The sequence below is a fragment of the Miniopterus natalensis genome, chromosome 9, assembly GCF_054644295.1.
Source record: "Miniopterus natalensis isolate mMinNat1 chromosome 9, mMinNat1.hap1, whole genome shotgun sequence".
In the NCBI taxonomy this organism is placed as follows: Eukaryota; Metazoa; Chordata; class Mammalia; order Chiroptera; family Miniopteridae; genus Miniopterus; species Miniopterus natalensis.
The window spans coordinates 15,294,459-15,418,688 of record NC_142089.1 but is presented as its reverse complement, the minus strand read 5'-3'; the positions used below and the strand labels follow the sequence as shown (position 1 = coordinate 15,418,688).

The 124,230-nt window shown below is 42.4% G+C and overlaps 4 protein-coding genes, 2 non-coding genes and 2 pseudogenes across 8 annotated transcripts; 2 read left to right on the top strand and 6 right to left on the bottom strand.

Moving 5' to 3' along the window:
* Window positions 1–8,242: 8,242 nt before the first annotated feature.
* Window positions 8,243–9,232, bottom strand: LOC148092359 (ribosome production factor 2 homolog; annotated as a pseudogene).
* Window positions 9,233–10,352: 1,120 nt separating this feature from the next.
* Window positions 10,353–28,081, bottom strand: PPP1R8 (protein phosphatase 1 regulatory subunit 8). Of its 2 annotated transcripts, none has more exons than XM_016216823.2 (7): window positions 28,010–28,081; window positions 26,115–26,175; window positions 21,874–22,027; window positions 20,370–20,590; window positions 18,678–18,822; window positions 14,165–14,229; window positions 10,353–11,799 (listed from the first exon to the last, which is right to left on the bottom strand). In XM_016216823.2, the coding sequence occupies exons 1-7, from the start codon at window positions 28,063–28,065 to the stop codon at window positions 11,446–11,448; spliced, it is 1,056 nt and encodes a 351-aa protein (XP_016072309.1). In that variant the 5' UTR covers window positions 28,066–28,081; the 3' UTR covers window positions 10,353–11,445. The 2 variants fall into 2 exon arrangements, with proteins under 2 accessions (XP_016072309.1, XP_016072301.2); XM_016216815.2 differs by lacking the exon at window positions 28,010–28,081 and adding an exon at window positions 26,714–26,811.
* LOC148092358 (small Cajal body-specific RNA 1) lies at window positions 24,064–24,229 on the bottom strand. The gene has a single exon (XR_015715107.1).
* Window positions 28,082–32,266: 4,185 nt separating the features above from the next.
* On the bottom strand, window positions 32,267–69,095 carry STX12 (syntaxin 12). The gene is made up of 9 exons (XM_016216803.2): window positions 68,873–69,095; window positions 54,259–54,328; window positions 52,647–52,746; window positions 47,666–47,803; window positions 44,395–44,438; window positions 42,826–42,931; window positions 39,792–39,864; window positions 37,943–38,025; window positions 32,267–33,570 (listed from the first exon to the last, which is right to left on the bottom strand). Exons 1-9 carry the CDS (start codon window positions 68,997–68,999, stop codon window positions 33,475–33,477), a joined length of 837 nt encoding a protein of 278 aa, XP_016072289.1. The 5' UTR covers window positions 69,000–69,095; the 3' UTR covers window positions 32,267–33,474.
* A 6,967-nt stretch (window positions 69,096–76,062) lies between these two features.
* On the bottom strand, window positions 76,063–100,883 carry FAM76A (family with sequence similarity 76 member A). 2 transcript variants are annotated; one of them, XM_016216781.2, is made up of 9 exons: window positions 100,727–100,883; window positions 99,592–99,656; window positions 96,861–96,915; window positions 95,987–96,139; window positions 90,121–90,278; window positions 86,295–86,381; window positions 79,835–79,970; window positions 76,882–76,983; window positions 76,063–76,365 (listed from the first exon to the last, which is right to left on the bottom strand). In XM_016216781.2, exons 1-9 carry the CDS (start codon window positions 100,805–100,807, stop codon window positions 76,279–76,281), a joined length of 924 nt encoding a protein of 307 aa, XP_016072267.1. In that variant the 5' UTR covers window positions 100,808–100,883; the 3' UTR covers window positions 76,063–76,278. The 2 variants fall into 2 exon arrangements, with proteins under 2 accessions (XP_016072267.1, XP_016072278.1); XM_016216792.2 differs by lacking the exon at window positions 86,295–86,381.
* LOC148092357 (U6 spliceosomal RNA) lies at window positions 79,064–79,169 on the bottom strand. Its single transcript, XR_015715122.1, has one exon. It is a non-coding gene; the product is annotated as a U6 spliceosomal RNA (small nuclear RNA).
* Window positions 100,884–107,206: 6,323 nt separating the features above from the next.
* Window positions 107,207–109,821, top strand: LOC107541987 (DPY30 domain-containing protein 2 pseudogene; annotated as a pseudogene).
* A 525-nt stretch (window positions 109,822–110,346) lies between these two features.
* IFI6 (interferon alpha inducible protein 6) lies at window positions 110,347–113,801 on the top strand. The gene is made up of 5 exons (XM_087820820.1): window positions 110,347–110,423; window positions 111,755–111,854; window positions 112,209–112,286; window positions 112,361–112,510; window positions 113,647–113,801. The coding sequence occupies exons 2-5, from the start codon at window positions 111,785–111,787 to the stop codon at window positions 113,748–113,750; spliced, it is 402 nt and encodes a 133-aa protein (XP_087676946.1). The 5' UTR covers window positions 110,347–110,423; window positions 111,755–111,784; the 3' UTR covers window positions 113,751–113,801.
* The last annotated feature ends 10,429 nt before the right edge of the window (window positions 113,802–124,230 follow it).

Here is a 124,230-nt window from a genome sequence, read left to right as displayed (position 1 = left end):
CCTGGGATGCTAGGCACTGAGAGAGGCATTTAGGAGGCAGAATGGAAAGTGACGAATGGATCCCATGGGGTCTTGGTTAAGGCACCTTAACCAAGCTGGGGCAGGGCTGCCTCCAGCTCTGGTCAGTCTTGGGGGGAAGGTGGTTGGGACCACTGGGACAAGGAGGGAGTGTGCCAGCCTGTTCCAGGCTTGTCCCCAGCCCTGCCATGTCCTGCTGATGGTAACATACATAGTGCCTGGACTTCCTATGGTGACCATCCACTTCAGCCCAGTTCTGAGCTTTCCCAGAACAACACCGGGCCTGAGACCCAGGGCCAGGCTGCCGTCTGCACCTCCATTTGGGGTTCTGCTCCAGAGTGGCTACTGCTGCAGCTGTCTGGGCTGAGTGCCCCACACAGCCTCCCAGTTGCTCTCTAAAGAAGCCTGGAGCAGTGAGTTATTAGGAGAGAAAGGAGACCTCTGTCCCAGCAAGTGATTCGAGCCACTGGGGGCTCCAAGGGGCAAGGCTAGACCTAGAGACCTGAGACAGAGAGGAGGAGGGGTGGTGGAGTGGACCCCCCTTGTCCTTCCCTTCAACCCTCTGGTCACATGGCTGCTCAGGTAGAAGCCTTCAGAATCCCCCTCTCCGCCGAGACTTCAGTACCACCCCATGTCCACTTTCCAAGCCTGTGTCTGCAGCAGGACTTTGAGCTCCAGGTGTGTACATACAGCTGCCCACTTGACGTCTTCCCCACTGTTCACAGGATGAAGTGCCTCAAACTCAGGCCCTTCCCTTAACCTCTCCTCCCGATTTCCCCTCTGCAGTGAATATCACCTCTGAACATCCAGATCCGTGGCCCAGGTCACATCACCTTACCTTCTGACAGCCTTGTCATAGGTCTACCCACCTCCAGCCCTACGGCAATGTCCACCTCCTGCTGTCTGCTCTTAAAATGCTGCCTCCTGTTTAAACATTTCCATGGCTCCCTGCAGCCCCAGGGTAAAGTCTGAGCTCCTTATCACCTGGTCCCTGAAAATGCTCCAACCACATCTGCCTTCTTCCAGAACACTTCAGCCATCTTGAAGCAGTTGTACTCCCCGTCCAGAAATACCCCTTGCTTCCCCAGGCCTTTTGCACATGCCTGAAATACCCCTCCTCACTCTTGTGCCTGGATCACCTCTACTTACCCATCAGATACCAGCCCTGATAGCCTTTTTCCAGGGAAGCTTTCCTGATGGTCAAGCTGGTTAGGCGCTCCCTTGGCCTGCTCCTGTCCCAGCACCGATTTACTCATTCAACAAATATTCGCTGAGTGCCCATGATGTGCTAAGTCCTGTTCCAGCCATTTTTGCCTGTTTGTTTATTTGTTTTTTAAAGTATATCTTTATTGATTTCAGAGAGAGGAAGGGAGAGGGAGAGAGAGAGAGAGAGAGAAACATCAATGATGAGAGAGTCACCGATCGGCTGCCTCCTGCAAGCCCTCATGTGGGAATCGAGCCTGCAAGCCAGGCATGTGCCCTGACTGGGAATCAAACCACCATCTCCTGGATCCTAGGTCGATGCTCAACCACTGAGCCACACCCGGCTGGGCTGTTCCAGCCATTTTGAATAGATCAGGAAACAAAACAAATGAGCATCTCTGCCCCTAGTGCAGCCCGCATTTAAATGGGCTGGGAGGAAGACAGACCGTAAACAATACAGAGCGAATAAGAAATTGGTCTAGTGCAGGAGATGGTGATGAATGCTCTGGGGGCAATGGAGTCAGGCAAAGGTGAAGGCTAAGGAAGGTGGGGCAGGCTGCAATTTTACCTGGAGATGGTGGCCTTTTGGTGAAGACTTTGTCAGTGCCCTCCAGCCAAAGGGCACCAGAAACACAGTGAGTTAACAAATTGGGCGACTCAGTAGGAGGGTGTCAGGAAGGACTTATAGGACTTGGGCCTGGGTTAGAGGATTTGGGAGGGTTTACAGAAGCAGCTGCGTTGGATGTTGTCAAGAAGCAGAGGTGCCCTGGCTGGTTTTGCTCAGTGGTTAGAGCATTGGCCCTCGGACTAATGGGTCCTGGGTTCGATTCCGGCCAAGGGCACATACCTTGGTCACAGGCTCGATCCCCGGTCAGGGCTCGTGCAGGAGGCAACCAATCGATGTGTCTCTCTCACATCAATGTTTCTCTCTCTCTCTTCCTTCCTCCACTCTCTCTGAAAAGCAATGGAAAAAAATATCCTTGGGTGAGGGGGAAAAAAAAAGCAGCATAAAAGTGGGGGCAATTCTATGACTGGGGATCTTAATAAACTATTTAGAAGGAGGGAAGACCAGACCAAGGCTGCAGCTATCATTTCTAAGAAGCAACAGCTCTCATTATTAGCCAGCATGGGGGGGTAGCATTAATTTCTTAGGTTTGCCCTAGCAAATTACCACAAACTTGGTGGCTCCTAATAACAGAAATCACAGTTCTGGAGGCTGGAAGTTTGATATCAAGGTGTTGGCCGGTTGGTTCTGAGGGAGAGCCTGTACCTTGCTTCTCGCCAGCTTACGGTGGCTGCTGGCAATCCTTGGCTTGTCGGCACATCACTCCAATCTCTGCCTCTATCTTCACGTGTCTTCCCCTCTGTGTCTGTGTTTTCTCCTTTTCTGTCCCTTTTAATGACATTCATAATTGGATTTAGGGGCCCACTCTAATCCGAGATGATCTCATCTCAAGATTTTTACTTTAACCTCTGCAAAGACTCCTATTCCAAATAAGGTCACATTCTGAGGTTCTAGGTAGACATATCTTTTGGGACCCACTACAGGGATGGTTGGCCCTTTCTGTGGTTTTGACAAAGTTCACATGCTGTCTTGAGTTCAGAAATGCTAACAAGCGGTCCTGTCTGTCTTGATCCATTACAGTCACAGAGTGACCTTGTCTGATGTGGATGTTCTGTGAAACTGTTCAGCAGGAACACCGAGCCTCAGCCTGGAGGCAGGGCCTGCTTTTCTCTTTCTCACTTGAAGGCAGTGGGGGAAGGAGCCACGCTGACATCTGGGGGAAGAAGTCCAGCCACAGGGACAGGGTGGGAGTATGCCTTGAGGGTCAGAGGACCAACCAGGCTTGGGGTGGCTGCAGGAGAATGAGGGGAGACAGGCAAGGGGGTGGTGCACAGCGGAAACACTGCTCTTACTCTGGAGAAAATGAGGGGCCTCTGGAGTGTTCTGATCAGAGCAGTGACTAGGACTGGCCGGCGTCCCTAGAGGTACAGCTTTAATGGAGTGTTGGTCAGCTGGGGTGGGTTCAAGAGTGAGTGGAGGAGAGGCACTGGAGACAGCAAGTGGAGCAGAGAGAAGGCAGAGAAGCTGAGGCTGCTGGTGGGAAAGTGGAATCAAGAAGTTTGTGGGACATTTGTAATACTTGCAACAATAAAGATAAAAAAGAGAGCGAAGGTTTGTTTTTTGTTTGTTTGTTTTTTAACCAGAGATAGAGACAGAAGGAGTAGGAAACAGAGAGAAAAATCAGAAAGGGACCAAAATCTCTCACAGACCGGGGCACAGGCTAGGCAGCACCCCGAGTGAGGAGCTCCCCGCGCTGTGCACAGTCCAGACCAGCCGCAGCGCGTTGCAGCCCCTGCTTTATCACTTGCCAGCTCAGCTGTGCGACCTCCGTCGGGCTACTCTCGGAGCTTCGAGCTCCCCAGCTGTAAGCCGGGGCCCCCGCTGCCAGCTCCTGTCGGGGCGTCGGGAGAACCGGGATAACGCACGGAAAGTGCCTGCGGGTGCCGGGAGAGGGAGCCACGCTCTTTTCTGTCTTCTCTCGCCCCGCCCCCTCCGCATGGTCATACCGTTACCATAGCAACTCCAACGACGGGGCAGGGCCCCCCTCCCCCCGGTGGCTGACTCTGGAACTGCACCTTTGCCCCTGTTCGAGGTAGACAGTCCAAATCCAATTCCTTAGCAGAACAGGCAATAATTTTATTCCCCAGCAACAGATGCCATCCAAAGTCAGTAGGTGAGCACTCCAGAACATTGCCACCACCCCCATCATATACTGGGTGCCTTAATTCACCCCACCCCCCTTTAGTCGGTCCTGCAGCTGCGCCTGCTCGGAGTGCCCTCCCCTCCACCACTTAGAAACACGGAGGTCACCCCTCTGAAGCTTTAGATGACCCTCTCGCCTTAACCACCCTTCCCTCCTAAAGACCGAGCTACTGGAACTTTCTCTTCTGTATTCTCTTAACATTTGTATTTACCTCTAGGTTTGCTAAACTGTATGAGAGCCCTGGAACACCTGTCTCACCTGGAACACCTTACTCACGCCCTGCCAGAGGGATTTTATATCATCTGAATCTGACCATTCACAGCCCCCACCCGAAAATATCCCCAAGGAAGTCTCCTCACTGCAGGTGAGGGTGTGTGTGTATGATGTATGTATCTCCAGATTATCCAATATTTCTACATGAGCATGTCTTTTTGTGTGTCTTTTTTAAAGTAAAGAAAAAAAATCCTTCAGTGGCTTCCTCGTATTTTCAAATTCCCCAGCAAAGTTTACAGGGTGGGATCTGGCCTCTGCCTGTCTGATTCCTCCCTCCTCCCACCCACCAGCCACCCCCACACCTTCTCCCATGTCTCTCATTCTGGTCCCTCGGCCTGGAGAACCTTGGCCCACACTCCTCCTTAGCAAATCTCTACTTGTCCTTCAAAGCTTGGCTCAACTGTCATCTCCCTAGAAGCCTCCCTGACCCCCAGGGTCATGCTCATCTGCTGCCCGCCCCCTTCCCGCTTTCACCAAAGCTCTCAGCATCGATGGCATTGTAAGTGTGCATGTCCCCTCTAAAAGACAGGACTCTTGCAGGCAGGGCTGGTGCACGTTCATTATCCAACTCCTACGTGTCAGACCGGGTTTAGTTGAGAGAAGTGAGTCCCCACCGCCATGGTTTGCTCACAAGCAAAATGAAGGATCCAGACAGGATCTCGTAAATCCCTCAGACTCTAAAATTTCAATTTGCAGATAATAGCATATTTTAGGCAACTGTCACCAAATAGCAGATCTTGAGCCAGGACCACCTGGAGAATGGGCTGGTTCCTGTCAACAGGTGTCATTCTCCTGGGGATTCACCCCCCTACCCTGGGCAGGGGAACATGGGTTGTTCTCTCCCTACTTAGCACATGGCCCATTAGTGGGCATAGGACTTTAAGGAAACCCATGGTCACTTCTCACCCAAGGTAGACTGTGTCCTAGGATGGGGAGAAGCTATGTCTCTTAGCAGTATCATGCTCACCTGAGTGATAATCACTTGTCAATCCTTGTAGTGAATGGGAGGGGCTTATCTATTTATAGTCAGTGTCTAGAGTTGCATTAAGGGCAGAAGACAACTGAGCCTCCTCCTGCAATGCTCATCTTTTTTTTTTTTTTTTTTACTTTTAAAATTTATCTTTATTGTTGAGAGTATTACAGGTATCCCATTTTCCTCCCAATTGATCCCCTCCACTTCGCTCCCACCCCCTTCCAAGGCCTTCACCCTGTTATTAACTGTGTCCATGGGTTATGCATATAACTTCTTTGGTTAATCTCTTCCCACCCTCCACCCCCCTTCCCTCTTTCCTCTGAAATATGATCGTCTGTTGCATGTGTCAATGTCTCTGGATCTATTTAGTTCATCAGATTCTTTTGTTCATTAGCTTCTTCTTAAAGAAGACCCTTCAACATTTCCTGTAGTGCTGGTCTGGTGGTGATGAACTCCTTTAGCTTTTCCTTGTCTGAGAAGCTCTTTATCTGACCTTCAGTTCTAAATGATAGCTTTGCTGGGTAATCTTGGTTGTAGTTCCATGTTTTTTATCACTTTGAATATTTCTTGCCACTCCCTTCTGGCCTGCAAGGTTTCTGTTAAGAAATCAGCTGACAGTTGTATGGGTGCTCCCTTGTAGGTAACTAACTGCTTTTCTCTTGCTGCTTTTAAGATTCTCTCTTTGTCTTTAATCTTTGGCATTTTAATTATGATGTGTCTTGCTGTGGGCCTCTTTGGGTTCCTCTTCTTTGGGACCCTCTGTGCTTCCTAGACTTGTAAATTGATTTCTTTCCCCAGGTAGGGGAAGTTTTCTGTAATTATTTTTTCAAATAGGATTTCAATTCCTTGGTCTCTTTCTGCCTCTTCTGGCACCCTAATAATATGAATGTTGGGCCTCTTGAAGTTGTCCCAGACGCTCCTTATACTATTTTCATATCTCTGGATTCTTTTTTCTTTTTGCTCTTCTGGTTGGGTGTTTTTTGTTTCCTCATGTTCCAAATTGCTGATTTGATTCTCAGCGTCCTCTAGTCTACTGTTGATTCCATGTAAATTATTCTTCATTTCAGTTCCTGTAACCTTCATTTCAAATTGGTACTTTATTATGTTATCGATTTTCTCAGTTATTTCCCTAACAGTCTGCTTAAACATCCTTATAACCAAAATTCTGAACTCTATCTATTAGCTTGCTTGGATCTATTTCATTTAGTTCCTCTTCTAGAGATTTCTTCTGTTCTTTCCTTTGTGACATGTTTCTTTGCCTCCACATTTTGGCTGCTCCCAGGTGTTTGTTTCTATGTATTAGGTAGAGCTGCTATGTCTCCTGGAATTTGTAGAGTGGCTTTGTGTAGTAGGTGTCCTGTAGGGCCCAGTGGCTCAGCCTCCCCAGTCACCTGAGCTGGGCCTTCTAGGTGCTCCCCTGTGTGGACTCTGTGCACTGTCCTGTTGTAGTTGAGCCTTGGCTGCTGTTGGCGCCCCTGGGAGAAACTGACCCCCAGGCCAGTCAGCTGTGAGGACCAGCTGCAACTACAGCCAAAGAGCTGCTGTGCTGGAGACACCCCTATGGAGCAGGATTTACTTCAGTGGAGCTTTGGTGTTCACCAAGTGGGCCCCTTGAGTGTCACTTGTGGATGTGGTAGGGCTGTAATCCAGCGTGGTCGAGTCTGAGCACCAGGTGCACTGTCTCTGAGGCCTCCTGGGAGGTGCCAGTGCCTTGCTCAGGGCCACCCAGCATGAGCTACACAGCAAACCGTAGCTGGCTGCTACTTGTGCTGGGCTTTGCGTTGTCCAGGAGAGGCCAAGCTATGAGCCAATGCAGGCTGCCGCTAGTGCCAGGCCTGGGGCACTTGTCAAGTTGTATGGGGCATGCTGTTGCTTGTTTGATTTTAGGAAAGTCCTAAGCATGAGGCTGGAGAGGCCGCTTGCACAGAAAAGCCCCTGGAAGTGGCCTGAATGAGCTCCAGGTGGGGAGGGGCAGGGCCTCCGGGAATCATGGGGTGGGGCCAAAGGTGTGAGTCAGGTGCTGGCGACTCAAGTATGGCGCCTGCCTGCCGGCTGTGTGCGGGGAGGACTCGCCAAAAGAGCAATGGCCTCCGCCAGCTCTTCTGCCTGAGAGGAAGCCACCCTCCACCTCTCGCCCGGATTTCAGGCAGGTTAGTTCCTCCCCATGTGTCCCAGGTCTTTTCAAGCTGCTGCCCAGCGCTGGGCTCCGAGGGAGCGTTCGAGTGAGTCTGTGCCGGGCCCTTTAAGAGGAGCTGCTGGGGCTCCCGCAGCCTCCGCAACCCTCAGAGACAGTCCCCGCTGGTTTCACAGCCTGAAGTTGTGGGACATCTGTTCCCGGCCTGGAGCCCTGGGCTGGGGGCCTGCTGTGGGGCAGGGACCCCCTCCCTCCTCCGGGAAACCTCTGCTGCTGAGATTCCCTTCCGGGTTTCAACCGCGGCACCGGGGGTGGGCCCGCGGCCATGTCTCCGCGATTCAGCCCCAATCCACCCGCGTCTGCGCCCCTCCTCCCGGTCTCGGTGCTTCTTCAGTTCCCTGGTTGCGGGGCTTCTGTTCAGCCAGATCTCAGGAGCCTCTGAGTGATGGTGGTTCTGTATTTTAGTTGTGATTTTGATGTGGTTGCGGGAGGCGGCGGGTGCAGCTGTTACCTACGCCGCCATCTTGTTGATACTCTGCAACGCTTATCCTTGAAGTGCACTAGAACAGGATTGGAAGAAATCAGAAATATGGCACCAGGCAAGCCAGGTGTACACATACATGCCTCATTACATCACATAACTACCAAATTCAGGCACTCTTGCTTCCACTAAAGTCAACTGGGCCCTTGCAGGAAAAGATATATCGCTTTGCAGGCTTGGATAGCCTGTTGAGCCTTCTTTTTTTTCTACTGTTCATAATACATATTTTAGGTAAATTATGTTATAAAAACATACAATCAAATCTTGTAAGAACTTTGAAATGACAGGTGCCTGATAATTCTCTTTATGTAAACAGACTATAATAAAACTAGTTATTGGCTAATTTCCATCAATTTTTTAAAAATTCTCTTTGATTTTTTCTCTTGGTCTTCTGTTTTCCTTTCTGCAGGTCACTTTTTCAGCCCCTTCATTTTCCTGGTTTGTAATTTGCTTAGGTCTTGCTTCTGCATATGAATCCTTCCATAAGTTGTACTAAAAGTATCATGGGAGACATTTTTCTTCTTCTTTGGCTTGAGGGCTTTTGGCATTTTCATGGATAACTTATAAATGTCACCTGAAGGCAGATGGGTCCTCCTCAGCACCAGATCTAATGAGGGTCCCATCTCTTCCAATTCTATCTGTGGTGTTCTGCAACCAGATTTCTTCAACAGCAGCCAATAAGAACACTTTTTAGCCTTTGGTAGTCTTCTTTTACATCAAAATCATTACCAGCAAATATTAACATGGGTTTTGTTCCCTCAGGGCATTTACTATTCACCTTAGAGAGAGAAACTTTTAGAGAGAGAAACTTTTCAATACCGAATTCAATCATATCCAGTACATGGTAATCGTACATACGGCCTATTACTAGGTTATCTGGCCACTTCTTATTATGGGAGCCAAACAAAGATAAAGAACAATCTGACTTCTTTGAAAAGAATTCCAATGATGTCTGATCCTCAAATGGTCTCGTAATATTTTTCCTGGGTTGCAGGCTCGATCCCTGGCCCTCTCACGGCGCATGCAGGAGGCAACCAGTCGATGTCTCTCTCACATCGATGTTTCTTTCTCTCTCCCTTCCACTCTTTTTTATACAGAATGCCATATGGTTTTTTCAGTGCATACACATCTCTAAGTACTTGTGTCACTGTTGAATTTGCATTTCCCCCTTTAATAAGCATAGCATTTTTAATATTTTCAGTTTCAGTTCTCTCTTCTCAAGGAATCTCTTGGCCCGTTTTGTTTTGGGCTTTACAACTCGATCCAAGGCGTTCATTGCTACTGCAATGCGAGCTGAATGAACACCGAGCCTTCTTTGAGACACCATTGCAAGTTTCACTCTGCAACTCAAATGCTGGAACCAAATAATGCAGGGCATGATCTTTCTCACCAGGGAAGTATTTATTTTACTATGTAAACTAAATCTAAATTCTTTAATATACCTTCCAGAAAGTTGTCATTTGGAAAAAAATTAACTTCAAAGCAAATGCCCAGCTATAAATCAATATAGTCCCAGCCTACTGAGCACAACAGTTTTCCACCTGTGGGCCACACACATCCTTCACTAACTCATCCTGGAGGCTGTGTAAACCTGTACTCTGGATTCAGACTAGTTTCAATCCTGACTTCACTACAGTGGGATCATGAGTAAGTTTCGTCTCTGAGCCTGTTTTGTCATCTGTAAAATGGGGATTAAAACAATATTCCTCTTAGGGTTATGTGAATTAAAAGACATGTTGTAAATGTAGATGTTCAATGTGTGTCTAATGGTAATCTGCCCTATAATGAGGAAAAGTACTCTCCTAAGGTGAGAACTTGTTTTTTATGGAAGTTGATGACATGAACTTCCTGTACACTTGTGATCTTATGGACCTCTGTTCTTATCAGGCTGCTCCTGCTTCAAGTCCACACTCTTGGCCCAAGGGATCTGGAACCTAGCTGTCATCTGCATCACAAAGCCACCCATACAATTCCCACCACACGTCAAGTGCATTTCCTGCAGTGGGGCTCCAATTTGCAAGATACATTCATTCAATCCAGCCTGGCTGAAATCCATTCTAAACTGTCCTCAACTTTAGCTTCCTTTAGCTTCCTTTAGCTTCCCGAGCTGCAGCTGTAACCAGAGGGCAGGTAAACAGGTTTAAACCATGCCTACTCCAGGACAAGTGCACCAAAGCACAGTCCCCTGTCAGGTCTGCAGTTCTGCCTCCTGATGGACAGCTGGCACCTCTTAACTGACTTGGCTCCATAAGGCTTCACTCTGGGGACCAGGGTCTCTAATTAGAATTTCCGAATTCATGAGGGGGGGTGTGTGTATTTTCATTTGTGGTAATAAAACAGGGACAGAGCACCAACTCCCAAGCCAGACAGCCGTCCCTTTGGCAACATTCCCTAATGTCAGTGGGAATTGGTGATGGTGACTGAATCATAACTGCACCCAAATGACAAAAGTTACGTTTAATTTACAATGTAATAAAGGTTACAAGTAAAAAGCTACACATAAAGCGTGAAAAGGCCTATTACACAAATGTACAAATCTCTGTACAAAGCTCTTATCAAGATAAGTTTCCTACCTTCGTCTCCTATGTCTGTTAGCCAGGTCTAGTCTTAGAGCTCCGGATAACAAGAGCTCTCAAAGGGGGGAAAAGCCTTTGGACCAACATCTAAAAATGTCTTCTTAGAGACATTCGTTACTTGCAAAGTAAAATCTTTTCCTTTTTAACTGAATTGTTCTAACTGGTCAAATCCTTTAAAAACTGCCTTCATAACACAGTTGAAAAGAAAATTAAAGCCTTAGGGAGTAGAGGACAATATTCTGGAATCAAATGAGAAACTTCAGTAAGTACTCAGGTTTGACAAGAAAAACAAGTAAAGTTCAAACAAAGTAGTAAGTTTAAAACTATTAACCTGTGTCTGGTCACAGACCACAATCAAAATGTTCTCATTCCAACAGAAAGGACAAAAGAAAAGCCTAACTATTGGGCCTCAAAACCACTGACCCAGGAAACCATTTCTGAGTTTAAACTTTAGCTTAACTGAAGAATTCTAAACCTTCTTTTTGATCAACCTCAGATCCGTGGCAACCCTTTTGCTATGTGGGGCTTAAAGGGATAGTAAATATAAATTAGGTTGCTGGACCCACACAGCTGATGTGACTGTCACCTCCCCAGCTCTGAATTCAACCTGAGGGCCTGGAGTCTCTCCCCAAGGTACATGACTTAAATAAAAATGATCCTGGAAAGAGGGAAGAAAGAAAAAGGTGGTCATGGAAGGCCTGGGAGGCACCAGGGCATCTATTTAAAAGGATATACGAAACATTTCTCTATATTGGAAGTGTTCTGAAGAGTGGTCTTTTTAGGATATTTCAACCCCACCCCAGTTTTGATATTACATATTACATGGTTAGGACCCCAGGAGACATTCTGAAAGACGATACTGCACACATGGAAAATTTTTCTCCCTAGTTCATTAGCTTCCCCCATCACCCTTCCACCCAATGCCCACCCAATCCCACCCTGTTCCATGACCAAAAATATCAAATCAGTAAGGAAGGCGTGGGCTTCTTGCCCGGCCATGCTTCTTTTGCATATTTCTTCTTCTTGGGTTCATTGACAGGTTCAGGGATGTAGACTGCAGGGTTTGGTGCAGGATTCATGTTCACTGCTGATGGCACAACAGGAGTCAAGTCCACATCAGGGGCGAGGTTCGGGTATGGCATGGGCAAACCACCGATGAGTGCTGTCCCGTGGATGCCATGCGGCTGGGAGCCGGCTTCACTGTGTGTGGGGGGCAGGCCCCCATAGAGTCCTCCACTGAATGCAAAGTTCTGCATGCGCCTGCTCCCTGATTCTTCCAGGCCCAGGGAGCCAGGGCCCTCCACCCGCTTCTTCTGTGGTTTACAAAGAAGAGAAGAGACAGGTGAGGCACAAGAGTGGTGCTAACTAGCCTTTTCTATTCAAGCCCTAAAAAAATTGGGGAAGGTCCCTAAACCTCTGGCTTGTTTTTCCCCCCAGACAACCTATTTCACTGTCCTGATATCTCAGGGTTTGAAGAGATTTACAGTAGTTGTCTAATGTGATGGGTCCACACAAAGTACTCACCATCCCAAGTCACACTGAGAAAAATGAGGACAGTGTGGCCCGGCTGATGTGGCTTAGTGGTTGAGCATTGACCCATGAACCAAAAAGTCCCAGGTTCAATTCCCAGTCAGGGCACATGCCTGGGTTGTGGGCTCGATCCACATTAGGCAGTATACAGGAGGCAGCCAATCAATCTCTCTCTCATTGATGTTTCTGTGTCTCTATCCCTTTCCCTTCCTCTCTCTTTCAAATCAATAAAAGCATAATTGGAAAAAAAAAAAGAGGACAGTGTGTGAGCTTTTCATGAAGTAAAACTTATCCAGTTTAGATGACCATTCTTTATTCTTAGCTTGTCATACCCCTCCCTCTCTTATTCTGGTTTAAAATGCCCTTTTAGGTAACAGAGGTGATAATGGGTGGTGGTAGACATTTAAATATTGGGGCGGGGGGGGGGTAGGGATAAGAAGTTAGTATTTATCTTCATGTTGGGCACCCAACTATTAAACATTAATCTCAGAGCAAAACAAATCTGTAGTGAATCATAGAAGTTTACTGGTTGCCTGGGGCTCGCAGTGGGAGGGAACTGACAGCAGAGGGACTTAAAAGAACTTTCTGCGTGATGGAAATCTTCTATATGTTGAGTATGGTGGTGGTGACCCAGGTGTACACATTTGTCAAAACTCAAACTGTATACTTAGTACGTGTACATTTTATTGTATGTAAATTAACCACAATAAAACTGACATAAAAGTAAAAATATCTGGCTTTGTACTTTAGAATATATTAGACTAGACTGACAACAGAATATTCCAAAAAGAGAGAAAAGAGCTTAAGAGGAAACGTGACATGAACACTATGGAGTTGCACAGAAAAATATCACCTTGTTTTGTTTGTTTTTTTTAATCCTCACCTGAGAATATTTTTCCCATTGCTTTTCAGAAAGTGGAAGGGGGAGAGAGAGAGAAACATCGATGTGAGAGACACACTGACTGGTTGCCTCCTGCACATGCCCCAGCTGGGGTGGGGGATGGAGCCCACAACCAAGGTACGACGTGCCCTTGACTGGGAATCGTACCCGGGACCCTTCAGTCTGAGGGCCAACATTCTAACTAACCGCTGAGCCAAACTGGCCAGGGCTCACCTTGTACTTTTTCACATGAGACTAAAGAAAGTTCATGAAAGATCTCCCTCACTTCTCTACTCCTTTTAGATTAAACAAAGACTAACCAGGAATTTGACATACCAATCTAGTCTAATATATTCTAAAGACTTTTTAAAAATAAAACACTATCGCTCAGCCGGCGTGGCTCAGTGGTTGAGTGTCGACTTATGATCCAGGTGATCATGGTTCAATTTCCAACCAGGGCACATGCCTGGGTTGCCGGCTGGATCCCCAGTGGGGGGAGTGTAGAAGGCAGCTGATCAATGACTCTCTCATCATTGATGTTTCTCTCTCTCTCCCTCTCTCTGAAATCAATAAAGACATATTTAATAAATAAATGACATATTTAATAAATAAATAAAACATTATCATTGCGAGTGTATGAAAATATAATTGATTTTTGTGCACTGAAAACAAACAAAAAACTTTACAGCATCTTCCATTTACTTTTTGAATACCTGTACTTAAAGGACTATTTGTTCCTAGCTGTCAGGTAGTTCCTCCACAGGTAGAGCAATCAGAATATCTCTGTAACTTCCACCTCTTGGTTCTTCAATATAGCTGGTCTTTAAACCAAATCCAGGTCTAGGCTGGCTTTCCTATCTGCGGCACTCCCATGCACAGAGAATACAAGCACAGCAAAAACCAGAGGTGCCATGCAGAAATACAACAATGCCTCTTCCTTGCCTAATAGCTTACTCAGAAGGGAAAGGCTAAAGAAAGGTGGGCCTCTCTGCAGCCTGCTGGGAGGTAAATTTACAGACTCACATTGCACCATAATTTACATGCAGCAACAAGCTGGCTGGTCACCTGCAGTCTTTTTATGGCCTCCAGGAAACCCTAGACATAGATGGAGTAAAAGTATTTCCACAGGGTAAAAAAAAGGGAGAGGAGTAAAGAATGTGTTTTAAAATTAAGCACACATTTAATACTTACCTACACATAAAAGAGTGGATTTTTAAACCAGACTGTATGAAATGGCATTTCAAATACTGTTACAATGTGCTTCCTACCTTCACTGGAACCACTGCAGTTTGTACCATGTTCCGGAAGCGTCCAACTGAGGGATCCACATCCTCTGCAAAAAGACATGAGGGAAGGGTTTGTTTGGTATTCTACTGGGAGGATTAAGGGTATAAGGCTCACTGCAAACAAAGCAATCATAACAACTCATACTAAAACAATAAAATACAGCTAACACTTCGAGTGTTTCTATGTACTGGGCACTGTGTTAAATCCTCACAATAAACCTATGAGGGAAACACTACTACAATAAACTTTTAATAGACAAGAAAACAACTCAGGCTTAGAAAAGTAAAGTGATGGGCCCAATCACCCTATGAGAGAATGGAGGAGCCAGGTTAGTTCAAGCAGCCAGAAACAGGACTGGACCACTGTGCTATGCTGCCTTCCCCAAGTTCTTTCTCATTCCATATACTTCCCTCTTTTGAGGGGAAACAAAAGAGCAGATATTAGCAATCTTATATTAGTGATAAAACAATGGCATGTCAAGAGTTCACACAGCACCTACCTAGCTAATGCCTACTCATTAGCAAATAACAGAATTAGGATTCAGATCCAGGGCTTCCAACTTAACTTGGCCTTTTGACCTGAATAACTGTATACAATCAAGACTTTTACTAAAGGCTCTGAAGCCCCTGTCCAAGCAGAGTGAGAGAGCAGCTCCCTTTTCACAGTTTAAACACGTTATTATACCCTACAAAGCTTCTAGCTTCATTCACTCTGTAGGAACAAAGAGCTAAGACCAAGTACAGGGCATGTTTGCAGTCAATCCACTCAGTGCCTCATTTACTGGACATTAGGCATGGAAATAAAGAGCAAATACTGTCCCGCCTTTAAGGAGTTCACAGTTGTAAAGCCAGATAGGCTACAACACACTGGAGGTGCTTCAAGACAGGTGGAAAACAGTGTTCTGGAGCACAGAGAGAATGATTGGGCTGAGTCACCTAGGATGAACAGGAGTTTTCTCGATGAAGGCCAAGTGTGTACAAACAGGCAGGCCTACTGATTAGCATTACTAGAGAAAACTACTCCAAGTCCCCTTTATCTTAATGTAGTGATAGGAAAGGAATTGTTGCCCTAACAGGTGCTGAACATCTTATTTTAAATGCACTGAAGGAGCTTGATGTTAAAAAAACAAAAACACTCCTATGAATTCCTTTGGAAAATAAAGTTCCCTATTTAATTTGAACAGTTAACACCTGGTTGATTTAAGTCTGGCTTTTCACATGTTAAGATGCTTCTAAAGAACATACCCTGGCCCAGCCAGGGTGGCTCAGTGGTTGAGCACTGACCTATGATCCAGGAGATCTCAGTTTGATTTCTGGTGAGGGCACATGCCTGGGTTGCGGGCTAGATCCCCAGTGGGGGGAGTGCAGAAAGCAGCTGATCAAAGACTCATCATTGATGTTTCTATCTCTCTTTCTCCCTCTCCCTCCCCCTCTCCCTTACTCTCTGAAATCAATAAAGACATATTTTTAAAAAAATTATACACACACACAAACCCTGGTCCTGGCCAGTGTGGCTCAGTTGCTCAGTTGGTTAGGCATTATCCTGTGCACCCAAAGACCCAAAGATTGTCAGTTAGATATCCGGTCAAGGGCACATGCCTGGGTTGCGGTCTCAATCCCCAGCGCAAAAGGCAGCCGACTGGTGGTGTGTTCTCACCGCCCCCCTCGCTAAAAATCAATGAACTATTCTTAAAAAAAAAAAAAATTAATTAAAAAAAGAATATAGCCTGGTATATTCATTGAATAACCAATCTTTGTTCAATGAATGAATGAATAAATGGCTTCTATATGGAAGAAGAAAGAGGAAAAGAAGATAACCAGACTCAGGGAGGAGAAAAGGTCTCTAAAAAAGGCACCCTTATCTTCTCTCTGCCCCATAGGAGCCCTACTCCTTTAGCAAGGAAAACTGAATGAAGCACACAAGCAACTGGAGCCCGATAGGAGTGGCTATTGGGGGATGCACCCTATGCGTGCATGAGGCCTATAGAGGGGAGGGGCTAAGCCTCTCTGGGGGACCCTGTACCATGCTGGCTAAATGGTGGTCAGGCTCTCATCCTCTCCTCATTCTCTAGCCATTCTACTCCTAGAGGATACACTTGTTCCAGATCCCTGCTCCTGGAAGATCTACTAACAAATTCCTTACTGTGTCTACTTCTGGTACAGGAAAGGTTGCATGGGCAGAAGGCAAAAGTTGTGGCAGACGATGATGGGGATGATGGCTAACATTTATCAAGAGCTTACTGAATGCCAAGCAATGATCTGAAGTTTTTTTACATATGTTAATCATTTATTGTCTCCACCAATCCTGTGAGGCCAGTAGTCTTTCAAGTTACTTGGCCAAGGTCATACAACTACTAAGTGGAGAGGTGGATTTCAAACCCAGGCCCTCTGATTTCAGAGCCCATACCCTTAACCACTATGCTATACTCTGCCTGAATACAGCGCCTTAATAAAGCTCTGAGGCAATAATTTTCCAGAAAAAAAAAACAAAGCAGATCAGACGCTGAGTCCTGAGAGAGACTTAAATGATTGTCTAGTCCAGTAATTCCCAAGTTATTGGCTGTTCATCAGCAGAACAAAAGCTTGTTTAAAACTACAAATTTTTAGGCCCAACCTCTAGAAATTCTTACTCAATAGGTTCTGAAGCCCAGAAATAAGTTTCCTAGATTGATCATCCAGGCCCTGCCTAAACATTTCCCTCAGGCATGCACTAGTTTTAGGAGTAATCCATTCCACTTCATAAAGTAAACTAGTCACTAAAACAAATGCCCAATTCACAGGAATCCTTTTAATTCTTCTAAATATGATAAGGATTCATTGTTGCATTTTTTTTTAATCCTCACCCGAGGATATTTTTTCCATTGATTTCTAGAGAGTGGAAGGGAGGGAGGGGGGCGGAGAGAGAGAGATCAATTTCCTCCTACATATGCCCCCTCCCAGACTGGGGACAGGGAACCTGCAACCAAGGTACGTGCCCTTGACCAGGAATCAAACCTGTGATCCTGTAGTCCACGGGCCAGACACTCTAACCACTGAGCCAAACTGGTCAGGGCTTGTTGTTGCTTTTTATGCTGAGCCAAATACTTGCTACTCACTGGCTCTCGTTTTGTCCAGTGTTACCTTCTCAAGGTCAGCTCTGAAAATACCTGACGACAGTGACCATGCCTCCTCCAATCTGCTCTCCCCCATGCATGGTTCCCTACATTCCCAGCATTCAAGGGACTGTTTTTCATACCTATGAGTCTCCTCCTCCCTCAGACTACAGAACACATTTGATGGTTAAGGCCATGCTTGTATTTAGTTAACATATTTGGGTGAGTTTTGCTCACAGCCCAGACCAGTGGGGTTACTGTCCCCCATTCTTCTACTAAGGCAATCCCAAACTGCATTTGATTAGTTTTCACATTACCCTAATGACTGAGACTGCATTTTCAATGAACCAAAATCCCTTGATCTTTTTTTTCATGCTGGAGTAGATCTCCTCCACCTAAATAATTGATATTTTGAACCTAAATGCAGGACTTCAAAATTTTTCTCACTGCATTTTATTTTGGAAATTAAAAGCAACTTGTTAGTCTGGGATCCTTGTTTCTATCCATTGAGATTTATTTTCAAACAAGGTTTTTTTGAATCCCAATTCCATCTTCATTGTATGAACTATACCTCCCAGCTCTGTCATCTACCTACCAGAGTAAGATACAACGTGAGTCCAACAAGTAAGTGTTGAATGATGGAACAAATTGGTAAAGTTAGTGGCCTTCCCATAATCTGATGCTCTTATCCTGCTGAGATTTCCATACAAACTATCTATAAATTACTTACAGAGGCAAACCTTCAATGCAGTTAATAGTAGTAGCAGAAAGTTCTCCCATCTTAGTTACCAATCATATGCAGAACCCCATAAACACAATAATGTTCTGCTTTGAGGTAAAGGCAGAAAACACCTATGCTTAACTTAAACCTCCACTATGACATAGACATACTGAATCAGCAGAGATTTACAGCCTTGCTCTGTATACTGAATTATACAGGCCCTCTCTTTAGTTATTCCTTTCACACTGCAAATGGATAATGCCTGCATGATGAGGATACTCCACCAATGAACTGTAAAACTACCTCCCTTTAATATAGCACTTATCCTAAACCTTGGAAACTGACCTACAGCTTGTGTTCACGACTCTGAGATCACAGTTGTTGTTTTTTTAATCCTCACCCGAGGATATTTTGCCATTGCTTTTCAGAGAGTGGGAGAGAGAGAGAAGGAGGGAAGGAGGGAGGGAGGGAGGGAGGGAGGGAGGGAGGGAGGGAGGGAGGGAGGGAGGGATATATCAATGTGAGAGAGACATTGACTGGTTGCCTCCTGCACAGGTATTGAGCCTGCAACTGAGGTACGGCACTAGCCTGGAACTGAACCTGGGACCCTTCAGCCCAAGGGCTAATGCTCTGGCCAGAGACCACAGCTTTTTCATCAAAAGAAACTAGGAAGATACCTCACCTGGGTTGATGATCTCATCATCCTCACTGAAAGTCACCCGTGAGTTCTTCCTCTTCCTCTTTGGTCTCTGAATATCCAGATTCCCCTCCTCAATGGTGAGGGTGGAAATCCGCTTGTTGTGGGCAGTGTTGAACTCTGTCAGGTTCTAGGCCAGGGTTCACACAGGAAAGACGAGTCAGTACACAAAATTTGAAGGAGAATATATTACTAAATAAGGGGCAGAAAGGCATTAGGGACTAACCTTGACTTCCCCAAGAAGTCAAGATTCTCTTCTGTATTCAGAAAGAAATCATTACTGTCCCCAGGTTGCTAATATTTAGAAGTCACCTTTGACAGACTGTGAAACATCCTCTTTGACTAGTGGGGCAGTGATATTCAAAAGGTGAGGGCCTTGATCTGAGAACAGGTAATCTGTACAAACATCTTTGAGTTGAGGTTTTGAGGGTTTTTTTGAGAATTAAAGGAATGTGACTGGAAGGAACTCCAAGAATTGTTTTAAAGTAACAAAACAGAGATGAGAAAGGATGATTGACAGCTTTCTTCCCAGTACCTCTCTCTTTGAGAACTCATAAGGACACTGTCAGTGCATTTAATACTTGGCATTAATATTTTGTCACTCCCCATTCCCTGAATATGGCCCCATTTCTATTCATAACCATCTATCCATCTCAATGATTAACTTGGCCTCAACACTGCTGCCTGCCTCTTCCCAACCCTCTGGACTTATTCCAATCTGCACTGCAGTTTGAGATACTCAAAATGTCTTGAGAATAAAGACTCAGAGAGGACCTCACATACTACATTTAAAAGACAGGAAAGCATGGAAGAAACCTGGAAGAGAAATGGGCAAAAGTGACTGCTATCAAGGCCTCTGGCTCTGAGGCTACTTCTTCAGAACAAAATAACTTCTAAATTATAAGATTTCTGAGGTGCTTCTCTTTCTAAGGGCTGGGAAACTATCTTAGGGTATACTAGAATAGTAAGTGCACGTGGGTGGTTAAGGACACGCTTGCATATGGTCTACCTGAATAGACCAGTCACACCAGTGCAGTGACAGACATGTAAAGGATGACAGCCGCATAACAAACTACTGGGGTGAGCCTCTAGAAACTTTAGCACTTAAAATAAAAGATTGTAAAATTCATAGCCTTTGGGGCAGCCAGGCCCCTAAGAACAAAAGCTGTCTAGTTCTATTCAGAAGATTCCTGGGCTATTTGAATAGTATCAAGAAAGCAATGTAAATGAATGAAAGCTTCAGTCTTAAGGCAGTGCTGTCCAATCGAAATGATGAAAATGTCCTCTTTCTGTGATATTCAACTGGAAGTCACTAGCCACATGTGACTACTGGGTACTTGAAATGTGGTTAGTAGCTACTGCATTGGACACTGTAGCTCTAGAAAAATTTAACTTGGCTTCTAACATCCAGTGAAGGTGCATAAGACAGCCCGAGGGTCTATTGGCCAGAGACCCAGTCTCCTTGTTATGCCTGGTCATACATAACCAAATTCACACAACGCAGCTCTCCAAAGTGTGTCACAGTTGACCACCCTACACTAAGTGGGAAAGGCCCATTAGTGGGCTCAAGAAAATCTCCTGCTGCTAAGTCATTGGCATTTCAAGTTATACAGACAGCTACATACTGCAAAAACCAGAGTCCTAAGAGACAAAATAATGACAGAGATGTGGAATTACATCGAGTTCGGTTTCCTCCTCTGGAAGTCCCAGTAAGCCCTTGAGTTCATCATCCTCTCCACCCATCTTCTCATCTCCTTTCACAGCCGATGGCAATGTCTGAGGCTTCTCACGTAGAGTGTATGCCCTTGTGGATGCGCCAAATGAGACTGTGGAATCGATGGGAATTTGCTGAGGTTTGTGAGGTTCCAACCGAATGTGACCCAAGAAAGTGCCGTGTGCTGGGAATAAGCAAATCAAAAACATAAGAGAAAAAAACCAACTTGAGCTGTAGAAGGGAGAGCAGCTCCTCCCAGCATATTAGTTCTGCTTTTTCAAATGAAAATGACACTGGGTCCACTTTGCATCCCTTGTCATGGGTCACAATGAAAACTCCTTCACTGGGTCTTGAATCTCGTCAGTGGGATTCTTACACATCTTCAGACCTGCTGTTACCCCACATAACAAATACCACTGCTTGCTCTCTGCTACCAGACAGGCTTGGCTCCATTCTGGGTCCAGCAGGAATGGTTCCAAGCCAGCAATAACCATGCCACCCAAGGCAGGAGATAGGCATCACTGTGGTCTGACCTCTCCAGCCCCAAGTCTAAGGAACAGAGGCCCTGGTGGCAGTTATACGTGGGTTTTCCCCAGGACAAGAAAGGAGGATGGCTGAAAAGGTGCAATATCAATGCCAAAGCAAGTCAAAATCCTATTGCAGAGTCTGAATATTTTTCCATGTCTGCATTCTGCATGTTATAAAATGGAGAGAAAAGGTGAGATAAATTTGCAAGTAAGTACTTGTGAGACAAGGTTCTCCAAAACCATTATATAAGCAGACTGGGGTGGGGTCCATGTTGGAAAAGCAGGAAAGAAGAACATGGTCAGCCCAGGAAGCAAGATCCTTTACATTTTACACTGTATTTATACATGGGAAAAGTGAACAAACTTCAGGGCTCCATGAAGTTAAGTCTCAACTGCATTTCTGGGATTATCTTTGGCAAAATTGAAAATCTTATTAGTTGGAGTATGTTCATGAAATTAAAATTGATATTATAAGTAGTCGAAGCAGAATGTAGCAGGGATAAAGAACCCATTATAAAAAACTAAATTTTGTTCAAAACAAGTTGTTTTTTTAATGTCTTGCACCATTGCTCTATTATATTAATGGAGCTAATCACAGCTTCTGCTGCTTAAATTGGACCACAATTTATCATGGTCCTGTAAACACTTGGATACCCATAGTTCCTAGCTCCTGAGTGTTTTTTGTTGTTGCTGTTTTCTATATATATCTACCTCCTCCAGGATAGTCCTCCCCAAAACCCTACTTTCTCTCCAGTCATCACTTATTTCAGGAAAATAGGTGATATCACAGGAGTCAAGAAGGGCTGATTTAAAAACCAAATGTAAACTTCTTCCTTGATAAATAATAATAAAACACAATTTTGAAACTGAAGAACTTAAAGGGAACTTTCACATTGCCCAAAAGAAATGTGTAAGACAGGATGGGATGTGAGTTACTTACTACTATTGAGATCTATTAGGAAAACTCTCTTCAGATGCTTGTGGTAGACCAAGGCAGCGTGGACCCGAGAGCAAGACTGGTGGTCAATGGTAAAGTCACACAAATCAGGGTTTCTCCCAAATAAGTAATATTTCTTCTCATCAATAATCAGTTTCTAAATAAACATTAAATTAAATATTACTTAAATAGTTTCAACAGGGTTTAGCAAAAATTCTTGTATTCAAATAAGTAGAGGATTTTGAATAGATAAAATTCCTCAACAAGGTGAAAAAAGGTATTTCCTATTATTCTTCAAGATAAAGAGCTCAGAATAATATACGAACACTTTGAGGGATAAATGACAATTAATCTCCCCAAATACAGTGGTCAAATGTCTGGTGTTGATATGGATAGAACTTGTACTAATTCTAGTAGATAAAAGTGACCTGCAAGAGGGTTGTCTTCTGTCCATTGGAAATTTAAGATTTCAATGGATCTTAATTTTAGGTCAAGCAGGAAGTAAGACACAAAGCATGTCTATAAAGCAATGACTGCTTTTCAGAAAACATATACCCAAAGGAAGATTATCAATTGGTTAGGAAAGGAAGGGAGTATAAACACCTATCTATATTTTAACCATGCTGTCATAGCCTCAAATTACTTTTGGAATACTTTGAGCTGAATTTAGCTTTATGAAAAACTCACTACACTGTCCTTATTTTTCTTTTATCCTGGATCATTAAACCCTGACACAGCCTGGTTGTAGACTGGGCTGTCATAGATAAAGGACTCTAAATAAATTTTTGCTAACACTTCTTCCAGTTTCAAAAGTCTACAATTTGACTATTTTAAAGAATAACCCTTACTCAGACATATGTTTTTCCTTTAAACGAAAACCTTACAAGGTCTCATTAAGCTCTAGTTCCCATTTCACATGATACTCCTTCTAAAATCTCTGAGAGAAGACAGCACAAAGCTGAGCAGACAAGCACAGTCAAGTTAGTATGGTACCAGGCTAGCACTCAAGAGGCTTATATTTCATTCCTGGCTATGCTGCTGAACTCACAGTGGGTTACTATTCTCCCTTATGCTTTAGTGTTTCCCTTATAAAACCAGAAATATAACTCATGCACTGAAAACAGTAACAACTGTTGAATACTTATGTGTCACACACTGCACAATGAGTTTTATGCTGTTGTTTCACCCTCACAACTACTCTGTAAGGTGGGTAGGTACTATTATTCCTATTTTTATAAATGATAAAATTGAGGCATAAAGAAATTAATACATTCAAGTTCACACAGTTAGATATTTATAAGCTGAATTAGAATACAGACAGACAGAAACTGTCTGACTTCAGAGCCTAAGCTATTTTAAAACCATAATATATATTCATTCTACCTGCATCAAAAAATGCACCATATGGCAAGGAACATTTTAATGAGTGAACAAATACTATGGGTCACACTCTTAATTTTCCTTTAAACAATGTTACCCAGTTTCTTTCAAGCTTAGCCTTAAGGCTCAATTAGTTCAAGCTAGTATAGGTATGTGGGTCACCTCTGGGAAACCCTGTCCAGCAGTGCCCATCTGCTGCTGGTAAGGCTTGTTCCAGGCCCATACTACACTGCTAGGCAGCACCAAGATTGAACAGCCTGACAGTTCAATAAGACAATCATCCCTATGTCTGCTTAGACTCAAATTTTAAGACTTGGATTAAATATAAGACATTGCTTTAGAACTGAGAGAGCTCTGAAATTTTACCATCTTATTCTCTCTGGGTAATATCTGTGCAGGTTGAATCTCACTGCATTTCTCATTCAAATTTATATGCACACAGATTATGCCCTCAAAAACTTAAGTTTGCTAACCACAAGGCTCACTGGATGGTCTTGATGAAACAGTACATAAGACCACCAGCTCTTGGATTCTAATAAAACACTGACCAAATTTCTATGATTCTAAGGGGCCAAAAACATACCAGAAATCTAGGTATTTGGGGGGGGAGGCAAAATGGCCTCCAAATTAAATATATACATTCATTATTAAAAGCATCTCAATTATAGAAACATGAAAATAGTATGTCTTAGAATTAAGGAAATTTGTTAACTCCTGGGCAATGTGCTTCTTCTGTCCAAATAAATTAAAATAATGCATTGGTCTTTCAATAGTCACTAAAGCTACGGCTAGTTATGGCTAGCACCATTATCCAGTTGTGCCACTGAGTTATAACTCAGAGTGTGTCTTTACACACTGGGCTAAAAAGACTCATGGCTTTTGTTTTAATATTGCACTTCTTAAACCCAGCTATCACAACATATCACAAGCCTTTGACCCATGGCTAGGATATAGATAGCTTGGTTAGTATCGAGTGCTGCCTAAATCCTTAACAATAAGCACATCTTAGATCTATTCCTCAGAAACAGCACAGTGATGTCTAAAGACTGTAACTTGACAACTGTGGGCAACTCAGCACACCTAAGAGCAATGAAAGAGAGAACATTATCGGTTAATGAAAACCAGTAATCAGAAGAATGATCGACAACTTACAGCACTCTAAAAATATAAATTATTTCACAAAGAATATGATATCATCATTAACGTCAGGCCTCTTCTGTTTTTTCCTGTTGCAAACTGAAGATTTACTGAATTATGGTAACAAAATAGATTCCTGTGTCTTCAAAGCTTCATGCTATTTAGCAACAATATACTTTATATCTGTGGAACAATCTATAGTAAAAAAGGTTTTACAGACATTGTAGCAAAATTATTTCATTGAATTATCTTGGTGTTTTGTAACTTTTAAGATAGAAGAATTCTATAGAAATTATGTATTATAGAATTATACACTGAAATCTACATAATTTTATTAACCAATGTCACCCCCATAAATTCAAGTAATAAAATAAAAAATAAAAAGATAAAAGAACCCATGACAAAAGGGCTCTAAACTGACTGGATATGAGCATGATGAATTAATAAAAAAAAATTCATCACAACTCATGCCTTAATATTTTGTAAAATGCCAGGGTATCTCTACAACATCCTGAAGTGACAACAATATATTTACAGAACATCATTCAGGAGATCTCAGACAGCTATTCAACCATGGAATGATATTTTTACTATATACACCAAACAAAAACTACTGCACTCAAAAGTGGGACCTTGAACCTAATTTCTATCTGAGCAAGCAAACATAAAATTGGTCTAAGACATGGAGACACAGCTCAAGGTCACAGTGGGCTTAATCTCAATTTCTTGGTAAATAAATGATCCGATAAGAAATAAATAAATAAATAAATAAATAAATAAATAAATAAATAAATAAATAAATAAAATAAATCTTACACAACCTAATCAAAATTTATGTTCTCTTCAAGTTCTATGTGGTGTTCATTGCAGAGACTTGTACAAATCTGGAATTCTCGTAAACTTTTCCTTTATAGTACTGATTTCACGTAATTTTTTATGTTGTATCTTTCCCATCACATGATTTCTTTGAGGACTGGAACCATGTTTGTTTTGTCCACTGCTGTAGTCCCTATGTGGAGCACAATGACTGGAACACAGTAAGCACTAAATGTTTTGCATAAATGAATAAACTTATCACCATTCCAATCTCTTCTTTGAAGGGCTCAGGCCTGAATATCATAAAAGCAACTTAAAAGTTAAACTCGCCCAACCAGTGTGGCACAGTGGTTGAGCGTCCATCCATGAAACAGGAGATGGAGATTCTATTCCTGTTAGGGCAGAGCCCAGGTTGGGGGCTCGATCCCCAGCAGGGGTCGTGCTGAAGGCAGCAGATCAATGACTCATTATTGATGTTTCTATCTCTCTCCCTCTCCCTTCCTCTCTGAAATCAATAAAAACATATTTTAAAAAAAGTTTAACTCAATCTATATCATTCACTTTCTCCTTCAATTATTGCATATCTTGCACCTTCCACACAACTCCATGTACTCAGAGAGAGGGAATTCACCAAGTTAAAGGGCTTCTAGTCTGATTAGGGCCCACAGGCCCATGATTTATTAAAACCCTTAATTTAGAAGGTGAGAGAAGTCACAAAAAACTGAGTGTCTGGGGGAAGATAAGAGGTTTGAATGTGTTATGTCACCATGTACTTTTAATAGAAAAAAAAATCCAGGATGAACAAAAGTAGCATTGCTGGAAAACAAAGCACGGGAGAGGGGGTGGAAAAGTGAGTCACCTGCAAAAATTTTCAGTGTGGTGGGAAAAAGGGAAGACATGTATTTCCATACCTCAATTAGTTTGTCTCCTTTGACTACATCCAGATGTAATCCAGGTGGGGGTTTACCTGCCCTGAAAAATAAGAAGGAAAAAGCATTTTCAGGATGAGTTGTAAATGCCATTTACAATTATTATCCCATTCAACACTGTAGCTCTCCTACCAGCCTATAATTAGTTCATGTTCAAGCAGAAATGTCATCTACTTCACTGTTATTACAGCTCCTTTCTAAGTTTGACACTTACTTCCCCAGTGATTCAGTTGCTCTAAAACAGATTTTAATGGATCTGTATTTAGAACAGCACCAAAGAAACCTATATTCTAACACTGGATATCTACCTCAAAAAGAAAGCAGCATAGAGAGTGCAAGTACTATAGCTGGGGTAGTCTGATCACTTGAGTTTGAATCTAAGCTTTGCAACTACTGCTAACAACATGTAAAGGTTGAAAAAATCAGTTGGTGTTTTGAGCTGATGGAGATTAATCCCGTCACAGAATAAGCAGAGTTCTGAACTCTGAGACCAAATCAGAGGTACATAATTAGGGAGTTAGGGCAATCCAATATCATGTCCATGAAACCAGGTATCAATAAATACAAGATATGTTTCTTACCCTAGGACAGGTCTTTCTACAATGGCTTGTTCAAGGGAACTTTTCTCTATATTTCTATAACCACAGCATTCAAGAAGCATACACATGTCAAAGCATCTAACCCAGAGGCTGGTGCATAGAAGACTAAGGAAATGGTAGGTAATCTGTCTCTTCTAAGTTTACTGTCCTGGTCCAACTTCTGAAATCAATGCAGCAGGGAACCAAAATGGACACAAAATTTGTAGACTGAAGCAACCGGGTGTTACAAAACGCAAAGAGACCCAGAAAACAGCCACACATTCACTTGCTTCCTGTGTTTGCTCCTTTGAAGTTTGAGAGAAAGAACAATCTTGCCAGAGTCCCTATATTTGCATACCAAAAAAAAAAATGCATACAAAAAATGTACCTGTCCATCTAACTTGAAAAGCAACATGGTCATCTCACAGTCTTGCCCCAACTCCTACATGGCATTTGCTGAAAGGACCATGCATTGAACAAAAGCCCATTTTATCCAGGAAACAGGGAAAGCAATGTTACATCCAAAATATGCTTTCTGAATTCCTACTATGTGCCTGGTTAAAAGATGCATCAGGCTCCTTGCCCTTGAGAATCTCAACATAACGGGAGGCAGAGAAGAGTAACATAAACAATACACTGTGGTAAGTTACAGCAGGAATAGCTCTGAGATGGGTCTTCTTGCAAGGCAATTCACAATTAATCATCTTGTACTCTACTCAGACTAAATTAAGTCATTCCATTATTGCCAAGAACTTGAGAAAGGATGAAGGGGGGGTCCTTCCAACAATTACTGATGCCCACTTGCGCCCCACTTCGCGCTGGTTGCTGAGAATGCAAGGGTAGTCAGAGCCGTCCCTGCCCTCAGGGAGCTCCCAGTCTGCGAGAAACAAGTACCGGATCAGGGACGCAGCACAACAGACACCCGGCTCTGAGGTGGAGCTAGAGCCGGGAAGCTGGCTCGTGCGCGTTCGGGACAGAGAGCAGGGGGGCAGATACGATGCGCCACTAGAGCTCTAGGCATTCAGTCAGGAGTTGAGGTAAGTTCAGGGCTACGGCCCCGAAGAGCCCAGGCAACCAGCTCATTGCTGGAGGGGCAGCGTAAACGAGCGCCTCACAGCCCCCAACTCTGGGTTTCCTCAGTGCATGGGCCCGGGCTCCCGGTTCCTCCACACGCCGCCCGGCCTGACGAACTGTTCTCCCTCAGTCAGTCCGAACATGTCTGAACCGTTCGGTCCACTGCGAGAAATGAGCCGCCCAGCCAGCCCAGGCCACTCCAGCCCTGCTCGCCTCGCCACTCACCAAGTCGGGCAGTCGAACAGCGGGAGGCTGGAGCCGGAATTCGTGGCTGCCGCCATCTTGCGTCTCCCCCTCCCATTTGGCGGGCCCGAAGCACGCCGGGAAACTGGAAGACTCAGAGGGGAGAAGCGGCATCCCAGTAGCCTGTGCGTAAGCAAGCACGCGCGCACGCGCCCGTGCACGCACACACGCACGCACGTAGTTGGTGCTTCTAGTGGCTGTGGAGCCTGGGATGTGATTTTGAGGTGTTTGTCAGTGTTCGAAACAGGTGGCCTTCTCTGGAAGTGTCACTGAAGACTAGGGTTTTCCGTGGCTGGGAGATGTCTGAGGAAAAGGTGCTTGTAAGGAGGTACGGTATCAACCTCCCCTGCGTCCTCCCGCAAACCACTGCGGGGCTCTTAAATCTTGTAACGCCATCCTTCCTACAGGCTCGCCCCAATCTAGAGAGGCGCTAGAGCGGAGCTCGGAGGGTGCAGTGAGCACTTACTCTTCCTCTTACGGCCCTTCTCTGCAGAGCTGCATGCTCACTACCCCTCCCTAATCCAAATCTGGACCTTGTGAGCGAATGTATATTATCTGGGAATCTGCTTTAGGGAGTCATCTAGTCTCTGTTTACGAAAAGCCTGGACATGCTGGAGCCAGGAAGGATCTAATCAGTAGGCAGACGTCCAAATCTTCAATGGTTAATCAAGTTGTGGCCCCTTTGGATTTTTAAATTTCGGTCGTGGTGCCTAAATCACGAAAGGAAGCGTTAGGATTCAGGCCTGCCCTAGGCCAACCGCTGGCTGAAAGAGACCATCAGCAGGGGCCATTAGTTGTAATGGCTTTGTTGGGTGCTTAGTTCTCTGGGCAAGTATGTATTTTATTTGGATCATCTCATTTAATCCTCATAACACTCTTGAGATAGGTATTAACGTCTCTGAGAGGAAGCTCAGAGAGATTGAGTTGCCCAGCTTAACCCTAGAAAGGGGGGTGAGTGGGATTCAAACCTAAATCTGTATGATGCCAAAGGCCATGCTCTTTAATCACCGGTCTCTCCCAATAGATGTTGATATGATCACATTTATTATCATGCAACTGATGCCCAATACTTTTTCAAAAAGAAAGCATGGGTTATCTGACCTGTTTTGTTCTGTTTTCTTTTTTAAAGAAACTGATTGAAAATTGTTCACCCAGAAAGAGGCACTGCACATTCTTTTCTTGATTCCCTTGCTAGTGGTCCTCTAGATTTTAAATTGAACATCAGCCTGTTCAAAAGATTTTGCCCGTAATGACATCTCCAGGGATCAAGATTTAATTGCAACATAATATTAACTTGGATTTTGAAATTATCAACTTTTAAGTAGGTAGAATCACTTTCCTCTGGCCCTCAAAAGCCCAGTAAACTCATTCAGCAAGGATGTTAACTGATCAGATGACTTATCAAATGACCTGTTACTATCCTCCTTTCCAGTCCTGTGATTCCAAAGACTAGGCTGATGGGGAAAATACAAATTCTAAACTTGGTTTCAACAAAGTAGGCTCTTTTTGAGCACAAGGACATGATTCTTAAGAAGGAACAAAATAGTCACAAAAGTGTTTTGAGTGTAAAAGAACAAGTTCCTCTTACCTAGAGATTGTGCAGGCCCTTGAGGCTCCATGCCCCTTTCAGACAGGAGGTGGCTGTTGAAGCCATTTCTAGCTTTGAGTGACCTGAACATCTAAGTCAACTTTGCCTTTCAATTTCTCAGCTTCTGTGTGTGGTCCATTATGTAATCCCTTCAATTGCTGACTATACACCCAAGAAACCTAAAGCTATATTCTTCTTACCCTTGTAATTCTTTCTTCCTTGTTCATGTTCCCTGCTTTCGGCATAGCTGATATTTACACTGGCTTGTGACGTAATGGCACCTTATACTTACCTAGGCCTTATAAAGCAAAAACGTTCTTTCTTTGGGCTCCAATGGTGTTAGTATAGATCAGCAAATTGGAGAGCAGCAGTCTAGACCCTTAACCTTTTGAAATAGAAAGACTGATAGACTAGCTGCTTTTGTTATCTCAACAAAGACATTAGTTTCTTAGACATTAAGACTTCCTCAGAATAGAATCTAAAGACTTTAGGAGCACGCTGATATTCGAAAACTGTCTTAAAAACAAAGTGATCAAATGGAGACACTGAAAAAATTGTGTATAGATAGTACAAGTAGGAGGCTTCATTTATTCGGGTGGTTAAAGTTCATATGGTACTGACAAAAGACAAGACATTCATGAAAAATTGAGTAGAAACTACTCTAGATTTTGAGAGAAAGCTTCATGAAAGAGATGGTGAGTAGGATAGGTTGTACCAGTGATGCACGAAGACAGTGTCTAGTGTCTGAAGGTGTGGTTTTGAAGTCTGAGTGAGTGAGATCAGATCCTGGCTCCATCACTCCTAAACTGTGTGTGTTACTTACTATGCCTCCTTTTCCTAATCCATAAAAAAAGGACAAGAAAAACATATCTTAGTTTTGTGGATATGAGATATTAAATATAAAATGTCAAACATTTAACATTTAGCATAGTAAAGTGCTGATAGCAAGAGCTCAAATATTACCCTACAAATGACCATTCACGTGTAGAGCACTTTCCTAAGCCTTTCAATTCCTGTAGTAGACTGCCATTACTGGCCTCAACTTCTTTAGTTGTAAAGAGATGGGTGGGGCTAGTCTAAATGAGTGGTTCAGACATTAGAGATGTCATGGACCAGGAGAAAAATTTATAGGAATGTCGACTTCTATTTTGCCAACTAAGTAGATTTAAAAATGAAGACTGCCATCTAACATCACCGCCTTTTCATTTTTTGCTTGTTAATCCTCACCCAAGGATATTTTTTCCATTGATTTTTGGAGAGAGTGGAAGAGAGGGAGAGAGGGGGAGAAAGAATGAGAGAAACATCAATGTGAGAGGGACACTTCCGTTGGTTGCCTCCTGAAGATCAAACCTACAATGCTTCAGTCCAGGGGCCAACACTCTAACCACTGAGCCAAACTGGCCAGGGCCCACCTTTTCATTTTTATAATCTTGAAATACTCCTTTTAAAAAGTTGAAAGGTCATTAGCTCAGCCTCAAAGATGGTATTTTAAAAAGCCTACTATATCATTGTTCTTATTTTTCCATGGACTGGTAAAAGCGTAGTCCTTAATCACAGTCCAACATTAAAAATTCTGTTATTTCAAGGAAAGGAATACAGGGGCAAACAGAATTTGCATGTTCAGACCAAACCCCTGTGATCCTTATAGTCAGAGAATTTCATAGCTAGAAGAGAGTTGTTGAGAAAACTTGGGGTCTATGGGTTAAATGACTTGTCCAAATACCTACAGCAAATTAATGGCAGAGCCAAGACTCTCTAGTTTTTGACCTCCAAACCAATGGTTCTCATGAATTATCTGGAGCTTTTAAAAGTCCCTATGCCCAGGCTGTGTTCCAAACTAACTAAATTAGAATCTTGTGGCAAGGGCACCCAGGTATCAGTAATCTTCTAGTTTCTAATGTGAAGCCATGGCTATTGTGCCCCCAATGATGAACAAAACACAAAGATTCTATGAATAGGTTTTTAGGAGCATCTAGCAGAACCTCTTGGCAACTGTGACAAATTCCAGGCCATTCCAATTCTATTTGCTACCTATGGCCACTATAACCACCACCACTGGATTACATAGTATTATGGAACAGAACTATGGTGGCTTCATTTTACCCAAACTGAAATAGTTTTTCATGATCGAGACTTTCTCTTGCCTGCTGTTACAAATGATGTATCCAAGTTGAGCTGTAATTTGGAGCTTAAGGGGCAGTGATCATAGAGCCAAGAAACTAGCTCTGAAGCTGCTGCTTGGGCCACACCCCAATAGCTATATCTTGTTTTTCAAGGAAGGGACTGCAGCAGTACCTATTCCACCCCCAAACCAATCCTCCCCTGATCTCCAGTCTTCTTGCAAGCCTCAATTTTTCTAAAGGACAGCACATTATCTAATATCTACCACATTAGGACTTGAACTCATAAAAACTTACTACAACAGTTTTTTAAATGTTTATTTGTATAAGTGGGTAGAACGGTGCAAGAGTGCAAAGAAACTTATGCATTTGGGTCCTTGTTTCCCTGTTTACATCAGTTTAGTAAAAGATGATTAAGTAACATTAAAGGGAGCAAAAGAAATTAATATAAATATATCCAGGGCAGTCAAATCCTCTAATTCACCGCTAAAGGATGAACTGAAATTGTTGGCCCAATTCACATTTATTTGAGAGGAAAGAAATTACATTCCCTTTAACTGTTCTATACCTGTGAAAAAGGGAAGTGAACAATGTTTATATTACAAGACAACAATCTTTTATTCAAACTTCTTTTGTCTAAAACTATGCATGGAGAGATTAATTTCTTGTTCATAAATTAAGGTAAGTCTAACATCACTATTCCAAACCAGTATTATTTACAAAAGTGAACCTTTTCTTTGCTTTACCGCCAGGTTCACAGGACTAAATTTTGGACCAGTTTCAGTCTAGCTTTTGAAATCTTCCTGCCATCAAATGCCCAGCAACCCTTATAAGGGAAAGACAGCATTTTGACAGCAACATTCATCATTCACCAGGAATGCAGAACCACAACTGAACAACAACAACAACAAAAGGATTAAATCATTCCGAACAATTCCTATTTGCTTTCCAAAAGCATGCTTTGTCTAATTATCCCTTTCTACACAAGCAGGTGGGAGAGGAACTCCTTGGAGTATAGTAATGTTAATTAAATTAATCTCTTTAAGAAGTGAACATGATGGTTTAGTGTGTACATGGTGTATATATGGATGAACTGCTGTGGTGACACTAGCAGATAATAAAGTAAACTTTAAATCAAGATTAACATGTACCTCCACAATTGGCCAGCTCAAATTGATACTTCTCATTTAATCTGGATCACATGTGCAATTTTTACTTTCTAGTTAAATACACTGCCAAAATCTTTCCAAGCAGATAGAGATTAGGCTTCTTACAAATTAAAATTAAAATGTTAAGTAATAAAAATTGCCAGCTTATTATACAGTTTCTGACAGATTCCAATATGCTGGGTGCTAAAAAGTAATTCTATGTTGCTGGTAAAAAGGTCAATCTTGTATACACATAAAAAGACAATTTACAAGACTGTAGTGTCACCTGTTAAAACAAGAATATTTAGAATGGAATTTTCAGTAAACACTTGGGATGAAGGATAATCAGAAGAGAAAGCAAAATCCATATAAATTAATTCCTAATTTGAGAAATCAATAAAATGTATACATAAATTGATAAATACTGTCTTCATAGGTCACTAATTCCAAGGACTGGTTAGTAGTTAGTTTCTAACTAAACTATTACAGGATGTTCTGATGTATGCTCTCTTCTGTGATCAGTTTGTTCTGGCAGACTCCAGCAGGCACTTGCCCTTGAAAACAGTTCCGTGGGAGAAGGCTCTGAGGCAATCACTTTCTATAAACTAGCCACATAATAAGTCCGAAGATAGCAGCAATCACTGACAGGACAAGCACCAGGATACAGATCTTCTTGCGAGATTTTTTCTGAGAAGAGAAATATGTATAGAAGACACTAATGAAACACGTAAAATTTTTTATTCCAAGAGTGCTTCATAGATCTGCCTCCTGGTAATTCAAAATCAACTCTATTCATGAATGAATACGTAGAGACCTGCCCAAAATCTTAACAGTTACCATATCTAGATAGTAGTGCAAGTTTTATTTATTTACTTTTTTACTTTTTAAAATTTATCTTTATTGTTGAGAGTATTACAGGTATACCATTTTCCCCCGCAACTGACCCCCTCCACTTCGCTCCCACCCCCTCCCCAGGCCTTTACCCCGTTATTGACTGTGTCCATGGGTTATGCATATATGCATATAACTTCTTTGGTTAATCTCTTCCCACCCTCCACCCCCCTTCCCTCTTTCCTCTGAAATATGATCGTCTGTTGCATGTGTCAATGTCTCTGGATCTATTTAGTTCATCAGATTCTTTTGTTCATTAGCTTCTTCTTAAAGAAGACCCTTCAACATTTCCTGTAGTGCTGGTCTGGTGGTGATGAACTCCTTTAGCTTTTTCTTATCTGTGAAGCTCTTTATTTGACCTTCAATTCTAAATGATAGCTTTGCTGGGTAGAGCAATCTTGGTTGTAGTTCCATGTTTTTCATCACGTTGAATATTTCTTGCCACTCCCTTCTGGCCTGCAAGGTTTCTGTTGAGAAATCAGCTGACAGTTGTACGGGTGCTCCCTTGTAGGTAACTAACTGCTTTTCTCTTGCTGCTTTTAAGATTCTCTCTTTGTCTTTAATCTTTGGCATTTTAATTATGATGTGTCTTGCTGTGGGCCTCTTTGGGTTCCTCTTCTTTGGGACCCTCTGTGCTTCCTGGACTTGAAAGTCGATTTCTTTCCCCAGGTAGGGGAAGTTTTCTGTAATTATTTTTCCAAATAGGTTTTCAATTCCTTGGTCTCTTTCTGCCTCTTCTGGCACCCCAATAATATGAATGTTGGGCCTCTTGAAGTTGTCCCAGACGCTCCTTACACTATTTTCATATTTCTGGATTCTTTTTTCTTTTTGCTCTTCTGGCTGGGTCTTTTTTGTTTCTTCATGTTCCAAATTGCTGATTTGATTCTCAGCGTCCTCTAGTCTACTGTTGATTCCCTGTAAATTATTCTTCATTTCAGTTCCTGTAGCCTTCATTTCAAATTGGTACTTTATTATGTTATCGATTTTCTCAGTTATTTCCCTAACAGTCTGCTTAAACATCCTTATAACCATTATTCTGAACTCTCTGTTAGCTTGCTTGGATCTATTTCATTTAGTTCCTCTTCTAGAGATTTCTTCTGTTCTTTCCTTTGTGACATGTTTCTTTGCCTCCACATTTTGGCTGCTTCCAGGTGTTTGTTTCTATGTATTAGGTAGAGCTGCTATGTCTCCTGGAATTTGTAGAGTGGCTTTGTGTAGTAGGTGTCCTGTAGGGCCCAGTGGCTCAGCCTCCCCAGTCACCTGAGCTGGGCCTTCTAGGTGCTCCCCTGTGTGGGCTGTGTGCTCTGGCCTGTTGTAGTTGAGCCTTGGTTGCTGTTGGCGGCCCTGGGAGAAACTGACCCCCAGGCCAGTCAGCTGTGAGGACCAGCTGCAACTACAGCCAAAGAGCTGCTGTGCTGGAGACACCCCTATGGAGCAGGATTTACTTCAGTGGAGCTTTGGTGTTCACCAAGTGAGTGTCACTTGTGGATGTGGTAGGGCTGTAATCCAGCGTGGTCGAGTCTGAGCACCAGGTGCACTGTCTCTGAGGCCTCCTGGGAGGTGCCAGTGCCTTGCTCAGGGCCACCCAGCATGAGCTACACAGCAAACCGTAGTTGACTGTTACTTGTGCTGGGCTTTGCGTTGTCCAGGAGAGGCCAAGCTATGAGCCAATGCAGGCTGCCGCTAGTGCCAGGCCTGGGACCACTTATCAAGCCATATGGGGCCCTCTGCTGCTTGTTTGAGAGATTTTAGGAAATTCCTAAGCATGAGGCTGGAGAGGCCACTTGCACAGAAAAGCCCCTGGAAATGGCCTGGATGAGCTGCAGGTGGGGAGGGGTGGGGCCAAAAGTGTGAGTCAGGTGCTGGCAATTCAAATATGGCGCCTGCCTGCCGGCTGTGTGCAGGGAGGACTCACCAAAGGAGCAATGACCTCTGCCAGCTCTTCTGCCTGGGAGGAAGCCACCCCTCCACCTCTCGCCCGGATTTCAGGCAGGTTAGTTCCTCCCTGAGTGTCCCAGCTGCTGCCCGGCGCTGGGTTCCAAGGGAGCGCGTCCGAGTGAGTCCGTGCGCGGGCCCTTTAAGAGGAGCTGCTGGGGCTCCCCCAGCCTCCGCGACCCTCAGGGACAGTCCGGCTGGTTTCACAGCCCGGAGTTTTGGGAGTGCCTGTTCCCGGCCTGGAGTCCTGGGCTGGGGGCCCCGCTGTGGGGCTGGGACCCCCTCCCTCCTCCGGGAAAACTCCGCCGCTGAGATTCCCTCCCGGGTTTCAACCTCGGCACCGGGTGTGGGCCCTCAGCCGTGTCTCTGCAATCCAGCCCCGATCTGCCCACGTCTGCACCCCTCCTACTGGTCTCGGTGCTTCTTCAGTTCCCTGGTTGTAGGGCTTCTGTTCAGCCAGATCTCAGGAGGCTCTGAGTGATGGTGGTTCTGTACTTTAGTTGTAATTTTGATGTGGTTGCAGGAGGCAGCGGGTGCAGCTGTTACCTACGCCGCCAGCTTGTTTTCCCCCAGTATTGCAAGTTTTAATTCCAGGCTCCCAAATACAATTTAGCAAAAGGACTGTTTATACCAATACTGCTAGGCATCATGTGCAATAACATAAGTTATTTGTGCATGTATATATTAAAAAAGGTTTTGTACCTATTATAAAATTTTATGTTCACTATAACAAAAAGCAGCAGAAAGAAAATAATTACCCACAGATGAAACTTGACGTTTTGATGATAGTTCCTCCCGATCGTTTATCTATGCAAATGTTATCTGATATAATGGGGATCATATTGTATGATGTTTGATGTTTTTCTCATTTAACATTTTAGCATAAAAATTTTGTTGTTATAAATCTTCATAAACATCTCCTTTAATTTCCATATAACATTGAGTGGATGTAGGTAATTTACTTTATTCTTTTGTTGTTGGATACTAAAGTCATCACTCAGTTTTTAAAAGGAAACACTACTGCCCGGCTGGGCGTGGCTCAGTGGTCGAGCATCGACCTAGGATCCAGGAGATCCCAGTCTGATTTCCGGTCAGGGCATGTGCCCAAGTTGTGGGCTCAATCCCCAGTCTGGGGCATGCAGGAGGCAGCCAATCAATGACTCTCTCTCATCATTGATATTTCTATCTCTTTCTCTCCTTCTCCCTTTCTCTCTCTGAAATCGATAAAGATATATATATTTTTAAAAAGGAAACACTATTATTAAATACAAATTTCTTTAAAAACATTCCCAGGTAAAATACAACTATCCTAGGAACATGGAAAATTACTGAAATGCTCTTTATTTCTAAAAAGCCATGCAACCCAATTGAGACCTGAGAAGGACCCCATTCATAGTATTTGTACACACATAAAGACCCAGATAAGTCATAAAACCAGTTTTGACTAATATGAAAAAGAATGTCACTTTACAGAAAGTAGAACAATTAACTCCCATTTATTCACTAATAAGTAACCCCAAAATGATAAACCCCTACTTATTCATAGATAAATAGCAGTTAGAGTTGATTCTATGTCCATCCTCTGTGCCAAACAAAGTATCTGCAAAGTCCTACTTTGTACCAACTGTTATCCTAACTGAAACAAATTTCAACTGTTTAGGATATAAAATTAGCCTTAAACAGATTTAGGTATCATGTTAGCATAATGGGGTTAGCTCTGTAGCTAAGAAGCTTCTACATAAGTTTAAACAAGGTTTGATGCCTTTTTGTAGATCTCTCTGCAAAGGAAAATACTAAAAATGTAACTGGGACTGCAATTATGACTAGTCTCCAACTTAAGCCTAAATAAAAGGCTGCAGCTGTTCTCAGTGTGTAGCGTATTCCAGCAATTTTCAACCAGTGTGCTGCAAGAATTTTTAAAACATGCAGTAACTGTCTATTTAGTCAGGGTCATTGACCTCTTTTCCCTTAGATTGTCAAATAAAAAAATGACAACAGCCAACACAATAGCCATCCGGTGTGAATGAATAAAAATTATACCAATTTTTTGTAAAAAACCAAACCAAACCACCACCACCTAAATTATACCTATTTTATATTTTTTAGTGTGCTGACAAATTTTATAATTAGTTTATGTGTGCCATGAGACGAGAAAGGTTGAAAATTGCTGGTGTATTCTAATGGCTCATAAAGTCTGTAGCACAGAGTGACTTTCCCTGGTACCTGCTTTTACCTGATAGTAAGCAGCTCGCTGTAACTGGTCAGTGGCTCTTTCCACATGTACCTCTGAGCTTTCCACATTGGCTTCTATGCTATCTGCAAAAAAGAAGGGCAGTGGATGTTTTATCAAACTCAGTTGTTTCAAGACTGCAAATCAAACAAACTTCTGATGTTATGGGTCCTGGTTTCAGCACCACCATTCCAACTATCCAGCCATGAAATTAAAAGTTACTAACCCTGGCCCTGGCCCTGGCCAGTGTGGCTCAGTTGGTTGAGCGTCGTCCCATACACCAAAAGGTCGCTGGCTCAATTCCAGTCAGGGCACATGCTCAGGTTGTGGGCTCGATCTCAGGTTGGGGTGCATATTAGAGGCAACCAATCGATGTTTCTCACATCAGTGTTTCTCCTTCCTTCTCTCCCCCTCTGTCTCTAAAATCAATAACTTTTTTAAAAAGTTACTACCTCCATTAGAGAATAACCCTATTCTTTGGAAATAAACACTGAAGTGTTTACGGGAAAGGATTATAAAGTATGCAACTAAACCACAGATGGTTGAGAAAAAATTATGTGTACACATATAACAAGAAAAAAATTTCTAAGATGTTCTAAATTAAAATTACAGCAGCCACAGCATAGCGTAAGAGAAAGAGACAAAATAGTTAACCTGTTAATAGCCATGGACCAGCTCTGACAAAAGACCACAGTTGTGTATATCTTAGAATTTAGGATTAATTTTCAGATGACTATTTCTACAGTTATCTAAAAGAGAGAATGGCCAGGTGCCATAGAACTCCAGAAGCCTCTGTTTCTTATTTACACACAAACTTTCCAATCTAATGCCCATAGCTAATTCACAGGAGTGGATACTTCTTTTGTGGGGACTTTGCTGCACCTATCCCAGAACTGGCCCCACTTCACCTTCTCCCACCCGTTTGCCTAAAGCTCACATAAATTCTTTCAGACTACCTCTTTCTTCCCCCTTCTCCCTAACTGATGTATAAAAACGCTTGCAAAACTCTGGGATGACGGACTTGCTGTCTTTTCTACCTAGCCATGCTGCTGGTGGTTTAGACTCCATGCCCTAAGACTGGTCTTTTTTTGCCAGCAATGGCCTAATAAACCCTTTTCTTTTAAAAAGACTTTCAGCCATGGAAGTTAAAAAATTTTTAACACATTATATATAGAGAAAGAGTGAGAGCAAATAAAAAGCAAATGGGGTAGAATGTTAACAAGAGGTAAGTCTGGCCCAGCCAGGCGTAGCTCAGCGGTTGAGCATCGGCCTACGATCCAGGAGATCATGGTTTGATTCCCGGTCAGGGCACATGCCCGGATTGTGGGCATGCAGGAGGCAGCCGATCAGTGACTCTCTCATCACTGATGTTTCTATCTCTCTCTCCCTCTCCCTTCCTCTCTGAAATCAATAAAGATATATTTAAAAAAAAAAAAAAAGTAAGTCTGGATAAAGGTTATAAAGGAATTCCTTGTAATATTTTTATTTTTGCAACTTTTAACACATTTGAAATTACTTCCAAAAAAAAAGCAGCTTATAAAAGGAGTTACTAATCCCATAATTGTGCAAGTTTCTAGAAATAAAGCTGGGAAGCTGACAGCTATCTCCCTAAACAGCCAGACTTACCAAGAGGCTATGGTAAGTGAATGGAGCTGAATATTCACTAAGGCCTCACGTTAACTTCTATTTTTGACGACAAGAAAATTGCCGAGAAGCTGAATTTAATAATTTTAATATGGCATTCCTAAATTCCTAAGACACATTTTATTTACTACTTTGCACACTCACTTTCAACTCACTTTATGTTAAAGGTATCAACTCACTTTATGTTAAAGGTATTAATAATACATACCAATCAGATCGCCCTGGTCATGTATCATCATAGCCAAATCTTTAAATATCTGATTGACATCCAAAATGTCAGCCTAAGGAACACAAAAAACAATTAACTAACATTAAGCAACATGTTAGAGATTCATTTCCTCTACTTACCTAAATTAGTAACATACCTAAAGCTATTAACACAGGTGTTTTTAAGGCTTATGAATCATATAAATTTCTTAGAACTATGCAATAAGCACTTCACAGTGTTAGCTATCATTAACTATTACTTAACTGATCCTCATGACACCCAATAAGACATTTATTATCCACATTCTATAGAAGAGAAAATCGGGGCTCGGAGAGGCTTAATGACTTATTCCAAGGTCTCACAGCTAGTAAGTGGACAAAATGAGAATGAAAAGTTCATGGTGTTTTCATTATGTTACTATGCCTCCTTTATATTTAAATTAATCATTCAGTAACTCTATGAAGTAAGTATCTTTGAAGATAATGAGGCTCAGAGAGGTTATGTAACTTGTCCAGTCACATAGCTTGTTGGTGAGAAAACTAAGCGTTGCAGCTAGGATTATATTTCTAAAGCCCATGCTCTTTTGATTGCAATACACTGTCTCTCAGAATGCTACAATAAAAACTGATACCTTGAAAGCAATGACTTCCTAATCATAACTTGGCAAGAATAGTTCTTGCTAGCACCCTCAATTACTTGCTAAGAGTCTGCTTTGGTTGGGACAGTCTGCTAGTTGCTGTGGATACAAAAGGGCTTAATAGGATACAAAAGGGCTTAATAACTAAGTGGGAATTGAGAGGATCAGCACACAACAAGATAAATAAGAAGGGCTTTATATGGGAAATGACTAATAAATGGTATAGAACACTGTGTAGAGGAGAAAAGACTTTGCAGAAGAGACAGGACTTGAGTTGTGCCTTAAAGCAAAAGAGAAGCCATACAAATGGAAAGGTAACTGAGTTAGAGCAAAAAGACCAGCTTGGCTGTAACACAGATGTGATACTGTGATTTATAATAAATATTTTTTGGTCTTTGTCCCATTCCTATAACAGAGCTCCTAAAACCCTTGGACTTTCCTAAGTGATTAAAAAAAAAGAGGTGTCTTGTTCATATCAAGCCTCATTCAATCACACCAGAGTTTATGATAAAGACTTGACTTTTGGATAGCCTCTAAGGATGGGGCATGGTTGCCAAGGGAACCAACCTTGTGATTAGAGGGTTGGAACTTTCAGCCCCACTCTGGGGAGGGAAGGGGTACTGGAGGTTGAATCAATCCCCAAAAGCCAATAATTTAATCAAGCCCATGAAATGAAGCCTCCATGAAAATGCTAAACAACAGGTTCTGAGAATTCCGGGTTAGTGAACACATGGAGGTCCTGGGAGAATGGTACACCTAGAGAGGGCATGGAAGCGCCATATACTTTCCCACAAACCTTGCCCTATGTATCTCTTCCATTTGGCTATTCCTGAGTTGTCTTCTTCTATAATAAACCAGTAATCTAGTAAGTAAATTGTTTTTCTGAGTTCTGTGAGCCACTCTAGCAAATTAATCAAAACCAAGGAGGGGGTTATGGGAACCTCCAATTTAGAACCTGTCAGAAGCACAGGTAACTACCTGGACTTGACACTGGCATCTGAAGTGTGGGACTGAAGTCAACCTGTGGGACCTGATGCTAACTCCAGGTAGACAGTGTTGGAACTGAATTAAACTGTAGGACACCCAGTTGGTGTGGCAGAATTGCTTGATGTGGAAAAACCGCCACACATTTGATGGCCAGAAGTGTCAGAAGTGTAGTGTCAGAATACAGGAGACACAAAAGAGTGTGTTATTTTTCCATTAGAACAGGGTTTGCATGTTAGATGTAGGAAATGACTGGACATGAAAATCGAGCCTGGCTAAGGAATTTGGACTTAATTCTGTTGGACTTAATTCTGTTGAATGTGAAGTGCCCCTTACATTCCCGACATCCATTAAGTTACATTGCTTTCCTTAGCTCCATATATCTCACTCCCTGCTGTAACAGTATTTCTAATGTTAGAAAACCAAGTCAATGATTAGTAGCAGAAGGTGAGAAGATAAAATATATAATAATTTTGAAAGGAATTAAATAAACAAACTTGAAGATGAACTGTCTCATCTAAGACCAGACACTGATGGGATCCAGGGCAGTGGGTCTCAACCCTGACTGCATATTATCATCTGGAAAATTTAAAAAAAAATCCATGCCCAAGGCCTCTTGTGGATATTTGCCAATTTTTAACCTACAAAATATAGGAGTTGTACATAGTTCAAACTAATAAATGGTGTGTCAGGAAGGAGAGCTGGGGCATAAAAAAAAAAGTGTCAGGGTTCAGAACTACTGCCACAGACGAAGGTCAAGGAGGAGTTCAAAGTTTTTCCCCTCCACAACCCTCCTTTCCCCACTGCCCCCTAGGGATGGCAGTCTTCTACCTCCATGGAGGAGAAAACTCCGGTTTAAGGATATTTTATTGGTTACTGTGCCAAATTAAAGTTGGAAACTCAGATGAGAAAGGCTTCAAGACCTTTCTCTCAACCCCCAATTCAAAAATTGTTCCAATTTCTCTGACCCACTAAAGTGATATCCACAACTTAAGATTAGACTTTGGGATGCAGAAAAATGGAGCAAACCTTTTGGCCTGCCTTTATTCTGGGCTATTCAGACTAAGCAAAGGGGCTCCTATAGAGCCCTACCTAATCTAGGGATTCGCACTGAGGATTGCGGTTAAAGTCTTAATGAGTGATACAATATTTGTTTGCCTTGCTCTGCTTTCCATGCTTATTCTCATGGAGACCATAGAAGATATGGTGCTTGAGGACAGGATTTGGGTATTCTTGGGCACCAATACCATCATAAGAGAAGTTCAAATTCACCAGATTACATTGAAACCTAACATCCAAATCACACAATGACTCATTTCATGTTTTTTCATAATCATGGAGAGAAAAATCCAAGTGGATTATACAGTGTAGCAAATACACTGAGTCAAACAAAAACCATGGCCTGGCTCTCACCTCCAACTGTCGAATCGCCGTTTCCCTCTCCTTAATAAGCTCCAGATCCTGCTCAGTGATGGCCACCTCGTCCTCCTGGCTCTGCATCTGGTTCCACTCCTCATGGCTGCAGTAAGACAAGCACCCTAGCTTATTCCTCCTCTCAAAGGTGTGCATGAGACATCTATAGCATCTCTACTGCCAGTAGAGCCTATCTGAGGACATCATGGGGCTCCAGCTCCTCTGGTATCAATTAATACAAAGTCTCTGAGGGCCATGATCTTCATATGCAGAGGAAAAGCACTGATAACATCAAGAAAACAAAGTCCCAGCTTTCATGGGCAAGACTGAGATGAAGCAGAATTGTAAGGGATGGGACTCCTTGCTGTTTCCATTTAGGGGTACACTCTGCAATCTTGCTGGGACTTGCTGGACAAGGAAAGTAGCAGAGATCTGAAGTCAATGAAGTACATTGACCCATTCTCTTCCAGGCCACTCTCAAAGTGCAAGTTGTGTTGGTAATCTTGGGTACTAAATAGGTGGAGAAGAGCAGGCCAAATGACCTGCAGTCTAACAGAAGAACATCTCCTGGTTTTCAGAAATCTTAAGATTATGCTTTGGGTTAAATACTTCTTAACAAAAACTAAGGTAAAAAGTTAGTGAAGTGTTATAACTCTACTTTTCAGGTACTATATTTAGAAGAATGGCAGGTGATACATTATACTAGACATGAAACACTTTGAAAATCCAGTATTAAGCATTTTTCTAACAGTATGCATAAATCATACATCATCATCACATTATTTAAAATATTTCCTCCATGTGCTGGAAATACAAAGCTGAATATAATACAGCACCCCAGGCTTTTGCGGGGGTGGGGGAGGGAGACAGATACCTATCTATGACAAAACATTTCCAGTTCTGAACTAATACCACAAATACGTTTCTATGAAATTACAGTAAATCCTCAATGTTGATAGGTTCTGTGACTTGAAGCAAAATTACATATAATGAAACCAATTTTACCATAGGCTAATTGATATAAACAAGAATTAAGTTCCTACGGCATCTGATCAAGGTTCTAAGAAAACATTGAACAAAGAGGTGTTATTTGAGGACCTACTATAGTTGATTCAATTTAAAGAAGTTAAGAAAGGAGACATCTTTCAGATACAAACTGTTTGCTTTCTCTTTTAATACTCCTAGAAAAATGAGTTGCTTCCATTTTAGAGATGAGGAAACAGAGATCCAATAACTTCGAAGAATTAGAAAATTATTTAGACCTCTTAATCTGTAGATTCGTGGCTTCATACTTATTCCTAGTGAGTCAGGCTCTCTACCCAACACAAAGTCATCAGGGGGTTCCTGGTATTTTTTATTCACCTTGAAATTATTCCTTATGTAATTCAAAAACCTTGGAAAAACCCATGGTTTTAATATTTTTGTTTTATTTGGTGGATTATAAATTAACCACCCCAGGTCTCCCTTTATTTTCCTCTTTTTTCTCTCTCACTGATTTTAAAAATTAAAAGTATAAAGAATAGAATCTCATCTCAACTAGCTAGAAAGTTGTCTGAATAATTCCTTTACCTGTCAAATGAGACGAGCTGCTCCTCTCTTTGCCTCTCTTCCGCCTAGAAAGCAGAGGGTATTATTGATGCTGTTATCCAGAAATATGTCACAGAAACACGAAACAATAGCTTCCTTTAGCTAGAGTGTAAAGAAGCAACAGCCCTTGGATCCAACAGGATCTCCAGGATGGCACAGGGCTCTGGCAATCTGTCTTCACTAGGAAATGGGTGAGAAAGAAAATCTGCATTCCAGCTTGGGCTCAGAACAGAAACTATACTAGACAGGATGGAGAGAACATGGGCAGGAGAGAGGATTAAAAAGTAATAATGAATGATGATAACCTACTTTACAGTTTGGAGGGAGGCGGATTAAGGGAAAGCTGAAAACTTGAAACAAATTTTTAGAGTGTAAAGATTTTTTAAAATGGACATTTACAGCATATTAGGTATTAAAGTGGCAAACTCACTTCAAAATTCATGTATTTAGTTTTGTAATTAAAAAACTAAGATGCCTGGCCGTGTGGCTCAGTGTCTGAACATCAACCCAGGAACCAAGAGGTCACCAGTTCAATTCTGTCAGGGCACAAGCTGGTGTTACGGGCTTGATCCCCAGTAGGGGGTGTGCAGAAGGCAGCCAACTGATGCTTCTCTCTCATCAGTGTTTCTGTTTCTCTATCCCTCTCCCTTTCTCTCTAAAAAAATCAATGAAAACATATATACACACACACACACATAAACTAAGAAAAAAATGTTAAAAGAGCAATCTATTCCCATTTTTAAAAAGCTTTCCCTTTTTAATATAGCAATAATAAAAATAAGCAAAATTTAAAATTTTTCAAAATTCTACTCCTGCAGAGGAACATGTGGATTTTTTTTCTTTTTAATTTTTATTTTCCCCAGGTTAAGAAACAAAACACTACTACTGTCCTAAAGCCTACCTGTGTGCCCTTCTCCAATTACAACCCCCCTCCCTCTCTCCTTTAAAGTAACCATTATCCTGACTTTGTGATAACCATTTTCCTGTATTTTACATATCTAGTGACATGTGTCTTCATTTAATATAATTTTACCTGACTTTGACTTTACATGATTGGGACTACGTAGTTTGTATTCTTTCGTACTTTGATTGGATCACACCCGATTATGCCACATCCATACTGATACTGAAATGTAACTGTGGTTCATTCATTTTCTTTGCTGTATATTACAGTATAGGAATATATCACAAGGTATTGATCATTTCTTCAGCTGATGGACATTTGGATGTTGCCAACTTTTGACTACTACAAATAATGCTGCTATGAATGAACGTTCCTATACATATATCCTTGTACTAACATGTACAGTTTTCTCTAGTGTAGAACTAACTACTCGGTCATAAGGTATGCATGTGTTCTGAAGTTACAGCCAAAATGTTTTCCAGTGGTTGTTCCAATTCATATTACTACCAGCCAGGTAGGAAAGCTCCTGTTGCATTGTATCCGTAACAACAACCCTTGGTGTTCATAGAATTTACAAATTTTGCCCTTCTTTTAGACATGAAATAGTATGTCACTGGGGTTTTAATCTGCAGTTCCAAAATAGAGGTGCTGATAGCAAACTCTCTTGACTGAAAATGTCTTTAGCCCTCATTCTGGATATCTGCTTTCAGAGGGTTTAGAATCCTACGTAGGCAGTTATTGTCCTTCATAACATTAAAGAGGCACCCTACTGGCTTCCATTGCTGCTGCTGAGAAGTCAACTGTCAATCTAACTATTGTGTCTTTAAAGTTTTCTATTGTTTTTCCCTGGCTAGTTTTATGACTTTTCTCTTTGTCTTTGATGTTCTGAAGTTTCTTTTGATGTATCTAGATGAAAGTTTTTTATTTATCCCTCCTGGACGGGCTGGGCTTCTTGAAACTACAGATGAGTATCTTTCATCAGTTCTGAAATATTACTATCGATTATCTCTTCAAATATCATCTCTGTTCTACGTCTACTCTACTCTTGCTCTGTAACTCCAATTAAAACTCTGTTATATCCTTTCACTTCATTCTTCATTTCTCAAAATCCTTCTTTCCTATTAACTTCTTCACCCACTGTCCTACATGTTGGATAATATCTTCTAACCTATTTTCTAGGTAAACCACGCATCCATTAAGTTTTTAATCTCCACATTATATTTTTCAATTCTAGAAAATCTTTTGATGTTTTTCCAGAGCTTTGTGTAGTTTCCTGCTTCCTGCAGATGTTTTCTAATTTTTCTTTTATTTCTTTAAACATAGTAAGTATAGTTGTCTTATAACTGTAATAATAAGAAGCCTTTGTAAGTCTATTTCACCTCACTGCTGTTTCTACTAGTTCTAGTTCAGGGTTATTTGTTTCTTTGTGTTACACTATGCTGCTCACACTTCAGAAACTGAGGGTATTGTTTCAGGACTAGGATAAAAGTGCCTAGCTACAGAGGATTTCTATTTGCTTCTTCCTGGCACTAGGTACTCTACCAGTCCTGGAATACTTGAAGCTTGAGGCTTTTTGTACCTCCAGGTAGTATGAGTTAGTGCAGTCAATTTGCCTGAAGGTTACTTTGTGGTATAGCTTACAGTCTGGATTTCCCCCTCCCTCCTGCTGTCCTCCACCTGCTTAGCTCGGTGCTAAAGTAATCTTTTTGCAATCCACCGGGGGATATAGTCTTCTAGGGCCCAGTTTAATTTGAGAAGTGTCTTCCTTTAGATTTTCCACCTTGCATTGGACTTTAGTCCACCCACATGCCAGGAGGACATTAAAACTGCAGTTCAAGTTTTTCCTCAGTAAATGTATCAGTATAAAAGCAGTTTCAGTGCTCTGCTTACCACTACAGGTTCTCACCTTCTCTTAGCTTTTGACCTTAATATTTCCATGGCTCTTAGGTACTTTTGAGAAGTTGGGTTGTTAAAATCTAGTGTTTGCTAATTCTTTTCAAAGAGAAAGCTAGTCCAAATGGCCCAGCCTACTATATTCTAAGAAACAGATTCATTCTTTCTTCTTTGTTAAAGTTTTTAATGGAAGGCCAATATGACAAACAAGAAAATTACACATAACTCTACCTGTCACTTTTTTTAACCTTTGTACACATTCCTTTCCAATCTTTGACCATACGCACACCTTATTTTTTACATAGGTTATACCAACCTGACATTTTCACAGCAGCTAATGTCTATATTTATTATTTGGGGGGACAGTAAACAAAGGCTAATGGTCAGAGGGGGTAAAAAGGCTTAGGAAAGAACATCCTGAAACTGGCAAAGGTCTTCTTTGGGGAATAAACTTACAGAAAGTCGAGATCCAGCTCTTGCTCTGGCAATACTCTCCTTTTCCTTTTCAGACACCTTTCTCTGCACAGCCTGGAAATTGTTTAAGGCTGCAGAGAAGTCATTCATGAGGCGTTCCTTTTGAAGTTTCTGCTGCCGCTAAGGAAATTAAACAAAAACTTAAAATTTCATACTAATCCCAAATCCCATACCCATTAAAAGCAATATTATACCCCCTGAAGATTCCCTACTAGGACAATTACTATGAAATAGGATCTTCCTTAAATTAATAAATTTGCTCTTTGCTAACTCAAATCCCTGGTTAATACTACATAAGCCACGTCAGAATGAAAATTTTCATTCTGACAAACCTGGGAACTGGGTGTCATTTACCTTTGCAAGGTAATCTCAGAGGGAATTGCAATTCAGAATTTTGGTTCCCTGAAGAAGCGAAAGACGAGTAAATGCCTTTGATCTCAGAATGGACTCAGAGATTATTTTTTATTAAAATGTTAAAACTATTCATCTATGCTGAGTTCACAGCTTCCCTGAAAACAATAGGGTTATTTCCTTTCTACTATGGTGAGGTTTTAAATCTTTGAAAACCTGAAAACTAATTTGTATAGTTACAGGCTACCTTAACTAAGCTTCCTGATTCTATGTCTCAAAACACACATAATGAGAGCACTTGCTGTGGGCTGAGAACACAGGTAAAAACTCACCCCTGACCTCAAACAGCTTATCATGTATTTATAGATAAAGGATATAGATATACAAGTAACAAGTCATTATAAAGAACTGCTATATCCAATCAGTACTATACGTGTTTAGAGGCACATATAATCAGTAAGAACTCAAGGGGTCAAAAGGCCTCGAAAGGAGATGGTCACTGAGGAAAGAGAGGAGTGAGAGGAGGGGTCAGGCAGCTCTAGGCGGGAGAACAGGGTGAGCAAAGGCAGGGTGGTAGAAATTTGAAGAGGGTCGATAAAGAGATAGTTTGGTTGGAACCACAGGATTTTTCATGAGAACAGCTAAAAGACGAAAGTAGAAAGGCAGGGAAGGGGCTGACCACAGCAGGTTTTAAGAGCCAAGCTAATGATTTTGGGACTTAATCTCTAAAGAATGAAGAACAATGAAGGTTTCTGAGCAGGGATCAGGACAGGCACAAAATGATAACTTAGAAAAATGAGTCTGTGATGGTGTACAAGAGAGAATGGAAAAAAGGAGTCCAAACGATTACTGCAATAGTCCAGACTTAAGGTTAGGAGGACATGGTAGCTGTCAGCAGTGGGAACACAAAGAATTACTTTAAGAAACACTAGGACTTTGCGAGTGGTTGCGGAGGGAGCAAAGCCAAGATGGGCTCAGATCTCACACCGAGAGAGCGAAGGTAGCGCTGAGAGCACAGTTAAGGGAGAAACTTGTTTCCCTTTTTCTGGATTTTTATTTTTTCATAAACATTGTAACAGTAAGGGGGGGGGAAACATCATTCCCCAATCTATGAAAAACACTATCTTTTAAGTATATCATACACATTTTCCAAGTTATAGTCTTCACAATTACAGTCGTTGTTACATAATACTCCATCAAACTGATCTAGTAAATTTTATGTAAGCATTCCTTCTAGACTGTTCCTACTTTTTAACTATTAGAAATAAAGCTAGCCGCTGGGCATGGCTCAGCGGCTGAGCATCGACCTAGGATCCAGGCGATCGGGGTTTAATTCCCAGTCAGGGCACATGCCCGGGTTGCGGGGCTCGATCCCCAGTAGGGCGTGTGCAGGAGGCAGCCGATCAATTACTCTCATCATTGATGTTTCTGTCTCTCTCTCTCCCTCTCCCTTCCTCTCTCTGATATCAATAAAGATATATATATAAAAAAAAGGACATGATAATTAAAAAAAAAAAGGAAAAGTGAGCCCCACTGTGATACTTAATATTTATACACTGCTTACCATGTGCATGTACTGATATATGTACTTTATATAATTCATTTAATCCATACAAGAACCTACATTAGTTAGGTACTATTATAGTACCTATTTTACAGATCAGAAAACTGAGGCCCAGAGATTGGTTAAGTAATTCGCCAGGGTCACACAGAAAGTTGGCACAGGTAGAATTTAAACCCAGGAAATTTGGCTCCAGTGTACATAGTTGTTTTCCTCCTCTTAGTACTTTCTTCCTCAGGGCAAATTTGGATGACTGGGAACATTAGGTCAAAAGGCTCAAATTTTCTATGACAATCCATTTTGCCAATCAACTTAGTTAAAGGGTTTGGTTGAACGGGAAGAATTCTGTATAAAACAATACGTTATATTTTAGATGAAGGCAATATATTCAAGAGGAGAGTTCAGAACAGGAATTGGCAATAGAGGCTTAGAGGCTAAGGCTGGAAAAAGATCCAGGGGTCATGTTTATAAAGATGACAGGGAGCTTATAAAAGTAGACAGGACTCCTGAGGGAGAAATCAGAGAGTGAGAAAACTACAGGATCAATGGCAGAGCCTTGGGGCATGCCCACTTCTAGGAAGCTATAGAATCAGAGAAGGAAGCTGAGACTCAACCTGGGGTAAGAGAAAAAAGGCCATAAAGGGGTCACCGGAGTTGGAGGACAGAATGAAAGGGAATCGTGGAAAGAAGAAAGTTTCAGTGGAGACAGGACAGGCAAGAAGGATCAAACAAAATCAGAGAAGTGAGTAAGAACCAAAAAGGGCCACTGGATTTAGCAACTAGAAGATCACGGATGATAGTACATAAGTATGAAAAAAGTACTGAAAGTAGAATGTACTGCTTGATATATAAGACAGTAGCAAAAGATGGGTAACGTGGCTAAGATTAATTAGATGAAGAAAGCCTTGAAAGGAAAAGAGTATTCAGCACAATAGGAGGAAGGGAATCAAGGAACTATATTTCACCAGAGATAGTATGTTTGTAGATCTACATCATGTCCTTAATGATCTAACATAAAGGAAGGGAAAAATACCATGCGTAATCCAAAAATAACTCCTATCTGATTTTGGAATACATTAGAGTCAATTAAAAAAATTTTTTTGGTAGCATAGATTTAACTTCCCATTTATGTTTTGCTTAGGCTACTAATTAACTCTTAAGTACTTTCACTTTCAATACTCCGTTTGCATCAGACCCTTAGACTCCTTTTCTACTACTGCTATTGCCTACAAGTGTGTATTACCTAAGTGCGCAGCTGGGAGGAAGAGAGGGGTAATTCTGAAACAACTCAGAGATACTGGATGGCAACGGGGAATTTGTCCATAATTAAAATATCAGCATGAGTAGCAACTAAAACAAACAGCACACATATGGATAAGGGTGAGTACATGAAGATTACTTTTTATCTGCAGGATGAGAAGCATCTAGCCTTGGATCCTCTGTTTTGTGCGAGGGGCTCCAAAACTCCACAGACTAAACATATACTTCATTAAACAGCTTGCCAGGTATAGATTAAATTAGTGATCTTCACACTTTTTTGATGGACACAAACAGTAAGAATGCAACATCTTGATCCAGTATCATATATACACATATATATATATGAAACAAGTTTCATGTAACAATAACGCACTCTATTTCTACTCTATGTCAAAATGATGGTCACAACACACTAATTTTATTTTATGTTCCAATAGCCACAACTCACAGACAACCCCTGAGTAGGGAAGTTGTAGGCTTCATCTTTAGAGTCATCAGAGATAGGACATCATCATTTAAAAAGTTCAATACAATAGTGTGGTGAAGGCCTGGGGAGGGGAGTAGGTGCAGGGTGGAAGGGGTCAAAGGGGACATCTGTAATATTTTGAACAATAAAAAATAAATAAATAAAAATTAAAAGTTCAATAATAGGCCCTGGCTGGGTAGCTCACTTGGTTAGAACATCGTCCTGATACACCGAGGTTGCGGGTTCGATCCCCCATCAGGGCACATACAAGAAACAATGAATGCATGAATGAGTGGAACAACAAGTTGTTGTTTCTCCCTCTCTTTCCCCTTTCTCTATCTAAAATTTTTAAAAAGTGTCCAGCTGGCATGGCTCAGTGGTTGAGTGTTGCCCCAGACACCAGGAGGTCATGGTTCTATTCCTGGTCAGGGCACATGCCTGGGTTGCAGGCTCAGTCCCCAGTAGGAGGCTGATGATGTTTCTCTCTCATCGATGTTTCTATCTCTCTATCCCTCTCCCTTCCTCTCTCTCTAAAATAAAAACATATTTTTAAAATTAAAACAAAATCAAGTAATATAAGTGCCCCCCATGAATGGTATAGAAGCTAAAAGCAAAATGGACTCACAAGAGGCTTAAGTAGATGAAGGGTTTTTTTCCCCTGGAAGAGAGAGGATTTGAGGTAGACCATGAATGACAGGTAAAAGAGTCAAGCCGCACTGGAGGGAGCACATCTGACTTCAGGAACGTGTAAACAAAAGGCACGGCATATTGAGGGAACAAGGAATCCCTACCGAAAGTGTTTAAGGATTTAAATGGCCAGTGAATAAAATTACTTGAAAAGAGAAGTCATTTTTCCTGAGCATTTCCTCAACCTGAGACCTATGAATGACTCATGATGGGACATGAAAGTGACTGCAAAATATAAAAGACATATGATTGAAATGTATAGATAATGGATACAAAAAGAACTAGGATCAAGCCTGGAAACACAAGGCTGCTAGACAAAACCCCAAAAGATGCAAACACTGAGATTCCTCTTCAGTTAAACCTATTCTATTAATATACTAATGTGTTATTACTAATAATAGCAGTAGCCACCACATACTGAGTACCTACTAAGTGCCAGGCACTTTGCAAGATCTGATGCAGACATTTTTTCTCTTGCCACAATGGCCACATACCCCCATTTTACTGATAATAAAGTTGAGATTTAGAGGTCTATCTAGCACCAAAGGCTAAGTTATTTTTATTTCATACACTGTATTTCCATTAAAACAAAGTCCTTTCCTATTAAAAAACAAAATGAAAAACCAGAAAATACCTACCTGTTCTGAAGTAGATAAGGGAAGGGGCAAGGATCCTAATTCCTTCAGTAATTCATTTGTTTCCTTGGCAAGCTGATTTGTAGAGTGTTGTATCTGCTGCCTAAGAGAGAAAAGACATGTTTCAGGATGGTCTCGCTTCTTAAGAGCTGTTATTGTTAGTATCAGCTTGTTCTCAGAGTGTCTCACACGCAGGAAATGAAGGGGCAAGTGACGAAATACATTCCTAGATGCCCAGGTTCACAACAAAATTCCAGAACTACTACCCAGTCAAACCCATGTCAAGGCTTCATCATATTACTGAGCAGAAACAACCTGCCTCAGTGAAACTGGACGATCGGGTATTTTAACTTTTTGGGGAGAAAAGAAAAGCAGATCAGCAGTTCTGATAGAAATATAAGAAGATCAATTGCCTCCACAGCTAAATCTAATAATTTTAACACACTAAGCTCTCTCACAAAACTGTCAGAGTTGCCCAGGAGCTCTGCATGGTTACTGTCACAGTGCACTGCCTAGAGAGAGAATCCTGGTAGCTGAATGAAATGTACATTAAAAGCACAGCTCCTACCCTAGGGAACAACCGCCAAAGATCTACTCCCACATTCCTGCTTAAAGCTGATGCTTTTTCATCTTTAGTCTTGATTCCCTACCAGTCCTTTATGCTTGACTTTCTGCTTCTTTCCTCTAAAACAAAAAAGCCCCATAGTGTGTAAACATATATAAGGAGTAGAGAGGTAAGGACATTAAAGAGGGAAGGATATGTAATATATTAGGTGGATTAAAAAGTAGTGGAAATTCAAAAAGGGCAGAGTCATGATTTCCTCTGCTACCTGGCCTTTTCTACAACGATTTTATGGGTGGACGGAGAAACCGCACTACTAACTATTAATGTTTTTTCACTGCAAAGGGGCCTGCCTCCAAGATAAAAAAAACAAGTGAGTCAAAAACAAGAGGGAATCAGTCAGGAGCCTGAAAATCCCAGACAGTACTGTAATATCCAGAGGTATTTCACATTTCCCTGAAAAAAGCTCAAAGTAGTAAGTCATTCTCTTACTTCACAATGTCTAAGACAGGAAACAAAGAACATTGTTCAGTATATTTTAAAGAGGAAGAACAGAATTTCTAAAAGCAGAAATGTGCTCAAGAAAGATGTGGAAAAAAAATCATGTGTCTCTACTACCAGTCTACTGTTCTCTCAGGCTCCCCTGGGGTCTTTCTGAATAAATTTTTCTGATAATGTATACATAAGGTTGGAAATCCAACTAGATGAGATGAGTTCTGCAGATCATCAGGAGTCCTCTGCCAACAGGGAGGCTCCTTTAGGCAAAATATAGTTTAAGAGAGGTAGGGGTTCCCTTCTCTATTTCCTTAAACTGTTCTGCTAAACTGTCCAAGGGAAGAAAGAACCAGAGATCAAGAACTTTAAGAGGCAGGAAAGATCACAATCCATTATTACATTTTGTTGCCCCTCTTCTAGATCCAGCTATTACCTCATGTCCCACTGCCTCTCACTCTGACTTCACAGGCCTGACACCTAAGCTGCCATGCAGCAATGATATTAAGTATATCCTCGAAAGGCGCTCATAAAACCCAGCCTTGTTAGGAAGCTACTCACAGATTTTCCTGTAGCTTGGTGGAGTCCTGCTTAGTTCCTAGTTGGCTCATCAAATTCTTTATCTGAGAGGCTGAGAAGAGAGGAAAAAAGATTTGTTAAAAGAAAAATAGATTCATCATGAGCACTCTATGTCTAAGATCACCAGTTTCCACATCCTGAACAAATGCATGTAACTAATAGAAAGCTTGCTATGATCAAAACCTTGGCATCTACATTCCCTTCGAAACTAGTTGCGGGGTTCACCGCTGTCCTATAGAGTAACTACACCTCTAAGTGGAAGGTGGTGGTTTTGTTCATCACCCCCAAAGAACATCCAAATCTTCCCAGATTTCCCATGGCACTGGATAAAAATTTAATCACCTTTAGAAGGGCCTTAATACCAAATATCAATTCACAATAAAAACTACAATCCACTAGTACACAATTTTTTATAGCAAACCTTTTTGGAAAGACAATGTATATTATTATTAATAAGTTACCACTGACTGAGCACCTCTATGTGCCAGGCACTATATCAGGAGCTTTATATACATTATCTTTTTAATTTTCACAGCAATATCTGAAGTAGGTATCATTTTGCAGGTGAGGAAACATATTTAAAGAAGTATCTTAGTCCGGCTGGGCGTGGCTCAGGGGTTGAGCATCGACCTAGGAGATCACAGTACGATTCCTGGTCAGAGCACATGCCCAGGTTGCAGGCTCAATCCCCAGTCAGGGGCATGCAGGAGGCAGTGATCAATGACGACTCTCTCATCATTGATGTTTCTACCTCTCTCTCCCCCCTTCCCTTCCTCTCCCTGAAATCAATAAAGATATATTTTAAAAATAAATAAATATCTTATATAAGGGTACACAATAAGTAGAAGGGCAAAAAAGTTAAACTCAGGTACATACTTGTGTTCTTCCAACCATGTTGTCTATAGTCAAATACACAGTTTTATTCAGCTAATTCTACCTTTTCCTAGATATTTTGCTAAGACTAGGAATGATCATGTTTGAATCCTGGGTGTTTAAACCCCTAGCCCTGGACCAGCAGTGATGCAGAGGAATTGATTATCTGTCAGTAAGAAGGAACACTCTTAACACCAGCCTGCCTGGGAATCCAAACACTCCACCCGCCCTCACTAATTTCTGCAACAGGAATAGAGACCTTGATTTATTTTGTGTCCTGCTTCCATGCCCTTTTTTATGCTGTTGAAGTCCTAAGTTCACTGAGCATCCTTATAACCAGTGTTTTAAACTCTGAATCTAGCAGATTGTTTGTCTCCATTTTGTTTATTTCTTTCTGGAGTTTTGTCTGTTCTTTCATTTGGACATGTTTCTTTGTCCCCGCATTTTGGCAGCCTCCCTGTGTTTGTTTCTGCGTATTAGGGAGAGCTGTTATGTCTCCCAGGCTTGGTAGAGTAGCCTAGTGTAGTAGGTGTTCTGTAGGGTCGAGTGCCACAGCCTCCCCAATCATCCAAGCTGAGCACTACAGGTGCGCTCTGCCCACCCCCATGTGGACTGTGTACACCCTCCTGTTATAGTTGCCTTGGCTGCTGTTGGCACATCAACGAGAGGGATTTGGACCCAGGTCTATCGGCTCCAAGGACTGGCTGCGACCACTGACCACCAATCACCAACCATCGTGCAGGATCAACTGTGCAGGGACCCACTCCATGGAGCAGGACTTACTTCAGGGGGGCTCTGGTGCACACTGGGTACACCCCTTGAGTGTGTAGCTTGTGGAGGTGGTTGAATGGTGCTTCAAAGTAGTCTGAAGCTGTCTGCTGGGTGTGCTGGGCATTCCAAAGATGTAGGCCAAGGTCTGCCTGGGGCCACCCAGCATGAGCTACAAAGCAATCTGCAAACGGTTGCTGCCTGTGCTGGGCTTAGAGGTGCCCAGGCGAGATCAAGCTGTGAACCAAGGCTGGCTGCTGCTAGTGACTGACCTGGAGCCGCTTATGATGAGGTACAGGGCATGCTGAAGCCAGATGCTGCTCTTTTGAGAGATTTTAGCAAAGTCTAAAGCATGAGCCAAGACAGGACATTTGTATAAAAAAGCCACTGGAAAGAGTTTGGGTGGGTCCTGAAGGTTAGGTGGGGCAGGGTCACAGGGAATCACCAGGGTGGGGCAAACAGTGTGAGCCTGGAGACTCAGATATGGTGCCACCCGCCAGCTGTGTGTATGGAGGGGGTGTGTCTCAGAAAAGGAACAATGGCATCTACCAGCACTTTTGTCTGGCAGAAAGCCTCACCCACCCAGCTTTCACCCTGATGACAGACAATTCAGTTTCCCCCAGTATGTCCCTGCTCCCTTTCAAGCTGCTGCCCCAGTGCTGGAGCTCAGAGGGAGTGAGTTCAGAGTAAGTCCATGTGCGGGCCCTTTAAGAGGAACTGTCTCAGACTCCAGCAACCTTCCTTCAGTCAGCCACAATCCCCACTGTTTTTTACAGCCAAAAGTTATGGGGATTTCTCTTCCACTGGAACTCTGGAATCAGGCGCTGGTGTAAGGCTGAGACCCCTCACTCCTCAGGGGGAACCTCCGAGGACAAAATATCTCTCTTCACTTTTATTGATTACAAATCAGTGTCAGACCAGACCATTCCGGGTCTCCACCCCTCCTACTAGGCTTCTTCCTTAAATTCCTAGTTTAGGATTTCCATTCAGCTAGATTTCTGGTGTTCTGAATGATGGTTGTTCTGCAGAGTAGTTGTAATTCTGATGTGGCTGTGGGAGGATGAGAGTACCGCATTTACCTACACTGCCATCGGGACTGGACGTCTCCTATCGTCTTTTTGCATCTACAATAACATACCTTGGAATGTCAAAGTTTATCTCCTTTTCCAGACCCCTCAGGACACAGCCATTGCACCAAAGCATGAGACCACAGAACCCCCGCCTTGTTATCTTGTTTCCACATACTATCTCTGTGTTGTAATTGATAACTATCCTGTACCTAGCAATGTAAAAGAAGCCTCTCTTTGTTTTACTTTTTATCCAATCTCAGAGATTTCCCTGCTTTGCTTTCTCCCACATCTCTAATCTACCATCAATGGACTTCACGTAATCCTCCTAAAGTCTCCTTTAATTCTAATGTATAAAGTAAGCTGTAAAACTGCCATTCTCTGGAGCATTTTCTCAATTCATTGAGATTTTGCTTCCCAGAAATTGTCATCAGTTTGGCTCAAATAAACTCTTCTAAGACTTTTTCTAGGGCTGGATTTTCTTTTGTGGACAGTCTCTAAGTCTGATAAGAAACAATGATTAAGCAAAATCTTCTAATTGATTGATGGGTGACTCTACTCTTAAATGGAAATTGAACAGCCTAGTCCTTAGCAATATGCACAAGTTTCTCTGTAGTCAAAATAATCACTGTATCATGGATGTTTCAATCCAAAATTTCTCAAGTCCAGAATATATAGGTTTATAGCAGTTGTAATTATGACTTTCTAGCAAAAATATAACTCCAACTTTATAATGGAAATATAGGATTCACTTGATTACAGGAAGATGTAACCACTATAATTACTGCATTCTGCTAAGATAGCATTATATGCCTGGCCAGTGTGACTCAGTTGGTTGACTGTTGTACCGAGTTTTGGGCTCGATCCCAGTAGGGGGTATGCAGGAGGCAGCCGATCAATGATTCTCTCTCATTGATGTTTCTGTCTCTCTCTCCCTCTTCCTTCCTCTCTCAGAAATCAATAAAAACAATAAAGAAAAGATGGCACTATATAAACTATAAACCATTTTTCACATGAATTTCCTTCTTATCTAAGTCAAATGGGAATCAGGATATCACTAAAGCTATCAACTGGCTAGCCATACAAATAATTGATGAAAAAGGGCAGACATTCGAATTTACTGAGCATTTACTATGTGCCATTGGGTAATATATATATATATATATATTTTTTTATTTATTTTTTTAAACAATGAGGAACTCTTTATTTATTTTTAAAAATGTCTTTATTGATTTCAGTGAGAGGAAGGGAGAGGGAGAGAGATAGAAACATCAATGATGAGGGATAGTCATTAATCCACTGCTTCCTGCACGCCCTGCACTGGGGATTGGGCCCGCAACCTGGGCATATGCCCTGGCAGGGAACCGGACTGTGTTCTCCTGGATCCTAGGTTGATGCTCAACCACTGAGCCATGCCCAGCCAGGCTGGGCTACATTCTTGATATAGTATAATAAAAATTATATTTGATTTTTGTCCCTGGTTCCTGGAACAAAGCTACTAAAACCCTTGGGATTTCCTGAGTGATAGGAGTGTCTTTTGTTATCCCTAAAGAGCCCCGTTTTAGCACACCAAATTTATGCTAATGAATGACTTGGGTGGGGGCCTCTAGATAACCTTAGATTGGGTGAGACTGGTCACCAGAGTGACCAAGTGATTAGAAGGTAGGAGCTTTCAGCCAGACCCAGGGACCTTAAGAAAGAGGAATGGTGAGTGAAAGGGTACAGCTTAAGCTCTCTAAAAATTCTTAAACTAGATTCGATGAACTTCTGATTAGTGGAAAGGGTGTCTTGACTTCAGAGGGGGCAAGGTAGCTCAGAGCCCTTTCTTAGATACCTTGCCCTAGGCATCTCTTCTGTCTGGCTGTTTCTGAATTATATCCTTTTACAATAAACTGGTATCCTAGTAAGTAAATGTTTTCCTGAGTTCTGTAAGGCACTCTAGCAAGTTAATGGAACCTGAGGAGGGAACCGTAGTTTCTGATTTGCAAGTGGTGTAGAGCGGGTGGGGACCAGTCCTATGGGAGTGAGCCCTTACTTAACCTGTGTAGGAATTGAGTTAAATTGTAGGACACCCAACTGGTCCAGAGAAGCTGATTATTGCTTGATGTGTGGAAAACCCCCACACCTAGTGTCAGAAGTAAATTACTAAGAGTAGAGGAAACATGGGAGGAGTGTTTTTCCTTTACATTTGATATGCATGATCTTATTTGATTCCACAATCCTTTAAATAAGCATTACTACATCCCAATATTATAGATGGACACACTGAGGATCATGAAAATGTCAACCAAAATTATTTTTAGACTGTAATAAGGAATAAAAGCATTCATTTGATCACAGAGTTGCAGCCCAGAAGACACAGATTCGGGGAGCAACTAAATTGTGCTCCCACAAGACAAAGGAGAGGTCACCTTTTATAAAGAATTTTCCTGCCCACAGTTCCCATTTTGGCCTGTTTCATGCAAATGAGTTTCCCAAATTGTACAGTTCTGATTGGTCTAAATCATGCAGTTAGGACGGAATGGTATAGATGTAAATGAGGATATTATTTGCCTAGTTCTGATGGAACCAGGCAGTTCCCAGTACCTTGGTAGAAAGACTGAAACCAGGGTTTCCCTGCAGTGGTTGACTCAACATAAACAAGTAGGGGGGCACAGTGTAGAGAGTTCAGTCTGAGGTTCTTCCGGGAATAGAGTACATGAGGAGCTCCTGTCAGCAAATGGCCGTTAGATAATCTTATTCATGTAATTTGGGCCCTCGGTTGACCATAGGGAGTCCACCTCAGCAGATAAATTACTTTTCGGGGTTCACAGGAGCTACAGAATTCATTCATTCAGAGTACATACTCTACCCTGTTCTATCTGTGCTCTTGGAGACATTTGCTCTCAATAAACTTACATTTTAAGGAAAAGAATAAATAATAGCATATATCAGGTAGTGATAAGTACTATAAAGAAAAATAAACTTAGGTAAGGGCTGGAATAACAGGGGGTGGGGGTTGGGTACTAGTTTACATAGGGTGATCTGAGAAGACTTCTGACAAGGTAACACTGAGCAAAGATCTTAGAGGAAGTGAAAGATCCAGCCATGTAAATATCTGGGGGAGAAGCTTTCTAGCAGAGAATTAAGTACAAAGTCCCCAAGGCAAGAGCACTTGGTATGATGGAGGAACAGAGAGGAAGCCAGTGTGACTACAATAGAGAGGGATAACAGAAGTGGCCGAAGAGGTAGAGGGGAGCCAGACTGTATAGGGTCTTATAAACTAGTGCAAGGACTTTAGATTTTAATGAAATGGGAAGCCACTGGTGGGTTTTGAGCAGAGTGTCATAATAACCAGAATTTAAACTCAGGGCTAATTTCAAGGACTATATTCTTTGTGCCACATTATGTTCTCTCAAAAGGCTGACGCATAAAGGAAACAGAATGTAGTAACATAGGGCAGGCCTCCATTTCCCAGTGTTCCACTTAGCCCCACCCTGCCTATCTGATACCTCCCTAACTTAATAGCTCTCTGCTGTAGATAGGCTGATGTCCTTGCTCTAACCTACTCCCTTCCCCAACTTCCTCCCACCTTGAGAATATTCCTGTGCACTCACCAGAGTCCAGCAGAGTGCCTGACACTCAGTGGGTATATAAGTAATTACTGATTAACTGAGTTAGCCTCCTTTTTATATCATGACACTTTCTTTAAGGCAGGAGATATATGAATGAACATGAGCTAGCAATAATGAGACCTGAACTCTAAACTAGCCCTGACCACTAACTAGGTGTGTGGCACCACTCAAGTCATTTCATGCGCTGGGTCTCTTTTTACCAACTGTATATGATATTCAGGTTGAACTATCATATATTGATTACTTACTATTTGTCACAGTACTTTCTATTTGTGTGGGTGGATTTGTTTTTCTCATCAAATCTTTACAACTCTGTGAGGACTAAATGATATCCAAGTACTCCCACCACAGCTCAATGTTAAAATTCAGTAATAACAAAAAAGCTCTAGTCCCAGAATGATGCTGTACAACCAAGGAATGTATTTGCAAGCCAGAGTTTGGCTTAGAGAAGCTCTGCCTGTGTACAAATGGGAATGGACTGATTATACGCCTCTGGAGAGCAGGGACCACATTTTACTCATTTTTGTATTTGCATAACCACACATGCAGGCACACACCCTCTAGATGACACATAAAGGTAGATCTTACAAAAGTTCAAGGAAACAGATCCCATTTTATTGACTGACTTAATAAAGTAGAGCACTCTCCTTAGAAACTATAGAGATATGTCAAAGTATCAAGTTATTAATCATCTATCAAAACTTATTAAATATCCTATACAGCAATGGGGATTTTTATAGAATATAGAAAAAAATCCATTAAAATCAGCTGTTATTTCTGCATTCTCATCTGAGAACTTTTTTCATCTAGATTTTTTTTTTACTTCTTTTGTTGTGATTATCTGAATTTGTATGAGTGTTAGGGGAAGGCAGGGGAGTTGGGGAAGTGTGGGGGAAGGAGACTTAATACGATCACTTGCTAACTAAGCATGAGAATTAATCCAAGCCTTGATCAACTCCTTCTAAATTCCTAAATATTAAGATATTTTCCTAAAAGTTTCCATCAAGCCCAGACAGTGTGGCTCAGTGGTTGAGTGTCGACCTATGAATCAGGAGGTCACGGGTTCGATTTCTAGTCAGGGCACACGCCCAGGTTTCGTGCTCTATTCTCAGTCGGGGATGTGCAAGAGGTAGCTGATCAATGACTCTCTCTCATCACTGATGTTTCTCTCTCTCTCACCCTCTCCCTTCCTCTCTCTGAAATCAATAAAAACATACTTAAGCCCAGCCGGTGTGGCCCAGTGGTTGAGCGTTGGCCCATGAACCAAGAGGTTACCAGTTCCATTCCCAGTCAGGGCACATGCCCAAGTTTAGGGCTCAATTCCTAGGAGGGGGCCGTGCAGGAGGCAGTGATTGATGTTTCTCTCTCAAAGGTCTTTCTCTCTCCCTCTCCCATCCTCTCTGAAATCAATTTTAAAAACATTTAAAAAAAAGAATATCATGTTTTAAATATATATATATATATTTTTTTAATCATACCAGTAAACTTTTAAAAAAAAAATAAATAAAAATAAAAGTCTCCATCAAGACTCAGATATTAGATACCCCAAACTTCAAATTATAAGGACAGTAGTTTACTGGAACTCAAGTTTTTGCATACTGCCCTCCATAACCACCATCATCAGGAATTTATTCAAAAACAGAGTCTCAATGACCCCATTTATTTTACATCTAAGAACTGTGTACCTTAATAAGCCTAAAGCGCAAAAAGAAATAGAATGCTTATATAGATATAGATATAGATATAGATATAGATATATAGATATATAGATATATATACATACTTATTTTCACTTGAGAATATTTAAAGTGTCAAAAAAGTAAAGTGATATTTTTTGGAAAGATTTTTATGAAAACAAATTGAATCTAAAAGGGTTTTCTGGTCAACCTGGTTAATGTGAAAACTCTTTTCTAAGCATTCTAGTAAATAAAATTTTTACTTTAGGTTAATTTGTTACAACATTTTGGATGAAAATAATTGGGCATCTTCTATGAAACGCTTCATTATCCTGGAAACCAGATGACTAGGTGAAATGTAAGGACAATCATTCAGTTACATGTAAGCAATTTTGTTATTTTTAAAACTAGGTTTCAATTTCTCCTATCACTGACTTTTCATTTTTAAAAGGATGTCCTGGCTAAAACTTTTAAAAGATTACAAAGCAAATCAATGTATTTTACATTACAGCTAACGTCCACACTAGGAACTACTATAAATTAAACACTCTTTATGTGCTTTCAGCTGATATCAGCTTTAAGCAGAATCTGAATCTCCAAATGAACCTTAATCCAAATTAATCAAAGTTTAGTCATACCGAAAGCAAGTATAGTCACAAATGGGGGAAAATTCTCTTCATCTGACATACTCTAATGCTCTAATTCAGTACTTTTAAAAAAGAAAAAAATATAAATTCAACCAAAAAAAACATCATTCACACCAAATGAGAAAATGATAGCCTATGAGGTGGTTATGATAATGATGTCATGTCATGTTTTATTCTGAAAACTAGGTTTACATTGTTTTTATATTGCTTCAATGAAAATGACCTAACTTTTAAAAAGTAACCACTGTAGGCCCTATCCAAATAGTTCAGTTGGTTAGAGCATCGTACCAATACTTCAAGATTGCGGGTTCCATCCCTGATCAGGGCACATACAAGAAGCAACCAATGAATGCATAAATAAGTGGAACAACAAATCGATGTCTGTCTCTCTATCAATAATTTTTTTAAAAAAATTAACCACTGTATTAGAATAGTAAAGCTCCAAACTAAACTCAACATGAGTACTAAATATCAAAGGTATAATCTTCCATTTACCATACCAGTGACAGAATATGTAACGGTTAATTTCACAGACTCTGAATTACGACTGCCTCTGTTATTCCTGGTTTCACCACTTCCTAGCTTCATGATCTTGAGCAAAAGGCTCCACTCCTCTATGCCTCAGTTTCCTCACCTTAAAAATGAGAATAACAAAAGAACTCTCATGTGGTTGTTGTGAGAATGAAATATGAAACTAAATTTAGAACAGTGTCTGGCGCATAAAAGAACTCAATTAAGGGTAGCTATTATTATCAAACTCAATACCAAGAAAAGTGTACTTAGCAATGATAAAATCAATTAAGCACATACTGAATGCCAACTACATATCCATTGCTGTGCCAGGCACTGTAGCTAACTTAAGAGAAATGTACAATGCATGGTTTCTCTGTAACTACAAAACTAATACTGACAGTCTAATTGGAATGACAAGGTCAAAAAGTATAAATTAATTAAGGAATTCGGAATACAAGTAAGTGTTAAACTGTGAAAAGAAATTGCCTGCAAATTCAAAGGAAAAAAACGATAGCTAACATTTCCTAAACACTATGTTGCAGGCACTGTTTTAAACACATTACATAAATTACCTCATTTAATCCTCACAGACCTATGGCATAGATATTATTAACTCCATTTAACAGATGAGAAAATTGAGAAAAAGAGAGGGAAAGTAATATATTACACAGCTAGTAAGAAGCAGATCTAGGATTCAAACTCAGATAGCCTGACTCCTGAATCTGCTCATCTAACTACTAAACTATAGTGGGGCAGGGAACTAAACCAATAATACTACCATTTACTGAATGGCCACTATGTGCCAGGCACTATACTAGGCACTTTCAAATATCCCATTTTAACAATACTATTCATTTTACAGATGGGGTAACAGACAAAAAGGGGAAATAACCTGTTTAAGGTCAACAGTACACAGAGGAGCAGGGACTCCGTCACATATCTACTACTGACCCTAAAGCTCATGGTTTCGGACTTCACTGTCAGAAGCAAAGGAAGGCTTAGTTACAAGTGGCAGGATTTAAGTACAACTCAAAGAATTTGTATAATTTGGATAACTAGTAAGGTAGGGAAAGATATTAAAGAAAGGAGAAACAGAATGAGCAAAAGCCAGTGTTTAGAGATGTTTAAAAAGAAAGCCTGCCTACAGCAAAGGGTGAAGAGAAGTAGACAATATGGCTAATTTGTGTTAAGATGACAGGGTAAAAGCAAGGTGGAATGTTAAGATCTGATGCAGCAAACATCACAGAGCCACTGTAGGCTCTTGAGAAGGTGAGTTGTATAATGAAAACAGGATTTTAGACACTGCTGATAGCATTATCAGGATGAGCTAGAATGGGAACAGAGACGCTGGGAGAATGCTGTTGGAATACAGATGTTGAGATCATGAAAACTTTAGAGGGTGGCAATAAAAAAAAAAAGCAAAGGACATGAAAATAACTGAAAGAAAAACCTACAAAATTTCATGATAATCAGTTTTAAAAATTCAACTGTTCTTTATTTTTTAGTAAACAAAATAGTATCAATAAATTAGCAACATTAAAGAACAGAAATATGGTTTAATTTCTTCAAAGATAACTTGGAGGCTATTAAGTTTTTTCCTATATTTGCCTCAGTAATACCTGCTCCGACTCTTTGTCCCACAACAGGCAGAGTCAAGTATTTTTCTTCTGTACCCCACACATAGTGACAACAACACTCTGTACCAGGCAGTCAACCTTAGCCGTACCTGTAACAGCCCACACAGTGGCTTGCTGTATTTCAGGCTGATATGCTCAGCAATTCCAAACTCACATCTGTTTGCTGAACAGATAAGAAAAAATAATAGCTATTCTCTCATACTTTCAATGGATACAGGTCCTTGCAGGGTTGGAAAAATGTGGGTACATGTCTGAGCTCCCATTCAGAGTGTATACTTAGGTAGGATAGCCATGTCTTAGAGAGGCTTGGGGGACAGGCACTAGCCTGATAGCACTAACTGGGAACAAGCAATGTCACCCTCTCAATTTCAAATTCCCTGTTCCTCACCAAACAATTCAAAGAATTCCAACTCATATTACCTGGGGTCAGTAAGACGTGGCAGGTACCACAAAGTACAAGGAGAATGCAGCAAGAAGAGTTCCAAAATGGTAGAAAAACCTTATTCATTCAAATCTACTAAATACAATTTATTAAGCATCAAGACCCTATATGATATGATCCTTGGGTACCTCCCTGACCTCTTTTCCTACTAGGCTCTCTTTAACACCGAGATCTTTGCTCTTGCTATCTCCTCTGCCAAAAATGCCTTCCCCATGCTACTCACATGGCTCTCTCCTTCACTTCATTCAGGTGTCTACTCAAATGTCACCTCCTCAGAGTGGCCTTCCTTGACCAATTTATTTCAGATAGCACACCCACCCTCTTTCCCTTCTCACTCTCCATCTATCCCCTTACCCTGCTTTTCCTTCATGGCACTTATTATTATTCAATATTATTTATATATGTGTATGTATACATTTGTGTATATATACACACACTATCAGGGAAGGGATTTTTGTCTGTCTTGTTCATCACTCCATCCCCAGCGCAGAGCAGGTGCTCAAAGAATATTTGTTGAACAGTAAATGAATGAATCTACATATGCTTGGGACTGAGTAAGCACCAGAAACATAAAGATTAATTAAATCATGTCCCATGCTTCAAAGTAGCTAACAGTCTAGCAGGGGAGATAGACACACCCACAAGAAGACAAAATTCAACAGCCTCAGGTATTCCCCACAGTTTTCTATGGAGAGTTAAAAAAAAAAGTCACTTGTAACTTGAAGTGTTATCTGCTACAGAACTGTAATATTAATTAAGAATTATAAAAAGGCTTATTGCTGATCACAAGAGACAGACCTGGTTTCAAATTCAGGTATTGCCATGTTAACTGGATAATTATTTATTTTAAATTTCTATTTTATTTTCTTTTAGAGAGAGAAGAGAGAGAGAAACATCAATTTGTTGTTTAAGGTATTTATGCATTCATTGGTTGATTCTTGTACGTTCCCTGACCAGGGATCAAACCTGCAACCTTGGCGTATTGGGATGACGCTCTAACCAATTGAGCTACCCAGCCAGGGCCAGTTGGGTAATTATTTGTACACAATAAAAATAATATTGGTGCCTGGCCGGGCGTGGCTCAGCGGTTGAGCGTCGACCTAGGATCCAGGTGATCAGGGTTCAATTCCCGGTCAGGGCACATGCCCGAGTTGCAGGCTGCAGCCGATCAATGACTCTCTCATCACTGATATTTCTGTCTCTCTCTCTCCCTCTCCTTTCCTCTCTCTGAAATCAATAAAGATATATTTAAAATAATAATAATAATAATAATATTGGTAATTACTTTACAGGGTTGTTAGATAATGCATGTAAAGAATTTCTCAAACTGCCTGGCACACAATATGCACCCAAATGTTAGTTATTAAATGTTACTAATGGTTTACACCAATGTCCCTTGAGCCCAATTCCCAATCAATAGTTAAGCCTTATCAATTCTATCACCAAAGAAACCTCTCCTATCTTTTCCTTCCTTTTTATTTTCACAGTCCCTAACTGTTGTCTGTGATTCCAGTGTCTCCCTTCCAATTCAATTTACACATTCCCAAAGAATTAAATCCAACACCCCACCCCCAGTTTAGCATTTAAAGCCCTTCCATCTTGGGCCCCAACTTACCTTTCCAGCCCTATTTTCCACTAATTTCTTGAGTCTACCACTCTAGCCAAATGAAATCACTCTACTTTTCTATATACATCCCATGCTTTCCCACTACCATGCCTTATTCATTTTATTCCTTCCTGGAATGCTCTTCCATTCTTTACTGTCAAAAGTTCAAATCCTTTCACCATCTTTCCAGACCTAGCTCAAATGCCACGACCCTTCCCAACTGAAAATGATCCCTTTCTCCCTGCTAAATACCTACATAAATGTTATTTATATGTCTTCTATAACACTGATCTCTTTCAACTTTATGTATCAGTTATGTATTCCACAGAAACCCTTTTGAAAGAATCCATGTTAGTTCCTATAGTACTTACCACATAGCCTGATACTCAAATGTAGAATGATTTCACAGACATTAGATTTAGCCTCAACAGAAAACTTTCAGCCTTGAACCAGAATTTTCTGATCTAACCTGTATTATAGTTCCCTCACAAAGAGAAACTGGAACACAAAGTACTGTATTTCCTAGCCAGTAGTCATATTAATTTTTTAAAAATTTCTGGATTAAACAGGCCATATTCTTTCCACTTTCAAATCACCCAGTCTCAATCCCTTCTCATCAGAAGCTTCCCACTTCTCAAATTCTACATCGTGTATTTAATTTAAAAGCAAAGTGATAGACTGTTCTTTAAAATACAGAAAATAATTGTAATTAAGGACCAACTAGTTCTGCCTACTAACAGTACAGCCAAGCTCACAGAAACACAATAACAATGATGACCACCATTTTTCCAAGTCAAGTTGCTGCTGCTGACCTCCTGTTTATAAGGCTCTCAGCTGATTTCTAGGCACAAGAAATAGCCTGTATTTGACTCATTCAGCTAGTCTCACTCAGACCCTACTCGTGGTCATGAAGTTTTAAGACAATGATATTCTGAAATCTACCACCAGCTCTACCATGTTGTTATATGATTGTGGCCAAGTCCCTGAGCTTCTCTGTATATCAGATTTGTTCAAAGGAGCTAAATAGGGAAGAAAAACAAATGCCTCATCGGCTTGAAATACAAAAATATATGCAAACCTTTTGCTACAAAAAAACCCAGAATAATGTCAATTGAAATGTTTTCGGTGAATTCTCTGTTAAAACAGAAGTCATCTTACCCCTCACATACAAGTCACTGTACCTGACTTCCAAATTCATTAAAGCAAGAACTGTTTTAAGTCACCCAAACACATGCACTCTCCACTTCCCCTAATCGAAAGCTGCTGATTTCCAAGGAGCCAGAGCTGAGCGGAATATAAACCTAAAGTCTAAATCAGTAAACAACAACCGATGCAAACTGGCTAAAGAGGAAAGAAAGGTGGGGGGACGCGGGGGCGGGGTGGGGGGAGGCGGGTGACAGGAAATACTCGGCTGACCACTGCGCCAAGTCAACTCACTCACGGATCTCGAGGTGACACACACACCCTCCCACCCGGGAGCTGTCAAGACTGATGTTTTGACCCCAACACCAAAAGGGCATAACTCTTTTAAGAAGAGACTCGAGCTTCCTTCCAGCCGGAGCTCGGGACCCTCGGGGAGCCCGAGCCTGACAAGACTGAGGGATGACAGCTCGCCGCCCCCAGAGTGGAAAGCCCGACACGGCTTCAGGTGTGGCCTTGGCGGCAGCCCCAGCCAGGCTCCGCGTCCCGGCAGCCTCCCCCAGGCCTGTCCCCGGGACAGCCCCCGCTCCCCCAGCTCTATCCCCGGGCTCACTGGCTTGGCTGATCCGCTGGATATTGCCGCTGCACGTCTGGATGATGCTGCCGAAGTCCCGAACCTGGGGCCCCTGGGGCCCCGAGGGCCCTGGGTTCCAGTACATGTCTAAGGGACCGTAGGACATGACAAGGAGCTGAGCCTGACTCGCCCTGCACGGCGGTCCCACCGGAAGCAGCCACCCGGCCGGACCGCAGTCTGACGGGGAAAACCGGGAAGAGAAAGGGCGGAGAAGGGGGCTGAGGCTGCGTGCGCACTAGCCCCGCCCCTACGCAGTACGCACACGGCTGCCCCGCCCTGCCCAACAATGCGCTTCCGCCGTTGGAACTAGTGCCAGGGACTGAAGCTTAGAGACTGGACGCGGGGGGTGGGGTGGGGTGGTGACGTCACACCGTTGGACCTGGGATTGGAGGAGCTGGGGTGGCGGTGTTGATGCTTCCCAGGGCACGGTGACAGAAGGCAAGAATTTTCGATTCGCATAAAATTGTACCAGATGATCTCAGCCCTAACGTCCTATTCTGTTCTATTCTGAGAATTCAGGCCCAAATATGGGAGTATTCGACAACGTTAAAACTCAGATCCTTAACCAAACTCCCGAAATTCCTCACTCTGCTTCCATCCTCTATGGCTTTGTTAGTATTTGCGGAATACTTTTATGGTTTACAAACCATTTTCATTTCTCCTTCCACCCCTCTCCTAATCAAAATAATAATAATAATAATAATAATAGTACTTATCGAGCTGAATCATCACTGCAATTCAATTGTTCATAAACTTTCACAGCAAGGGACCATGTTTTAACTATATTTTTACCTTCAGAATAGATAATGAACAATCGATTTTTAAACTGTTAAAGTAAAATAACCGAACAAAATAAGTGTTATTATTTTCCCTTTTACAATTGAGAAAATAAAGACCACAGAGGTTACTTTATCTGAGATTTGACTACAAAACCCAAACTCTAAGCTAACTCCATTGTCATCTCACTACTTTCCTAAAACTCATTCTCACAGTCCCAAATTCATTCTTCATCTAAATCTCTTCCAAATAGCCTCTTTATCTATATCCCAAACCAAGAGTTCTTGGAGATCCTAACCCTGAAAATTTTTAAATCATTTCCTTAAGTAATTTGGAGTGTATGACTTCAGTGTTCCCATAGAAGACTGCATTTTGTGAGCTTACCGTAAATGGAAAACATGGGTAGGATTTTGGTTTGGGAGATCAAGATAGGAAGAAGTGAAGGGGAACTGACTGTGTTTGTTTCCTGTGTTCACCCCACCCCACCCCACCCCAGCCTGCTTTGCATTCTCTGGGGAATGGTAAGGACAGGAAACTGCTTGCCTGTGCAAGAAGGGACCCCAAATGGGTGAATGAGCCTGCACTCAGCCTTAGAGCTTTTGTAAGGTAGTCTGTCTCTAATTTTTGTTGGAGCATTTATAAGAGCATTTCTTTCTCTATAGGAAGGGACAGATAACATTTGGGGGCTCTCACTCTGGTTAAAACCCTAACGTTTCTTAGACTCCATAGTTTTATGTCAACTTATAGTAAACTGTACTTTTTAAAACTATAAAATAGTCTTTAGAATGTTTTCATTTACATTTGACTCTCTGTAAAGGGAAATTCTGTAAATGTATTTTTCTCCTAACAATTGAAGACACAGTGGTTGTTGTTTCCCCATCTAAAATAAAAAGTGGTCATTTGCCCTGGCTGGGTAACTCAGTTGGTTAGAGCATCGTCCCCATATGCCAAGGTTGTGAGTTTAATCCCAGGTCAGGGCACATACAAGAAGCAACGAATAAATGCATACATAAGTGGAACAACAAATCAATGTTCCTCTCTCTCAAATCAATTTTAAAAAAGAAAAGAGAAGATAACACAGGACACAGATGGAAAACCATTTTTTATTTGATCTGATTTTTAGAGAGAGTGGAAGGGAAGGTTGTTTCTTGTATGTGCCCTGACTGTCCCACAACCTTGGCATCTCAGGACAATGCTCTAACCAACTGAACTACCTGGCCAGGGCCTTGTGCTATTCTTTAATAGCAATACATTTGTGCCTTGCAAATACTAGATGTCAAATGAACATTTACAAAATTTATACATGAATAACAAAAAATTAGTTTCTTAAACGCCTACTCAGACAATGTGAACAAATTTTACAAACATTAATCAGTAAGCCCCACGATAAAGCCCATGTGATAAAGACCACCTGTGGTCTGACAAAGTTAGGTTTGTTAACGCTGTAAGGGAGACTGCTCACCAGAAAAATCATGGAGCATCACACCAAGCACAGGAAGAGATAGTTATTCTAGGATTTGGGGAAAGGATGGAGTGTAGGTAAAATTTAAAAGAAATGGTGTTTTGACATAGCCTCAAAGCACACCAGGCTATTTGTAAAGGGATTCTCATCAGGCCTGAGCTGATAAAAGAACTGTTTCCATGGAAACTACAAGCTGAAGATAAATGTGGAATGTTGTATCTAGAAACCGCTTATCTGAAGCTTTGCACCTGGGTTGGAAATTGAGGCTGCTTCTCTGTATCAAAGTAACTCAGATCCTTCCAGGCAAGAGTGGAATGTTCCATTCTTACTGACATTTCAATTTGCAAGTTTTCTGAAATCTGTGATTTTAGAGAATAAGGCTTCTCAGCATCATGTCCTTTTGTTAATTGACAAAAACAGTTTTCATGGTTGGCACCCATCAAGACGAGATTACCTCAAGACGAGATTACGTCCTTGGTATCAGATAAAGAAACTGGTGTTCTCAAGAGGTTCTGGGTCCTTGCCCAATGTCATACAGCTATTAAGTTGCTGAGCTGTGTGTGATTCATACATACTCTATGGCTCAGCAGTTCCAGTAACTATATCCTCAACAGATATGCACACATACTTGTTCCAAACACCAAGAATAGGAATGTTCATAATAGCATTTTTTAGGACTAAGAGGCACTTTTCTATATTTCTGTTATTGTTATATTGACACACAATAGAATGCAGATATTAAGTGTTCAATGAATTTTGACACTTGTATATACCCATGTTACCACCACCCAAATCAAGATATAGAAAATTTTCATCACCCCAGAAAGTTTCCTTGAGCTATGCTCCTTTCTGATCAATTCCACTTATCCCCAGAAATCACTTTCTGATTTTTTTTTTTAATATATTTTTTTGATTTCAGAGAGGAAGGGAGAGGGAGGGGAAAAAGAAACATCAATGATGGGTCATTGATCCGCTGCCTCCTGCATGTCCCCTACTTGACCAAGTCCGAAACCCTGGCATGTGCTCTGACCAGAAATTGAACCTCAATCTCCTGGATCCTAGGTTGATGATCAGCCGCTGAGTCACACCAGCCTGGCACTTTCTGGTTCTTAGCACTACAAGTTAGTTTTGCCTGTTCTTTGACTTCATAGTGATGAAATCCTACTTGATGTATTCTGTAGTGTTTGGCTCATTTCAGTTAACATGATGTTTTGGGGATTTATCTATGATGTTGTGTATCTCAGTGGTTTGGCCATATATATATACATATATATATTAAATTGAATCCTCACTCCAGGATATATTTTTTTAATTGATTTTAGAGAGGAAGGTAGAGGGAGAGAGAGAAAAATCGATTGGTTGCTTCCTGCGCGTACCCCAACTGGGGATCGAATGGCAACCTGGGTATGTGCCGACTGGGAATTGAACCCACGACCCTTCAGTGCGCGGGAGGACACGCCAACTGAGCCACACCAGCCAAGGGTTTGGTCTTTTTTTTTCGTCTTTTTTTTTAAATGTTTTTATTGGTTTCAGAGAGAGAGGAAGGGAGAGGGAGATAAAAACATCGATGAGAGAGTCACTGATCAACTGCCTTCCTCATGCCCCCTGCTGGGGATCGAGCCTGTGCAACTCAGGCATGTGCCCTGACCAGGAATCAAACTGTGATCTCCTGGATCATAGGTCAATGCTCAACTGCTGAGCCACACTGGCTGGGCTGGTCTTTTTTTGTTAAACAAATGCACAAGGCTGAACAAATGTATAAATTAAGATAACACACAATAAAGGTGGTCATAAACATAGCTTACAGTCTTAGTCTGTTTCAGCTGATATAACAAAAATCACAGACTGGATGGCTTATAAACAACAGAAATATCTCCTAGTTCTGGAAGCTGAAAGGTCCAAAATCAAGATGCCAGCATGGTTACCTTATAATAAGAGCCCTTTCTAGTTCACACCAGCTCCTTCTGGCTGTGTCCTCATGTGGTGGAGGTGCAAGGGAACCTCTCTCTGGAGCCTCCTATATAAAGGGACTAATTCCATTCATGAGGACAGAGCCTACGCACCTCTCAAAGGCCCCACCTCCTAACACTATGGTGTTTGGGGATTAGGGTTTCAATATATGGATTTTGAGGAGAACACAAACATTCAGACCATAGCACCTACAAAATAAAACTATATTCCATTTATTTAGAGAAAATAAGTTGTCATTGAGTCTATAAAAAAGAATGACCAGGATGTGACAGTGACAATACCTGAAAGGCACCTGTTAAAACTACTAACACCAAGGCTTCAAACTAACATTCTTGTCCTTGAGATGGCATCTCATAAACCTCTCACTCATACCTTAAGGTTCCTCCTATATTGTATTTTGAATAATGATGATAAATATAAGATCAAGGGACAATGGTATTGTTCAATATTCCACTAAATGGAAGACCATGAGGTAACTTGGTTGATTTTCGTCACTGCTGTATCCTCATTGCCTAGCACAGTGCTTATAACAAAGCAAACACTTAAACTGGATACATAAAATTACAGAAGAAAGAGAATGAGTTGTTCTCTGATGGACATGAAACTCCCTATTAGCATAGTTAGACTTTTAAATTTATTTAAAACATATTTTTTTAGAGGGAAAGGGAAAGGGAGAGAGAAAAATATCGATGTGAGAGCAAAACGCCCACTGTGCTGTTCCCTGCACACACTGGGGACTAAGCCTGCAACTCCAGCAGGTGCCCTGACCAAGAATTGAACCAGCAACCCCTCAGGGCATGGGACAATGCCCAACCAACTGAGCCACACTGGCCAGGGCAGGCTTTAATTTTTTAAGTCAACAAGCAAGACAAACTGTTTTCTAAGTTGAAGGGGATAACAGGATTTACTGGTGAACCATCAAGAAATAAATGAGAAAAAAAACCCACTAACAATTATACTAGAGTCAATATGAATTTTTATTAACACACATTTGTCAAAGTCTGTACAAACCAAAACATTCCTATGTTTAAAATGTCCATTATTACAAACATACAAATAAACAAAAGGTGTTACCAAAAGTTAGATACTCAATTTCATGGTAAAACGGTGTCATGATTTTTAAAAACCAAAATTGCAAGACTGAGATTTCTTCCTTCCCCTTTTAGAACTTGTGGAAAGTTACAAAATGTGTGAATTTGATTTATATTAAGTGCCAAGATCTTAAAAAAAGATTTAGTATAAAACTAAATATGTTTTTATATTGTCACTTCATATAACAGAATTTCTCAAGTCTTTAAAATTAAGAAAAACAAAAACCATGACTGTAACTTTTTTCACAATCTTTTCCCCACAGTGAACGTACATGCATTTGAAAAATATTATCTGACCGCTTGGCTTTACCTAAAAGTTTCTCATTCAAAAAGTTACAAAACTATTTAGCACTGCCATTTCCTTTGCTTGGAAGGAAAAATTACATCCCCTACTAGAGGGATACAGAAACAACCTGGTCCATTGTTTCTCCTATCAGAAGGAAACCATCCATTTCCACATCTGTCCCATTATATGCATGGCTCCACTTGTGAGAATGCTATCACAAGTTACAAGTGTTTGCTTCTAAGAAATGTCTAGTAAGTTAAACTTATGCTATAATTTTGGTAGGCTGAGGTACAAATGTCATCTGCCCTCATAATTACCTCTAACTCAATACTCCCTGCATTAATGATTCCAAGGTAGTTGGTATTACTGTTTCATGGCATGCTACACATCTCTAATTTCTTTCACAAACATCATATAAAGGACCTGAGAGTATGGCTAGAAATGCAAACTTATCCCCCCCTCTTCCAGAAAAGTAAATCCATGTGCCTGCTTATTGGGTCAGGGAGGGTAAACAGGACATGAACAATTCTGGCTAAGACCAAGCTGCTTCTGGGAAGCACCTGTTTTCAATACATTTCTGTTTTTAAAAGCAGGGAGTGTACAGGCTGGGGTAGGTGAGGAGGAGTGCGGAGAAGTTACAGTGATATCATTTCTTTCAACCACACTCAGAGTCCATACTTGAGCAGCCTGTACTGACCCTCAAAATGCTCTCTAGTTTAAATATTATCCCATTTTTAATCTGCTCATGTAAAAAAACGACGTTCTCTGACAATGGCCAAGTTTGATAACTGATATAGGGTTTTTTGTTTGTTTGTTTTTTAAAGAAGTGGCAGTTTGAGAATTTAAAATCAGTCACATAAAAACAATCAGGAAAGGGGTGGGGGAGGGAAGTGTCCAGTACAACCTGGACAACCTTTCTTTCTGCCCTTACTTATAAAGACAGACCATTCAAATCTTTGCTACCTCCCTAAGTATCTTCTTAAACGCTCTTCCAAGAAACCCTCCAAAAGGCACTTAACTCCATACTTATGCACTGAATTGTTTTACCTTAACAATCAGTTTTTAAGACTCCAAGGTAAAAAGAAAAAAAAGATTTGATTCTTTTACTAAAAGCTAGAGTAGGACTTTTTAAAAAAGAGGCATCACTTTTACAAGAAGAACAAGCTAGGCTACCATTATTTCTTTATCAAGAAAATTTCTTTTTTTTAAAAAATAAATAAAACTCTGGCTATACATAGTACAAAGTTCATACATAATATACCTGGAAATAAACCCAAGAGTATACCCTGAAGCAAAAGGTTTACTGGAGAAAGCTTCATCCATTGTACCAAGTCTTAAGGTGGCAGTTTTCAAAGTTCAGAGGGTGGCAGTGATATGAAATTAATGCCAAAACTATTTGCTCATGGGTATGGCAGGATGCAACGATGGACAAAAATCATTCTGCACATAACACTGAGCAGTAACCACCATAAAAAAAGAAAAAGAAGCAGAAAAGAGTAGTACTGAGCAAGAGAGCTAGTAGTACTGACAAGGTGGGGAAAAGGGGGAAGAGAGGATTGGGAGAATAAGAGAGAGAGAGAGAGAGAGAGAGAGAGAGAGAGAGAAAGCCTAAAACCCCGAACATTCATGCATGCAGTCCTAACACAGCACAAACCAGGTATTTCCATTCAGGCCGCTGCAATCACATAAAGGGTAACTGTAATAAAATAGAGATTTCTTAAGAAAGCTTGCAGTTCCCAAGTCGCCAACCCTAACCCAGGAATACATTTGCTGTTGCTGGGAACCTCCATGTGGTCTCTCACGGAGAGGTTATAGCTCCTGACTTCTCTGACTTCTTGCTCTTGGACAAGGCAGCTGCTTGCTTCAGGAGCTCTCTGTTTTTGGCCTTAAAAAAAAAAAAAAAAAAATCAGTGCAAGAAGAATGTTTTAACAGGATAGGATATGTTTTTCATGCAGATGCTAAGGCAGATGTAGAGGGTTAGGAAGAGATAAACAAATTTTAGAGAAAACAGAAAGCTCTAGAGCTAGGTTCAGGGAAAAGAAGATATTTGCTGGAGGGTAATCAGTATACTTCAATCTCCTGGAATCCACTGTTACAAAAGGATGTTTTATGCAACACAAGCAAACCATAGAGTGCCCTAATATGCTGGATAAACCAGAATTTATAATTCAGAAATCTGGAATCACATCTGGTTTTTCCCAAATTCAAAGAACACATTAATTACACTGTTTTTGAGGGGAAAAGATCAGAACACATCTAAAAGTGAAACAATAAAAGACATATATAAGGTAGATTAAAGTGATTTGTCAATACTTAAAGAAAAAAGAAATCTAAGAGATGATCACTTAAAATGTAATCAGCTAAATACACAAGTTACCACATAAAATAAGCAGTCATCACCTGCAATTGTTCAGTGACTTCCTTGTGGGTTTTCTCCATTTGGTTCATTTTGGCTCTCATCTGAGATTCTTGGTATTGAAAATCAGCCTTCAACTCTGTGATCTGAGGGGAAAAAGGCAGAGTAACCAGAAGAAATTTCTGTCCAATGAAAAATGTTTCAGTATCAGAGAGCTAAATGGTCCCCCAAATTAATAAAATACAGGGCTTTCCTGAAGAGCCATACTTAAATCAAAGCCAGGGAATTCTATATCCTATTTTTTCTAAAGAGTTCCTAAAAATTACACAAAATCCTGAAGTAGTATTTGTGATACTTAACCACTAGCAGATTTTTAAAATTTTCATGTATACCTCCAAATAAATCAGTGATTATAATGCACTTTGATGGTTTGAGAGTAACCATGAGAATAATAGCTGCTTCCATGTACTGAATTTTTACCCTGTTCCAAGAAAACTGATTACATCAATTCATTAAATACTATGATAACCCCATAGGGGGTAATATTCTTCTTCCCATTTTACAAGTGGGAAAACCAAGGCTTAGAAAAGGTTAAGTAACATAGCCAAGATCATACATGTTAGCAAGTGGCTGAGCTAGAATCCAAACCTAAGGCCTTTTGTTGACTATGCTATTCAAGGAGCACAGAGAAGAGATACTTAAATCAGAGAAATGAGGTGTGAGCTGAGTTCTGAGGTATAAGCAGCAACTGGAACATGAGGGAAGGAGGACACCCAAGCAAAGGGAACAGCAAGGGCATAGGCAGAGAATGTGAGATAACCAAGAGCTTGTTCCAATGACTGATGAGTGTGGGGAATGACAGGTGATGAGGCTAGAGATGGGCAGGCAGGATATGGAAGAGTCTGCATTCCAAGCCACGGAGTGTGACCTTAATCCTGAAAGTTATAGGGAACAATCTACTACTTGTTCTTGCTCCTTTTAAAAGCCTAACTTCATAAAGCAGTAGAAACAAGTGTTCGTTTTGTCTCTATTTTGCAAAAATCCTTTTATGTGCTATTCTGATCTAGTCCTTGAAGAAGATATACTTGGGTCTACTTTCATCTGACAGTCATATAGTAAAGTGGGAAGCATACTGGTCTCTTCCCGTGAATCTCCACCTTACTGAAAGAAGAAAGCACACACAGTAGAAAGAACAGTACAGTGGGAAAGACTTGAGGTTCATTCCTTTTTTCTGCCATTTACTTAATTGTGTGAATTGGATACATCATTACTTACTTTGGGTCCATTTCCTCATCTATAAAATGAGGTAGAAATTAGATTGAAAGACTGCATGTGAAGGTTTTCAAGTTATAAATGTCTTTATTAGCCACTGGAATGAATAATAGCATTCCAAACTTGGTACAAGACAATACACAGGCTCAGGGGTAAAACAGCTAGTTGAATGAATTGGAACCCTAGAGAAAAAACACTGGAGGCACTCCTCATCTATAAAATGATAATAGCCCTGGCAAGGGAGTTTAGTTGGTTAGAATGTCGGCCCAATTAGCCAAGGTTGTGGGTTGATCCCCTGACAGGGCACATATAAGAATCAAACATTGAATGCATAATAAATGGAATGACAAATGAATGTTTCTTTCTCTTTCTCTCTCTCAAATCAATCAATCAATAAAAATTTAAAAAGACTTCATTTAAAAAAAATAAAATGATGATAATAATAATTCCTACCTCAAAGGGTTATTATGAGGATAAGTTAGTTAATACATATGAAGTACTTAGAATAGAGTCAGGCCCATAGTAAGCATCGAACAGAAGTTAACTATTATTATTTTCATTAATACAGTAAGGCAGAAATGACATATTCTCTAAGAATGTGAAAATAAGAAATACCAGACATCATGAATCAGAACAAGGATGTAAAAAGTCTCCTTAAAGAGGGAGGATGACTCACAGAACAGAATAAGAATTTACTGAAGATATTAATGTGTTGTTGTTTTTTGTTAATCCTCACTTGAGGATATTTTTTCCATTGATTTTTTAGAGAGTGAAGGGGATGGGGAGAGACAGAGAGAGAGAAACACCAACATGAGAGAGATACATTGATTGGTTGCCTCCTGCACAAGCCCTGCAACCAAGGTACGTTCCCTTGACTGGAATCAAACCTGCAACCCTTCAGTCCCTGGGCCGATGCTCTAACCACTGAGCCAAACTGGCTAGGGCTGTTGTTTTTTAAATGTAGAACACTTCATGAATTTATGTGTCATCCTTGCACAGGGCCATGTTAATCTTCTCTGTATTGTTTCATTTTTAGTATATGTGCTGCCAAAGTGAGCACAATGTGTTTAAAGAGTGGGTCACTCAGGAAGGAAGTTGTCAGCAATGGAAGCAAAGTGACACAAGAGTCATAAAGGAAGGCCTACCTGAACACTGTCCAGGGAGAAGGGAGACCTCGCCCACATATTTTGAGTATTACTGTCCCACGGACATGCCATCCCAATAACAGAGATGGAGGCATCAGGTTCTCTTAGCCTGAGAGCATTAAAAATTCCAATTACATAACTACCTCCTCCTATCCCAACTCCATGCTCATTTAGCACTTTCTGATTACAACCTTCCAAGCTCATGCTGAGAGAAATAGTACTCAGTTGCATGCCCCACTGTGAATTAAGAGGGAGCATTGTGGTTTTATACATCTTCTCTGTAAGCTTGGTTAACATGAGTTCTCCCTGAGAAATGGAAGCTCCCTCCAAATGCTGAGAAAATCAACTTTCTAAACCCACTTGACTGAGGTAGATCCAGTACAGTAATACCATGCTATGAGTCATCTTGGCAGACAGTAAGCCTCTCCCCAGGACATCCCAACCTTGCCACTGGATCTCTCTCAAAGCATCAATGGTAAGTACCCAACTAATATCAGTTAAATAGAGTTAGCATCATGCCCCATTCCACACAGCTTACCCTGGCATCATTCTGGCCTGAGAGGCATTAACTAAACCATACCTTCTTCTCTTTCTCTAAAATCATTTGATCCTTCTGATGCAGCATCTTCTTCAGGGTGGCCACTTCTTCCTTCAGTTGGGCAATGATGACAAAGTGGTCAGTGCCTGGTGAGTCCAGAGCCAGGTCTGGGGAAAAGCTGAGTAGGAAAATGGATAGGAAAAAGAATTACAACTTGGATGGATAAACTTTTTTTTTCTTTTTCCCCCCCTGAATTTTTATAAGAGTTTATTTGAGCCAAACTGAAGATACACCTGGAAGCAAGATCCCATCTGACCGAAGTAAATGCTTGACAAACCTTATTTTCTACCTGAGGACACACTGTAGGCCACTTGACTGCAAGCTCAAGGCAGGAGCAACTATTTGAATTCCCAGCATTAAGCACAATGCTCCATACACATCAGACTCAACAGCATTGCTAAACTGCACAGACAAGGTGCTCATCAGATAACTATACCAGCATTTTCTCTCACATTCAGGACTAAAATAAATGCCATTTGACAAGAACCAAGGTATTCCGATTCAGGTTCATTGAAGATCTCCAATTATTTATGGGTAAAACAGTCATCATTTATTTGTAATTAGATAATTTCCCTAGAATTGGGACGAACGATCGAGTGTAAGCACATGCGTTTTTCTTTATCACTTCCCATAGAGCTCCTCTTTTGATTCCCTTTTCTGACCCAAAGCACTGTGATAGGGTGCAGCTGCTGAGGAGCTGCTGCAATCCATCCCAGGAATGAACAGTCAGTCCTTTTTAAAAACAATAAAAAGAAGATGAACTTAGGTACAACATTCCCTGGAAAAAGCTAAAGAAATGTATATGCTCAATGACATTTTAAAATATTACATATATGTAATACACATATAGGACATCTTTAGCAAAAAAATAAGAAAAAAAATGATAAAAAGATGAATTTAAAAGGAAGGAAGCCAACCTCCCCTACACTACAATTGGCCTGTAGACTGCCACTTCCAATATCAAGAATTCTGTGAATTTTGTTGTGGTGGTTCCACTTATTCATGCATTTATTGATTCCTGCACATGCCCCAACCAGGGATTGAACCTGCAATCTTGGCACTTCAGGATGATGTTCTAACCAACCGAGCCACCCAGCCGGAGCAAGAATTCTGTGACATTTAATTAGGAAAGGAACAAAGAGATGGCAAACTCCTGAGTCAATCACAACCTGGATTTTCAACAGATTCCTCCCAGTAGCAGTGTCTGAGCACTTCCTTTTGTCAAAGTGCCAGATGAACTCTGTCCTTTTAGTAGAGTCTCCTAACTAGGATTAGTTTCAGGGAATCTGTAACCCCCTGAAATTGTATGTACAATTCTATGTATACACATAATGAGTGGTTTCTAGGTTGAGGATCCATAGCTTTTACTGGTTGATCAGAGGTGTCTTAGACCCAAAACAAGGTAGGGAATCACTGCTAAGAGGGTCAAATCCTGCCCTTCTCTAGAGACTTCACAAAGGAAGCACTTCACTTTTCCCAGGGCAACCTTTAAACACAAACCTGTTTTACCTAAGAGGACACTGAAATATTGATTCCTAATTCCCTATATCAATATAGCAATAATTCTAGGTTCCCCTTGCTGTTGGTTCTTTCCTATATCTTAAACCACATCAACCAGCATTTCTCTACACAGGTGGAAGCTCCAAATAGCAAGCCAAACCACCAGACATACTTCCTCATAATTACCAAGTCAAACATTTCTATGGCTACAATGGGGAGACATCCATTGACAAGAATATTTCCCCTGCCCGGCAGGTGTAGCTCAGTTGGTTGAGTCCCATGCCCCAGGAGGTTGCCAGTTCGATTCCCCATCAGAGCACATGCCTGGGTTGTGGGCTCAATTCCCAGTAGGGGCGTGCAGGAGGCAGCAGACAAATGTTTCTCTCTCGTCAATGTTTCTATATCTCTCTCCCTCTCCATTCCTCTCTCTGAAATCCATAAAAAATATATTTAAAAAAAAAAGAATATTCCCTCCTCAGTCTATATGAAGTATATGAGAATGTCAGAAGAAAAATGGACCAAAGTTTTAATTACTGATGAATATGCAGACTTACTAGGTAACAAAGACTAAATACAAAATAATAAAACAAGGCATGCAGGAGAAAATACTGAAAGGTCCCATTACAGTCTCTACTAGTTTCAATACCTGCCAAGGGACTGTCTTCCCTCAACCCAACAGAATGTTTAAACCCATAACTAGATCAGAGAATGAAACTGAGTAAGGGGCAGGTATAAACAATTTCTTGTTGTCCCAAAAACTCCTAATGCTGTGCTCTATCTGCTTCTTGAGAGAGGATTCTTCCTTTAAATTGTTAACAAAACTAGTCATGTCTATTCTGTGTGTTAGGCCCTGACCTTCCCAACTCTCTTTTGATTAATAAGGACTGCTAGGAATCAAAATGAAAAAAGAGGGTAGGTTAGCAAGGCAGAAAATCAGATCCAGGTATCTTTCCAAATGCCTCCAATGACAGGGAACTTACTATTTCTCCAGGAAGCTTCTTGCCTTTCCCAAAAGCTTATATTAAATATAAGAACAATCTTCCCTGGGTTGAACACAAAACTGACTCCCTGTCATTCCTATGCATTGGTCCTGTGTCTGTCCTTAAAGGACACACAGAGTACATCTAATCCTTCAGGCACATTTCAGATGGAGAATAAAACAAAACTACAAGGAAAGGAAAAGAATGTCCTTTAGAAACAATAAACTTTAAGGTGTACCTGGGTGTCACCCTGTTGAGTGCTTTTATGATAAAAAAATAACTGGTGCATTTTCTCAGGGAAGGAAAGCTAGAAATGAACTCAGGTTTCCTCAAATTAAAAAGTTTTTATTACAATTTCAACAGACTAGAAAATACAACAAGGAGGCTGTGAAGTATGCAGAATACTTAAAAAAAAGGGCAAGGCATTTTATAAGTATAAAATCATTAGAGAAATGGTTTTGTTTAAAAAAACCCTACAGTAATGTTTTCTCTCTGTATGATATGGGAGGCTAATGAATAAAAGAAGAAAAAACAACCCTCAAATCTGCCTCAATATTTAAAAAATGCATGAGAGGAGAATGTGGTAGTACAGAAAGGTCTATGGAAACTGTTAGAGAGCAACCTGCAGACGAAGCAAAGGGATAAAATGAAAGAATTGGAAAATAAATTTAAAAGTGTATAAATATTTTAAAAGTGGGTTTGGGAAAGTAGATTATGATTAATTAAAAACTGGAAGCAGCCCTAGCCAGTTTGGCTCAGTGGTTAGAGCTTCGGCCCATGGACTGAAGGGTCCCGGGTTCAATTCCAGCCAAGGACACATACCTCAGCTGCAGGCTAGATCCCTAGCAGGAGGCAACCAATCAATGTGTCTCTCTCACAACAATGTTTCTCTTTTTCTCTCCCCCCCTCCCCCCACTCTCTGAAAAGCAATGGAAAAAATATCCTCAGGTGAGGATTAAAAACAAACAAACAAACTGGAAGGAAGTACAAGGATAGAGAGTTCAGAAACCATACTGGTAACATTTGGTAGAGAATTGAATTCAAGTCAGTAAAAAAGTTTTGGTTTGCATGATATTAAAAAGGAACTGTCAGAAAAACAAAGGATGGTCAGAATGTTTTCAAAGTAAGGGGAAAGTGGGTGGTGAACACACAATATACAGATGATGTATTACAGAACTGTATACCTGAAACTGCTATAATGCTATTAACCAATGTCACCCCAATAAATTCAATAAAAAGTAAAAAAGACCAAAAAATAAAGTGAAGGAAAAGCAAGAAAAGAACAAAAAAGAAAAAGGAAAAATGTAATTTACCTTGTGCTATGAACTTTCATTCATTTTAGAGAGAGGGGGAAAGGGGGGGAAGAGAAAGGGGGAGGGAGAGAGAGACAGAGACAGAAAGAGATATCTATTTGTTGTTCCACTTATTTATGCATTCATTGGTTGATTCTCTTGCCCTGGGATCGAACCCACAACCTTGGCATATTGGAACGATGCTCTAACCAACTGAGCACCTGGCCAGGGCAACCTTGTACTATGAATTTTTAAAAGACATGCAAACAAGTGGAATAGATTAAGATTGCTAACTCAGGACATTCAAATAGAACTTGTATATGTATGAAAATAGTTTTTGTGGCAGCAGAAAAATTTTCAAAATTTTCCCGTTATTAGGGTAAATTAATTTTTAAAATTAGCATGTATATTACAAGAAAAAAAAAATTTTTTTAAGATCATTTCCAGAGGACATTATAAAAAACTATGTACCTAAGTTTTAAGGATCAGCATCCTACTTAAGGAAAACAATCACTGCTGGTGACCAGGTGCAATAAAACACTGAACAGAAAGCTTAAGTTTTTCACTTGGCATATCCATAGCAATGGACAGCAAGAATAGTGAGTGGCAGTATCTAAAGAACAAAACAGCCCAGCCAGCATGGCTCAGCGGTTGAGCATCAGCCTATGATCCAGGAGATTGAGGTTCAATTCCTAGTCAGGGCACATGCCCGAGTTGTGGGCTTGATCCCTGGTGGGGGGCATGTAGGAGGCAGCTAATCAATTACTCTCTCATCATTGATGTTTGTTTCTCTCTCTCCCCTTCTCCCTCCCTCTCTCTTAAATCAATAAAGATATGTATTTGAAAAAAAACTCCAAAACAAAATAAACTAAAAGAGGGTGAACTTTAAGAACTGGTTGGTTAAACTAAAGAATATAAATGAGTTTTTCCAGGTCATTCAAACACAGCCTGAGTCATCAGTGAACATAAAACAGAAATGACTCTAAAGGCTGTGGGTCCTGGCTTAGGCCTTTATAAAGCAGGGTATTCAGGTAGGTTGACTCCCTGAAGTAGTCTTTGCAGGGTCATGTACCTGGCAGAAATGATGGGATAATCTGTGCCACATCTACTTTCTTCAGAATGGCCAGACTAAGTTAGCTGTTCAGAGAACAGTAAAGCTGACCAGATAGAAGGGCTTTATGGTTCCTTCCCCCATGTAATCTGAGTATCTAAATTAAGCATTTCAGAAGGTTCAACTCAAGAAGTTTAAAATCAGTGATGCTAGTTGTTAAGACACCTTGCAGCCCTAGCCGGTTTGGGTCAGTGGTTAGAGCGTTGGCCCGTGGACTGAAGGGTCCCAGGTTCAATTCCAGCCAAGGGCAGGTACCTGGGTTGCAGGCTCAATCCCCAGCCCCAGTCAGGGTGTGTGCAGGAGGCAACCAATCAATGTTTTTCTCTCTCTCTCACCCACTCTCTCTGAAAAGCAGTGGGCAAGAAAAAAATCTATCTATCTATCTATCTATCTATCTATCTATCTATCTATCTATCTATCTATCATCTATCTATCATCTATCTATCTATCTATCTATCTATCTATCTATCTATCTATCTATCTATCTATCTATCTATCTATCATCTTCGGGTGAGGGAAAAAAACAAAAAACACACCTTGCAGAGTCTGAAATCAAGTTAATGAAGAAGGTAATAAGAGCCCTGGCTGCTGTGGCTCAGTTGGTTGGAGCCTCTCCCTGTACACCAAAAGGTGGTGGGTTGGATTCCCAGTCAGGGCACATACCCAGGAGGTCTAACCCTTCCTCTTTCTAAAAAAAAGGTAATAAGAAAGAGTAAACCTCACAGATGCTTTGTACTTCCTTACATAAATAAAATTCACCCCTGGTAAGCCTATATGCTGGTCTGCTCCTAAATCCACTACTGGCTGGAAGGGAGAACTGAGATTGGGGGGAGTCTTCAAAATGGAAATGATTCCAAGGATTTATGGAACAGTGTCTCAGGTGGTCTCACTCAGGATGCTGGGCCCTAGAGAAACAAAAAAATGGTGGGGCCCAAGACTCTGTTGGAAAGCAATCCACTGCACCAACCCAGATGGAGCATTCCAGGTATTTGGACAGTGCAGCTCATAGGAGGAAGCAGCATTGAGGAAGGATGATAGGCATAAAAACGTACATTTAGACAAGTTCAAGATGAAACAAAAATATTTAAATGCATTTCATTCTTTTCTGATCTAGCATCTGCATTGGACTGTCTTTCTGTAGGCTACGGAAGAACAGGTCATCTCTTAGACTGAGCAACACTGCCTTAACTCCAACTCGTCTCTGCTCAGCCTCTCGAGACTGAGTACTGCCCTGCCTGGAGGAGGTTACAGTCACAGATCATAATGAAAGGCATTCAGCTATTGACTTCTTAGAATTGTGTGGTGGAGTTATTTGTGGATTGCAGAATTTGATTGCTATTAAATCCAGTTATATGTTCCTGCCTATTATTTAATGACAAGATTAGATTTATAAACAAATACTGCTTGTTTATAAGATATCAAATGGCTAGCATAGTGACCCTAAGAGGTTCACTGACAACCATACATTAGCTCCAAGCACACCCTAAAATGTATTCCTGTTTCAGGAACTGTGTATGCATTTCAAATGGAAGCATGCACACACACTCCAGTTGGCTCACCTGTCTCCATTGGTTGTGATTGACTCAAACTTGGATTTTTTCTTTGGGATTTCATTTTGAATTGAAGACGTAGAAAGTGTTTTCTGGCTTTTAATGGCAAAAATAGAGAGACATACGTTAGAAATAAAAAAATTAATAAAACATCACAATGAAAGTGCCAAGTGGGACCAATGTAATGTAGCTCTTCTATGCAAGAGCTATTTATTTTTGATTATTAAAATCCACCAAGGTGTTGATTTCATAGGTCTTGGATGCATGGGTGGCTCGTTTCCATAGGCCCCCAAAATTCTTGGCCTTAATTAAATATTACCTGCCTTATTAATAACTATGAGAACAGTCAATAAAACTTCAATAAGAAGTATAATCAACCTTACAGTTTAAAAAGTACTTTTACATTCAGTGTTTCATATGCATCTTATAAATCTGTGAGGTATATACAAGATATTATTTCTACTTTGCAGAAACTGAGACTCATCAATGTTAACTGAGCTACCCAAGAATATTCAGCTAGTTAATAGTAAAGCTGGGACTAGACACCAGGTTGACATATTTGAACTCCTAGTCCAGTTTTCCTTCACTATGTTTCTGTGAATCTACTGATAGCTAAGTCCTACAACAATGCTAAAAATCCATTTTAGCCCTAATAAGTTCATCCTCTAAAACTGGTCTGCAACCCTTTCACTTTAGTGGATGTCCAATTGCTAAGCTTAAAATATGCCTCAGACCCTTTCTTACTTGATCTCTTTTCAATATTTGATACCACTGACCATTCCATTCTCATATTCCCCCCAACTTTATTAAGGAATAATTGACAAATATAATTGTATATATGTAAAATGTACAATGTAATGTTTTGATATACACATACATTATGGAATGATTACCAAGATCAAGATAATTAACACAACCATAACCTCACATAGTTAACTTTTTTTTTAATGGTGAAAATGCTTAAGATCTACACTCAGCAACTTTCAAGTATATAATACCATATTAATTTAGTCACTGCTCTACATTAAATCCTCACAACAACTTCTTATAACTGAAAGTCTATACCCTTTGACCTACATCTCATTTCTCCTCCCCCAGCCCCTAGCAAACACCATTCTATTCTGTTTCTATAAAATTGGTTTTTAAAAAAAGATTCCGCATAAAAGTGATACCACACAGTCTTTGTCTTTCTCTTTTCTCACTTAGCACGATGCCCTCCAGGTTCATCCATGCTGTCACAAATGGCAGGATTTCCTTCCTTTTTATGGCTGAATAATGTTCCACAGTATATATATACCACATTTTCTTTATCCATTCATCTGTCGAAGAACATTTAAGTTGTTTGCATATCTTGGTTATTGTGTATAATGCTGCAATGAACGTGAAAGTGCAGCTATCTGAGATACTGATTTCATTTCCTCTGATATGTATGTACCCAGAAGTGACTGCTGGATTGTATGGTAGTTCTATTTTTAATTTTTTTGAGGAACCACCATACTTTCTGCTACAATGACTGTACCAATTTGCATTCCCACTAACAATGTATAAGGGTTCCCTTTTCTCTACAACCAGGTCAATATTTGTTATCTCTTATATTTTTGATAACAACCATCCTAATAGGTGAGGTGATATCTCATTGTGGTTTCGATTTGCACTTCCCTGACAATTAGTGATACTTAGCACCTTTTCATGTATCTGTTGGCCATTTGTATGTCTTCATTGAAAAAATGTCTATCCAGGTCCTTTACCCTTTTTTAATTGTATTTATTTGCTATTGAGTTGTATGAGTTCTTTATATATTTTGGATATTAACCCCTTATCAGATATATGGCTCACAAATATTCATTCCATCCTTCTTGAATGCTCTAGAGTTCTGTTCTCAGCCTCCAACCTAAGTTGTATCAACAACTACCCATCACAGTGGTTGGAAATAGTGTTCCTCAGATCACCTACACCAGAATCATCTGGGATATTTATAAAACAATGCAGATTCCTGGACTCTATCCTAGATCCTACTAAGTTAAACTCTGAGATGGGGGCCACAGGAATAATCTCTATTCCCACTGACTCTTAAGTGTAACCAATGAACCATGTCCAAACCCTTCTTCTGAGTTCTAGTTAAGCTCCCACTAAGTAATTCTTTTTGATGCTTCAAACTCACCTTTTCAAAACTGAACTCTTCTCCCCTTCCTATATTCTCTGTAAGTTAAGGATCTAAGAAACCTGAGAATTATCCTTTACACACCCAGCTCCTGCCCATTTGTGTTCATCAAATTATCTAATTCTCCCTCTAAAGTATCTTCCTGAATCTGCCTCTTTGATCTGTGCCACTGCTTCAGTGAGGTTCTTGTTTTCTGTTTTATATTTTTTTTAAAATATGTTTTTATTGATTTTAGAGAGGGGAAGGGACAGAGAGGGAGGGAGGGAGAAAGAGGAAGGGAGAGAGAAGGAGGGAGGGAGGAACATTGATGAGAGAGAGAAACATCAATTGGCTGCCTCCTGCATGCCCCCTACTGGGGATTGAGCCCGAAACTTGGGTATGTGCTCTGACTGGGAATCGAACTAGCAACTTATTGGTGCACGGGACAATGCTCAACCAACTAAGCCACACAGGTCAGGGTCTCGATGAGGTTCTTGTATTAACATCTCTTACCTAGACTTTACAAAAATAGCTTCTTAACTAGCCCCCAGTCTCTTTTTCTTCCCATTCATTCTCCACAATAATCAGGGTTTTTTTATTGACCCCATAATCAAGTTCATGTTCCTTACCAGATCTGCAGAATTCCTTTTCCTCCCATTTCCCAGCTCCCAACCATAAGCTCCAGTAACATAAAAGGATTTGCAATTCCTCAGACTTCCATGTGGTCCCATATTCTCCATGTCTTTGTGCAAATGCTATTTCCTCAGCCTAGGATGCCTCTGCCTGTTCCTTATCTGATGATTCTGATTCACCCTAAGATACAGCTACAACACCAGCTCTTCTCCCAGCCTTCACTGCCTGACTTGCTAAGGCAGTTAATTACTACTGCCTCTCATGCCTGTATCTTGACGTTTCCACTGTGGAGTTAATGTTTCTATGGTTCCACAGAATTATACTACAACGATCAGACTGCATACTCTTGGTCAGCGAAATGATTTTTTTATTCATCTATGCACCCTAACAGAGTCCCTGGCCCATGAGAGTACTTAACATCTGCTGGATGAATAAAATCATAATGGTAATAACAACCAAGAGTAACTAAAATGTATCGAATGCTTGCTATGTGTCAGTTATAAAACTATTACTATGCATGAACTATATAATTTATCTTAACAACAAACCCATGAAGTAATACTATTATTTCTCTCATTTTACAAATGAAAAAACTTGCCCAAGATCTCATGCAGAGAACCTGGAAAAGCCAGGATTCAATCTAGAGTCAGAACTCTTAAGAACACTACCAGGGAAAACCTAGAACATCTATCAACCTCCTGGCCAAATACACATAAAAAAGCTACATCCCTCAGAAAGCAAAATGTCCAACCTTCCAGGGAGATAACCCACTCTAAGGGTGAGGAGAACCATTACATGTGAAAGTAGAGTAAATCCCACAAACTTTTCAGACATAACATAAACCAAGTCAGGAAATTCTGACACCTTATGGAATTCTTTCTGGCTCTTGGAAAACGCATGAATTGTAAAATATGACAAAGGACATTCCTCCTATGGGCTAGTAAGTAGAGAGGGGAAAAACAGAAAAATTTATGCAAAATGGTACCTTCTATGGCTTATTGTGTGAGCATTACATCTGACCTATCAGCACCTCTAGTCCTATCTTATGCATCTTGGAGTTACCTGTTATAATGGCTGCCACTACTCAGTCGACTGTACTGCTCCTTCTCCTGGTGGCTGGCACGGGAAGAGCTGCTCAGGTGCTTCCTCTGCTCTTTGGTCTTCTGAAGGACCCGTTTGTATGAGAGTGTGCACAGCCAGCACAGCAACTTCCCATCTACCTGAAAGACAAGGAGACAAAGATAAAGAGGAGGGAACAAAGTACATGGGTACTAGAGAACATGAGTATAGGGAGCTATAACCTCTGGGCTAAGTCCCATCTCTGCCACTATGAGTTGTGTGAACTTAGGCAAGTCACTTGAGCTCTCTCAGGCTCAATTTTTTCATCTGTAAAATGGGGGATAATAGTAACTACTTTTGAGGGCTGTTGGATTTAGTGAAATAATGTGGGTAAAGCATGGTGCCAGGCACATAAAAATTGCTTAATAAATATGAGTTGCTAATTTTATGTATCTTTTTGTTTGGTTTTCTTCAACTTAACAAACAGAGACTAGAGCAAAGTTGCAAGAATTTCAAAAGACAAATATCTCCATGGTGCTCGTTAGAAAAATTCAGCAGAGAGAAGACAAGACAGAAGATAAAATATAAAATTTATACTTCAGTTTTAATACCTTATAAATGGCTCACAAAATGTTATGCTAGAAATCTTTTCTCAGATAGAATGTCTTCAAAAAAAGACCTATGAGCAAGTAGTTTCCAGGGCCCCAGTCCCTAGTAGTAGCCTACCATGGCACTCTGAATTAGAAAAAGTTAGTCCCTTTGGGCAGAAGCAGCTCTGCACCAGGGAGCAGGGCACAGGACTAGGAAAGCAGAATGGAGCTTCTAAAATCCTCTGAAGCTAGGGTGCCTCTGTGCAGCACTAACTGCAAAATCATTTGTGGGACAGCATGGTATAGGTAGCTGGAAAACAGAGCTGGTTGGAGTTACTCAGGGTGGGGAGGGAGTGTGCTGATATTTTATGGAACTTTAATTTTCATGTCTTATTCATGAAATTAGATCTTATGCCCCATCTTGAACATGGGTAGGTCATACCACTGAGGTCTTTTTTTTTTTTTAATATGTTTTTATTGATTTCAGAGAGAGGAAGGGAGAGGGAGAGAGATAGAAACATCAATGATGAGAGAGTTGCTGATCGGCTGCCTCCTGCACACCCCCTACTGGGGAGCAAGCCTGAAACCTGGGCATGTGCTCTGAGTGGGAATCAAACCGTGACCTCCTGGTTCATAGGTCGATGCTCAACCACTGAGCCATGAAGGCTGGGCTAGGTATTTCTAATACCTAGAACAGTGTCTGATACATGATAAGCATTTAATTATTGGTTAATGAAGTATTTTTATCTTGTTAGCAAAATCCAATTTGTACCCCACCCTCTAACCCATTGGCAAGTTCATCAGTCTGAATCATCCCACTCCACTGCTTCCACCCAAGTAAAGGCATTCTTCTCTCTCACAACTACAAGAACCACCCAAAAGAGCTCCCTATTCCCCTCTTAGGCTCTTAAAAACCATTTTCACCTACGTGTTAAAGAGGGCTTCTTAAATGTAAATCTGATTACATCTCTCCTCTCTTTAAAAGCCAATAGTTTCTCATTGTATCTATTATAAAATCTAAACTTTTTACCATGGCCTGTGTTGACTTAAATATAGCCCCTACCTGCCTTTCTAACCTCATTCCCTTTCTCTTTCCCTTGTTCATTCTACCTTCTGTTCTTCCCATGTGCCAAGCTCACTCTTGCCTCAGGGACTTTTCATAGCTGGTCCCTCTTCCTGGAATCTTTGCCCTCCAGAAATACCATGGCTGCTATCTTCTCATCATTCCAGTTTTCAGCTCAGATGTTATATCCTTGCAGGTTCTCCTGACTGCCCAATTTAAACTTGCCTCCCTAGTCATTTGCTACCATATACTCTGTTTCTTTAGAACACCAACATCTAAAATTTGGGTTCATTTATTTCCTTGTTTGTTCTCACCCGTCTCTCTCTTATACACATGAATATAAGCTCTATGAGAGTAAGGTCTTTTCTGTTTAGTTCATTAGTGTATTTCTAATACCTAGAACAGTGGTCTGATACATGATAAGCATTTAATTATTGGTTAATGAACACATAAATGAATTTTGAAACCAAACTTCAGTCTGGTTCATTTCATGTTATGGATATGGCCTGAAGGCCTGCTTTTAAAAAATATAAAAAATTACCCTCTGAGAATTAAAGTATCATAAATAAATTATCATAGCCCTAGCCAGTTTGGCTCAGTGGTTAGAGCATTGGCCCATGGACTGAAGGGTTCCAGGTTCGATTCTGGCCAAGGGCAAGTACCTCAGTTGCAGGTTCCAAGCCCCGGTCAGGGTGTGTGCGGAGGCAACCAATCAATGTGTCTCTCTCCCCACCCCCTTCCTCCCTCCCTTACACTCTGTCTGAAAAGCAATGGAAAAAGTATCCTCAGGTGAGGATTAAAAAAAAAAAAAGAAAGAAATCATCATAGACAACACCAGTTGAGTACTTATCATGTACCAGATTCCTTTCCAAGGGCTTTACACATAACAACTCAATCTTTATAACAATGATGAGATCTGATCAGCCTCATTCACAGATGAAGAAACTGAGGCAATGATAGATTAACTTGCCCAAAGTCACACAGCAAATAAGTGACAGAACCAAGATTTCAACCCAGGCATTCTGAATCCAGATCATCCACCCTCAGTCCCTAAACTCTGCTTAAGTTTATGAACATGTGATTGAGAATGCCTAAAAATATCCATACTCTTAAGGTAGGATTGTAACTAAGAAAGTAGAAACTTAATGGATTCTAGTAATCTAATTAATAATAATATAAGTACCATTAATTGAGTGATATTATGTGCTAGGCTCAAATCTCCCTATATCTGCCTGGCCGGGCGTGGCGCAGTGGTTGAGGATTGACCTATGACCCAGGAGATCCCGGTTCGATTCCCAGTCAAGGCACATGCCCTGGGTTGCAGGCTCATTCCCCAGTGCAGGGCCTGCAGGAGGCAGCCGATCAATGACTCTCTCATCATTGATGTTTCTATCTCTCTCTCCCTCTCCCTTCCTCTCTCTAAAATCAATAGAAATATTTTTTAAAAAAATCTTCCTATATCCTTATGAACTAGCTATTGTCATTCCCACTGGAAAGATGATTAAATTGATGCATAACAAGAGGAACTTTTCCAGACGATTCAGCTAGCCCAGGGCTGAGAAACTGCAAAGCTTGTGCTCCAATTATTATTATATGCTACTTCCTGATTACTAATTCAGCTTCTTCAGTATCTTGATTCAGGGAAGAGGTGCCCTAGTTGGCAGGCAGGAGTATTCTGGTTACTGGAAAGTTATATCCTCCCATTGAAAATTAATGAATTTGGTTATCAAGAGTCAGCTCTTCAGAGCCTAAGCATCTCTGAAAAGTACCTATGGACACTGAAAAAGTTTCTGTGCTGAATATTTTCATTCAAAAAGTATTGAAGAAAGCAGATTGGTGGTTGCCAGAGGTAGGAGTGGGAGGTAGGAGTAATGGGTAGTCAAAAGGTACAATTTTTCAGTTATAAAATAAGTTAAGGCCTGGGAATGTAACGTACAGCATGGTGACTATCATTAATAACACTGTATTATGTATTTGAAAGCTGCTAAGAAAGTAGATCTTAAAAGTTCTCATCAACAAGAAAAAAATTATGTAACTGTGAATGGTGATGAATGTTAACTAAGCTTACTGTGATCATTTCACAACACATAACAAATTTCAAATCATTGTTATACCCCTGAAGCTAATATAATGTTGTATGTCAATTACACCTCAGTAAAAAAATAAAACAATCAGTTTAGTCACTTTTTAAGACGTAGAAAATGAGAACCATAATTTTTTCCCAATAAATAACAGTAAGCTAGAAGATATATTTCAGATTAATATTTTAGCCATGTCAGATAGGACAAGTAAAAAGGGAGAGGAGATAGTTTTCAATAAAGTATGACTCTTATCAATCTAAAATCTATTTCTATCTATGCATATATGTGGACAGACATATATGTGTATATATTTGTGTGTGTGTATATATGTATATATATAGAGAGAGAGAGAACGCGCATATACTATGTGACAGATTGCTGGAAATACAGCAGAGAACAAAATGAAAAAAGACCTCACATTCTAGTGGGTGTAGACAAACACTTAAGCATATGAGACAATTTCTCATAACGTTATGTGCTACAAAGACAATAAAACAGGGTACTATGATAAAGAGTGGCTAAGGGAGTTAGTAAAAGGTCTTTGTATGGAGGTGGCATCTGAGCTGAGACGTGACAGGAGAAATCAGTTAACACACTCTGGAGAAGGGTGTATCAGGCAAAAGGACAGCCAGTGCAAAGGTGGAAATGAAATTGGCATGTCTGAAGGACTGAAAGGTGTCCAATGTGGCTGGAACAAAGTAAGAGATGGGGAGTGTGATGGCAGATGAGACTGAGAGTCAGATATGGGCCTTGTAAGCCATCGAAGGAGTTTGAGTTTTATTCTAAGTGCAACCGGAACTCACTGGAGAGCTTTAAACAGAAAAAAATCTAAACCATTTTGATTCCACCAAAATACTATCATTTCACATAGAGCTTCCCTCTATGTCATCTTCCTGTGATCTTTAACTTCAACAGGTAAAAACATTTAAAGAGTCAGACAGTAAGCCCTGGCCGGTGTGGTTCAGTGGGTTGGACTGCCATCCCATACACCAAAACACAGTGGCAGGTTCAATTCCCACTCAGGGTACATACCCAGGTTGAGGGTTCAATCCCCATTAGTGCACATAAGAGAGGCAACCGATTGACATTTCTCTCTCACATCAATGTTTCTCTCTCTCCTTTCTTCTCTCTCTCAGATCAATAATAATAATAATAATAATAATAAAAACATACCCTCGGGTGAGGGGTAAAAATAAATAAAATAGCCAGGCCGGCATGGCTCAGTAGTTGAGCACTGACCTATGAACCAGGAGGTCATGGTTTGATTCCAAGTCAGGGCACATGCCCAGGTTGCAGGCTTGATCCCACTGGAGATTGTGCAGGAGGCAGCCGATCAATGACTCATCATTGATGCTTCTATCTCTCTCCCTCTCCCTTCCTCTCTCTAAAATCAATAAAAACATATTTAAAAAAAATAAATAGACAGTAAAACTGGTAGTAGTACTCTTTTCCTTGAATCACAATCTCTCCTTTACAGAGTTCTATAGGATTCTGCCAATCACTACTCCACTTCACTTATGTGGGATACTGATCACTATAACACAGATTCTCATGAAATACTAACTCATGAGATATTAGATGTAAGGGTCCACATTTAATAATGAAGAAAACAAAGGTTGACTATCTTCTTTAAGGTCAATAACAGAACTACGAGTGGAAGTGAGATAACTTTCTATTATATGTCTTGTTTTTTAACTGAATTTATTGGGGTGACATTGGTTAGTACAATTATATAGGTTTTAGGTATACAATTCTATAATACATTATCTCTGTTACATATCTTTCTGTTTTTTTAATTAATCCTCACCTGAGAATATTTTTTCCATTGCTTTACAGATAAAGTGGGGGAGGGAGAGAGGGAGAGAGGGAGAGAGAGAAACATTGATGTGAGAGAGACAAATCGATTAGTTGCCTCCCGCACATGCCCCAACTAGGGCCAGGGAAGAAGTCTGCAACCAAGGTATGTACCCTTGGCCAGAATCAAATCTGGGACCGTTTGGTCAGCAGGTTGACGCTCTAACCACTGAACAAACTGGCTAAGGCTCTATTTATGTCTTTTTAACACAGTTTAATTTCTTATGGCCCACTTTAATTTCTATGAAAGAAAAAAAATTAAGAAAAACACAGAGATTTACCTTCTTTCTGTCATCTTTCCTGTCAAATGCACATTGCTGCTTGCACTGTTCACAAGAATATGGTGGTCCGTACTTCTTCTCTGAATTTGTGCAACGCTGGCATTTGTTGCCAATAAATGCTGCAATTATATTGCAATACTGACAAGGTTTGGGCTGAAAGAGGAAAAAAAGGTTCAAGTAAGTATATTATAAAACACCAATGCCTTTTTGAAAGCAATGATTTGTATTACATAGTCCATTAGTCATGGTAAAACTGTATTTCCAACTTCATAAGTTTCCTTTTACATTGACTGATCAAGCAAAGCCCAATTCCTAACACTATGTAAAATGTTTTTATGCAGAGAACTATCGACTCTAAAATAAATAAATGAACAAATAACAAAAACCAATTAGTGTATATACTGGGACTTCTATGAGAAATTCAACAGAACCATCTCTTTGAAGAAACAAACAAGTGCTTCCAAATTTCTAAAAAAGGACTCTTTGCCATTACCATTGTATAAACATGTTGGGAGAAATGCCTGCAAGGACACAGTACCCTGAACCCTAACTGTGAGAGAGAAAAAAAATTGAGAGAAAAATCAAAATGGACAGTCAACTGCAACCAAAGAGGCAAGTCATAGGATCCATCTTTTCCTCCTTTTTCCATACTGGTTACTGAGTCTCTCAGGATATTATAATCGCAATCCTGACACAGTGACTATAAGTACAGAACTCCTCAAAACTAAGTATTAGTGGAGTAAAGCTCAAACACTAGATAAGTTTTTATGAGAAAGTATTTATACATAACTAGTTCTTCTAATTAATAGACCAGAGAATGTAAGGTTCCAAGAGACCTGAGCACTCACTATCAGGTACACAGAAAACTACTTACTGTTCCATACAACTGCACATTCTGAGCACATTTCTTGCATATTGTACTGGTTTTACTGTAAAGGAAGAAATAGACACAAGGCTTCTGTAAGAAAAAAGTTGTTTTACTTAGAACATCTGAACATTGATTCCTCCTTAAACCCAAGGAATTTGTTCATTGCTAAGTGCTAAGGTGAAATATAGTCTGGACATTTGGTTAATTGAAGGTTGAATATATGGCCAATAGCTCTTTTGTTTAATTTTTTTTCTTGGCCAATAGCTCTTTTAATTATCTTGTAGTTATTAACTTTATTAACTCAGATAAAATGAGGCTTTGGTTTAAAATAGTGAGTTGTTTATGATTATGACATCTCTAAGTAAAATTATCAGATATGGAGAGGATCCTCAAAAGAATGTTATGTTAAAGCCCTGGCCGGGTAGCTCAATTGGTTAGAGTGTCGTCCCCATACACCAAGGTTGTGCGTTTGATCCCCAGTCAGGGCACGTACCCAGGCTGCAGGTTCAATCCCCAGTTGGAGCACATGTGGGAGGCAACCAATCGGTGTTTCTCTCTCACATTGATGTCCCTCTCCCTCTCTCTAAAGTTAATTTAAAAAAAATTAAAATAGCCCTAACTGGTTTTTCTCAGTGGTTAGAGCGTTGGCCTGCAGGCTGAAGGGTCCCAGGTTTGATTCCGTCCAAGAGCACATACGAGGGTTGCAGGCTCAATCTCCAGCCCCAGTTGGCGTGGGTGAGGAGGCAACCAATTGATGTGTCTCTCTCACATTGGTGTTTCTCTCTCTCTCTCTCTCTCCCTTCCACTCTCTCTGAAAAGCAGTGGGGGGAAAAAACTTGGGTAAAGATAAATAATAAAAATAAATAAATAAAACAAAATTTTTTTTTTTTTAAAAAAAAGATTATTTTAGACTGAATTGGACTAGCAAAAAGAAAATTACTTCTCAGTTCAGAGGAAAAGCTGAGAAATTTGAAGTTAAGATTAAGTATATGTGTTTGGAACATAAACTCAGAGATTCTATCCATGTTGACCTTTCTCCATCTATGCTCACCTCTGTAAGTAAAAGAGTATGAAATCCCAGATGTGGGATATAGATGCTATGACCAAATATTCTGTCAATATTTCCAATTTCTCTAAGAGCCAAGGACTGACAGAAATAAAAATGTCTTTTACCAGAGGTCATACTATTACCTAAATGCCTGAACTGATAAAACTGCCTTGGGGGAGATAATCATCTTCAAATAAAGCCTAACCCTTCACAAAGGGAGGTACAAACAAGTGCTTGATGTGCAAGAACAGTTTAAACAATAGTCTGGAGATAATAAAATCACACAAAATCTATGTTATGATTATTTTACCATACAATTCCTATGAAAGTGACCATAAAGTTAAAACAGACAACCTCAAAGTAGAAAACATTTAAATTAAACTGAGATATTAAAAAATATATTTTCCAAGACAACTTTCTGCCATTTTTAAAAGGCAGTACAAGAAGTAAAGTACATTGAGAGACCTCTAGAAAGAGGATTAGCATGAGTGATTCTATGATGCCGAACATTCTGATGTATACTTAGGTTTACTATTGAAGGGGTGGGATATATATCATTGTATACAAATGCTCCTGACATCGTAGAAAACACACAAAGTAAAACTACTTCCATGGCCCATCTTGACTTAATGTTTATGTATGGTATGATAAAGGGTCAAACTTCATATCTCACCCCACACACAAAAATTAAAGATGGATCCTAAACCTAAATATAAAAGCTAAAAAATAGAGCTTCTAGAGTATAGTCTATATGTTTCCATGTGTAAGCTAGCAAATAGACCTCACTGTGCTTTTAAGGCACTATCACTTACACAGGCAGTTCCACAAAAATTGAACTTACTATACTAACAAACCACATTGCTACTATAGAAAAGCCCCCTCCCCCCAAAAGATGTGTGTTCACTCACACCTAAGCATTTTTCACACTTTCTAAAATGAGAAAAATGAATTTCAAATGTGACTACGGCTAACAAATCCTTTATCAGGATTGCCACATTTCCAAAAGTATATTCTTTGCCTCATAAATTCTTCAAACTCTGTATATAGACATACTGGAACATGAGGCTCATGTTTTACTCTTGTGGTTTCTGAGTGTCATAAAGATCATAACCACAATATAAAATGATCAAGGATTTGGGGAAAAAAGTTAACTTAAAAAATTTAAGCTATCAATGTATAGCTAGGGAACATGTGTATTTTTATACCCATCAATGTGTTATAATAAAGAACTGCAGAATCATACTCTAGTTTCTCTTCAGATCACATAAATCTTTCACCTTTTTAAAAAAATCCTCACCCAAGGATATGTTTTTTAGTGATTTTTAGAGAGAGAGCAAGGGAGAGAAAGAAACAGTGACGTGAGAGAAATTTCAATCTGCTGCCTCTGGCTACTTCCCATATTCACCTGGACCAGGGATCAAACCCACAACCTCAGTATGTGCCCTTACTAAGATTCGAACCCGAACCCTCAACCTTTTGGTGTATAGGAGGATGCTCCAACCAACTGATCCACCAAGCCAGGGCTATATCTTTCACCTTTTACTAAAGATTTCCATGGAGAGAAACAAAAACCTGCACAATCTGTGTAAAATGCAATTGATTACAGATCTGTATATTGAAATGCAACCAATTCGAGATTTTAAGAGGAAAAAGGCTATTAACATTTTTCATGGTCAACAAAAACTGTACCTCTCCTGCTGGTACTCAGTCCTACAGTAGGTGCACTTCACAACAGGGTGTGCAATCCGACATTCCTGAAATAAAATGAGGATATAATTGTAAGAGGCAGTCAGAAATGGCAACAGCCTTCCCTACCCAATAGTCCTGGGTACTATTCCCAGCATAGTCACTGTGCTTAAGTGAGTCACTTAAACTTTCTGGGCCTTATTTTTTTCCTCTCTAATACTGGCATCACTGTCCTGCATTGATATGGGAGATGAGTCAGAATTTATATGGAACTACTCTGTAGCCATAAATTGTAAAAGAAAGGTACGTATGAATAAGCCTGAGACTGGGAATGAAAAGCCCTGGATTCTAGTCCAGTTCTGCCATTGCCACTGTGTGATTTTTTGAGCAGGGTCACTTGTGAAATGAAAATGCTGGATTAAAATTGTTATTGCTTACATATATAAAACTACTGTAATTTTTTTAAGGCCAGCTCGGTGACTTTTAACTGTCGCCTCACAGCTCTTCTATGCACTTAAATAGGCAAAGCAGGATGAAGCAACTTAAATGAAAAAGGGAACTTAAACCTTCAGGGGTAAAAACTGACCAACAGCTTGGTTAGGATGAGGACCGAAGGTCACCAACTGGATGTTGAAAAAAATCATCCCTTTGCTTCGTGCGCTTGATTGTCTGCCTTTTCTAAAAAGCCTCTCCATCTCCGACTCTGAGACTGGCTGAAAAATGTCTGTGAGGCGCCCGACTTGAGGACACTTCTCTCAGGCAGCACCCAACTCTGGAGTTTAGTCCCAGGCGGGGCAGAGGGTCCCTCAGTCTGCAACCTGGCAAACCCGGGCGGATCTCCAACGCGGCGGGTTGGGGCAAAGCAGGGGACCCACTGTACCCTCCCCCGACTTCCCCGGGTCCGAGGACAATCTGTCGCGGTTGCTAAGCAGCCAGACAAGCCGGCCAAGGGGGCCTGACCCGGCCCCGGACTCCCCCACTCGCCCCACCAGGCCCCTGCGGGGCGGGTGAGGCTCCTCAGCCAGGCGAGCCCGCCACGCCCTGCGTAGGGGACCCTGCCGGGCTTCCCCTCAGAACATGGAGCTCTGGGCCGCGCCTCCAGAGTCCCAGTTCCCAGCCGCCGCCCTAGCCCGCGCACCTTGCACAGCTGCTGCCCCTGAGACAGCGCCTCGAAAGGGAAGCGCTGGTGGCACTTGGTGCAGGCGTAGAGCGCCGCCATGTCCAGCTGGGGCCGTGCTCGCCGTCCAGCGGGCTCAGCCCGCCGCTTTATCTGACAGTCTGAGGGAAAACTCGGCAGAGGAGGCAGGCTGCGGGCTGCGGCAGGCGGACGGGCGGGAGGGTGCGGCCGGACCGGGGCGGGCGCGGCGACGCTGAGCGCCTGTTCACTGGTCACTTCGACATCCATCAAGCATGAAGGGGCGGAACACGGAGCTTCTGAGGGCTCTGATTCGGTCTGGACTGGGCTACGCCACTTATGACTCAAGCGGCCTCGATTATGTAAAAGCACAGTCACGCGGAGACGCTGCTGGGAGGGAAGGTCTACCGCCGCGACCTCGGAAGCGCCCAGACTCCACCCCTTTAGCTCTTTGTTCCCGCCCTCGCTCCGCCTCTCCAAGGCCGCGGTCGCCTCGCGCCTCTCGCGATACCTCCGCGGAGTTGTGATGTTTGGTTTCCATGGAGCTGCCCTTCGGGAGAGGAAGGGGCGCGGTTGGGCGGAATGCTGCGCCTTGTGAGAGAACCCCTCCATCTTCGGGGCAGGAGGGGCCCGTAGAGCCGTTATCACTCGAGGGGTAAGGGGCAACCGCGTGAGGCAACTTAGAGGGGTGGTCTGAGACCCCTAAGAAAGGGAAGAACTCTCGGGTCGTTGACCTGCAGCGAGAAAGGAGGAAATCCCAAAGTGAGCACCCCTGTGTTGAGGAAGAGGGATGCTAGAGTGATGACAGCCCCTCCAGGAAGGGGAAGACAAAGACTAACTTGGGCCGCCCTGAGTGTCCTCTTGCCCTGGAGGACCCCTCAAGAGTGGATGCAATTGGCCTGAGGCCTGCTTCCTACTTTGTGTTTTCCAGTTGCACCGCCAGCTTCTCTCGGGAAGACAAAAACCTGGGGTTTCTTGGCTGGGATGCGAAAGGCAAGGCACACCCTCCTGGCTACCCTGCTTCTCTTCAGCGCCCAGCTTGGCTCATATAGGGGCTGCCCTGGGAATTAACCAACTTATTGTTCTTGAGGCTTTGACAAAGCTTCCTGTAGCGCTGACGTTTCAAAGTGCCTGCTCTAGAGTTGCTCTTGGGCTTACATTACTTTTGGCTCTTCTGACCGCCTGTGCAGTACCAGCTGAAATGCAGTACTTCAACCTGCATTTTTTACAATTGAGTGTGCACTGCCCCAACAAAATTTACTCTCTTTAAAACCCAAGTCCAGCCCCCTCCTTGTGGGTTTGCCCAAAGATGTGTATTGATCAAAGATTTAGGCTCTGGAGTCAGAAAATAAGGTTCAAAAGCACTACTCCACATTTACTAGCTATGTGACCTTGGACCCATCACTAAACTTCTCACTTCCCTCAATTGTACAGTTGGGTCTGTGGGGATCAAAAATAGTACATGGAAGGTGATGGGTAAATTGCTTAAACGGTAAGGGGTTCTACTTCGGAGTGATGGAAATGTTTTGGAACTAGATAGAGGTGGTGGTTGCACAACATTGGGAATGTACTAACTGCCACTGAATTGTTTACTTCAAAATGGTTAACTTTATGTTATGTGGCCCAGCCGGGCGTGGCTCAGCGATTGAGCATCGACCTAGGATCCAGGCGATCAGGGTTCGATTCCCGGTCAGGGCACATGCCCAGGTTGCAGGCTCGATCGATGACTCTCTCATCATTGATGTTTCTATCTCTCTCTCTCCCTCTCCTTTCCTATCTCTGAAATCAAGATATATTTTTTTAAAAAAACAAAAACTTTATGTTATGTGAATTTCACCTCAAATTAGTGGAAAAGAAAAAGGATATATAGGCTTGGGAGCCAGACTTCCTGGCTTTGAATTCCAGCTCTATTACTCAGAAGCTCTATAACTGTGAGCACGTTAAAAACAAACAAGGAACAGTACATGGAACTTGGTAACTAGATAAAGGTTTATTATTACAAGAAGACACTTTCTTCTAGGGAGATGCTGGTGCCCTGGATCATGTAAACACAGCCTCCCTTCTAATCACATACATATCCTACACTGGGGTATGGGCCTGTCTGTGTTCCTACTGCCTCCAGTTCTGATTTCCACTATATTACTTACCAGTTTTGCAATTGCCTATTTACTTGTTGTTTTTTGTTTGTTTGTTTTTTAAATATATCTTTATTGATTTCAGAGAGAGGAAGGGAGAGAGAGAAAGAGAGATAGAAACATCAATGATGAGAGAATCATTGATCAGCTGCCTCTTGCACGCCTCTCACTGGGGATCGAGCCTGGAACCCGGGCATGTGCCCTAACTGGGAATCAAATGGCGATCTCCTGGACCCTAGGTTGATGCTCAACCACTGAGCCATGCCCAGCAGGGCTATTTACTTGTTTTTCATAAATCAAATTCTGGCATTATGGAATAAAAGGACCATATTCTAGGTCATCATCCTCTGTATCCTCTCATAAGCTCCCCACATTCACCTTCTTCAGGCTTGGGGTGTTGGCAGTAAATTATCTAATTAATCCATTCTTTCAACAAAACTATGTTGAGTATTTATTTTGTGTCAGGCTCTAGCTTAGGCACTAGGAATACACCGTTGTGTGAAACAGTTGTGATCCTTGCCCTTGTGAAGCCAACAGCCTAGTGTCAGACAAATAACAAGGACTATGAATGAAAAGACATGCCACAGGGACAAAGAACAATGTTGGGATGGAGTAGGGGGAGTCACTTCAGTAGAGAGGGTCAGAGAAAAATTTTCTGAGGAGGTACCCAAACCTGAAGGTCCAGAAGGACATAGCCATATGACTTACATTCTAAGTAGAATGAAAGGTGAAGACCTTGAGGTGTAATAGAGCTTGGCATGTTCAAGAAAAGAAGGAGCCCTAGCCAGTTTGGCTCAATGGTTAGTGTTGGCCCGTAGACTGAAGGGTCTGGGGATCAATTCCAGCCAAGGGCATGTACCTCAGTTGCAGGCTTGGTTCCTGGCCCCGGTTGGGGCTCATGCAGGAGGCAACTAATCAGTGAGCCTCCCCCCCCCTTCCCTTCCATTCTCTCTGAAAAGCAATGGAAAAAAATATCCTCAGGTGAGGATTTAAAAAAAGAAAAAAGAAGGAGAGGCCAGTATAGCCAGGGCTTAGAGGGACAGAAGATGAAGGGAGAGGTTGGCAGGGGTCAGATGTGCAGAGCCTGTAGAACCTCATATGGATTTTTTTTTTCAGAGTACAATGTATAAAGTATAATGGGAAAGAAGCCAAAGTTTTTAAGCAGATAAGTGACAGATTTGTTGTTTCAAAAGATTTGTCTGGCTTCTCTGAGGAGAATAGACTATAATGAGATAGCATAAATGCACAGACCACTGAGAAAGCTATTGCAGTTGTCCAGGTGAGATGAGTAAAAGGTTGCACAGAGAGAAGTGAACAGATTCAAGATATATTTTAGAGATGGAGTCAGCAGGACTTAGGGATGGATTGGATTTAGGAGGTGGTAAGGGAAAGGAAGAAATTATAGTCATTGTGCCCAGTTATGTGGATGGTGGTATTTCCAGCAAAAGGGAAGACTAGAAGGACAGGTTTCAGAGATAAAACCAGGAGTTTATTTATTTTTGTTAATTCTTACCCGAGGATATTTTTTCCACTGATTTTTAGAGAGCGAGGGAGGGAGGGAGGGAAGGAGGGAGGGGGGCAGAGAGAGAGAGACATCGATGTGAGAAAGAGACATCAATATGAGAGAGATATATCGATTGGTTGCCTCCCACATGTGTCCAACCGACCGAGTGAACCTGCAACCCAGGTACGTGCCTTTGACTGGGAATCAAACCCACAACCCTTTGGTGCATGGAGCCACGCTCTAACCACTGAGCAACACTGGTCAGGCACCAAGAGTTTATTTTTGACATATTAAGTTCTAGATGCCTATGGGATATCCAGGAAGAGACATTATGTAGGCAGTGGGCTCTAGTCTGTGTATCGCTTAGAAGAGAGGTCTGAGATGAAGATAGCATTTTGGAGAAATTATTAATATATGTGTGGTGTTTAATGGCCTGAGACTAGATGATACTACCTTGGAAGTCCATAGAGGGAGGAGAGCAGTGGCCCTTCCTGATTCAAGGGAAAGTTCATCCAACAGTTAGAGGTGTCCTCAGGAGGAGATGCCTGCAAAGGAGCCATGAACAAGAGAGCGCAGAGAGGAGAGAGTATTTTCTTAGAGGCCAAGAGAACAGCAGGAGACTTAGTCAACAGTGTCATTAGCTATTGGGAGACTAAAGTGAAGACAGTGACTGATGTTTCCTGAACTGACCTGAACACACACCTGTGTTTGCTGAATGTCTGCCCTGTCAAAACATGTCCCTTCTTCTCTTATCTAGTCTTCCTCCATGTCTTTGGCAATAGCAGTTGGGTATGCCCCTGAGGGAGCAGTAGAAGAGAATATTTCCAGTCCTGTTATTCATAGTAGCAAAAGAAAGGCGGAGGGGAAGAAATAATTATTGACGGAATGGATGAATAAATTGTGCTGTGCTCAGGGTATCATGGAAGTCCAGAGAGGGGACATAGCTTCAACTGGGTCAGCTTTCCCAGAATGTCATTGTATGCCTCCCATTCACAATCTTCAGAAAATCTTCATGTTACAGAGGATGGTGTAAGTCTTGGGTGGAAGAGGGGGAGTTGATAAAAATTATAACTGGCTTCTATTGCAATTATGAATCCTTGGTCCAAACTCAAAAGTAAAACTTTAAAAAACTAAATTTAGCCCAGCTGGGTGTGGCTAGGCGGTTGAGCATCAACCTAGGATCCAGGAGATCGCAGTTCAATTCCCGGTCAGGGCACATGCCTGGATTCTGGGCTTGATCCCCAGTCAAGGGTGTGCAGGAGGCAGCTGATCAATGACTCTCTCTCATCATGGATGTTTCTATCTCGCTCTCTCCCTCTCCCTTCCTCTCTCTGAAATCAATAAAGATATATTTAAAACAAAACAAAACAAAAAACCTGAATTTAATTTCTTTAAAAAATCAGTTTTCCAGCTTTATTGAGATATATTTGACACATAACTGAACTGAATTTCTATGACTATATCTAGTCTTTGGGGAGGGGTTATGGAATATCTAGTCTTTCTCATCTGTCCATTGTGACAACCTCTTTTCCATTTGGTGTCAACTCATCTGTCCATGTGGTTTGCTGTGTCCTCATCTAGATCACAAGGCCTCTTCATATCTGCCAGCAATATGTGCTCTGCTCAAGGCCACTGGAGAAAATATCCCACTGCTCCCTGTGCAACCCTCAAGCATGAGGAGTTACTGCTCCTGTCTACTGCTCTTGGACTGTGTTGGGTGTGGAGATCACCGTGAGGTTTGACACCTAGGGTAAGACCAGGCTGCTGTAACAAAGAAAACGAACAATTATTCAGTGGCTTTAACAAGACAGAAGTTTATTTTTCTCTTATATAATCTCAATGGACTGAATGCTTATGTCCTCCAAAATGTATATGTTGAAACTTAATCCTCAATGTGATGGTAAGCACTCTGAACGGGGACTGAACCCAAAACCTAGGTATGTGCCTTGACTGGAATTGAACCTGCAACCTTCCGGTGTACACCAGCCAGGGCCACAAACACTTTCTTTTTAATGCCCATGAGAAGGGACAAGTAAAGGAAGTTTACTTTTACTTCATAATGTCACAATGATAGCACCTTCATTCTATCTCCTTCAGGCTTTGTTTCCAGCTCTCTGTTAAAATGTAGTCTTCAGGGACCTTGAGTGCCTTGACATTCCACAGAACAGTATATACTGATCCACTACATTAATGACATAATGCTCACTGTACATGAACAAGAAGTGGTAAAAGCACCATGTTTGCCAGAGAGTAGAAAATAAATTACATGAAGATTCATGCTCCACATTGGGAACATTTTTAGGAATTCGGTGGTTTGGGGCACAGCAGGACAAGTTATCTCTCCTCAAACATCCCACCACTTAAAAAGAGGCACAGTGTTTGGTGGGTCTCTTTGGATTTTGGAGCTTTATTGAGAACACACTCAGAACTACTTCTCCAACCCTTTATTGAGTGATCTGGAAGGCTGCCAATCGTGAGTAGTGTCCAGAGCAAGAAAGCTGTACAGCAGGTTCAAACCATAAAACAGGCTATGCTGACACTTTGGATAATATGATCCTGCAGATACAAGGTTGCTGGAGGAATCCATCTGGGATAAACATTCTGTAGGGAGTCTCTGAAAGCTCAAATAGAAGGGTTGCAGTGAGGACCCCTGGGATCCTGGAGTAAGGCCATACTCACCATGGTCCATTTGAACAGAAAGGTCCTGATGTGTCAGTGGGCCCGGTAGTGACTGAGCATCTGCCAGGTGGCTATATGTCTTAAGCTAGATGTTATCAGACAGGCACAGCAGCAACCCAATATGATGGAAATGTACATTCAGGGCTGGGCTTAGAGTCCAGAGGCATGAGTAAGTGAAATGAACAGGCAGCTCAGACTTCCATGGCACCTAGATTTAAATCTGTTGATCTGACACCTCTCCTTTAACCCGTACCTATGGCTTCATGGAGGGTTCCCTGCAACCAACTGATAAAGAAGGAAAGGAGTTGAACTCATTTCACAGATAGGTCAGTGAGATATTTTGGCACCATCTGGAAATGGACTGCTCTATTATGGCCCCAGTTGGACAGTGGTAAGTCCTCCTGGGGGCAGAACTATAAACAATATACTTTGTCATACCTTTTGTAAAGAGCAGGAGTGGGGGACCTTTTTTCTGCCAAGGGCCATTTGGATATTTATAACATCATTTGCAGGCCATACAAAATTATCAACTTAAAAATTAGCTATGAATAAAGCTCCTAGACTTACTGAATTTTGAATCCTGCCTGCAGTTGCCTTGGCAGGGCCAGTCCCGTGGGCTGGACTTTCCCCACCCCTGGTATAGAGGAAGAGATGGACTGAGGTTCAGATATACACTAATTCCTGACAAGTGGCAAATGGCTTGGCTTGTTGGTCAAGGGCCTGGAAAAAGCAAGACTGGAATTTTGGAGATAAGCAGGTCTGGATAAGGGGCATGTGGACGGAGCTATAGGAGTAGGCACAAAGCATGCAGATCTTTGTGTCTCATACTAATGCTCACCAGAGACCATCCACTGCAGGAGGAAGCTCTCCAGCCAGCTGGTCAGATGCCCCATCCTGTGGATGTCAGCCAGCCTCTAAACTGAGCCACTCTGTTGTTTTGCAAAAGACCCATAAAAGAGTGGCCATGGTAGCAAGGAGGCTATAAGTGGATACAGCAAGGAATGGATCCGACAACTTGGGCTCCCTCTCACAAAGGCTGATCGAGCAACTGCCAATAAGTAGCTAACCACCCAGCAGCAGGCAACAGTTTAGCAACATTGGTCAGTGAGAGCAGCCAGCCACCTTGTGACGGGTCATTTATATCAGCTCCCTTCCACATTGGAGAAGGCAATGATTCATCCTTATTGGAACTTACATTTCTTACCCATAGTGCTCCTGCAAGCATCACCATCCGAAGGCTTAAAGAACATTCAACCCATTACCTAGGGCCATAGGACCCATTTTATGGCAAAGGATGTATGTCCACACAAACATGGGATTTATTGGTCTTACCATATGTCCAGCACCCAGCAGCACCCACCTTGAGAGAACAATGGTATGGAGTGACTTCATTTCCACAAGCTTTAATCTCCTCTGCAAAATGAGGATTATAAACAGTATAGGGTAGGGGAGAGATCATGAGGCCAAAAAGAGGGGGCACCAGGGTAGATGAGAAAACCAAGGCTCAAAGAGAATGGTGACTTGCTGAAGACCACACAGCTAATAAATGGCAGAATCAGAACTGGAACTTGCCCACAGGAAGGAAACTGACTAACTGAAGAGGTGCTTGTTATAGAAATAAATTTGTGTGTGTATTCGAGTCAGGAAGATAAGTTTGATGTGTGTATTAGACTTGAAATAAGTAGCTCCATTTTGTGTGACTGAGTGTAACTATGAGGCCTGCGTGCCACGATAAGATTAACACTTTGTAGCCTCAGCTTCCAAGCAGGCCCCCGAGCTCTCTAGGACCCTGATAAGACACACTGAAGATGCACCACACCCTTCGACTGAACTGTTAAAAGCAGGAGCTTTTCGGCCACATCTTTGGACATTGTCTGCCCTCCACAGACTTCGTCTCCAGCTCTGGGAAAGCTGACCCTTGTCTTGCTCTGTCCTGCATATCTCTGCGAGAGCTTCCAGAGGACTGCAGTGACCCACGCCGTCACGGCCGCATCCCCGACCCTCTTGTGTGTGTCTTTCGGCAGATCCTCTGGGTGGCCCTGCTGGTGCCGAGAACCATCGGGAACTGGTAAATAAACCCTGTGTGATTTGCTTTATGTTCGTCTCTGTCTCCCTTCTTGAACTTGAGTTATTGGCTTGGTCTCATTGAACCAAAGTGTTCATGGTGGTATATCCACGTATTGGGAGTTAGACCACCTGCGTATACGTCTCCAGAGAAACTGGGACAGTGCTTCGGAAATTGCCTTGCCCAGGCACTTGGTAGAGGGGGTGAAGGTTCAGCCCAGTGACCCCATAGAGTACCTGGCTCACTGGCTTTCCATTACAGGAAAATCACTAAAGCAAAAGAAGAGCCATTGATATCTGTAGCTAGTTCCACAAAGGAGACCATATTCATGCAGGAAAATACAAAACCTCTTGAAAAGGAAACCTTGAAGCAGAAATCCCTGCCAGGTACTTCCAATGACTCCAGGAATGCCTCAACAGGTTCCTCCTTCTAACTCATTTGGCCAGACTGACTGGAATGTCAAAACTCAACAAGAAATAAATTACTTTCAGCATTAAAGTGCTCCCGAAATGCATCCTAGCTCCAAGTCTCCTTCTTAGGTTATCAGAAGGTGAATGATTCTCATGATGCTTCTCTCAAAGCTGCAAGCCAAGAAAATGGCCATCTAGAAGAGCTCTAACTAAAGATCATAACTATGTGGATTAAACCAAGATTTAAGGGGCTGTGGAAGGAGGTGTCTGCAGGGACTCTGCAGCCCAAGTCCTGTTCTGGTAGCCATGAAAAATCCTTAATCATGTGAAAATGTGAACTAGTTATAGGATAAAATAAACTCATAATAAGGATCTAATATAATTTTTAAAAACACAACAATATATGGTACTTCATGAAATTGTGGGATTGGAAAAATCATGTACATAGAGCACTCTGCACAGGTCCTGACAGGCAGCAAGTGCTCAACAAATGGTAAGCATTATTATTAATTGAACTGAATTGTGACAGACCTCTGGGCCCCAAGAGGAACTAGTGATTGGGCTTCACTGAGTCCAGAAAGGCCGTGGATCTCACTGTAGCATTACCTGCTTTGAATACTCCTGGCTGTTCCAAGTCCCCAGCTAGAATTACACTTTGCTACCACAAGAGGAAGCAGAGAGGCTGCTGGAGGATATGGAAGAGAAAAGGAAACTCTGCAGAGTGCAGGAAACAGAAACTCTGACAAGGATTGGCCATCAGGAAGGGGGGGGGGGGTAGTTTGAATGTGATTATAAGAAGCCAGCCTGCAGCCTGCAGCCTGCAGCCTGAGAGCTATTGCTGTACCTTACTGCTGCTCCCATCTATCAGCAGGCTCTGGGTAGGAAGATTCCTTCTCTTTCCTCCAAGGTAAGCCCAGAAACTATGAGGCATGGATGTCAAGCAGTCACTCTCTGCCTACCTGTGAGCCTCATGCTCAGAGAGCCAGCTATAACCGAGTCCTTTTTAGTATCCTGGGCTAAGACTGGTCTGAGGGGATGGTTGGGGCTTTTAGGTGCAAAACCCCAAGAGGCATGAGATTTACTTTACAGATGGCATGTCAGCAATCTGTGGTCTTAACTCTGTCATTTCACCTTTTTTGAGCTTTAGTTCCTCATCTGCAGAATGATAATTAAGCCACCATACTTGACAAAGGACTGGATGATTTCTGAAACCCCTTTGTTGTAGAATCTGGTGTGATAGTGAGTTATCTTGGATGATAAGTGCAGTAATCTGGAATGGTTGTTGAAAGTGTGGGTAATCAGTAATCACAGGTTTAAATCTTGATTCTGCCACTTCCTGGCTGCATTGGTTTGGGAATATTAACCTCTCTGAGCTTCAGTTTCCTTATCTATAACACGTGGTTGAGAACAGCAGTACCTACTTCATGTGGTGGTTATGGGTATAAATGACCTTGTGCCATAAAATGCTGAGTAAGTGCTCAATGGGAGGGGGTGTTTTTAATTCAAGAAAATTGCATTGAGCTGACAAAAATCACATTAGAGGTGAATTTGGGGGCATATGTATTTTCCTATTTTGTGGTATAATGGAAAGAACATAGGTTTTGAATTCCAACAGTAGTGAGTGTATATCTAGGCTGAACAGTTTACTGTGTGGCCTTGGGCGAGCTTCTTAACCCCTCTGTGCTTTCTTTCTGAAAAATGAAGTTGGGGTGAGGACAATGTTTGGTGCCCATAACTATTCACTGCATTGGAAGAATAAATTGATCAACAGCCATTTTTTAGAAAATTCTAGGTGACAGGTACTATCCTAAGTGCTAGGGACATAGTGGTGAATGGTTTGAAAACTCACAGCCACCCTCTGAAATAGGCTCTATTAATACCCCCATCCGAGGGATAAGTAAATCGAGGCCCAGAGAAGGTCCTGGTGTCCTGCTCGGGGTCACACAGACAGCGACGAAAAAGTCAAGAACAGAAACCAAAGTAATGATACTAGCTGAGCACGCGCCGTGTGCCAGGCATTTTACCAGAAGAGGATTCCCTCGCCGACTCTCACGACCACAGGCTGGGGCAGGAACATGACCGCCGCGGAAATCCCGCGGCTCCTTAGAGGGGTCCTGGGCCCAGCCCCGAGCACTTCGCTGCTGTTCACGGGTTCATCCTCCAATCGGAAAGGAAAACAGCGCTCGAGCGTGGCTCAAAACTGGCCCTGGGTCATGTCTCTCCTCTTCCCGTCCCCAGGTCCAGCGACAAAGCCGGCGCGGCGCCCTCATGCGGCAGAAGGTGGTATCGCTCTTCTTGTGCTACCTGCTGCTCTACACCTGCGGCGGTGTGGAGGCAGGTAAGGATGGGGCCGCGGAAGGCTTGGGGAGCAAGAAGCGGAAGGTTTCAGGATCCCCGGTTTAGAGATTTCGGCGTGCCTCTGAATGAGAGGAGCTACGACCACCGACAGCGTAGGCTTGTCGTAGCCAGAGCCCCAGATTCGAATCCCTACTTTGTCAATTCCCCCGTTCTGCCGATATTCAAAGCCAGCTACAGGCCGGGCACGACGCCTCAGGAAAAGCCTCTTCCCCGTAGTGAGGTTCCCCGAAACAGGAGGAGGGTGGCCCCAGGCCTGTGGGTACTCCTGGGCACCGGGCACAGGGTAGGGCACTCTGCTCCCCGCGGCACCCCGCTTTGTCCGCTCTCCCCACAGGCAACAGAAAAGACTCGAACTCCGAGGACAGTGGCTCGGGACTCTGGGGCGCGCTGGCGTGCATGGCGGTCGGAGGAGGTGGGTGTGGCGGGCGGGAGCCCGGGAGGGTGGGGCGGCCGCGGGCGCTCCCTCACCGCCTCCCCTTCCTCCAGGGCTCCTAGCCGCGGGGCTGCCGGCTCTGGGCTTCACCGGCGCCGGCATCGCCGCCAACTCGGTGGCGGCCTCGCTGATGAGCTGGTCGGCGTTGGCGAACGGGGGCGGCGTGCCCGCCGGAGGGCTGGTGGCCACGCTGCAGAGCTTGGGTGAGTCGGGGCCCGGCCCGGAGCGGAGACCCCAGGCCACAGGCCGTCCCTCTGCAGCACCCCGAGTCCTTCTCACAGGCCCCCTCGGCGCCCCGGGGAGGGCTTCTCATAAACCCCGCCCTGCGGCGGGTGACCCAGGCTCCGAGGCCTGAAGGCACTGACTCCAAGTCGCCAGCCGGCTCGCACTAGACCAGGATTCCAGCCCAGCCAGCCCGATTCCTTGCCTTTAGGCGGGTGCATCCCTGATGCTTTGTCCAAGTCACAACAAGCCTCAGTTTTCTCATCTGTTAACCAGGATAATCATCCTCAATTTAGCATTTTATTAACCTGCTCAATCTCAGAGACCTAGAGTGGCAAAAACACGTGGTGAGACAACCCAATTCAATCTCATACCGATCCTGGTTTTGACTTATGTTTCTTGAATACCATGAAGAGGGTAGACACAGAGCTCAGAATGACCCTTCTAAAAATGTGCATTTATATCTATTTCTATGTATCTCTTTCTCCTCCCCCTGCCTCTCTCCTCCACCCTTTTTCCTTTTCTCTCTCTCTCTCTTTGGCGCGGGCGCACCTCTCCAAAATCCTAGAGTAAAACCACTCCTGACAAACTGTCTCTCTGCCTTTCTGAACCTTCCATCTTCTCTCAATTCTGGGTGACAAAGCCCAAAGAACCAGCCCAAAAGAACAGAGTCCTTTGGGTGAGGGCAGGGCAGAGGGGAAGACAGACCAGGTCCTACCCCAGCAATGGGAAATAAGGGGGTTGGGCAGGGCTAGGAACAGTCCTGTGTTATAAGACGGTTGTCCTCTCTTACTTGTGCACCTCCCAGCACCCATAGAGAGGCCTCCACAAAGGTGGCTGATATTAGCATTATTAATGACACCATGTGTTCACCGCAGCTGTGAAGAGAAGGAGTTGTTACTCTGTCTTTTTCATCTCCCAAACACAGCTGATGTGAGGTGGTGAGTTGGGGGGAAAAGGGATAGAGGATTCACTTTACAGAAGTCCCATCCCCTCTCAGGGCCTCTGTTTCTCCATCTGAAAATGAAGAGGGTGGACTTGACCAATGTTTCCAGACTTTTGGATACCCAGGTGTGACTCCTGGGCTGTAAGTAACCTGGCTATATTTGCTTTACAGGGGCTACTGGTGGCAGTGCCTTCATGGGCAAGATTGGTGCTTTTCTAGGCTACACGGTCCACAGACAGCTAGCAAACAAGGGGGCGGAGGAGGAGGAGGAGTAGTCAGCGCCTCCCAGGACACCCACCCCCGCCCTACGTCTCCAGTTGAAGTCCAGAGCTTTCTCTGTGACCCTTGTCAATGACCTAGGTGAAAAAGAGAATAAACTTCTCTCAGAAAACATGTTGTCTTGTGAGTCGTCCTTGCTATGAGAAGCCCAGGAAGATCTGGGTCTGGTCTGCCTCATCTACACTCCCCCACCCTCACTTCCCCCTGAAGCCAACCACAGCTCCTGGAACACAACCAGCTGATTTTGTCTCTGGGCCTTGGCATGTGCTGTCCTTTCTGAAGCTCATAGTCCTGCTCAGACATCCCCTCCTCTGGGACTCCTTCCCAGCAGAGCTTCCTGCTGTCCCTGTCGCACTGTGAATGCTCATGTTGGATTTCACAGTGGGGCTGGGGAGGCAGAGCTCAGTTTGGTCTCAGTGAGAGAAGCTTCCAGCTACTTCTCTGATTAGACAGAATCGTACGCACCGATTCTACCTTCTTTGAAGGACCAGAGTGGTCTTCGATGAAGAGAAGGCCAGACTTTTGCCTTAAAGAAAGTGTGTTAACAGCAGCTTTGGAGGGCTCAGCAAGGCCTCCCTTCCCTCAGAAAACTCTGGGATAGGGTGGACAGTTTGTATCTGGAGCATATGCCTTCCAAGTGGGAAGGGAAGGCCAACCCAAGCCCTTGGGGAGATTTGAAGTTTGGGAGGCCTGTCCAGGTGAAGCAGAGCTCCAGGACCTATGCAGGGGAAGGGCAAAGAGACCTTAGAGATCAAATGTCAGTAAAGGTGGGGCTGGTTCTATCACTGATGGAAAGAGAGAATCATGCTATGGTTCTAGTCTATGAGCGGGCACCAGCCTGAGGGCAAGCCCAGCCTCTGGGGAGATCTGCACCCCTGGGAAGTAGCCACATGTGAATTACAAAACCTGGTCACAATGGGCCAAGCCAGCTGTCCTCACTTATAATCGACATTCTTCCATTACAGATGTATATGGATGGGTGGGGACGAGGGCCATCCTGCTTGCTCCTGCCCCCAGGTCTAATGCTACCTCTGCAGATGGAAATTGGTTGCTTCAGCTAGTTTACCCCAGGCCACCAGAGAAGCACTGTTTGTGGAAGAGGTACATAAATGGGACAGGCACCATCTTGCACTTCAAATATTGTCCCCATGGTTTGTATCCAAGAGCAGAAACGACTGAGTCCCCTGACCTGATACTCACCATTCAAGCCTGAGTAGACTCCTGTCTTGGCTAGAGCTGTCCATGGGGGGTAGGGGGAGTGAGAGAGTGGACTTCTGCTCATGGAGGGAGGTAGAGCCTCAAGCACCATACTCCGCTGAGGTCTATTAATTGTACCCCAGTCTGTCTACAGGGTTGACATCCCAGAGACAGGTGTGTGTCCTTCAGCCCCTCCAGGGAGGGCACTGTGTCTGTTATCTTTTTTCCCTAGTGCCCGGAATAGGCCTGGCACACAGTAGGTACTCAATATATGTGGGCAGAATTGAACCTGAGGTTAGTTTCCTCCACTTCCATCTACCTGTCCCTATACCTTCCCCAATCTTCATGGGAAGGAGTGACTAGAATTCTTGTTCTTTCCTTGGGGTTCCCTTGGTAATGCCCACTGTCACTATCATGCAGGCCTAGGGGAGAGGGGCCTGCACCTGCTTTAACACTGTAGCCCAAGTAAACACAGGCCTCTTACCTTTTACTCAATATTCTCTAGCACAGGTGAGTTTTCAAATGAGGCAGTGGAGCATCGTAGTTAGGAATGTTCCTCTGGAGTCCTGCAGACCTTGGTTCAATTCCTGCCCGGTGTGCCCTAGCACAAGTTTCTGCACCTCTCTCTGTCTTCTCCTCTACAAACTGAGATTGATAATGACACCTATCTCATGGGGTTTTTGTTAGGAAATCAGATGAACTGATGAACAGAGAGAGTCAAGCGTGATGCCTGGCACATAGTGAGCACTCTGTCGATGTCAGTTATTATTATGACTAGGAACTTGGCATAAAGCAAAGAAGAAATAGCCAAATACCAACCAGGAGTTACATCATCTAACTTTGGAGTCAGGATCTATTCTCAGGGGCTCACAGACTGTTCTGCCTTTCTCCCAAGGATGGGCATCCTCCACTTACTCCCTTGGCATCTTATTTTCTTGAATAACATCAAGGCCAAAGAGATGGACAACTCTGTCGTCGTTGTCGTCGTCCCCCCCCATATTAGATCTGAGGCCTTAGCTGTTCTTAGGCTGAATGACATTGAAATGACCCATCTTTAAGGAGAGATTCCACCTACCATACATCTCCTTTGGGCCTGTGTAGAATAAATCCTTGCCTTCATTCTGCAGACGTTTACTGGGCACTTGGTCTGTGCCAGGTACTGTGCCAAATGCTGATGACACCACAGTGGAAGAGACCCAGTTCCTACCTGCTTGGAGCCCACAGTGCATAAACTGGGAGCCCCCAAAGCATTTATGACCCCCCTTCTTCCTCCCTGTCATCACCTCCTCTTCCCCATCTCCTTTCACTCACCCTGGCCCTTGTCAGCCTTCACAGACCACAATCACCTTGTCTACAAAGTATGAGGCAGATGATGAACACAGACCAGAAGTCACTAATGCAGCAAGTCATGAGACGCTAATGCACTTTTAGACTCCTCCTTGGCAACAGCCTTCAGAAAGACACAGCTGAGTCTGGCCCAGCTCCAGGGTGGGGTGCCTCAGGCAGGGTACTTGTCCTCCCTGAGTCCCAGCCTCCTTGTTTTTTTAAACCAGTGGGGTTGGATATATTCTTCAGGACACTTCCTACTCTAAAATTGCTGAGCCTGAAGCACATACTTCTGAATCCCCCTGGCCCTGTCAGATCCCGGCCCTCTGAGAGTGGATTTTATTTTTGAAGCTGGCAAAACCATAATGTTGCCACCTTCGGTACTAAGGTGGGTGATGGTGCTGAGAGATGCCATGTTTGGTCATAAATGAGGGTGACTAGAAACTAGCAGGGCAGTTCCTCACTCTGGGACCACACCCGAAGACAAGTCTGAAAATAGATTCCATCTGTGTGGCTGACTTGACGGAAAACAATGCTGAGGTCCTCTGTCCTCCTCATTTCTCCCTGGACCTCAGTGTTCTAGACCAGCAGTTTTCAACCTGTGTGCCACGGCATACCGGTGTGCCGCAAGAATTTTAAAAACATGCACTACCTGACTAGTCAGGGGCACTGGCCTCTTTTCCCTTAGATTGTCGAATTTAAAAAAATGACAACAGCCAATGCAACAATAGCCATCAATGTGAATGAATCAAAATTATACTGATTTTTTTGTCAGATTGGCAAAAAATATACTTTTTGCTGTGCCACAAAATTTTAGTGATTAGTTTATGTGCCATGAGATGAAAAAGGTTGAAAATCGCTGTCCTAGACTATAAAATGGAGGGGGGGAGGTTACTGGGGCTCTCCCCTAAGCCTAGAATGCCTTTCCTAAGTGCTCAAGTTAGAGCTGTCATACTCTTTTTTTTTTTTAATCCTCACTGTAGGACATGTTCCAGAGAGGAAAAGGAAGTGGGAGAGGGAGGAATGGAGAGGGAGAGAGAGAGAAACATCCATGTGAAAGAGTATATCACTGGCTGCCTTCTGCATGCACCCCGACCAGGGGACCAAACCCAAAACTCTTTGGCCTACAGGACAACGCTCCAACCAACTGAGCCACACCGGCAAGGGCTAGAGCTGTCATACTCTTTAATAAGATCCCTTTATTTAGGGATTTCTTTTATTCTTTAAGGGCCTTCCTGGCCCCTAGACCCTTGAAAGTCAGCTCACTCCAGGTCCTGGCAGACCTCCCACAGTTCCATGGCGCAATGTGCTGGTGTGGCCACCAGGTGACAGTGCAGTCCCATCCTGGAATTCTCATCAGCCTGTACCATCCTGAGCAGTTCCACAATTACCAACAGCACTCCTTGGGTCAGGCCCCATCGTGGATGTTAGAGACTGAAATGAATCCAACCCTGCCCCTGTCTGCACAGGAGATCCTGAAGCTCATGAGAGTGGTCAAAACTGAGAACCCTGCAGGGCCTGCCCCCTTCCTTCTCTGGGATCTCTAAACTCCTGAGCACAGCATTCTGGACCCTCTGCAATCAGGTCTTACCTGCAGGGCCACAGCCTGTGTTCCTAGACCTGAACCACAGGGACTAAAAAGAAATGAGGGAAACATTTCACACACATACTTCACTTGGCTGGGCAGCAGAGGATGGTACTAGGAACAGGGCATCCCCGGGCTCAGCCGTGAAGGGATCCTAGGCCAGCAGAGGGCCTGGTTAGCAGTAGCTGGAGGGAACTGAAGCGGAGGAGGCCTGTGGCTTCCTGTGAAGAACTGAAGAGCCACTTCCTTTCAGCAGATGGCTGTGGGGGAGGTGGAAAGGTTAGGTAGCATGGGCTTCCTGGTTCAGGGGAAAAGGAAGGGGACCCCAGGAAGGCCCTATGAAGATACCCAGAATGCCTTCTAGTTCCCTTCCCTCTGGAGTTTCCATGGAGGAGACAGCTAGACAGCAAAGGTCACACCCTTCTCATGTGCTGTACAGCCACAGAAAGGAGAGTCAGGTTAGGGGCAGGCTCATTTGTATAAGGCCAGTAAAGAAATGGGGCCATGTCCTGGCCAGGTAGTTCAATTGGTTGGAGCATCATCCGGATACATCAAGGTCGTGGGTTCGATCCCTGGTCAGCACACATACAAGGATCAATCAATGGCCCGGCCAGGCATGGCTCAGCAGTTGAGCATCGACCTAGGATCCAGGCGATTGGGGTTCGATTCCCGGTCAGGGCACATGCCCGGGTTGCAGGCTCGACCCCCAGTCAGGGGCGTGCAGGAGGCAGGCGATCAATGACTCTCTCATCATTAATGTTTCTATCTCTCTCTCCCACTCATTTCCTCTCTCTGAAATTAATAAAGATATATATATTTTTAAAAAAGAACCAATCAATGAATGCATAAATAAGTGGAACAACAAATCTATCTCTCTCTCTTTTCCTCTTTTTAAAAATCAAAAGAAAGAAAGAAATGGAGCCTTGGTTATTCCAAGAAGCAAGTCCAAGCTCCTAGCCCCAAGTGTCCAAGTCCAAGTACCCATCCATCCTCAGGACCCAGTCCCAGGTTCCTAGCTCCAAGCACTGACTCCCAGTGGGGTGTCCAATGCCCAGACAAAGGTTGGCAGGCGCTCTGTGGCTCTTTCATTGCATGGGGGAGTGGTCCTGTAGGGGAATTTGTCCCAAATTATTCTCCCAGGATATATTTACTGGACTCTCTTTCCCTTTAACCAGCACTAAGGGAAATGCCAGCCCAACTATGATGAACAATCACAAAACCCAAATTGGTACAATTTTACTGCTTTTGTTCTATTTGTACATACTTGTTTGTCCAGGGTGGTACCCAGCCCCCACTTACCAACACTCCCATCTGATGGAGAACCAGATCTCCTCAACAGGGACAGAAGCAGATCTAGAGGCCAGGGAGGCCTCTAGAAACCAGCCCCAGGCAGAGAGGGCAGGGGCTTTATTTGGGGTTCACCACTCCTTAGCTTTAATGCATGACTCTGTCTGGGCCTCGGCCTAGCCTCCTCCTGGCCAGTGGGCAGCCCTTGCTTGTTTCCTTCAACGGGTGGTTGTGAGGAGAAGGAGGAGTGCCTATAGTCTACCAGGAGTACGGCATTGTTCAAGGCTCCAGGTACCAACCTGAGTTGAGGGCAGAGGGTCTTCACTCAGCCACGGTTACTCACCCACTCTTTTGGAACCCATCAACTCAAGCCCATTACTCCCTCAGTCTTCCCCATTTCGGGCAAAGGCACCTTCCGGCATGCATGTACCTAGGCCAGACATTTCTCCAAAGGCTTTCCCCCATGACCCTCCAATAATAGCTCCTACTTCACGTTTTGGTTTTCACTCAAATTCCACCTCTTCAGAGAAGCCCTCCTTGACTGCCTACTTTAGAGTAGCCGCCTTTTTGCTCTCTGCCTCAGTGGTTCCCAAACTTTTTTGCACCTTGATGTTGCCTGGAGGCTTCAAAACATACTGAGGCTTCTTCAAAACCTCTGTCTCACCCACAGAGATTGTGATTTAATTGGTCTTGGGTGCAGCCTGGGCTTAGGAATTTTTAAAAAATCTCCAGGTGATTCTAATGTGCAGACAGACGAGTGTGGGAACCACTGCTCTAGCATATCACCCTGTTTTAATTTTCTGTGAAAGGCCAGTAAGAAATGGAGCTTGGTTACTCCAAGAAGCAGACCCAAGCACCCAGCCCCAAGAACCCAAGTTCAAGTACTCAACCTCAGAATCAGCTCTAAGCACCCAGATCCAAGGTTTTAAATATATTAACTCATTTATTCCTTGCAACAATCTTCTTGGGTGTTCTTTTCTTAAATTTTTAAAAAATTGATTCATTTTGAGAGAGAGAAAGCAATTGATTTGTTGTTCCACTTATTATGCATTCATTGATTGATTCTTGCATATGCCCTGACCAGGGATCAAACCTGCAACCTTGGCATATCAGGATGATTTTCCTACATGGCCAGTACTTCTTGGGTGTTCTTAGGATCCTCATTTTACAGACTAAGAGATCAAGACAGAGAGAGGCTAAATAGCTTCCCTAAAGCACATGGCTACCAATTGATGACCAGAATTTGAACCCAGATAGTCTCTCTAGAACAGTGTCTGGCACCTAGAGGGGCTCTATAAATAACTGTTCAATAAATGAATGACTTAATCTTAATCTTTCTCTGCCTCACCCACCTCCCACATTCAATTGAGCAACCAGCCAGCCAGTAGATTCTATCTTCTAATTATTTTTTGAGTCTGTTCATGACTGTCTAGCCACATGCTTCCCCCACCCATCTAGTTTCCTACCCTCAGGCTGGAGAGCACCTACAAGGGCCTCCTAATGGGTTGCCCTGTGTCCGCACACAGAGCCAAGGAAGATCTTAAAACAAAGAAGATCAAGTGACCCCCCCCCCCCCGGCTTAAAGCCCCCCAACCCCCAGCCTAGTGTCTACCCATCACACTTAGAATAAACTTTTACTTGCTTACTCTGGCCTTCAAGGTCTTGAATAATCTACTCAAACCTCCAGAGCCTTATTTTACCTTGCTTCCCCTCCCCCAACTCTTTTCCAGCCATTCTGGCTGGCCTCTTTTTCCTTCCCAGAGCCCTCCAAGTGCCTGCCAATCTCAGTGCCTTTCCACAAGCTCTTCCCTCTGGCTGAAACACTCTTGTTGTTTTAGGAGTCAGCTCGAATGTAACTTCTCCAGAGATCTAAGCCCCCAATCTAAATTAAACACTACGTGCCCTGGAAGGGTAGTTCAGTTGGTTAGAGGGTAAACCTGATAGTCCAAGGTTGCGGGTTCGATCCCCAGTCAGGGCTTATACAAGAATCAACCAATAAATGCATAAATAAGTGGAATAACAAATTGATGTTTCTCTCTCTCAGATCAATAAAAAAATTAATTAATTAAACACTCTGTTAGTTCAGCAGCCTGTTCCTTATGTTCCTAGAATTGATCACGATTATATAATAGAAGCATGATTGGTGTAAGCATTTGTTTCTGTTAGACTTCCTCACTAGACTCACTCAGGGTTCATCGTGATTTATCGCCGGCATCCAGCACAGCACCTGGCACACAGAAGGCGCCTAATAACTTTGGATAAGTGGGTGGAAGGAGGGACAGTGGGTGGATGAGGAGTGACTGAGTTAATACATACATTTAACATTAGGAATCTATTCACCCTGCGTGTATTTCTCGGGTCAGTTATAATATGTGTGATTCACAGGGTAGTTATTTTCACCCTTCGAGAGGCCCCCCACTCCCTGGTTCGCCCTTTGGCTTTTCTCATACAAGGCCACTGGGCGGGGCTTTCCAGGCCTGCTTCATGACGTCACGGAGGGAGGCGTGCCCAGAGTCCGCTCCTGTTTCCTGATTGGTGGGCGCGGGGGCGTCCCGGGAGTAGTAGCGGAGGCGCGCAGCTCGGTGCCCCCACAGACTGCCCCGAGGGCGCGCCGCAGCAGCGCCGGCTTCAGCGCGCCGGGGGCTCCCGGGGGCACGTTCCCGTAGCCGGCGTGGGGAGAGCGGGCGCGGAGTGTAGCGCTGCTCACCCCATCCTGCTGGGAGATGGGACAGCGGAGGGGCGCTCGCCGCTGCCGGACCGATCGCCGCAGCGGGGGTGGGGTGGGTGGGGGGGCAGAGACAATGTGACCAAGCCTGGGGTGCTCACTGGAGCGCGGCTATTTCGGGCCTCTGACCTCAATGAGGAAAGTCCCAGAAACACAGCCCCAGCCACGCTCTTCTGGACACGCTCCGCCTCTTCCCCACACCCCAAACTCAGACCCAAAAGAGTTGCGGGACAAGGAGGGTTCAGATCTGGTTTCTAGTCCTAGCTCTGTGAGATCCTGAACAAGGGTCATGCCTTCGGGGCCTCAGTCTGCTCATCTACAAAGTTAAATGGTACCTGTATTAAATGATGTGATATATAAAATGCCCAGCGCTGGACTGGCACATACTGGATGCTCAGTAGATACTTACTTTCTTCCTGACCCTGACCCTGACCCTGACCCTGACCCCGACCCTGCCACTGATTTGCTGTGTGGCGTGGAGCAGTTTCACTGAGTCTCACTTCCTAGGATGAGAGAATTGTCCTTTCAGCCCTGAGGTGCTGGGAGTTAAGACTTCTTGAGTCATTGAGTCAGTGATGAGCCGAGACTAGACCCCGCTTCCTGGTGTCCCTTCTCTGAGGTTCCTCTGGCAAGTGAACTTCCCCATCCTCCCTGAGATGGTTCTAATGAAGTAAGAGGGCTGGGCTCCCCAGAGATGATTCTGCCTTGTCTTAGGGCCTGCAAAAACTTACTTTAAAGGGTGTCCCAGACAACTGTCCTTAATGTTCCTACCAAGGTTGGGTCACTCTCCTGCATTACCCACCCCCCCCCCCCGCGTGTCTCCCTATGGCCTTTAGGCTACTCAGCAAGACTCACAGGGTCTCTAGGCAGCCAAGACCCTCCCTTCTCTCCCTGCCAGGCTCTAGTCAGACTGAGCTGCTTTCCGCTCACTTTCCTCTCCTCCAAGTGTTTGCACAGACAGTTCCCTCCCTGCCCAATCCTGACAGAATTGACCCTCACCCTTAAGATGGGCCCCTATTCAGGTGAGGACTTGTGACTCTAGACCTCGCCCACCCAGCTCAGCTGCTGCCCTTCTTGCTCCCTACCTCCAGCCGTGCTGACCTTTCACCTACTTGAAAATGCGGGGCTCTTTTGTGCCACTGGGCTTTTGCACCTGCTGTTATCTCAGACCTAAACACTCCTCTCTTTCCCTACTTAAATCATACTTGTACTTTAAATCTCAGTTTAGAAATCACTTCCTTCCAGAGGTGGGGGGAAGAGGTTCCTTGACCAGCCCTTCCTATATCAAATACACACTTTCTCGCCACTATTTAATATCTCTCACTCCTATTAGAATGTAAGTTGTGGGACAGTACCGATGCCTTATCATTGTTTCCCCCAGTGATGGGCACAGGACCTGGCCCAAAGTATGTTTTCAATAGGAGTTTATCGAATGAGCGAGTGAGTGAATCCTTGCCCAGTACTTGCCAGTCTCTGCTTACATACCTCAGAGGCAGGGAGCTTACTACTTTCGAAGGAGCCTATTCCATCTGCTTTTTAGAAGGCCTCCAATTCCTGCCCACCCCTAACCAATGCTGAGAAGATTCCCTGGAACTGAGGCCCAGAGTGAGGGAGTACTTTGAGGACTTGGTGTGGAGCCAGGGTCCACCCACCTGTCCTGAGGGCTCATGCAGACTTACCTGGTCCTGATAAAGCCCACAGGCAGCAGCACTGGCCAGATCCCCACAGCCTGGATCCACTTGTAGGCCTGTCACTTGAGACAACGTCATAGCTCATATACCTCTTCACCTAGGAGCAGCCGATCATCTCTGCTGGGTACTGGGACACCAGCAACCTAGTCTGGGATGGGGCAGGCCAGGGAAGAAGCACTGTATTCCTACTGCCTCATTCAACCTCCATGCCAGCCCTCTAAGGTGGGAGATGCTGTTTCCATTTTACAGACACACAAACAGGCTTCTGGATGGATGCTATTTACCTAAGGGAACACAGTGGGATAGTGGCAAAGCCAGAATGAACTTCAAAACCCAACCTCTTTCCTCTGCTCCTTGGTGCCTCTTGTCTACCTGTCCTGCTCTAGGCCCATTCTGCCCAAAGCATTAGGAGGTCCTGGAGGTCCTGAAGGGTCCCATGCTCCTGTTCCCCACATCTGGGTCCTACCCCCACTGGGGCCTCAGCAGTTGTATAGGGGCAGCAGCTAAGGACTGGCTGAATGCCAGGAGTCATCTTTTTTTTCTGCTGTTGGTCACTCCCCAAAACTGTAGAGAGACCCAGACCAAAATTAGGTCATGGCCAAGGAGCTGTGTTATAGACACCCAGCTCCTGAGACAGCTTGGCCTCTTATTTGCAGCATGACCTT

Excerpts from the sequence above, each read along its gene's own strand:
- PPP1R8 (XM_016216815.2), bottom strand. The coding sequence starts at position 26,799 with ATGTGTATGCTTCTTGAATGCTGTGGTTATAGAAATATAGAGAAAAGT. Across the intron at positions 14,230-18,677 it reads TGATGAGATCATCAACCCAG|AGGATGTGGATCCCTCAGTT; the intron begins GTGAGGTATCTT and ends GTCTTTTTGCAG. Across the intron at positions 11,800-14,164 it reads CTGCAGTGGTTCCAGTGAAG|AAGAAGCGGGTGGAGGGCCC; the intron begins GTAGGAAGCACA and ends TGTAAACCACAG.
- STX12 (XM_016216803.2), bottom strand. The coding sequence starts at position 68,999 with ATGTCCTACGGTCCCTTAGACATGTACTGGAACCCAGGGCCCTCGGGG. Across the intron at positions 47,804-52,646 it reads CCTTATCTACTTCAGAACAG|CGGCAGCAGAAACTTCAAAA; the intron begins GTAGGTATTTTC and ends TAATTTCCTTAG. Across the intron at positions 42,932-44,394 it reads CAGCTCGTCTCATTTGACAG|CCATGAGGAGTGGAACCAGA; the intron begins GTAAAGGAATTA and ends GTCTTACTGCAG.
- FAM76A (XM_016216781.2), bottom strand. The coding sequence starts at position 100,807 with ATGGCGGCGCTCTACGCCTGCACCAAGTGCCACCAGCGCTTCCCTTTC. Across the intron at positions 99,657-100,726 it reads AGGGGCAGCAGCTGTGCAAG|GAATGTCGGATTGCACACCC; the intron begins GTGCGCGGGCTA and ends ATTTTATTTCAG. Across the intron at positions 96,140-96,860 it reads ATGTGCAGTTGTATGGAACA|CCCAAACCTTGTCAGTATTG; the intron begins GTAAGTAGTTTT and ends TTCCTCTTTCAG.
- IFI6 (XM_087820820.1), top strand. The coding sequence starts at position 111,785 with ATGCGGCAGAAGGTGGTATCGCTCTTCTTGTGCTACCTGCTGCTCTAC. Across the intron at positions 111,855-112,208 it reads CTGCGGCGGTGTGGAGGCAG|GCAACAGAAAAGACTCGAAC; the intron begins GTAAGGATGGGG and ends CTCTCCCCACAG. Across the intron at positions 112,287-112,360 it reads GTGCATGGCGGTCGGAGGAG|GGCTCCTAGCCGCGGGGCTG; the intron begins GTGGGTGTGGCG and ends CCCTTCCTCCAG.